Below are 144179 nucleotides of genomic sequence, written 5' to 3'. Positions count from 1 at the left end.
CTGTTAAGAGTCGATTTAGAAATGGTTAAGGAATTTTTGATGATTTGATTTGATTTGATTTGATTTGATATGGCCCTGATGCGGTGGGTTATAATAATCTTTCTTTTGGCCTCGCCCCTTAGAGGAGTAACATATAGGGGACTGATCAGTAAACCACGGAAAATGAGATAATTAACAGTGCAATGTTTGCTTTGTATTTGTGTCAGATTCAGCATGCTTATTTTATTTCGAGATTATGAAATATACATGTGTACATGTAAATATATTTTGGTATTTATCATGCTCGATCGGCCCCTTACCTTCCTTCCCAGATAAGAATGAAGATGAGTTAGATGACGAAGAACAGAATATATTCTGGGGCTAGTGAGGACGGATCAGTTCAAGTTGAAGAAATACTTTTACTTTAAATTTTAGTTTCGCTTCCGCATTGTCGCACTTGTGTTTTTCTCTGTAAAAACAGTTATGGTTTATGAAATAGACTGGTTTTTGGCAAGATTTGTACTACGAGGCTTGTTGTTTCAATGTTAAATTGTTAAACAACGCCAATGTCAACTAGGTACATTTTCAGGGCGTGACATTTAAGTGGTATCAGAGCCGCCAGGTTCCATAATCCGGATGGGAGGAGCTTCTTGCTGAAAAAAAATTTTCAGTTGTCTAGAAGTAGTCTTAGTTTAGATAGACCAGCTTGGAAAATTGACCAGTGGGTAGATAAAGAATCTGATAAGACAAAATAGCTGACTGATGGAATAGATTTGTTGAGATTAATCGAATACTTGAATGAACTTCAGTTTTTTCCTTGAATGTGTTATGGGACGTGCAAGTACTCAAATCAAGTTAGCTACAACCCAACACCAGTTAGCGCAAATAACGCACATGGAGAAGTTCCAATAGAAGTATACATGCCTGAAATGCAACATACTAAGCTTATCACCAAAATGAGAAATTTTATTTCATAGATTTAAGGGTAAACCAATTAAGGATGATTTTAGTCAAGAGAAACTTGGTTGAATGAATTTAGGTTTATAAAAAAAATAAAATTGGTTCATGATATATTTAGAGAAGAATTCAATCTAATAGGAATTTTGGTAGGTAATCCTCATAGACAGAATTAATAAAAGAGCAGATAAAAGAAACATGGCGAGAGGATGATATTTTTTTTTTTTTTTGGAACTTGATAGAACCAAGTAAGATAATTATGTAAATTGGGTTCAACTAGTAGATATATGCCAATAAAAAAAATTATGAATATTAATTGTATCAAAATTATTTTTGAGTTTAAATAAGATCGAATACAAAATCATTTATTAGTCTCTAAAAAATATATATATTCATCTTTCTAAAGTTATTTTTCCCCTCTCAACTAACCTATTAAATTGATTTCTCTTTTCATTTTGCCCAAATGTTTAGACATTGTATTTGTCTATACCATATTTTGTATACATTTTTTGGTTTTCTTTCACCTCCGATTATACATTTTGAGTAATACTTCTATTATGCCAAGCCATCATTCATCTTGATCCAATAAGTCCGTTTGACAATATCGTCTTTTTTAGTTCTCTTGTTTCAATCTACATAAATCATTTCAGTTTTACCTCTGATATTCATATCAAAATTTGCTACTTTTCGACTTGAATTTTTTTAGAATATATCCATTTTGATTGTTATTATTCTACCCAACCATGCTATCCAGTCATATATATGATAAATTTTATATGATTATCAGCCTCACTATTTGCTAATATATATTTTTTCACTCATAGTCTAGATAACCCAATAATTTTTTATATATATATTTATTATCATAATTTTATTTTTTTGATTGGGTTATTCTGGCATTTTTCTTGAGCTACAAAGTTTGTAGATCGTTATAATTAGATTTATCTCCTCAAAATTGACTACGTTTTTGACATAGCTGATTCAGTTGTTTAACCGATATGGTTAATTTTTTTGGATAATTCACTTTGTCCGAGATTTTCAGAGTCACTGTCCGTCTACATGATAAAATCCATAACGCACTTCTATTATCCAAATCATTTTACTTAGTTTCCATAATCATATTGATGAAATAATCATAAATAAAATCAATATTCTATTCTTATTATTCCATGATGGAAAATCTATTCAATTCCCTTCCATCATTGTCACTTATGAAAAAAATAAGATTCTGTTATAAATTTAGTAGAGAAAATGAGAGAATAAAAGACAAGAGAGAATATAATAGAAGAAGATGAGTCTTTAATATATGTACTAAACACCTCTATTTATAGGGTAGAGGGATTAGTGTAGAAAAGGTAAATTACAATCAAATCAATCAACTATATTACATCTATATATAACAGATTCGAAACTTTATAGTAGAATCCATTTATATTTTAAGTGGATATTAGGAAACTAGGCTACGTATTAGAATTATAAGTTGTATGTATGTAGTTCAGAATTTATAAAATAGGTAAATCATGGTCTTATTTACTTTATGTTAAGACCATAGTCTTCCAATAGAAGGAATACTTATAAGGACGAATGTAAGTTCAATTAAACAAAGAGCTTGATCGAGATTATGATCCAACAGATGTTAAGTGTCAAACTCGCATCAACTTCAAATCAAGATTTGATATATTACAAATTTCTAAGAGTTTCCTACAAGAGATGGTTTCTATGGTGAAACTTAGCGTTTTATATCAACTGCAATTCAATGGGAAAAACTGGGAAGTTAAACCCGAGATATGTCGGACCATTTGAGATTTTGGACAAAGTAGGGACATTGGCATATAGACTGGCATTACCACCAGATATGTCAAGGATTCACAATGTTTTCCATGTGTCTCAGCTAAGAAAGTACATCCCGGACCCAAGTCATAATCTTGAAAGTGCACCCCTTATAATCGAAGGAAATCTAAATGAGGAACTTAAGTATGAAGAGGATATTCGAATTGTGGATACAAAGGACCAAGTGCTAAGGAGACAGACCATACCATACGTTAAAGTGCAGTGGTCTAATCATTCTGAAAGAGAAGACACATGGGAACTCGAAGATAAGATGCGGAAACAATACCCTTACCTTTTTGAAGAGCAACTCAACTCAAGTTTCGAGGACGAAACTCTCAATAAGGAGGGTGGGATGTGAAGACTCAAAATTTCAGCAGTACCTCCTCAACTGATGGAATTCAAAAAGACAAGCACCTGATTTGGGAGAGGATGTAACAGCCATAGTAATAGCCATAGTAATGGGAAATGATGGAGAATTGTAACAGCTAGCCATTGTAACAGTGACGGTAATGGAGATTAATAGCTATTATGGAAGATAAATGACTATTAATATGAGGCCTTCGGCAGCTATGTAAAGCCTATAAATAGGGGATTAAGCTGATGGAAAAGAACACAAATTCGAGCAGCACACCTCCGTATTCTTGAACAGAATTTCTGTCCATTTTCAAGCAGAATTCTTGCTCATTTTCGAGCAGATTGCAGTCCAAGTTCGAAGGTGTATTCTACTAAAACATCGAAGCCAAACAGCAGCAGTTGAAGCCTTGATTTCTGCTCATCTTCTAGTGCAAAGTCTGCCCAGAAACAACGAGGTGCAGAATCGGTTCGAAACAGAATTTTGTCCATAGTTCGAGCAGAATTTCTGTCAACATTCGAGCAGAATTTCTGTCCAAGTATGAGCATACTTTCTGTTCCAAATTCGAGTAATCACCTACAACAATCTAAGCAAGAAAGTGGGCCAAATTCGATCTAAGAAGCAGCGCCGAAACGTGATCAAGGAATAGCATTTTCTGTTCGATTTTGAAGGAGTGAGTTTCTGTAAAAGATTGAGCAGACTTACTGTCCACCATCGAGAAGAATTTCTGTTCAATTTCGAAGGAGAAATCTACCCAAACTTCAAGAAATTATCTACAGCAAACAAAGCTAAGAAAATCTGTCCGAAGTTGATCCAAGAAGGAGCGTCAAAGTCGATCAAGAAGCTTCAATATTTTTCTGTCCAAATTTCAAACAATACCTTCGGTCCTTCACTTGGTTTTGAGGTTGCTTAAGTACGAGGTCATCTAACAACGTCTACTCCTACATGATTTTCAAAGAAATCGAATACTGTAAGTGGGTTTCAATCTTTCTTTTGTGTGATATAAGTTTCTACACTTATATTCATTTTTGTGTGTGAGTTAAGCTTCATAAAATAAATAACTTATGTTTTTGAAAATTCGATAGGCGTGATACGTATATTCGTTTCACTTTGATATGCTATTTGTTGGCTATTCGTGATATTATTTGAATCATGCATGTTAGAATTATTTGGAAATATTTGAGATGCACTGTTAAGAGTCGATTTAGAATTGGTTAAGGAATTTCCGATGATTTGATTTGATTTGATATGACCCTGATGCGGTGGGTAAATAATCGTTCTTTTGGCCTCGCCCCTTACAGGAGTAACATATAGGGGACTGATCAGTAAACCACGAAAAATGAGATAATCAACAGTGCAATGTTTGCTTCGTATTTGTGTCAGATTCAACATGTTTATTTTATTTCGAGATTATGAAATATACATGTGGACATGTAATTATATTTTGGTGTTTATCATGCTCGATCGGTCCCCATTTGCTGGTTGTTTCCCAAAACACTCACCCCCTTACCTTCCTCCCCAGATAAAAATGAAGATGAGTTAGATGACGAAGAACAGAATATGTTCTGGGGTTGGTGAGGAGGAATCAGTTCAAGTTGAAGATATATTTTTACTTTAAATTTCAGTTTCGCTTATTGTCGCACTTGTGTCTTTTCTCTGTAAAAACAGTTATGGTTTATGAAATAGACTGGTTTTTTGCAAGATTTGTACTACGAGGCTTGTTGTTTCAATGTTAAATTGTTAAACAACGTCGATGTCAACTACGTCCATTTTCGGAGCGTGACATACACATACACGTTGGATTGGCATTGCATCCTCACACCATTACATAGAGTTGAAGGGTTTGTTTCTCCAAATAATTCTTTTTTCTCTCGTAGGAAAGAATATGAAAATTGGAGAGAATTCATCGGACCTTTTCCTCATAAGCAATGCCTTAGCTTTGGAGCAAGAAATGAAAGATGGGCGCCTTAATTTGAATGATCCTAACATAGATTTGAGGAAGATTAGAAGGTGAATTACATTTTATTTAAATTTTTAAAAAAAAAATTACTTTTGAATTTGAAAAAGAAACAAAGTTGAACAAACTTTGGTTTCAAGCATGTCGCTCTTATTTAATTTTAATGCACGTAAAATGCACACTACATACACGTTTCATGCACGAATGCCATTTTTCCATGCTTTCATGAAATAAAAATTGTTCACTAGCTTTCCAAAAAAAAAAAAAGGAAAATGGTTCACTATAGTTTGATATATATATATATATATATATATATATATATATATATATATATATAATTTGATAAATTATTAATTTTTATTTGAGAAATTTCATTTTCTTTATTTTCGTAAATTATATCACGTACGCAATCTAATTTGCTTGTAAGGGAAAATAGTTTGTTCTAGTCACTAACTTGTGTCTTTTTTGGTTTTAGGCATTTAACTCATCAAACTTCGTATTAATATTTTCGTAATATAATTAGTTACGATGTGTTAATTTGCAAGCAAAATTTCCGTTCTCACACCCAAAAAAAGTGGAAAGCTACAAATTAATTAAGAGAAGAAGAAACTCTTGTGGAGTTGTAAGGGATATCATGGCTCATAAAAATTATCAGAATCAGATGTTGTCACTAGGTGTTGACAACATCCTACACAAAATGCAGCAGAAATATTAAAACGTGAATAGTAACAGCAAACCAACAGTAAAACTACTCAAGAGTAAATATGCACAAGTACTAAAGTAATAAAAGGTTGCACATAAAACAGATTCAGATGTTGTCACTAGGTGTTGACAACATCTTCAATAACACCTTGATTAACATGCATCAGAATTTTTGAAAGCATGAATAAAATAAATAAGCAACCAAACAAATCAGACTCAGATTTTTAAGAAAGAGTATAAAATATTCTTGCAGCGCCTCAGGGACAAAACTTTCACTAGAAAAATAATCAAAGAGTTTTACAAACCCTAAAACTAGTGAATTATTGTAAAAATCAATTTTCTCAAAGCATGTGAGAAAATAAAGAATAAAACAAATAAACCAACTCCTAAAAATCTACTGAAGGTAGACAGGAAAATCAAGAGAATAGAGTTGGCCCTAGATGCCAAAACACGAGAGCAAAAAGGCTTTCAATATTCGATCTTCAATCCTCAATCAACATGCTCTCAAACTCTTCACAACATCTACGGAAAATAACTTCAACAAATAGACAAGGACTCTTCAACGTGAAAGCACTCCATAAAGTCGAGTTCCTTGTCTTCTACACTTAAGCTCTCTCGTCTCTCTCTTTTATTTTGTACGCTCAAATTCTCATCTACGGCTTGATCTCTCTTTTCTGCGCTCTCTCGTATTTCTCCAAGCCCCAGATCTCTACGTCCTCTTCTTCTATTTAAGCGTGTACAAATTTTATCTCCAAAAAGAGTCTTGATCTTGTTTCCTTAATTCAAACTTGAATCTACAATGATAAGAAAAATAAAGATAAGTTAGGAGATAGATATATATTATGATAAGTCCAAATATATCTCCTACCAAAAATATCAAAAGACTAAATCTAGTTATTTAATATAAGATAATTCCTATCATAATTAAACAAATCAATCTTATCTTAAATATAGGAAAATTATATTATATCAATTCAAAACAATTCCTAATTTAAAATATTTCAAATACTTAGATAGGAAAAACTCTCAATCCAAGAAACCATATTTTAAATCTAGGAATATTATATTATCTCAATTCAAATCAAAACTATTCCTAGTTTAAAATATATCAAGCATATAGATAAGAAACACAATATTAACTATCAATCCTAGAAAGGCAAAACACAATATTATAATCTTTCAAAACATGAAAATATATCAAGGAATAATTATCCTTTCAATCTCCCCTTTTTTGTCTTTCTGGACAAAACATCTAAAAACAACTCAGCAACTCCCCCTGAATATTAATTCTCAGAACTCCCCATGAGTTCAAACTTCTCAAATCAGTTCTCCCCCTGAATTTGATCTTTCAATTATGAGTGTTGTCAAGAATGTTGGCAACACCTGCACAAAACACTTGGTGAGATCAGAAAATACTTAATACATGTTCAGAAGTGAATCACAAAACACATTTAATCAATTCAGCACACATCACAACTCCCCTGAATACGAAAATACATTCTCCCCCTTAGTCTAAGCATGGATGTTGTCGAGTATGTTCCCAACATCTCCTTACAACACTTAAGTCAGAGCAGGAAAAACTTATAAGAACAAATCAGAGAGTTATAATAAAACAAGCTAACATTGATTAGAACCAGATCAGAGCAAAAACATAAGACAAATCAGAGCAGAACAAAATAAACCACAAAATAAACTTAAACCGCAAAAAACTATAACTTATTGCTCTGTATCAATCCGTCATTTGCTTTTCCAGAACTAGATTCTTTCCATCAGAGTCAGAGTCACTATCTTCTCCATCAGAGCTAGAGCCATCAGATTAAACATCTTCTCCCCATTTTTGTCCAGAAGAGGTACCTACACAAAAAAAAATCCGATAATAAGATAGACGAGCTTTATGGTAAGCAATGTCTGCTTTGGCTTGTAAAAACCTCTGTTCAACATGCAGCATCTGGAAATGAACAAAGATAGAATCCAGCTGTTGAAGTAGGAGGAACAAATATGGCAGTGGCAAGAGAGGTGTTGGAAACATCTGCCACAACATCTGCAGCAGCACCTGTTTCTGACCAAGGTAGGTCCAATTTCATGTTACCTCTAAGTAATGCAGGTGCAAGCTTCAGGACTTCAACAACAGCAGATAAAGGCTCAGCATCATGTTTTTCAAACTATTGAGATACTAGCTTAACAAATATCAAAGAAGGAAACAGGAGCATGTAAGATATCAACCCACAGTTTGCATATTGCATAACTGTAGTAAAACACAAGCTTTCCAAAGTTCAAAGCTGCTCCAGTTCCTACAGCAAATATCACACCAGCTTGATGTTGGGTGACAAAGATTGAGTTGCTTGAAAGAGTTCAAGTCTTCATTGCAGTCTTGTGAAGAAAATAAGCTATCTTATCAGAGCAGGCTGCACATCTTCTTCCACCTCGGGTGAGTTAAAGAATCCATTAATCACAGTAGGACTAAACTCGAAACTCTGAACCCTCACATGAATTTTCCCAAATTTTGCGAAAGAGGGTTCGGCACAGCTTTAGTCAAATTTCAGTAGAATTCCAAGATCATAGGTCTACAGTAAAGAGTATCATATGTCACAGTAGCGAAAATATTTCTGAGTTGGAAATTTCTTACCAGATTTTGTGCGCCATATGCTTCCAAATCGATGATGTGGTCCTCAAAGAAGTCATAATTGGCATATTGTTGCCAATTGTTTGCAGCATTCTCAGTAAAAAAAAAAAACATATAGGAATAGGATTGGCTTACTCGATAGTCTTCATCCAAGGTGTTGTCCAGGGTGTCAGCAACACCTTCAAAAAACATCTTCTGCAGAAACAGCAACACCAGCTTCCTACAAAAACAGTGACAGTAGCCAGCAAATTCCGAATTTTGAAAAATTCTACCATATTCAAATACTCCTCATCTAAGATTTCAGCAAGAATGTCAGCAGCATCTGATGCAACATCTGTTTCTGAGGCAGATTCCTTAGAGCCTTCATCAGAGAATGCAAGGGATGGATCAGCAGCAGTAAAAATGACCATCAAATATCTCAATTTTAAAAAAAAAATCATCCTCTAAGATGTTGTCAAAGGTGTTGTCAAAATCTGGCTCAACATCTTTGTTGTAGCCCATCTCTGTTTGAATATCAGTGAATCAAAATTCTTCTCTGCCATAAAATTTTGAATAGTTATAATAAGAAGAGAAGAATTTGACAATAATTCAAGGACCGACAAAATTCTGTAGAAAAGATAATATGGTGAGGGTGAGCAAGGTTTTTAATCGGTATAACTTCGATGTTTATCCCTTTCACCACCATTATTAACATTATGAATAGGTTTTCTGTGACAGTCTCAGAAATTTATATATATTCGTGAAACAGATCAATTCGACTCATTTCTACAAAGAAATTAATTAATAATCTTGATATAACAAACAATAATTTTTCAATATGGGTACGATCGAATAGGAGATGTTTTTCACAAAATTGACTCATGATATCGTCTTATAAGAGTTTTGTGTAACATTATTTTACCTATGTTACTGTTAATTTTAATATGGAGCTCTTATAATTTGATCATGTCATATTCGATCTGTTTAATTAATTTTTTTTTATATGAAAAATCAGAATTATGAAATTAATTAACAAGGAAAAAGTTGGGAGTGTTTCTCTTAATTTATACTGAATAATATGCAATTTTCATTATTTTAAGGAGGGAATTAAATCGATTTTTTTCCCACTAGCTTGTTCACGTTTGGGCTTTGGTCTATTAAAATTTCAAAGTTTGGGTTTATTACACTAAATTTTAGTTTTTGGTTATTTTGGTCTAATTGTTGGTGTAAGTGTAACACCAGAAAATGGTAACGTGACACCGAAAAGTGATGAAGTGGCTTTGGAAAATGCTGACTTGTCAAAGTGTCATATCAGTAATTAAACCAAAATATTAAAAAAATTAAAATTAATTTAATCAAAGCCAAACTTTGAATACCTAATAGACCAAACTAATAAATAGACAAGTTAATTAATGGCAAAAAAATCATTTTTCCCTTTTAATTAATAATGTATTATTTTCTTTTGGTTTGTGAGCAATAAATAAAAGTTTGTTCATTTCAACTATTGGTCCCATCCTCCAAATGATATATAATAAGTTATGAGTGGTAAACCTATTTTAGTTATGCATTTTTTTTCCTTACAAATAATTCAATTACAATGAATAAATAAATAAGAAAAATGAAAAAACTAGAAATACATTAAAAACAGTACCAAAAAATAATAAAATTAAATAAAATTATTGAAATGAACAACTATATACATGAAATAAACCAAAATAATAATAATAATAATAATAATAATAATAATAATAATAATAATAATAATAATAATAATAATAATAATAATAATAATAATAATAAAAGGCTTATTTTGCAATTTTGGAGAATGACATTTTCGTAAATAATATTATTAGACGTAACTTTTAATTGACTTGTTTTAATTATTTTGGTGTGTGGATACTATGTTTTGATATTTTTGACACTTGGGATCTTTATGGGTGAGATTGTTATTTTCGTATCTTAGATCTGATAAGATTTATTTTCACTACCATATCTTAATGACGAGTTGATGAGACTAATGAATAAATTTTGGGAATTTGTCTAGGTTCGTTGGACAAATATTTTAAACTCTATATATGATAATGATATGTGATAAATATTAAATGATGATATAGAGGTGAGATTTGTTGATTTTTTAATATTTCGTGAGGATGTATGCAAGCTTACTCCTATATATTGTTGAGAGCTTATCACTTGATCGTAAGAACTGTTCTAAAAGGCGCCGCCTAGGTCTGCCTAGGCGCTAGGCTGTTGCTCACTGCCTCGGTTTTCTGCTAGGCTATTTCTCTAGGCGTTGTCTGCCTAGGCGGACAAAAATCCGCCTACGCGGTTACTAGTTTTTGAAAAAAAATAATAAAAAAAAAACTAAAAGAGAGAGTGGCGACACGAGAAACAAACAAGGAAAGAAAGAAGAAGCGCAAAAAAAAAAGTCAAGCAAAAAATTAAATCTCATATTACATATGAAAACTTGATATCTATTAATATCTATGTAATTGTTGTTGTTATTATTATTATTATTATTAATAAAATTTTATAAGAGTTTCGTACAAAAACTGAAAAACATAAGACATAAAATTTATATTTTATAGTAAAACTCATGAATATTTCAAACTATTTATTATTTAGGTTTAAAAATAAAAATCGCCTAGGCGGCTAGGCGGCGAGTCGCCGCCCGCCTACCGCCTAGCGTTTTTTAGAACATTGATTGTAAGTGACACTTTTCGGAAGGAGAAATGCGGTTTGTTTCTTGTATGTCCCGACAATATCTCCTGAGACAATTAGTTGTCTTCAGTATCACGAAATTCATTATGTGTTGAGATTTTTAGGTTTCTCGTGGTACAAACACTCATGAAGTCCACTGATACATTCCTCAGAGGAGGAAGGTGAAGTTCTCGGGGAGAACAACCCGCTGAATCAAAGGGGGTTTGGGTAGAGAGAAATCAAAGACGAGTGGTGCTCGTCAAGTGAATTTGTTGAAGTGTTCATCATAGAAACGTCCATACTTATGTACTTAAAAACTGAATAATGTTACAGATACATCCAATATATCGTACAACTAGGGCTAGGGGAAAATACCGAAATGTCGTCATATCGCCTTTACCATATCGAAAAAAAATGTATATACCAAAAATTTCTATACGGTATGAATTTATGGAAAAGCATTAAAAGAATTGTTTTTCATTAAATTAACTATATCTATTTTGCGTCATGATTTTTTTATGGGCCTGTTTTCTTCTTTTAATTTGGAAGAATTACATTTCGATTTCAAATGGAAGTGGAAAAAATAACGTTTGTGCATGAATCCATTAATGTAACGTCTCAATTTTCGCCAAATATCAAATGCAACAAAATTTATATTTATACTGATCAATATCTTCATACCCTATAGGTTCTCCTTCTCCATCTCGTCGAACGGGCTTAATCTATTTACCGGATTCTTCAATGGTATTATACAGTGCCATGACGAGGGTATTGTTGCAGAGCTGAAAATTTTTCTAGATGTGTGGATTCATTCGAAAGCTTCTCCCGTTCTTGTAAGAGGGAATCATTTTCAAGCTACAAGAGTTTATTCTTATCTTTGTAGGTTTCGACTTGTGGGAGTGAGAATGGAAATTTTTCCGTGCAAATTAATAAATGGTAATTAAGTATATTACAACAGTATTAATACCAAAGTTTGATGAGTTAAACGTCGAAAACGTAAAATGAGACAAGTTGGTGAACTAGAACAACGTAACTAGTTTCCCTTACAATTAAATAAATATATGGTGAGATTGCGTCTGATAGAATTTACAAAATTAAATAATATGAAAATTTGCAAATAAAAATTAATAATTTATCAAACTATAGTGAACCATTTTTTTTCGGGAAAACTAGTGAACAATTTTTATTTCATGAAAGTGGAAAAATGGCATTCGTGCATGAAACGTGTATGTAGTGTGCATTTTACGTGCATAATAAGAGCGACATGCACGCAACCATAAAGTTTATTCAACTTTGTTTCTTTTTCAAATTCAAACGTAAAATTTTTAAAAAAATTTAAATATAATGTAATTCACCTTCTAATCTTCTTCAAATCTATGTTAGTATCATTCAAATTAACGCGCCCATCTTTCATTTCTTGCTCCATAGCTTCATCAAGAGTGGGCTAGGGCATTGCTTCTGAGGAAGGTCTAATGAATTCTCCATTTTTCATATTCTTTCCTACGAGAGAAAATTGAATTATTTGGAGAAAACAAACACAATTCAACTCTATGTAATGGTGTGAGGATCGATGCAATGCCAATCCACCGCATGCGTGTGTGCGTGTATGCATCATTTCAGCACAAAACACATTGGCATAATTAATTAGAGTACTTCAATGCTACCCTTCGAGTACTTCAATGGTGTGAGGATCCATGCAAGGGCCCATTTCTATGCACTTAAGATGTTCGCATGAACATCTCCCTGTCCAAAAAAAAAAAAAAAAGAACCCTTAGATCTACATTTCGATTATCGCCCGAAGGGTAGCATCGAACAAACTCATTAATTATACAAATCCATTTTGTCCTCATTTCTTTAGCATGCATGTTCCTATTACACACACACATAATTTTCCTGATACGTGGAAAATTTCTATCAATATTTTACTTATTTAGAAAATATTTGATTATTTTTGGGAAAACATTAATTAGTTAAATGGCCAAATCTTTAATTTTTAAATTATAGACTAAACCATGCATATATCTTTGTAAAGTTTGTGGGGGTCTTATCAAGTATATAGTTCAATACCAAATTCGAGTTCCATGCGTTATTCTTGTGAGAGAAAACAACATTTATAGTCCAATACCATACTACATTATATTTTTCATTTCTGGTTTTGTTATTGGTCAAATTCACAGTTTTAGTCTACCAACTTGCACATATTTTTCAATCTTTGTCCTTTTCACAGGAACTCGCATGGAGTCGGATACGTCAGCAATGTCCGGGGTCATGAAAACAATAACCAAATATATCTCTTCATTTACCAGTGTCACGTCAATATTTCGGGTAAAATGGAGCTAAAGTGGGAAAAAAAGTGTAAGTAATTAGTGGATTAAAACTGTGAATTGATTGATAACATGAATACAAAATGAAAAAATATGCAACTTCAAGATCAAAAATATTGTTATCTCTTCTTGTGAATTTTCATTAGTTCGTATTTATCCCAGATCAGGAAGGTTTTTTTTAATATTGCATAACTTCAATGCTTTTATCTCTCTCACTAGCAGTATTAATATAAGGAAAATTTTAAGTAAGGGTGTAAATTAAGGTGTACATCTAGCATTTTTCTTAATATTATGATGCGTACATAAGGACCACCGTGGAGAAGAACTACAATTGCGGGGCAAAAAAAAAAAGAGATAGCAAATTATAACTACGAACAAAATTTGACAACGAAGTACAAAAATTGTGATTTTCCCTTAAATATAAATAGAAGACTTATTAATATAATTTTTGAATAACGTTTCTTGAATAATTCGATTGATACAAAGTACGTACTATATTTAAGTAAGCATCACATTTGCCAAATCACATTGATGTATATCTAAGATAACCTAATACTTTCCAACATCAATGTGATTTGGCAATATCAAAGATAACCTAATACTTTCCAACATCAATGTCCGAACTGCATATGGTAAAATAACAATAGAATAGCAAACATGTTGTAACAAGATCTAGATTTTTCAAGACCGTACAAGTGATGGCGTTCATGCATGAAACACGAGCATGCGGAACCTCATTCATACAGAAACTCTGATGGCGATGCATAACCTCGTTCAGCATTATGGTCGTGAAAGGAACATGTTCGTCAATTAATATTCTTTTTTAGTTGGGATTAAACTCTTATTAAGTGTTTTGCCTTTCTAATATTTATTTAAAAATAGTAGATGTATATTATCTTAAGTATTTGATTCCTAATGAACTCTTGTTTTCATCGGTTGTAGGATTCTATATATTCAAGCTAAGGAATGTTTCCCTAGGTCATAGAGATTCTATATATATGAAGGAAACTGATGCCTACATACACAGAGAAGTAATAAGCTTACGACATGATTTAAAAGTGCTTGAAGATTTCGATCACCGAATAAATCCTGAAGTAAATTCCGGCCGATCGCTGCTAGTTTATCGTGTTGTCGTGGTGTGTTGGAAATACTTGAAGATCACACGAGTGAAGTGTTTTGTTCGAAAGTGGTTCCTTGTTGATTCAAGTTTTGGCACGCGTGTTTAACATCCTATTGGTTTTTCTGTTTTGTTCTTATTTGTTCTTAATGTGTTATTTATTTTCTCAATTTGTTGAGAATTAAGTAGTTTTTCATAGACAATCACTAGTATTAATTTGTTTAATCTAAATATTTTTCTCGTGGTTATTTTGCTTTGAGGCACCGCACAAATACTGGTTACTTGTGCATATATAATTATCTCTGTGTTACTTAATTTTTAAGTTTATTTATTATGTTGCATGTTATATTGAAGTGTTGACAACACTGAGAGACAACACTTACTCGAAAATTTACAGTTATTAATTCTTGTTGAGACGTCAAATGACTCAATTAATCCTTTCAGATCGTATTCATAAAATTGGAGGTCTCAAGCTTATTTTTAGGAGAAAGTTGTATATATATAATTTTTTGTTAAATATAAAACTATATTTTATAGAGCTAATAATAACTAAATGCACATTCAGTATCTATATTAACAAACCAATATTCTACGTAAATTTATTAAATTATATATGAGAAATGACATATATAAAAACTAAATCTAATAACAAAAGATGGTTTTTTTTTTAAGAAAGAGGGTTTTTTTAGCATGCAAAGAGGAGCAAAAGTACACAAAGTTGACCACTATTTCAAATTTTCAATAAAATAATTGAGAAACCCACATAATAAAGATTTTTAACGGAGAAACAAAAATAATAATAACAATGATGATAAAAAAAATTTGAAGTCCCACCAAAGGGAGGCCCTGAGCAGCCTCCTGGGTCATCTCCTCCTAGTGCAGGGCTCTAATAAATATAATGCGAAACAACACAAAACTTAGAAATTTAGTACATAAGCATAAAATATCAAGATAATATGCCAAGTATTTCACATTAATTAGAAAATTAGAAGACAACCAATTTTTTCTTGACATAAATTAAAAGTAAAATGAAGCACTTGAAATCTATGAAAACATCCCATCAAATGTCGCAAGAACAAGAATGTATAAATAAAATCCCATTGGCCATTGGCCAAAATTTACTTCAGTTTTCACGCTCAGCAGCATCAACAGAACTCTTAGCATCAAAGTCGTTGCACTGATCAACATCTTCATAATCTTGGATGGTTTTCTCAACTTCATTGGTCGGTTTAATCACCGTGCTAGATTGTTCAATGGCAGAGTATCGTTCCATTTTGATGACCTACGAAGGTATGGGATTTTTCAGAAGATTTTGGAGATAGATTTGGTAAAAAATTAATATTGGGATACGGCGTGACCTTGAGTGGCGCGAAACCGAAATAAGGTATCTCTTTCTCCTTGGAAACTTTCATCTTAAACATGTTTATCCCAGTTTTATTTTCTTCAATGTCCACTGCATGCACTCATTAAATGTACGTAGTAAAATGAAGCTATACGTTGATATATCATCAATGATTCTGTTGTAGGTACTTGCAGATGGTGATTTAAATATCTTTGCGATTTTAGTCTTTATGCTATCTAATTTTAGTATTAATGCATTATTTTTTATTTCGATTTTTGGTAATTTTAGTCTTTTCCATAAGAAGAGATGACATGACACTTCACACATCAGCGTTATGTCTGAGCCATGTATATGCTTGCATAGGAGTCGCATTGAAAAAAAATGACTAAAACTGGGAAAAAAAAAGAAAAAAGATAGCGGACCAATATTGAAATTTAATCACATAGATTACTAAAATCGAAGAAATACTAATATTGTCGTTTTCTTTTTAAAGTATTAGAGATAAATATGTTTATACTTACTTTCTATACTCTTGGATTCATCCAAACGTTTCTCCAATTTTGATCCGAGGGAATCATTTTGAAGCTGCAATAGTTCTTTCTTCTTTTTGTAGATATCCAATTGCAAGGTGAGAATTGATACTTCTACCTGTATATACATGATAAGTATTTGATGATAGTATCAGGGGGTAAATAGTTTTTTGTCCAATAATTTGTTCAATTTTTTGGTTTAGTCCATTAATTTTTCAAATTTTGATTTTCATACACTAAGTACTTAATTAATTTTGACAATTTTGATCAAATTGATTATGTGTTGCTGGAAAATATTGACGCGGCATCGTAAAGTAGCGATGACATGACATAAAAATTGCTTATTTGTCAGATTATTCATCAGAAATTGGAGCAAATTACCACAGCATAAAAGTAAAATTTAGTGCACAAAAACCAAACTTTGATAATGTATAGGACCAAAAAATAATTAGTAGGTTCCTGCTATAAAAAAAATAGCAGGGTTCTTTTCACTCATATATAAGTTTCATGGACAATGGAACAATATTTACCTCTAAATCCTTTACCATCGTTTCCAAATCACGAGTATAGATTCCCCTCTTAATTCTATATCTTTGAGCTGAGAGTCTATTTGATATTATCCTGAAATTTTGCATGAAAATTAAAACAATGAGTTTAGATGTCCACTGATTAGATATATAGACTTTGCATAATGTGATATATAAAAATAATTCTTGCAAACGTATAGATGATTGTTTTTAAGAAAAAAAATTGAAACAAGTGGTTAAAAGATGTACTAAATATAATTCACCTTCTAATCTCGTTCAAATCCAGGTTTGGATCATTGAAAAGGCTACCATGTTTCATTTCATATGCCATGGCTTCTTCGAGAGTGAGAGGGCATTGCTGCTGAACTTGTGATGAATCCTTCATTTTTAAGCAAAAAATTTTTGACAAATTAAAGTAAAATAAAAATTATTTGGTGAAAACAATTGTTTATTACTGATGAAACAACACCTTTCAATCTATGTAAATTGTGCGAGGATGCAATGACAATCCACCATATATATATATACACTTGTTCTCATTCATCTTAGTAGGACGTTTACAGGATACATCGATGTATATAACAATATACGGTAAATATTCGAATAATATCGTGAAAATGTTACGATAATTTTTTGCCAGACCTGTATATTATTTCACTTGTATGGGGAAACTTTAGATTCGGAATATAGCTCGAATCTGAGTCAAAATCGATGCAAACTTCTCAAAATATCATCTAAATATTTCCATCCTCATATGAGTAAGTGTTTTGCATAGATTACTCTATGCTACACCTGGAGTATTTCTCCCCTATGATGATGTCAAATGTTAGTCCTTGGATCATCAAACATATGTAAAATTCCATAAAATGAGAGGGACTCACATTATCTAATGATGGTGAGAAACTATCCCGGTATATCATAGATTAACTAGTTTTGCAGCAGGAATGGAACTAGTTACCTAAACGACTAGATTCTTTACTTTTTTAAATTATGAATTGAATCATGTTTTTAAATATTTTCAAAATATATGGGGTTTATAAATAAATTATATTTCAATAGTTATAAATTTGGGTTCTATATATGCATATATATTTCTTGTGGAGTACGGAGTACCAATAAATTTAATTTGCATTATTTTTTTAAAATTCTTTAGTTAGTATTTATCGGCCTATTTCTAGAGGAAATCTCTTTTAATGTTTTTTAACTTCGATGCCTTGTCCCCCTCGCCAGCAGTATTGATTTACCAACAACACTATTTAATATTTCGATTTTCTTTTATTTTACATAAATAATTTTCTAAATTTATATATAGACTAGCAAACAAAAACATGCAAATATTCTGATTTCAGATGAAAATGAATAAAATGGCATCAAATATGAATATTGTAGATCAGTGATGTGCCTTTTATGTGCATATATGAATATATATCATATCACGCACGTACATACCCAACATGCACAAGACGTAAGTCATCTAATATATATTTAGGAGATTCTTGGCTAAATTTCACATAAAGACACAACTGATTTCTTCATCAACACAATGACTAATTGTAGCAAAATATACCGAGCACAAAAATTACGCGAACCACAAGAAAGATTAGATATTTGTGCAAAAGTTTGTGCTAGTTTCGACCGTCAACTGCAACACCAGCAATAAGAGCATGAAATTGGTTATACTGATCTATATATAATTTCGTACTCAGGTGACCTTGAGCGGCTCGAAATTTGTTCGATAGATTGTGTCTGATATACTTCAAAAATATAAAGATAGTGAAAATTCTCAAAAAAAAAATAATTTATCAAACATAGAGAACCATTATTTTGTTAACTAAAACTGGTATTGAAAAAAAAATTATTTCAAATAAAAGTGGAAAAATGGCATTCGTGGATGAAAAGCCCAACTTTCATTTCTTGCTCCATAGCTTCATCAAGAGTGAGAGGGCATTGCTTTTGAGGAAGGTTTGATGAATTCTCCATTTTTAATATTCTTTCCTACCAGAGAAAAAGGAATATTAATTGGAGAAAGTAGCCCTTCTACTCTATTTAAATGGTATGAGGATGAAATGTTAATCCACTGCGCATGTACGCATTTATATATAATTTTGATCACACGCACCCTAGTATGTTTAGTAGGTTTTTATTTTAGAAACTGTTGTGACTTGTGTATATATGCACCATTTCAGCACAAAACACCTTGGCATAGTCTCTTCTTCTCTTTGTAGCTTTCTACTTGTGGGGTGAGAATGGATATTAGTGCTTGCAAATTAATACGTGATAATTAAGGCAGTATTTGCAACCTCTAAAAATAAGTGATTATAGATATTTTCTTCACAAATTTGTTAAGAAAAAAATTACATAATCACTTATCTTTAAAGGTTGCGCAAACACTAACTAAGTATATAACGACAATGTTAATATGTACACCAAAAATGATGACTTATCCAAGACCGCGTTAACAATTGGACTAAAATTTAAAACCAAAATCTGAAAACTTAATGAAGCAAAATCTGAATTGAATAAGTTAGTGGACCAAAAAAAAATTATTTCTCCAATTAGAAATTAAAAGTTAGTGCATTAAAAGTAAAAACAAAGTTTGATGAATCAATTAACTAAACTTGAAAATGAGACAAATTAGTGAACCAAAAAAATTATTTTCTCTTAAAATCAAATACGTCGTTAGATTGTGTCTGATAGTATTAAAAAATATAAAGAAAATGAAAATTATCAAAAAAATAATAATAATAATTTATCAAACTATAGCGAACAATTTTTTTGTTAAGTAAAACTAGCACTGAACAATTTTTATTTCAAAATTGGAAAAAATGGCATTTGTGGATACGTGTATGTAGTGTTCATTTTACGTGCATTAAATACGAGCGGTATGCATGCAACCAAAAATATTGTTCAACTTTTTTTCTTTTTCAAACTCAAACGTAAAAAATTTTAAAATGTAATTCACTTTCTAATCTTCTTCAAATATATGTTAGGATCATTCAAATTAAAGCACACATCTTTCATTTCTTGCTCCATAGCTTCATCAAGAGTGAGAGGGCATTGCTTCTGAGGAAGGTCTGATGAATTCTCCATTTTTAATATTCTTTCCTACAAGAGAAAATGGAATATTTGGAGAAAGAAACCCTTCTACTCTATGTAAAATGATGTGAGAGGATGAAATGTCAATCCACCGCGCGTGTGTATTTATATATAACTTTGTTAACGCGCACCTTAGTGTACAGAACTTTGTGAGCGATTAGTGTGTTTCAGTGGGTTTTTTTTCAGAAACTAGTGTGATTTAGTGATCGTCCTCGAAAATCCTACACACTATAGGGTACATAGGATCAAAGCTGTGTGTGCGCGCGCACGCACCATTTCAGCACAAAACACCTTGGCATAGTCTCTTCTTCTCTTTCTAGCTTCCCATTTTGTGGTGGAGTGAGAATGGATATTAGTGCTTGCAAATTTATACATGTTAAGAAAATACTGGCGTGACATCAAAATTAATACTGGTTTGTACAAGATCATTTTAACAATTGGAATAAAATAAACAAAAACTAAAAGTTAATAATATATTAAAACCAAAATTTGAAAACATAGTGAACCAAAATCCAAAAAATTGGATAAGTTTGTGGACTAAAAGCATTATTTCTCTATCTAGAAATTTAAATTTATAAGTGCACCAAAACCAAAGTTTGATGAGTTAATTGACTAAAATAAAAATTGAGACATGCAATCAAATATGTGGTTAGATTGTTTAAGATATATATCTCAAATAAAAATTTAATAATTTATTATCAAATTATATATTAACCTACTTAGTGAACCATTTTTTTAAGGACAATTAGTGAACATTTTCCATTTCACGTGAAAGTGGAAAAAATGGCATGCGTGCATGAAATGTGTATGTAGTGTGCATGTTACGTGCATTAAATAAGAGCAACATGCATGCAACCATAAAGTTTTTTCAACGGGAAATACTACATGTACACATTGGGATACACAATGTAAATGAAATTACAAAATTACTCCTCACTTTATTTGAAAAAACTCTTTCCAAAATATATTAAGAATATTTATATAATTTCAAGTGCACGTATAACGCAAACGTATAACCCTCCGTGTACATGTAGCATCACCCTTTTTCAACTTTGTTTCTTTCAAATTCAAACGTAAATTAATATCTAAATTAATAATAGGATAAATGAGAGTCGATACAACTCCACCCACATTTCAAGACGTTCAACTTTGTTTCCTTTTCAAATTATTCAAACGTAAAAAAGGGTTTTAAAAAAAATAAAATTAATTCACCTTCAATTCTTTCATATCTATGATAGGATCATTGAAATTAAGGCGTCCATCTTTCATTATATTTCTTGCTCCATATCTTCATCAAGAGTGAGTGGTCATTGCTTCAGTGAAAGGTTTGATGAAATCTCTCATTTTCAATATTCTTTACAACGAGAGAAAAAATAAATTGTTGGTAGAAAAGATCTAATAAACAATGAAGTAAAGGTGATCTGCAAAATCTTTGTGCAAAGACAGAATAAAAATTCTATGTAAATATGTGTGAGGATGCAATGCCAATGCACCATATTTATGCACACACAATTGCAGCACAAAATGCATAGGCGTCATTGTTTACATTAGCATGGGATGTTTCTCACGCGTTTACAATGCCAATGCAATTGTAGAATGCATGGGATTCATTAATTAATACCATATTTTTTTGTCCTCGTTTACATTAGCATGGGATGTTTCCCACCCGTAGTATATATATTAATTACATGATATATATTGCTAATACTTTATTAATATCAAAAAACATATAGCAATTCAAATTTTTTTTGTCGAACTGTATATTATTTCACTGGTACGGTGAATCTTTAAGTTTATATAGTCCGAATCCAAAACAAATTAATTATAAAAATTTGGAAAAATTGCAACTTTAGTCATGTATGTTTGTCACTTTGCGATTTTGGTCATCTATGTTTTCACATTTCAATTTTAGTCCTGCATGTTCGGATTTTTGGAAATTTTGGTCTTTTTTATTCGAAAATGCTTACGTGGCACTGTACACATCAGCTCTACATCAGCACTGAATTGATGCCACGTCAGCGCCACGTCGAAAAAATGACTAAAATTGCCAAAAAAATAAAGATAGCGGACTTAAACTGAAATCTGAAAATATAAAGACTGAAATCACAAAATGAAAAACATACAGGACCAAAAAAGCAATTTTCCCTAAAAATTTTAAATATCTCTCTCAAAATGCCAAAGTTATCTGAGCACAGGGTTTTGCAGCAATGGAACTAATTAGATAATTAACGGCCAGATCTTTACATTTAATTAAATTATAGACTAAATCATGCGAATATTTGTTAATTTTATGGGGGTATTATAAATTATATAGTTCAATAGCAAATTTGATTTCTACGCACTATTCTTTTGAGAGAAAACAAAATTTAATTATAGTTCTATAATGTACACATTTTTTTTATTTATGTTGTGGCCGTGCTATCAGTCAAATTCACAGTTGTAGTCCATTAACTTGAAAGTCTTTTCAATCTTTGTCTTTTTTCCATTAGAACTGGCGTGGAGTTGGACACAATATCAGCAATGTCCGGGGTCACATTAATAATGTTCGACTTCACATCTTCATTTACCAATCAATGTCACATCAATATTCCAATGAAAAAGGAACAATAAAGGGTGAAAAAAGGTGTAAGTTAGTGGATTAAAATTGTTTATTAACCAATAACATGAATCAAAAATGAAAAATATATGAAAGTTACAATATATATTGTTTTTTTAGGATCAAACACTTAATTACCACTAGGCCAAAAGTTATAGCTGTAACCAAGGCGCAACTTTTCCTTATACTTGTGGCTGCGCAGATGAGTCTGGTTGTTAAGCTCATGAGTCTAGGGAGGGACGTGCCTTATTTCTCGTGTTGTTTCATATCCCATTCGAGATAAGTCTTATCATTTTTCTACTGTCGGCCATGTCCCCAACAGATACAGTATTATCCATTAAGATATGGTGTCCCTATTTTATTGTCCACCTAGCCAACAAGATCAAGCAGCGCAATGTCAGCAGCTTGACACACTAGAACTTCTCAGGAAGTCACCCATCCTAGCTAGTACTACTCTCACCTAATTGCACGCTTAACCCAACAATTTTCTCTTGTGAATTTGCATTACTTTGTACGTATTTATCCTAGAGGAAGGTTTTTTTAAAAGGAAATAGTTTTTTCGGTTCATTAACTTGTCCATTTTTTGGTTTTGGTCCATTAACGTTTCAAAGTTTGGTTCTGGTACACTATAACTTTTAGTTTTTGGCTATATATTTTGGTCCAACTGCTGATGTGGCATCGGAAAATACTAACATTTCGAGATGTCACGTCAGCAGTTGGACCAAAATAAAAGAAAATTTAAAGTTATTGTATCAAAACCAAAATTTGAAAAGTTAATGAACTAAAAAATAATTTTCCAGTTGTTTATGTTGTATAGCTTCAATGCTTAATATTAATTTACTAACTACATTATTCATTTTAATTTTGATTTTCCCTTAAATATAAATATAAGAATTGTTATAAATTATTATTTTTGAATAATGTGTTTTGAATTATTTGATTGGCATAAAGTATAATATTTTTAAATAAGGCCATGAATTTGCCAAAATTTCCCTGATGTATGTCTAAGAAAACCTAATCTTGGCCCCAAGGGAGTTTCCAAGTTGGCAAGAGTATGTAAGCTCCTGATAAATAATTAGGACTTAGGAGTTCGATTTTCCCTACCAACACCTTCTCAATTGAGCATGTCGCATTAAGCTTTCTCAATGCATTTTATCTTGTTAGCGTAGATTGCAGGTTGTGTTAGCCCCTAGGTTTACTCATTGTGCATCGTAAGGCAGCAGCCGTGGTTTTAACGTCGTTTAAAAAAAATATAACCTAATACTTTCCAATCAATGTCCGAACTATGGTAAAATAAGAATTAATATGAAACACATGGTAACAAGAGTTGTCAGGGTTGTACAAGTGATAGGGCTCACGCATGAAACATGAACAGTGATTCGTATCAGGGCCATATGGAAAAAAAAATTAGAGCTCCGTTCCTAAGCTAATTTTTTTGGAGAAAATCATTTATAAAAAGATCACATACGAGCTGATAATAAATTCATATTATTATCACCAATGTCTAATTTAATAAACTACTATACAACATAAATTTATTAATTATAAGAAATGACATACATAATCTAAATCTAATAATAATGAGCTTTTTTTTCTAAGAAGAATTCTTTTTTTTTTTTTTTTGCAAAACGAGGAGAAAATTACAAAAAATTACAACTGTTTTAAATTTTCAGGCCCACATGAGGATAATAATAATAATAACAATAATAATAATAATAATAATATTAGATTAAAAATAAAATTGAAACCCTACTAGGGAGACTCTATGTAGCCCCTAGAGTGCCTCCCTTAGAGCAGGCCCTGATTAGTATATCTCGAAACAACACAAAACTTAGAAATTTAGAAAAATCTCAATATAATAAGCCAAATTTCATATTAATAATTAGAAAAATAAAACACAACCAATTTTTTCTTGACATAAATTGAAATTAAAATGAAGCAAAATTCATGAACAACATCCCATCAATTTTTGCTAGAACAAGAAAATGCATAAATAAAATCCCACAAGTCATTGGCAAAAATTTACTTCAATTTTCTCCCTCAGAACCAACAGAACTCAGAGCATCAAAGTTGATGTATTGATCAGCATCTTCATAATCTTGAATGGTTTTCTCAACTTGCTTCGCAGGTTTAATCTCTGTGTTGGATTGTTCAATTGCGAAATCTGGTTCCATTTTGACGATGTGCGAAGGTCTGGGATTTTTCACCAGATTTTGGAGACGGTTTTGGTAAAAAATATTGTTTGGATACGGTGCGACCGTGTGTGGCTCGAAACCAAAATAAGGTATCTTTTTCTCCTTGAAATCTGATGCTAGCTGCTTATTCTTTTGTGCTTCTTTCTCGAGTTCCATCTTAAGCATTTTTATCCCAGCTCTCTTCTCTTCGATATCCACTGCATGCACTCGTTAAATATTGTAAAATAAAGCTATATGTTATTATATCATGCAGACGGGAATATGATTTTTTTGGTCCATTAACTTCTCTTTGATAGCCACTGCATACACTAAATTTTAATTATTTTTTTGTTATTTTGGTCCAATTGCTGACGTGGCAGACTGACGTGGCATTATTTTTCAATTCCACTTCAACATTTTCCGTGGACCAAAATAGTTGAAAATTAAAATTTAGCGTATCAAAACCAAACTTTGAAAAGTTAATGGACCAAAACTAAAAGATGGACATATTAATAGGCCAAAAAAACTATCCCTCATGCAGGCATATATTGTAGCTAGCTATATTTTATTTGAACTTGTTGATTTAAATATATTTTACTGCGAATTTAGTCTTTTTATGTTGTCTAATTTCAGTTTTAATTATGTATCTTTAATTTCAGTTTTTGACAATTTTAATCTTTTTTTATCAGAAGTGTTGACGTGACACTTTACATATCAGCATTTGGTTAGAGCTATGAAGGCTTGCATATGTGCTACGTCAAAAAAATGACTAAAATTGTAAATAAAAAAATGATAGCAGACCAAGATAGAAATTTGACGGCATAGATTACTAAAATCGAAGAAAGGCAAATATGCAAGACTAATATTGCAGTTTTCCTTTTAAAATAATAGAGAGAAATAAGTTTTTATTACCTTCCAGACACTTGGATTCATCAGAACGTTTCTCCAATTGGGGTCGGAGGGAATCATTTTGAAGCTGCAATAGTTTGTTCTTATTTTTGTAGATTTCCAGTTGCGAGTTGAGAATGCATACTACTACCTGCACATACATGGTAAGTATACGATAATAGTATTAGGGGAAAATAGATATATATATACCTTGGGCGGAGCCGAAAGTTGAAATGGAACATTATTTACCTCTAAATCCTTTACCATCGTTTCCAAATCACGAGTATAGATTCCCCTCTTAATTCTCGATCTTTGAGCAGAGATTTTGTTCGATATAATCCTGAAGATGCAAAGTAGAAAAATGAGTTTAGATGTCCATTAATTAGATATATAGACTTTGCTTAATATAATGTGATATATGAAAATAATGCCTCAAAATGTATAGCTGATTGTTTTTCATTAAGAATTTTTTTTTTTTAAACAAGTGGTTAAAAAAATAATTAATTAGTTCACCTTCTTATCTTCTTTAAATCCAGGTTAGGATTATTGAAAAGGCTACCATGTTCCATTTCATACGCCATGGCTCCTTCAAGAGTGAGAGGGCATTGCTGTTGTGGAATTTGTGATGAATTCTTCATTTTTAAGCAAAATTCTTTCGACAAACACAAAGTAAAAGAAAGAAATTATTTGGAGAAAACAATGGTATATTATTGATGAAACAAGTTAACCCTTCAAATCTATATATATGGTGTGAGGATGCAAAGCCAATCCACCATATATATACACTTGTCCTTATTTATTATCTTAGTAGGACGCTTACAGGATACATCGATGTATATAATGATATTTGGTAAATATTCGAATAATATCCTGAAAATGTTATGCAACAAAACATGCATATATTCTTTTCGGTAGTAGTGGGAAAATCATTCTCATTTTCGGTAGTTTTGCTTCTTACGCACTCTCATTCATCGTTTCTTTGGATGAATGGTGAGTTTTTACCTAAAAAAGTACAATGATGAAGTCATCATTTCATTGTACGTACGTAAGATATAAGACTACTTTTTGATTTAATTTAAATATTGAAAATGAATAAAATGGCATTCGTGCATGAAAACATGAATGTAGATAGGTATTGTGGTTATTACGTGCAAGTATATCACGCACGCACGAGCCCAATCATTTGTGCAGTTTTCTCGAGTTCATCTTTTAGCACTTTTATTTCATCTCTCTTCTCTTCAATTTCCGCTGCACGTATTACACATTTATACCAATTATAAAATTGTGAACCAATGTCAAAGTTTTTCATTGTGTATTCTCAACTTTGTCCTTGGTTTGTACACACTTGATAAATTATGTGAGGATATTTTTGTAAAATCAATTATTATGATAAGGTCAAAATTGACAAAACATGTGCATATTAGATAAGGTTTCAGTTTCCAAAAATATTGAAATGCCAGAATAATTTAGTTTTTATTTTCTTGTAGATAAAGTGAAAAAAATTTCACAAAAATCTTAATTAAATACTTATCCAGTTTCAACTCCAAATACTTTAGTTTTTATTTGTTTGTAAATGTAATGAACAGATTTTTTCAACAAAAAATCTTATGTATTTTAATTTGTGTCATGAGTTCATAAATATATCAAAATATCATATTTGTAAATGTTATTAAATATATATATATATTAATTAAATTACACATCGGTTTTGAAATAAATAAATTCAAGTGGAGTCAAGTTTTAATCTAAAATAATAAATAAAGAACACACCGACACGCACATATCATATATGTAAAAGTTGAAATTAAAAAAATTAAATATTTTTCCTCCACGTAAAAGTAAAAAGTATAAAAATTATTTTATGAGATGATCTTGCAATTAACAAAGGAATATTTTACAAGAGCTGGAGATGGATAAACCAGTTATAACTTTCTGTAACTTAAAGGTACGTGTTTGAAGGTAAATTTTTTAATTTTTTATAAATAAATCTTTACAAAAATTATTAATTAGCATTAATCACTACTTCTAGTCCTTATGACTAATAATAATAAATGTTCAGCTCAAAACAACAATGTTCGCCAAATTTGTGTAAAAACCTATTGAGCTAAATAATTAAATCATGAGTTCATAATTATATATTAGAAATATCGAATTTTCAAACATTATTAAAATATATATATTTGAATAAAATACACACCGGTGTTGAAATAAATCAATTCAAATGGAGTCAAGTTTTAATCCAAAATAATAAATAAAGAACACATCAACACACTCATACCATATATGTAAATATTTAAATTTAAAATTTTAACTATTTTTTCCTCATCATAAATGCTAAAAACTATAACAATTATTTATGGGATGATCTTTCAATTATTGAAAATATTTTCCTCCTTATAAAAGATAAAAACTATGACAATTATTTTATGGGATGATACTACAATTAACGAATGAATATTTTTATAAGAGTTGGAGATTGATAAACCGGTTATGACTTTCTGTAACTTAAAAACATGTTTTGAAGGTAAAGTTTTTAAATTTTTGTAAATAAATCTTTACAATTTTTTTAGTTGGAAAATTGTAAGACTTTATTAAAGAGTATCACAAGTTACAAGTCGGTCCAACCACAAAGAAAAATTCCCACGCACCCACAAAAAAGGTGTTGGTTAAGAAAGAACAAATTTTGCTAAAGAGTGGGCTACTTCATTAGCCTCCTCCTAGCGTGAGAAAAAGAGACTATTAAAACTAGAGCATAGAGCCTCTATCTCTAGAGCACATAAACCAGCATAACTTAAGTCACTTAAAGGCTCTGTGACTGCTTGCACTGCAAAAATTGAATCTGAAAATACTTGAATTCTATGGAATCCTCTTGAGCGAGCAACTTTGAGACCTTCCCAGATAGAAAATAGTTCTACAAGTATTATAGAGCTAGCATCCGACATTGGTAAAGTTTTGCCGAATGTCTCCAACATCTTTGTATGGATATCTTCAATTTTTTAACAAAACTATAATATTTGTTAAGATCGGTGAGGAGTTTTTAGAGAGAGGGGAGGGGAGGTGAATGAACACTACTATTTTTCGTTTGGCAAGGGCTTGGTACTTAATGCAGGTGAATCTCATACTCTAAGACAAAGCAGTAGTCTACTGAAATAGTGCGGAAAATAGACTATTAAAACCTTTTAATGTCTTCCCTTCTGGAAGTTCGAATGATAAAACTTTCTACGTCTCCCTTTCTTCTGTTTTCATAAGGTATCACTGAAAGATCTGATAAGTACACAAACTGGTACAAACCCAATTCCATAGGACTTATCTCTACCTACTAAAACTCCTAGAACTCACGCAAAAAAAATACAACACACGAATGACTTCTGAAAGAAGACACTTCTCTCGGAATATTACAACACTTTCACTACGACGACCCTTACTTGAATTTTTTTTAATAGAGATATTACATATATGCCCATACATATATGTATATATACTTAAAATAGTTTTCATAAAATATTATACAATAAATAGTCGTTTGCATGCAATTAATTTAAATAATCAAACATAACTAAAAATCTCATGCATGAAGGTTCCATAACGTAAATCATAGTTCAACAACAAATCCCATACAAACTTCTACAATCGCAAAACCAAACAAAACAGTGAAAAGTAGTAATTGTGTGCGGAAATAACATAACACATAAAAATCTCATAATAAACTGGCAATTGTCACGGGTGGGGTTCTAGCTGCCACGGATGCTCAGACGTCCTCACCGCCAGTAGGGACCACATCCTCAAAACTAGCATCAAACTCACCTGCACACTATTTAAATCTAATGAGCCTAGAGGCTCAGCATGCTCTATCCAGTAATAGCAAATACCATATAATAAAATCGCATGAAAGTATGTATCACTTAAAAATATCATAAGGTATCTTATGCATGCATGCTCGTAAAGACATTTGCATAATTTTGAGTCGTAAACATAAACATAATCATAATTTTAATCTTAATCTTAATACGTAACATAAATACGACATGTTATAATCGTAAAATCATCAGTGTGAGTCATATCAGTGATGTATGACCATTAACATAAGCGATTGATCAATCTATAAAACCAAAGTACGTGGCGGCGAGATTCACCCAACCTTAAATCGGGGATTCCCTACGCCTCTATGCTGCCACTTCACCCAACCTTAAACCGGGGATCCATAGGCCATGAACATAAGTGGAAAGGTCATCGGGCCCGGTATCCCGACTTCCAATCCCATGAGTTGCCACAATCACATCAACTTTCCAAAAATATTTTTCTTACATGCCCTTAATCTTTCATAAAATAAATGCATGAATCATGAGCTTAAAAATATCATTTTCCTTAAAATTTTCCTGTAAATATATATTTAACTTATTTTCCATAAAACTCATACTTATATAAAAATATACATATATTTATATTAAATATATATTTACGAACTATTTTACTTGCCACGGACTCATTCGAGTAGCTTCCCCCTTAACTTAAGCACATTAACCAAGGCTGGTCCATTAACACTTAAACTGGCCCAATAATACTTAGCCCAACATAAATAGGCCCGATAGCTCTCATGGGTCACTAGGTCCATTACAAGCTAATGGGCTCACTAAAATTACTAACTTAAGTCCAACAAACAATTTAATCACTCAAGCCCATTAACATTTTAATTCAAATACTTAGGCTTCTAATTAAATTACCCGGGCCCAAAATAAAATAATCCGGACCCAAACCCATATTACATGACCCAATTAACAACTTGACCCGACCCGGACGCCCCTGCTCGAGCTGCCCGAATCATCCATGCCCTAACCAATCCAACTCCACAACCTACGCAGCCCTACTTCCAGCCCTTCGGCCACCCTGCTCAGTCCTCCACTGGCTGGAGCCCCGTCGGCAAGACCACCCCAGGGTCCTGTTGGTCACACGTGACCAGTCCATGGCTCGGTCATGGCCTATTTGCGCACGGCTTGGAGGGTGTTTCACCCTTCGGCTGTCCAGGCCAATGCTCGACCCAAACCAAGGTTGAGCCCCACTTCAAACTTGACCCTAATGGACCTAACCAAGCCACCAAACCATGGACAGCCCACCCCCCTCCCCCCACCCTCAAACCAGCCGTGTCTAGAAATTAACAAAACTTGAGCCAACATGTGCATATGATGCATGAATCATGAGTTCTTGAGTTCCAAATTGCAGCCAAATGCAACCAACATATTTTCATTTAAACAAAAAAACATAGCATAATAGGATTTAAATGGATGAGAAAATATGGATACAACATGCATTAGCTCAAGAAAATCGAATACGGGTGCGTAGCCCCGGCTCAACAAGATCGTAAAGCCAAAACTCCTTGAATTTCTTCCAAGATTTTTGTGTGGTGTGTACAAGTGTGAGAGATGGGGCGGCAGCCACCCTTGCTTGCTCTCCAAGATTTTCGAAAATAAGGATGAAGGGGAAATGAAATTAGGTCTAGGTATTTGTTTGTGTATGTAGTGGGCTTTGGGATTTCTAATTAAATTAGTTAAAAGGCTTAAAATCACTTGCTCAATACTCAACAAATTTGGACATTAAAAACTTTTACCTCGTTCGTCCACGGTCCCATCTACGGGATCGTAATTCAATTTTTCCTAAAAAATTCATAACTCTCAAAATAAGTGGGTTAGATGTCATAATTAAATTTAAAACACATAAACATGTCGCATAATTCACATGATATTTTTCCTTAAAAATTCATAACTCTCAAAATAAGTGGGTTAAATGTCATAATTAAATTTAAAACACATAAACATGTCGCATAATTCACATAAAAATATCATTTAACCCCTTTACTTTATTTTTAAAATAAATAAATCCTCTAATTATGCATACGGTTTTACGTAAATGAATTTCTAGGCGATGCACTCTTAAAGAATTTTAAACAGATAGCAGTAGGCACAAATATGATCTGAGAATCCGATGGATCAATTTGAGTGTGCAAGAGTGTTTTCGAGTATTTTGTAGGATACTAGAAGATAGATAGATATTTTATAGCGGATGTTTCTCTCTACTTTACTCGAAGGAGCCACACAGTCTTGTATAGTTTCTTTTGCATCATTAATAAACGGCTCTTTAAGACTCTCATTTAATATACTTGTACCAAAAGGTAGACTTTTACTACAAGAAAAAAAGCCTAACGATCTACTTAGTTTGTCATATCTTTCATAGGAATGATCAATATATGCACAATAAATTTTTCAGCACCATGTATTAAATGTGGTGTACTAAATATCAGAATGACTAATAAATAAGGTTCCTACTAAAGATATAGTACTCCTAATATCTCATATTACAGTCTACTGATATTATCTTCTGTTGTTGCTGATTTCATCTGAAATTTATTCTGCTTTCCTTTACTACTATTATTGTGTACTGATTTTAGATCAGTTATGTCTACTGGTTGTCATAATCAAAACTTAAATTACTTAACAATATTGATAATATTTCCTTTAATTATTTAAGTCTATATATATATATATATATATATATGTTAATCAATCTACTACGGGATAGGTAATAACTTCGGAAAAAAAACGTTTAGAAGAATTATGGATGACAAGTCCCAAATCAAATTAAATCTTAATCCTGAAAAAAAAAAAAGTTACCTTGATGAAAATTCTCAATTAGATTAATAATCTAGAAAATGTACAATATTATTTATTATTTCAATTTATATTATCGTTTCACGAGCAAAAATTTGAATATTTTATCATTAGGCAAATATTTTATAAATGCATTTATAGAACATGAGATAGGAAATTACAAAATCCGGATTTAATTTGATTTAATGTGTATTACTTATTAAAAAATATATAACTAATTATATTGCTTCAAGGCATATATACATAATATAAAAAAATAATAAGGCAAATCCATGACGAAGCATGCCATAATTTCTCAAGATCAATCAGCAAACAATGGAAATCTCGAGCTGTAATAACAGGATGAGCTTCGATATTAATATTGTGTCAAAGTAAACTACATTTAAACATTATATTTATAAGTTTACAAGAGTAATTGAAATATCTTATCTTAAACTGATAATGTAAATATAGAAAAACAATGATAATAAATGATGACACTAAAACTACAAAAGTTACATTGTTCGAAAATGTTTCAAATGTTTTTATTCGTTGCAGTGTTGAATATTATATCGATTAGATCCATTATCAAGAAATATCAATAAATTTTTTTTCTTACAAATACTATATAATGATTAGCAAATATTAATAAAATATATTTTATATATAGGATCACAACACTTTGATATACCACAAGTATTAAATACACCAAATAAAGAAGAATAAGTATTTACTCTCATAATAGACAAAATTGTTGAAATAAAAGATGGAATATTAACATTTGTAATTAAATACATTCAAAATTCAATCAAAAAATTTCAAAAGCAAGAGCATTGTAAGTTAAAAGAAATCAGTAGATTTTGAAAAATAAGAAATTAAGAAGAAAAGAGGATGTCCAACAAATACATTGATCGTTAACAATATTGACATACAAGTAATAGAAGACGAAAACATACCAGAATGCAGTTGGGAATGATGAAATTATTGTTATTTTTGCAAGTAAATATTTTTAGTATAAAAAAGAGACCGTCTAACCAAATACTAAAATATAACGATACAAAAATTCAAATGATTGATGGAGATAGCATAACAAGAATTGCTATTAAAGATGATGATAATATTGATTCTTTCATAGAAAATAAAAAAATGCATAGTATGAAAAATCGTGAAATAGAGAAAAGTCCAAAATATAAAAGAAAAAAAATATTTGACGCAATAATTTAAATTAAGATTTAGAATGCATTATCTATATCAAATTTTTTTCCATAAACCAATATTTACAAAATAAGTAATCAACATATAAGATTGGAAATTACAAAAACAATATTTAATTTAATTTGATTAACGTACCTCACTTATTAACAAATAAATAATACATACATGAGATAGAAAATAAAGCGAATTCATGGTACAAAGCATGTCATAATTGCTCAATATATTTAATCAACAAAACAATGAAAATCCCGAGCTGTAATAATTACATAAGTTTCAATATCAATATTGTGCCAAAGTAAAACTACATTAAACACTATATTTATAAGCTTAAATAAGTTATTAACAATATCTTATTCTAAACTGTTAATGTAGATATAGAATAATGATGGCCATATATAAATGATACAAACATTGAAACTGCAAGTTTTACATTATTTGAAAATGTTACAAATATTTTTATTAGTTGCAATGTCGAAGATTATATTGATTTTATCACTAAGACATGTAATAATTTTTTATTTCAAATAGTAATTACCATGAAAATCATTAATTAAATGTGTGTTGATATCTTTTCATCTCAATTAATTTAATTAAAAACACTTATCGACAACAAAAAGTGTTCCTACGTGCATCGCACGTGATTTTTACTAGTATAGTAAAGTGAATCGCGAATTTAAATGTAATTAGCTTTTGGTTGGTAAGCATTAAAAAAAATTGTTTCTTTCAATTAATTGGGCTCCTCCTCCAAAGTTACAATGTAAGCCAATCCACACGCGTGCATGCACCATTGTTGCACAAAACGTATTGATAAGTACACTAATTAATTAAAAAAAAATTGTCGCGGGACTTGCATATAATTTAATTTGTAAGGTGAAAATTTAGATTTAACGTGTGTGTGTGTGTATATATATATATATATATATATATATATATATATAGAGAGAGAGAGAGAGAGAGAGTTTTGATCACATGGGCAACCACCATGAGCAACTACGTGAGCAACAGCTTACGTGGCAATCACTCATTGGATGTCCAAGGTGCCACGTCAGCTGTTGCTCACGTAGTTACCCATGGTGGTTGCCCATGTGATCAAAACTCTATATATATATATATATATATCGAATTCAAGCCAAATTCAATACAAAGTTGATTATATTCCTATCTAATCCATTCAATTTATCAATCATGGCCTAAGTGTACCGCGACAGGAATGGAACGAGTTAGCTAAACAGCTAGATATACTCATGAATTAAATCAAACTTTTACATATTTTGAAATTTTAGGGGTTCTTATAAATTACATAACTTGTAACTTCCTCATTTTCTTAAAGACATAAAAATAATATAAATAATTAAAATAATATAAAATGTTGCCTACTTTTTTTTTTAAAGGAGGGGAAGGGGAAACATAAAATAAAATAAAAATAGAGATCCTTAAAATATATCAACAGTTTTCCAACAACTTGCTAGTACAGTATCAAAAAATAGTAAAAAAGACTAGCAAAACATTCAGGAAATATTCTGAAACATTCAGGAAAATATTCTGTCTTCTCATGAAAAACTTTAAAAATTCGACTTCCAAATAAACCTTATAATTCATAAAACAGTTTTCTAAATTTGCGGAACTTCATGGTCTTAGATATGCGCCTTCTCATAGCCACCGTCTTCGCCAGACTGCACCACATCATTCATCATCACCCGCATCGATGAAGTCTAGTGAGCCTAAAAGCTCAGCAAGTAATACCGAAAAATAATTAACAAATACTTAAATAATAAATTTAAATCTTTCAATATCATTTAACTTTTAAAATCCTCAACTTTATCATATGCAAGCAAGCACACACATGCACACAAAAATCCACTTTTTTTTTTAACTTTGCACCTTTACACTTTACATTTTACCCATAACACCTCAATAAAAATTCACCTCAAACACTTTACACCTAAAAATAACACCTTATCTAACACGCCTTCAACCTCATTTGGTGGGGAATTATGACTCAAATGCCTTATCCAACACGTCGTCAACCTCAATCGCAACTTCACCACAAGTCATAAAATATTTTACACATTTCTTTCTCCTCAAAAACAACCCAACACAGACCAAAACTCACAAAAACACACACCAACACACACACAAAAAACACACACATACACCCACTCAAACTCACGGCTCACACACACACCCCAAGAAATTGAAGATCTGAAGTTTTCGGTTGAAGAATTCTCGCCGCTTCTGGTGTTGCCTGTGTTTTCGCACAACATCGGTACACAACACCGTGGTCGCTGCCAAGTGAAGATATTTCAGGCTTTTCTGCTAATATAGTATTATTTTAGAGTGTACTTTGGATTTCTCAACGTGTTGAGAAATCTGAGTTTTTATATGATTTACTAGTATTGATTTTGTAATTGAATATTACATTTTTCTCGTAATCATTTTTGCCATAAGGCATCACACAAGTGCTTGCACGTGTGCATATTATTCTGTGGGTTAATTTTTTATTATTTTAATTTTATTTCCGTTGCGTAGTTATTTGTGCTTAATTGTTTTAATTCAAACTTATCTAAGTATTAGTTGATGTTGTCTCTGGTGTCTCCAACACCATAAGACAACATCAGCATTTTAAACTTCGTAATTAAGTTTGTGTTATGTTATGTTGATACCTTTCATAGAATAAATCATGGACTGAGCTATCCCGATCGGATCCATAAAGCGGGAAGCATATCGAGCAAGGGATATGATGTCTTCTTAAATTAGCTGAGGTAAGGATGATATCATGTGAGAGAAGGTTTTTTTAGTGTTGTAAAGTTGGCGTATGTTTCTCTTATATGTACATCAAATTAACAACCCTGAGTATAAGGAATCATTATTTTAAAAAATCAACTAACTTCAGTAAGAAAAAGTAATTGTTTTTGGTTGGTAAGCAGGGCGTATCTATTTAGAGGCAAAGGGGAAAATGTCCCCTTGAATATTGATATAATGGTACTAATATACCCTGCACGTAAAATTAAACCTATTATCTACAAGTTAAAGTTTAATTTAAGAATCGTCTTCATGATTCAATGGGAGATGAATATATAAATATTAGTTCAATTACTTGTATTGAAAATGATAGATTTCTTAGTTTGTCTGTGTCGATTAATTGGAAATAACCCTCGTGAAGGAGTACCTAGCTAATATATATACTTGTGTATATATTAATGACAATCCACCACATATATATGTATGTGCGCGCACGCGCACGCAATATTGTTGCACAAAATGGCGTATTGGAAATTACATTAATTAATTATTTTTTGTCGCGGGACTTGCTTATAATATGTATTTAGTTTTTATGGTGAAAATTTAGATTTAACATATAAACTAACTCAAATTCCAGCCAAATTCGATAAAATTTTGATTTTATTCATTCTTTAATCCATCCAATTTATCTGTCATGGCCTAAGTGTGTAACAATAGGAATTGAACGAGTTAGCTAACCAGCTAGTAATACTTATGAATTAAATCAAACCTTTACATATTTTAAAATTTTAGGGGTTCTTATAAATTACATAACTCGATATTATATTTTGGTTCTATATATGTATATTTCTTGTGGAGTATCAATAGATTTAATTTTAGGGCTGGCGAAAAATACCGAAATGTCGTCATACCGCCTTTACCGTACCGAAAAAAAAATCGTATATACCAAAAATTTTGGTATACTGAAAATTTCGGTACGATATGATACCGTACCAAAATTTTCGATATCGGTATCGGTATAATATTAAATTTTTGGTATTTCGGTATATCGAAAAAAAATCGGTATACACGGTATCGGTATCTGAAATTTCGGTACCGAAATTTTTGGTACGGTATACGGTATTCGGTACGGTATGCGGTATACCTTACCGAACCACCCCTATTTAATTTGCATTAGTGTGTATTTACAGGAAATTAAAGTTCTTTTAGGGTCCATTTGGATATGCAATAAAATGTTTTCATAAAAGCGTTTTTTACAAACAAAAAAAAAAATTACAATTTTTCTAGATTTGAATTATAAAACTTAAACAAAGTTTCGATTCCAGCATTCGCGTGAGAACGATATTTTTCTTTTAATTTAAAAGAATTACATTTTGATTTAGATGAAAACAAAGTAAATGGAATCCATGCACGAAAAATATGAATGTAGCTAGATCGTAGTGTGCTATTACGTGAGAGTATATAAATTACGCACGCGCGAATTGAGCACAAAACTTTGAGATTTAGGATTAAAAATAAATAAATTAATAAAATTTCTAAATTCTTTCACCTAATTTTATCTCTGATGCTTGGTCTTGGAAAAAGAAAAAGAGAAACTCAATTGCAAGAAATATTGAAAAGCCTAGCTAGCTTCCCAAAATTTAACTCAAACAGGTGGATTTTCGGCAGCATCGAGAGCATCAAAGTTGATATAATGGTCTACATCTTCATACTCCTGGAGTGGCTCGAGACGAAAATCGGTCGGTATCTGTTGTGCCTCATGCTTATTATGTTGTGCAGTTTTCTGGAGTTCTTTTAGCATGTTTATCTCAGCTCTCATCTCTTCAATTTCCACTGCACGCGTAAAATGAAGCCATATACTATCATATATATTTATATCATGCGCGCATGCATATATCTAATATATTTTTCCGTAGCTAGCTAGATTTTATTTGAAATTCATGAAATATATTTTAATTACATTCATGACGACTGGATTTGTTCGAACTTTTCTCCAGTTCTCGTTGGAGGGTGTCATTTTCAATTTGCAAGAGATTCTTCCTCTCTTTGTAGCTTTCCACTTGTGGAGTGAGAGTGGATATATGTGCCTGCAAATTAATACATATATATTTACCTGATTTAAATTTTGTACAAAAAACCAAAAAAAAAAAAACACACAATGGACTAATATATATTTACCTCCAAATCCTTGACCATTTTTTCCGAATCACGAGTATGGTTTACGATCTTCATTCTAGATCTTTGAGCCGAGAGTTTGTTTCATACAATCCTGAAATATGCGCAGATGATCAATGAAAAGGTGAGTTTGGATATGTACAAAAATAAGAGGAAAATTGCATATATGTAGCACACGCACTTAATTAGTTATAGATTTGGAATCACATGGGTTATTATTAACTCAAAAAACTTTCAGAAAGGTTATCCACAAACCAGAGATTTCAAGGGGTGATATATGCAATTTTCCCAAATAATAATGTCAATCACTGAAAAAGTATAGCTGATTGGTTTTTTGAAAAATTATTGAGAAAAGTGGTAACTTTTAGGGAAAATTGTTTTTTTGGTCCTGTAACTTTGTCACTTTGCGATTTCAGTCCTTTATATTTTTAGATTTCAGTTTTAGTCCGCTATCTTCATTTTTTTGACAATTTTAGTCATTTTTCCGACGTGGCGATGACGTGGCACCAATTTAGTGCTGATGTGGAGCTGACGTGTACAGTGCCACGTAAGCATTTTTGAATAAAAAGGACCGAAATTGCCAAAAAATAGAATATATAGGACTAAAATTGAAATGTGACAAACTTTTATGACTAAATTGCAATTTTCCCAAACTTTTATAGCTATTCCACTCCGATTTCCAAACTGTGACTCCAAATATAAGTTCTTTTTCAAATTCAAACGTAAAAAGTTTTCAAAAAACAAATAAAAATGTAGTTCACCTTCTAATCTTCTTCAAATCTATGCTAGGATCATTCAAATTGAGGCTCCCATCTTCCATTTCTTGCGACATGGCTTCATCGAGAGTGGGTGGGCATTGCTTCTGAGATGAATTCTCGATTTTCAATATTCTTTTCTACGAGAGACATTAAAGGAAAAATGTTTGGAGAAAATAATGATGAAATTAAACAAGCCCTTCAAATGTATATATGTAAGTGGTGCGAGGATATGAAATGACAATCCACCATATTTATACACACTCCACTGAATCGAAATTTTTTTTGTCAATTTGTATTTTAATTCACTTGTACGGTGAATATTTAGTTTTGTCGTCTATATAGTACGATCGATTCTGAGGAAAATTATTTAGATAAAATTTCTTAAAATATTCTTCCAAATCATGAGAATGTTGTATATATATGAAAAAGAACTAATTAGCTACACTTATAGATTTTTTTTACTTTTTCAATTATTAATTAAATCATGCACAAATCTTTGTAAATGTACGCTTAATTATAGGGTTCTTGCAGATTATTATATAATTCAATAGAAAAATTGGGGTTCTGTATATGTATTACTCTTGTGAACTTGCATTACAATTTGTATTTATCGGATCAGGGTCCCCTACTGTGGGATCCCCCACAGTAGGGGGTGATGTGGACCGTTTCCTCCACATCACACTTCCTTTTTATTTTCTTTTTTTTTGTTTGTTAGTTTTTTTTTTCCTTTCAAGTTTTTTGTATTTTTTTGTATGTTTAAATCAAGTTATTCGACAGGTTTTTTCTTTTTTTTATTTTTTTTAAAAACAAAATTAGTTTTTATTATTTTCTAATTTACCCAATTTTATTTCTTTTTAAAAAAATTGTAGGGACGACAAAAATTCTCGAAATCCCGACCCTTCCTGAATTGCATCTCATTTTTGTCCCGAAAATATCACAACCCAATATTTTCTTGAACCGAATTTTTGCAATTTTTCCCGTCTAAATTAATATCGGGAGAGGGATCAAGAATAAAACCTTATCCCGAGGGGATTCTCTACCCCTCCTGAAATAATATTATAATATATTTTATTAATAATTTTAATAATATATTGAGATAAATATTATTGTGTTTCAACACATATAACAATTAATTGTGACTTAATGCACGTAATTTTTTATTGTTGGAAAGATCGTATAGTAGAATCACGAAATGATATTTTATTATTGTGTCTTTTTTAAAAATTAAATTAATAATTTAATTAATTGATATTTATAATTATCAAATTAGAACAAATATTTAGAATAAAAGATGTAATTTGACAATCTGTATACTAAAATTTATCCAATAATTTTTATCATAATATTTTATTAATAATTATATGATATATTGTATGATGTTCTTTTTTTAACAAAAAACTTGAAGAATTATCATAAATATTTTAATATTATACGCTTTAAGTCGAATATTTATTTTATATTTAGAAATACTAAATAGCATTTTTTAAATAAATAATCACATTTTTGTGTTTTTTGAACAAAATCTTGAAACTAAAAAAAAAAATCGGAATTCATTCTCCCTACCCAAGAGATCCCAAATATTCGCGGTCCGGAATATTCAAGTCTTGAAATATGTCGGGTTCGTGTTCCCGAATATTCAGGTCCCAAAATTTCAAAATTTTTTCTTATTTATTGTAAATTTTAAAAAAAACTTGAATTGAAAAGAAAAAAAAAATAGACGAGTTGGACAAGTAAAAATTGGAGGCAAAAAATTGTTTTTAAAAAAAAATTGGATTAAAAAATTGAAAAGAAAATTGGATAAATTAAAAAATAAAAAATAAAGCCAATTTTTTTTTTGTTTTTCAAAAAAGGGAGAAAAACAAATTTGTTGAGTTAAAGAATTAAAAAAAATTACAAAACTTGGAAAAAAAAAGAGAAAACAAACGAAAAAAAAAAAAGAAAAGGAAAAGGAAGTGTGTTGTGGAGGAAACGGTGCCGTTTCCACCACAGCACCCCCTACTGTGGGATACCCCACAATAGGGGATCCTAATCCGTATTTATCCTAGAGAAAGGTCTTTTTAGTGTAGCAAAGTTGGCGTATATATGTTTCTCTTATATGTATATCAAATTAACAACCCTGAGTACGTATAAGGAATCATTATTTAAAAAAAGCACCTCACTTCAGTAACAAAAAGTAATTGCTTTTGGTTGGTAAGCATGGGCGGATCTATTAAGAGTTGTATATTGATATAAAGGCACCAATATGCCCTTACACATAAAATTAAGCCAATGATCTAGAAGTTAAATTTTTAATTTAAGAATCGTCTTCGTAATTCAATGGGAGAAAAATATCTTGATCGACGTTAGTTCAATTACTTGTATTGAAAATGATATATTTCTCCTGTCAAAAAAAAGAAAAGAAAATGATATATTTCTTAGTTTGTCTATGTCGATTATATATGTTACTTTTTTTCAAATATATAAGCTTATATAATATATTTAGTAATATTTTTTCTACTCGATCTTTTACTAATATATTCCTATTAAATAAGTTTTGAAAAACGTGTAACCATTTTTTAAATGAATCAAGTAGGGATAAAATATGAACTTTGTTTGTAAATTTCTTCTTCAATGATTTGCACGAGATGATCAGCCTATCGTATCTACGAAAAAGATATGGAGTTTTTCTTTCAACATAGAATCTCTCATGTCTAAGAGGGCAGCTAATATAGTAATACTTTCCTACATCATTGTCTTTTCGGGCTTCCAATGTCGAAACCCTTGTAATTAAGTTTTTGAAAGAACATGTCGTGCACATGTCTTTTAAATTATTTCCTTATTGCATTCAAATTCTATATTTATAGTTTTGTCTTTCTTAGACAAGTTTTAAATTGGTAATAGTTGTTACATCTTTATTCGAAATATTTGATTTATGATGATATATTATTTTCATGCTTTGTAGGAACTTATTTATGGAAACATATTGAAGATCTATTTAAAGAGATGCAAGGACCGATCAGAAGGAACAACGAAATAGAGAGATCAAGAGAGTGAAACGTAGAGAGAAAAATACATAGAGAATGTACTGCAGAAATTCTAGAGCATTGAAGATCGATCATTGAAGAATTTTTGAAGAGATACTACTGCTACGTTGTATTGCCGAGTAGTGTTGGAAACACTGAAGAACACACGAGTGAAGTGTTGTTCTGAAAGTGGATCCTTGGTTTTTGTTTTTCGGCTTAGAACTTACTATTGGTCTATTATTCTAGTTCTTACTAGTTTTTAGGAAGTCATTTATTTTCTCAATCTGTTGAGAAAAGTAGTTTTTCATAGAACAATCACTAGTTGGTTTTTGTAAACTGATTTGTTTTTCTAGTGATTATTTCGCCATGAGTCATCGCACAAGTATTTAATACTTGTGCATAAATATCTATGCGCTATTTACTCTTACTGTTAGTTAATTATTCTGCTGCATAGTGTTATCGTGAAGTGTTGACAACACTGAAAGATAACACACACTCGAAAATTTATTTCTGGTATTTCTGTGATTTCAGACTGTCAAAACCTTACAGCCCAGAAACATCGAGGTGCGGCATCGGTTCGAAACAGAATTTTGTCCATAGTTCGAGCAAAATTTCTGTCAACATTCGAGCAAAATTTCTGTCCAAGTACGAGCATACTTTCTGTTCCAAATTCGATTAATCGCCTACAACAATCTAAGCAAGAAAGTGGGCCGAATTCGATCCAAGAAGCAGCGCCAAAACGTGATCAAGGAATTGAATTTTCTGTTCGATTTCAAAGGAGTGAGTTTCTGTCCAAGATTGAGCAGACTTACTGTCCACCATCGAGAAGAATTTATGTTCAATTTCAAAGGAGCAATCTACCCAAACTTCAAGAAATTATCTATAGCAAACAAAGCTAAGAAAATCTGTCCGAAGTTGATCCAAGAAGGAGCGTCGAAGTTGATCAAGAAGCTTCAATATTTTTCTGTCCAAATTTCAAACAATACCTTCGGTCCTTCACTTGGTTTTGAGGTTGCTTAAGTACGAGGTCATCTAACAATGTCTACTCCTACACGATTTTCTTAGAAATCGAATACTGTAAGTGGGCTTCGATCTTTATTTTGTGTGATATAAGTTTCTACACTTATATTCATTTTTGTATGTGAGTTAAGCTTCATAAAATAAATAACTTATGTTTTTGAAAATTCGATCGGCGTGATACGTATATTCATTTCACTTTAATATGCTATTTGTTGGTTATTCGTGATATTATTTGAAGCATGTTAGAATTATTTTGAAATATTTGAGATGCACTGTTAAGAGTCGATTTAGAAATGATTAAGGAATTTTTGATGATTTGATTTGATTTGATTTGATTTGATTTGATTTGATATGGCCCTGATGCGGTGGGTTATAATAATCGTTCTTTTGGCCTCGCCCCTTAGAGGAGTAACATATAGGGGACTGATCAGTAAACCACGGAAAATGAGATAATTAACAGTGCAATGTTTGCTTTGTATTTGTGTCAGATTCAGCATGATTATTTTATTTCAAGATTATGAAATATACATGTGTACATGTAAATATATTTTGGTGTTTATCATTCTTGATCGGCTCCCATTTGCTAAGTGTTTTCCAAAACATTCACCCCCTTACCTTCCTCCTCAGATAAGAATGAAGATGAGTTAGATGACGAAGAACAGAATATATTCTGGGGCTGGTGAGGACGGATCAGTTCAAGTTGAAGAAATACTTTTACTTTAAATTTTAGTTTCGCTTCCGCATTGTCGCACTTGTGTTTTTCTCTGTAAAAACAGTTATGGTTTATGAAATAGACTGGTTTTTGGCAAGATTTGTACTACGTACGAGGCTTGTTGTTTCAATGTTAAATTGTTAAACAACGCCGATGTCAACTAGGTCCATTTTCAGGGCATGACATTTAAGTGGTATCAGAGCCGCCAGGTTCCATAATCCGGATAAGAGGAGCTTCTTGCTGAAAAAAAATTTCAGTTGTCTAGAAGTAGTCTTAGTTTAGATAGACCATCTTGGAAATTAAATTGACTAGTGGGTAGATAAAGAATCTGATAAGACAAAATAACTGACTGATGGAATAGATTTGTTGAGAGTAATTGGATACTTGAATGAACTTCAGTTTTGTCCTTGAATGTGTTATGGGACGTGCAAGTACTCAAATCAAGTTAGCTACAACCCAACACCAGTTAGCGCAAATAACGCACATGGAGAAGTTCCAATAGAAGTAGACATGCCTGAAATGCAACATACTAAGCTTATTTCATAGATTTAAGGGTAAACCAATTAAGGATGATTATAGTCAAGAGAAACTTGGTTGAATGAATTTAGGTTTATAAAAAAAAAAATTGGTTCATGATATATTTAGAGAAGAATTCAATCTAATAGGAATTTTGGTAGGTAATCCTCATAGACATAATTAATTAAAGAGCAGATAAAAGAAACATGGCGAGAGGATGAGATTTTTTTTTTTTTTTTTGGAACTTGATAGAACCAAGTAAGATAATTATGTAAATTGGGTTCAACTAGTAGATATATGCCAATAAAAAAAATTATTAATATTAATTGTATCAAAATTATTTTTGAGTTTAAATAAGATCGAATACAAAATCATTTATTAGTCTCTAAAAAAATATATATATTCATCTTTCTAAAGTTATTTTTCCCCTCTCAACTAACCTATTAAATTGATTTCTCTTTTCATTTTGCCCAAATGTTTAGACATTGTATTTGTCTAAACCATATTTTGTATACATTTTTTGGTTTTCTTTCACCTCCGATTATACATTTTGAGTAATACTTCTATTATGTCAAGCCATCATTCATCTTGATCCAATAAGTCCGTTTGACAATATCGTCTTTTTTAGTTCTCTTGTTTCAATCTACATAAATCATTTCAGTTTTACCTCTGATATTCATATCAAAATTTGCTACTTTTCGACTTGAATTTTTTTAGAATATATCCATTTTGATTGTTATTATTCTACCCAACCATGCTATCCAGTCATATATATGATAAATTTTATATGATTATCAGCCTCACCTATTTGCTAATATATATTTTTTCACTCATAGTCTAGATAACCCAATAATTTTTTATATATATATTTATCATCCTAATTTTATTTGTTTGATTGGGTTATTCTGGCATTTTGCTTGAGCTACAAAGTTTTGTAGATCGTTATAGTTAGATTTATCTCCTCAAAATTGACTACGTTTTTGACATAGCTGATTCAGTTGTTTAACCGATATGGTTAATTTTTTTGGATAATTCACTTTGTCCGAGATTTTCAGAGTCACTGTCCGTCTACATGATAAAATCCATAACGCACTTCTATTATCCAAATCATTTTACTTAGTTTCCATAATCATATTGATGAAATAATCATAAATAAAATCAATATTCTATTCTTATTATTCCATGATGGAAAATCTATTCAATTCCCTTCCATCATTGTCACTTATGAAAAAAATAAGATTCGAAACTTTATAGTAGAATCCATTAATATTTTAAGTGGATATTAGGAAACTAGGCTACGTATTAGAATTATAAGTTGTATGTAGTTCAGAATTTATAAAATAGGTAAATCATGGTCTTATTTAGTTTATGTTAAGACCATAGTCTTCCAATAGAAGGAATACTTATAAGTACGAATGTAAGTTCAATTAAACAAAGAGCTTGATCGAGATTATGATCCAACAGATGTTAAGTGTCAAACTTGCATCAACTTCAAATCAAGATTTGATATATTACAAATTTCTAAGAGTTTCCTACAAGAGATGGTTTCTATGGTGAAACTTAGCGTTTTATATCAACCGCAATTCAATGGGAAAAACTGGGAAGTTAAACCCGAGATATGTCGGACCATTTGAGATTTTGGACAAAGTAGGGACATTGGCATATAGACTGGCATTACCACCAGATATGTCAAGGATTCACAATGTTTTCCATGTGTCTCAGCTAAGAAAGTACATCCCGGACCCAAGTCATATTCTTGAAAGTGCACCCCTTATAATCGAAGGAAATCTAAATGAGGAACTTAAGTATGAAGAGGATATTCGAATTGTGGATACAAAGGACCAAGTGCTAAGGAGACAGACCATACCATACGTTAAAGTGCAGTGGTATAATCATTGTGAAAGAGAAACCACGTGGGAACTCGAAGATAAGATGCGGAAACAATACCCTTACCTTTTTGAAGAGCAACTCAACTCAAGTTTCGATGACGAAACTCTCAATAAGGTGGGTGGGATGTGAAGACTCAAAATTTCAGCAGTACCTCCTCAACCGATGGAATTCAAAAAGACAAGCACCTGATTTGGGAGAGGATGTAACAGCCATAGTAATGGGAAATGATGGAGAATTGTAACAGCTAGCCATTGTAATAGTGACGATAATGGAGATTAATAGCTATTATGGAAGATAAATGACTGTTAATAGGAGGCCTTCGGCAGCTATGTAAAGCCTATAAATAGGGGATTAAGCTGATGGAAAAGAACACAAATTCGAGCAGCACACCTCCGTATTCTTGAACAGAAATTCTGTCCATTTTCAAGCAGAATTCTTGCTCATTTTCGAGCAGATTGCAGTCCAGGTTCGAAGGAGTATTCTGCTCAAAAATCGAAACCAAACAGCAGCAGTTGAAGCCTTGATTTCTGCTCATCTTCTAGTGCAAAGTCTGCCCAGAAACATCGAGGTGCAGAATCGGTTCGAAACAGAATTTTGTCCATAGTTCGAGCAGAATTTGTGTCAACATTCGAGCAGAATTTCTGTCCAAGTTAGGAGCATACTTTCTGTTCCAAATTCGAGTAATCACCTACAACAATCTAAGCAAGAAAGTGGGCCGAATTCGATCTAAGAAGCAGCGCCAAAACGTGATCAAGGAATTGCATTTTCTGTTCGATTTTGAAGGAGTGAGTTTCTGTCCAAGATTGAGCAAACTTACTGTCCACCATCGAGAAGAATTTCTGTTCGATTTTGAAGGAGCAATCTACCCAAACTTCAAGAAATTATCTACAGCAAACAAAGCTAAGAAAATCTGTCCGAAGTTGATCCAAGAAGGAGCGTCAAAGTCGATCAAGAAGCTTCAATATTTTTCTGTCCAAATTTCAAACAATACCTTCGGTCCTTCACTTGGTTTTGAGGTTGCTTAAGTACGAGGTCATCTAACAACGTCTACTCCTACACGATTTTCAAAGAAATTGAATACTGTAAGTGGGTTTCAATCTTTCTTTTGTGTGATATAAGTTTCTACACGTATATTCATTTTTGTGTGTGAGTTAAGCTTCATAAAATAAATAACTTATGTTTTTGAAAATTCGATTGGCGTGATACGTATATTCGTTTCACTTTGATATGCTATTTGTTGGCTATTCGTGATATTATTTGAAGCATGCATGTTAGAATTATTTGGAAATATTTGAGATGCACTGTTAAGAGTCGATTTAGAATTGGTTAAGGAATTTCCGATGATTTGATTTGATTTGATATGGCCCTGATGCGGTGGGTAAATAACCGTTCCTTTGGCCTCGCCCTTTACAGGAGTAACATATAGGGGACTGATCAGTAAACCACGAAAAATTAGATAATTAACAGTGCAATGTTTGCTTCGTATTTGTGTCAGATTCAACATGCTTATTTTATTTCGAGATTATGAAATATACATGTGGACATGTAATTATATTTTGGTGTTTATCATGCTCGATCGGCCCCCATTTGCTGGGTGTTTCCCAAAACACTCACCCCCTTACCTTCCTCCCCAGATAAAAATGAAGATGAGTTAGATGACGAAGAACAGAATATGTTCTGGGGCTGGTGAGGACGAATCAGTTCAAGTTGAAGAAATATTTTTACTTTAAATTTCAGTTTCGCTTCCGCATTGTCGCACTTGTGTCTTTTCTCTGTAAAAAAAGTTATGGTTTATGAAATATACTGGTTTTTTGCAAGATTTGTACTACGAGGCTTGTTGTTTCAATGTTAAATTGTTAAACAACGTCGATGTCAACTACGTCAATTTTCGGAGCGTGACATACACATACACGGTGGATTGGCATTGCATCCTCACACCATTACATAGAGTTGAAGGGTTTGTTTCTCCAAATAATTCTTTTTTCTCTCGTAGGAAAGAATATGAAAATTGGAGAGAATTCATCGGACCTTTTCCTCATAAGCAATGCCCTAGCTTTGGAGCAAGAAATGAAAGATGGGCGCCTTTATTGGAATGATCCTAACATAGATTTGAGGAATATTAGAAGGTGAATTACATTTTATTTAAAGTTTTTTAAAAAAAAATTACTTTTGAATTTGAAAAAGAAACAAAATTGAACAAACTTTGGTTTCAAGCATGTCGCTCTTATTTAATTTTAATGCACGTAAAATGCACACTACATACACGTTTCATGCACGAATGCCATTTTTCCATGCTTTCATGAAATAAAAATTGTTCACTAGCTTTCCAAAAAAAAAAGGAAAATGGTTCACTATAGTTTGATATATATATATATATATATATATATATATATATATATATATATATATATATATAATTTGATAAATTATTAATTTTTATTTGAGAAATTTCATTTTCTTTATTTTCGTAAATTATATCACGTACGCAATCTAATTTGATTGTAAGGGAAAATAGTTTTTTCTAGTCACTTACTTGTGTCTTTTTCGGTTTTAGGCATTTAAGTCATCAAACTTTGTATTAATATTGTCGTAATATAATTAGTTACAATGTGTTAATTTGCAAGCAAAATTTCCATTCTCACACCCAAAAAAAGTGGAAAGCTACAAATTAATTAAGAGAAGAAGAAACTCTTGTGGAGTTGTAAGGGATATCATGGCTCATAAAAATTATCAGAATCAGATGTTGTCACCTACACAACATGCAACGGAAATATTAAAACGTGAATAGTAACAGCAAACCAACAGTAAAACTACTCAAGAGTAAATATGCACAAGTACTAAAGTAATAAAAGGTTGCACATAAAAAAGATTCAGATGTTGTCACTAGGTGTTGACAACATCTTCAATAACACCTTGATTAACATGCATCAGAATTTTTGAAAGCATGAATAAAATAAATAAGCAACCAAACAAATCAGACTCAGATTTTTAGGCAAGAGTATAAAATACTCTTGCAGCGCCTCAGGGCAAAACTTTTACTAGAAAAATAATCAAAGAGTTTTACAAACCCTAAAACTAGTGAATTATTGTAAAAATCAATTTTCTCAAAGCATGTGAGAAAATAAAGAATAAAACAAATAAACCAACTTCTAAAAATCTACTGAAGGTAGACAGGAAAATCAAGAGAATAGAGTTGGCCCTAGATGCCAAAACACGAGAGCAAAAAGGCTTTCAATCTTCGATCTTCAATCCTCAATCAACATGCTCTCAAACTCTTCACGGCATCTACGAAAAATAATTTCAACAAATAGACAAGGACTCTTCAACGTGAAAGCACTCCAGAAAGTCGAGTTCCTTGTCTTCTACACTTAAGCTCTCTCGTCTCTCTCTTTTATTTTGTACGCTCAAATTCTCATCTACGGCTTGATCTCTCTTTTCTGCGCTCTCTCGTTTTTCTCCAAGCCCCAGATCTCTACGTCCTCTTCTTCTATTTAAGCGTGTACAAATTTTATCTCCAAAAAGAGTCTTGATCTTGTTTTCTTAATTCAAACTTGAATCTACAATGATAAGGAAATAAAGATAAGTTATGAGATAGATATATATTATGATAAGTCCAAATATATCTCCTACCATAAATATCAAACGACTAAATCTAGTTATTTAATATAAGATAATTCCTATCATAATTTAATAAATCAATCTTATCTTAAATATAGGAAAATTATATTATATCAATTCAAAACAATTCCTAATTTAAAATATTTCAAATACTTAGATAGGAAAAACTATCAATCCAAGAAACCATATTTTAAATCTAGGAATATTATATTATCTCAATTCAAATCAAAACTATTCCTAGTTTAAAATATATCAAGCATATAGATAAGAAACACAATATTAACTATCAATCCTAGAAAGGCAAAACACAATATTATAATCTTTCAAAACATGAAAATATATCAAGGAATAATTATCCTTTCAATCTCCCCTTTTTTGCCTTTCTGGACAAAACATCTAAAAACAACTCAGCAACTCCCCCTGAATATTAATTCTCAGAACTCCCCCTGAGTTCAAACTTCTCAAATCAGTTCTCCCCTTGAATTTGATCTTTCAATTATGAGTGATGTCAAGAATGTTGGCAACACCTGCACACAACACTTGGTGAGATCAGAAAATACTTAATACATGTTCAGAATTGAATCACAAAACATATTTAATCAATTCAGCACACATCACAACTCCCCTTAATATCAATTCTCTCCTTGAATACAAAAATACATTCTCCCCCTTAGTCTAAGCATGGATGTTGTCGAGGATGTTCCCAACATCTCCTCGCAACACTTAAGTCAGAGCAGGAAAAACTTATAAGAACAAATCAGAGAGTTATAATAAAACAAGCTAACATATTAGAACCATATCAGAGCAAAAACATAAGACAAATCAGAGCAGAGCAAAATAAACCACAAAATAAACTTAAACCACAAAAAACTAAAACTTATTGCTCTGTATCAATCCGTCATTTGCTTCGCCAGAACTAGATTCTTTCCATCAGAGTCAGAGTCACTATCTTCTCCATCAGAGCTAGAGCCATCAAATTCAACATCTTCTCCCCATTTTTGTCCAGAAGAGGTACCTACACAAAAAAAATCCGATAATAAGATAGACGAGCTTTATAGTAAGCAATGTCTGGTTTGGCTTGTAAAAACTTCTGTTCAACATGCAGCATCTGGGAATGAACAAAGATAGAATCCAGCTGTTGAAGTAGGAGGAACAAATATGGCAGTGGCAGGAAAGGTGTTGGCAACATCTGCCACAACATCTGCAGCAGCACCTGTTTCTGACCAAGGTAGGTCCAATTTCATGTTACCTCTAAGTAATGCAGGTGCAAGCTTCAGGACTTCAACAACAGCAGATAAAGGCTCAGCATCATGTTTTTCAAACTATTGAGATACTAGCTTAACAAATATCAAAGAAGGAAACAGGAGCATGTAAGATATCAACCCACAGTTTGCATATTGCATAACTGTAGTAAAACACAAGCTTTCCAAAGTTCAAAGCTGCTCCAGTTCCTACAGCAAATATCACACCAACTTGATGCTTGGTGACAAAGGTTGAGTTGCTTGAAAGAGTTCAAGTCTTCATTGCTGTCTTGTGAAGAACATAAGCTATCTTATCAGAGCAGGCTGCACATCTTCTTCCACCTCGGGTGAGTTAAAGAATTCATTAATCACAGTAGGACTAAACTCGAAACTCTGAACCCTCACGTGAATTTTCCCAAATTTTGCAAAAGAGGGTTCGGCACAGCTTTAGTCAAATTTCAGTAGAATTCCAAGACCATAGGTCTACAGTAAAGAGTATCATATGTCACAGTAGCGAACATATTTCTGAGTTGGAAAATTCTTACCAAATTTTGTGCGCCATATGCTTCCAAATCAATGATGTGGTCCACAAAGAAGTCATAATTGGCATATTGTTGTCAATCGTTTGCAGCATTCTCAGTAAAAAAAAAACATAGAGGAATAGGATTGGCTTACTCGATAGTCTTCATCCAAGGTGTTGTTCAGGGTGTCAGCAACTTCAAAAAACATCTTCTACAGAAACAGCAACACCAGCTTCCTACAAAAACAGTGACAGTAGCCAGCAAATTCCGAATTTTGAAAAATTCTACCATATTCAAATACTCCTCATCTAAGATTTCAGCAAGAATGTCAGCAGCATCTGATGCAACATCTGATTCTGAGGCACATTCCTCAGAGCCTTCATCAGAGAATGCAAGGGATGGATCAGCAGCAGTAAAAATGACCATCAAATATCTCAATTTTAAAAAAAAATCATCCTCTAAGATGTTGTCAAAGGTGTTGTCAACATCTGGCTCAACATCTTCTTTGTAGCCCATCTCTGTTTGAATATCAGTGAATCAAAATTCTTCTCTGCCATAAAATTTTGAATAGTTAGAATAAGAAGAGAAGAATTTGACAATAATGCAAGGACCGACAAAATTCTGTAGAAGAGATAATATGGTGAGGGTGAGCAAAGAGTAACAAGACCATAAATATTATGATGATAAGATCAAATCTAACAACAAACCCTTCACCGCTTAATCACTCGGTCGCAATTAATGTTCCCTAACAGTAACAATTGCCAACGGTAAAATGGATTTTAAAATCATTATGGCCACAAATTTCTGAATTGAGGCAATAAATCAAGCCAATTGATTTTTACAAAATTTCCATAAAGAAACTCCACATCGAAATAAACTCCACTAAAAACACTTTCAATCACAAAACAATTCGAAATATTAATGGATTGGGCAAATCACTAAATTTTGCTTATTTCGAACTTCAAACTTCTCAGCAAGATATATTCACCATAAAATAAATATGCATGTCTTATTTATGTCTAAAACAGAGTGTAACAATGCAATAAAATGCAATCACATGCAAAAAAAACATATGTTGACAAATGAGGTGTTATCCACGATGTTGGAAACATCTTCTAGCAACACTTCAGGATCCAAAATTTTTTTATTTCCAGACAGCCATTAAATTCATTATTACAGAAGTGGTAGCATGCACACTAAAGGAACGGTCTTCATTGGACTCTTTTAGGTAGCTTTTTTCATTCTGATCTTCAATCAAATTTGATGATTGAGATGATTGCTTTTTTACCATTTTGTTATTTAGAGTTTTTGACTTTGCAAAATCACTTTTCACTTGAGACAAGATCATGGAATACACGAACATCCCTCCACTACTTAGCAATTTTGAAAAATCACTTTTCACTTGGGACAAGATCATGGAATACACAAACATCCCTCCACTACTCAGTAATTTTGTCAGAACTCATTATCCATTAAGCTTCATTAGACTGTAAAAATATTTTCTCAGAGAATCCTAAGTGAAAACTGGTCAATGGTTAAAAAGTATCCAACACATCACAAAACAGAATGAATGCATACATGCAAAATGCCTAATGATCCTAAAGATGCACATGCATGAAAAGGTGTTGTCGCAGGGTGTTGGCAACACTCCAGACAACATCTCAGTTCTGTGTATAATGCACACAAACTGAGAGACTTTCTTAGATTGAAAAATCTCTCGAAATACAATGCTTTGGTGAAAATATCAGCTAATTGGTTATCAGTTCTAATAAACTCAATACAGATCATGCCTTTCTCGACCAAATCTCTAATGAAGTGATGTCAAATGTCTATGTGTTTGGTTCGAGAGTGTTGTACTGGATTTTTGGATATATCAACGATGCTTGAATTATCACAGTACACAAACAACTAAGCATGATATCTAGCCTAGTAGCACAAAAAACAAGATACTTCCAATTATGCTTCTGTAGAGGGTGTTGTCAACACCTTCGACAACATCTTCCCTCGACAGTTTTTCTCATCGGTGTATGCATGTGTTTACAATTTTCATTCAAATACTTTTTCACAAGATTTCTAGCATACTGTATTTGACACACAAAGATTTCACCATGCATATGTTTCACTTGCAAATCCAAGAAATAACTCAACTCACCAACCATACTCATCTCAAAAGTAGACGACATGCACTTCACAAATTCATCAACAAGTTTTTCACAAGAAGCACAAAAGATTATGTCATCCATATAAAACTTGGCAAATAAGAATATTACCTTGAAACTTTTTCACAAACAATGTCTTATAAACTCACCTCTTTTGAATCCAAGATTGAGCAAGTATTTGGTTAATCTTCCATACCATGCACATGGTACTTGCTACAATCCATACAGTGCCAAACTTTTTGGGTTCACTGTTTGACACAAAGCACAAAAATCTTACCTGAGAAAACGTGGAGCTCATGCAAATTAGTCTAGCCATCTTTCGATAATTCACATTTTCTTTCCTTCGGGTTTGCATATCTCCATGCACATCTCCATTGACCTCATTGTCTTCATCCTCATTTTCAGCAGTGGATTGTTCAAATTTTTGTTTTTGGAGATTCTGTAGGAGGTGTTGTCTCAGGTGTTGTAATACCTTGGACAACATCTAAATTTCCAGAATTTTCAAACATATCATAAACTTCATCTTCGATAGTTTTCTTCTTCAGATCTGCAAAGTCATCAAAAACAACATTAATAGACTCAAAAAATGTTCGAGTTCTTAAGTTAAACATCATGTAAGCTTGAATATCCAAAGAATAACCTAAGAAAAAACACTTGTCACTTTTAGCATCAAACTTTGCAAAATGATCAAATATCATTCAAAACGTAACATACACAGCCAAAAACATGAAAGTACTTAAGGTTCGGCCTTTTTCCCATGAGAGTTTCATAAGAAGTCATAGTAGAACCATTCCTCAAGTATACTCAATTTTACGTGTGACATGTTGTGTTTAAGGCTTCTGCCCAAAAATGTTTTGAGATATTTTCAGAACTTAACATCACTCTAGTCATCTATTGCAAAGTTATATTCTTCTTTTCAACAAATTCATTCTGTTGTAGGGTTTTGGGAGCAGAAAATTCATGATAAATATCTTTCTTATCACATAAATTCTCAAAAGAAGAGTTTCGAACTCGTTACCATAATCAGTGAGAATTCTGGTCACCTTCAATTTGTGAAAATTCACAATCCTTGTGAGAAAAAATTCTTAAAAATATCAAATACTGATTTTTCTCTCACAAATCTTACCCAAGTATATAGTGAAAAATCATCTACACAAACAACAGAATATTTCTTACCTCCACATCTTTCCACATCCATTGGACCCATCGAGTCCAAATGTACAAGCTGAAGACAGAGTGTTCTCTCAGATGTTGGCAACATCTGGTGCAACACCCTGGTATGCTTATTTTTTACATGCCTCACAAATAAATGATATTCCAGATTTTGAATTAGACATACCTCTAACAGCATCAAACTTACTTAAATTCTTCAAAGTCTTGAAGTTTTCATGTCCCAACTTTCGATGCCAAAGGTTAAATTCATCCATCTTTGTATGCATACAAGTCATCTCTTCTTCAAGTTGTTAGCGATTATCAGATGACCTCGTACCTGTCATAACACACATGTTAGAACTATCAAAAACTTTGCATAGTTTCTTATCCAACTGCACATGAAAGTTATCATCACAAAGCTGGCTAATGCTTATTAAATTTGCAGTTAGTCCTTCAACATGTAGCACGTTGCGAAGCTTAGGAAGTCCAGCAACTTTCAGTGTGCCTTTTCCTGCAATATTTCCCTTTGAACCTCCTTCAAAAGTCACTTTCCCATTCTTTTGTTCAATATAATCTGTGAGAAACTCTCTAGAACCTGTCATATGATGTAAGCTACCGCTATCAAAGTACCAATCACCTAAAACATTAGTTTTCAAAGCAGTATAAATCATATAGCAGTGAATATCAGCTTTTGGTACCCAAACCTGTCTTACAGTAGATCTGTTTCTGGAGATGTTGTGGGAGGTTGTTGGCAACACCTTAGGCAACATCTTTGATGCAGATCTCTGTCTGTGATCTTCTTGCAGCTTAAAACAGTATGATTTGATATGACCAGGTCTATGATAGTAGTGACAAACATACTTACATTTCCTTCTAGGCTTTAAAGATGCAGCAGGTTGTGGCTTTGGTTTTGGAGGATCGGTTGTTGTGACCTTTTCTGTTAAGCTTCCTGAACAAATACTTTCTTTGACAAACACAGGCTCTTTTGAGCATTCACCAACCTCAAATTTACTGTTCTCAAAACCTAGTTCAGCCTTATCATCTCTTCCCATCATGAGCAAATAATCAAGCTTAGTTGTGCTTGAGTTGAATTTAGCCAGTGTAGCTTTAGCTTTCATGAGTTCATCCTTAACTTGACTCAATTCCAGATCCTTCTTACTCAGCATAACTTCAAGCCTTGATATATCAGCCTTCAAATCAGAATTTTCTCTTGAAAGAAAAGTGTTCTTCTTATTTTGTTCAACCCAGTCAGCATATAGCTCTTCATATTGCATTCGCACATCTTCCAGAGACATTCTTTCATCACCTGCATCAGAATTATTCACATTATCAACAGTAAAAGAATTTAAACATACTGACATTTGGGAGATGTTGCGGCCAGATGTAGCAACACCTGCGGCAACACCTAAAGGATTGACTTGCATCAGCTTCTTTCTTTCCATCAATGTTGTCAGGGATGTGTGGCTTTCTTCTTCATTTTGTTCTTTACCTTCTTCAGAATATTCACCACTCAAAGATAAGTTCATTCCTTTCCGAAACTTGTTTGCACATTCATTGGCAAAATGACCATAGCCTTGACATTCATGACATTGCACCATGTCAATCTTCTTTGCAATAGGCTCTTTCTTTCCTTTCAGCATAAGTAGAGGCTTTTGAGGATTAAGAAACTTCCTTGGAGATTGATCAGACTCTTCTATTCTCAGAGTTTTGTTAGCAGCAGGAAAAAGTGGAGCTTTGAGTTTCTAATCGGTCTTTTTTGACTCCCTCATCTTCTTCAGATAATCACCAAACTTGATGTGAATCTTATGTATGAAAGACAACACGATTTCAAAGAATCGCACCTCAATTCGATAACAAAAGAATTCAACGATTTTTCCCTATCTTTGAAACAAGTTAGTTTGCAAAATCCACCTCTAGTTGAACCTGTAACTAGCAACAGATAATTGCGGAATAAACAATCGATCTCAACGGGACCTTCAAAGGAACCTGTCTTTGACAACCCACGAATATAATCAATTAAAAAACGCCACAAAGTTGTTAAACTTTGATAAGTTTGATTTTGACAAAGCAAAAGCTTCAATAAAATTCTAGAGAGAATTTTAGACTGATAAAAAATCAATAATATGAACTATGTTGTTTTTTAATAATGAATGTCTTTGTTGTATTTATAATACAACTACAAAATAATAAAAAATCACGCAAAATTTTTCAGAATATATCTAAAGATATCAAATATATCTCCTAAAAGTTTCCTAATAAACTTAAAAGACTCAAAATATCACAATATATCAAAAATACTCAAAATTCCACGCACACACACTACATGCCAAAGTGTGTGTGAGAGAACATCGGCGCGGACGCGCTATGGAATGGCGCGGGCGCGCTTGTCGTGCGCAGAAATGGCGCGGGCGCGCTGGCCTCTCGCAGATGATGGCGCGGGCGCACGTGTACAGAAGCGCGAGCGCGCCTATGCTTCGAACCAAAGAATTCAATTTCGTGATTTCTTCAATGTTTTCTCCATTTTCTTGATCCTTTTGACCTCCGAAAATATTATAATAATTTTCAAAGTTATTTCCATGCTCTCCAACCAAGTTTTCATGGATCCCAAATCCTGCAATCCTTGATGGCAAATTAAGAGACATCCCTTGGAACAATATGAATCGTCGGATGCCTCCTAGATTCATATCAGACTCCCCTTCTTCAAAAAGATTTGTCCTCAAATCTTGCCCTTTATCTACAAAAACCAAGCAAATATTAGAAACTTTAAAAATATTTTTCACAAACAACAATGTACTTTGCACACTCAAAACCATGTCAAAAATCACGAAATTTCTCATATACAAATGAAACACCTTATAACTACTCGCATGCTTAAACATGATTAAAATTCCATTTAGCAAGACAAAGATCAAATTTCTCCCCTTATTAGACCTAGTTAACCCCAACACAAAGTTCATAGTTAAGTACAACCATTGCTTTCTAGGAATAAGAAACAATGCACTTGAAATATGCCACTCACAATTCCTCTCAACATATCTCTTCATATGCAATCACAACAAATATTCTTGCAACGTATTCATTAACTTTATACTACATGCTCCCACAACAAGTAACTTATTCAATGACGAAGATGGAATAAAAGTGCTACTCGTCTTAAACAAACACTTATTGCTCACATAGAATTTCTCAAGAGTTTCATGCAAACATAACTCAAACACATATTTCAAACCATTATCCAATGCATATAACTCATTAACATTCTCAATCCATAAAAAAATTGTAACCAAAATAGATAAGAACTCATACCTTTGTGATAGTGTAGTAACTACCATATATTCCTTACCTCGTTGGCATTGGATCAACTCTTCACCAATAATTCTAACATGTTCACGATCCAACATGATTAACACAACTCCATAATGTTCAACATGCACATTAAAATTTTTGTTATACACTAAGATATAATCAAAGTATATCACAACAAAGCTACTCATAGATGCATGCAAAACACAACCCATCAATCTCATGAAAGTATTACGCACATTAGTTAGCCCAAAAGTCAACAATAACCAATCATACAAATATGACTTACCACCTATACTATTCTTGCAACACTCGCACATATCAACATAAACCAAATAACCAACTCTTGTAGTATGCACAAACTCAAGAGACTTAACATCAAGATTTGAACTTAAAGCATAATTCATAGCTAACACTTTCTCAAATCCTTCAACAAAGTAATTAAATCCATGCAACATTGAATTAAATTCATACCTTTGAAAGTTTGTATTGAAATTGTACCTTCGATTTGCATCTACATCATACCTCTCAAAGAGAACAACTTTCAAACATTCAACCTCACCTTCACATAGATCCAACATGTTAAGACTTTTAATATTGTATCTCCTTTGTTTTCTCATCAACACATCTCCAATAACCTGCAAAGAAGAAATACCAAAGCTCGGGGTTGAACCGGCTAAATCATGACAATGAGATAAAACCTCTTTGTACAAAAGTACTTTAGGGATTTTATTCATTTGAACAAAATTTTCAACCTCACTATTTTGGACCATAATATTTTCTTTTTTTATTGGTCTCTTTCCTCTTTTTTCTTTCCTCTCTTTTATTCTTTCAAAGGTCATCTCACTCTTTTGTACACTCTTTCTTTCGGCCTTAATTATTTCCTTTTCTTTTTCTTTTTCCATGGCTATCTCACTTTTTTTTATCACTCTTTTTTTCAGCCATATCACACAAATTTTCAACTTCCAATTGATCCTCAAAAAATTCTTTTGGACTCAATTGAATAGCAAAATTACAAGACTCATCCAACAAAGTACTAGTCTCACTTTGAACATCAATAGGACTCTCATCTATCACAAGAACATTAGATTACTCCTCAACACATACAAACTCACCTATCACTTCACATTTAGATTCAACACTAATACCACTATCAACCACACCATGTACAATAGAAGAGTTTTCATCAAGCCATTCACCTTCCACCACACAAATTTCAACACTCTCATCAATAATCAAGGAAGTTTCATCCTTAATTCTTGACTTAACTTCAACTTTTGACTCAACCTCCACTACAACATTAGATTCAATCTCTACACGAGAATCCGCCACTTTCATCATAGTCTCCTTAAAACATTGGCTCATATCATGCTTATCTTTTCTACGACACCATAAACATGCAATATCAAAGGTACTAGAATTTGAAAGTTTAGATGTACCTTGATGTTCACGTTTGGGAGATTCACAGTGATTAGGAGCAAAATGTTTCCGCATAGCTCTCTTCATTTCATCCCATGTAGAAATAGGATTCATTCCATGTCTTTTCCTGTTCACCACAACTTTATCCCACCAAGTGCAATCATAGTCGGTAAATTCTTGTAAAACAAGTTTAAACTTCCTAGCTTCAGAAAAATCACGACCTTCAAATAAAAACTCTACCCTTTTCTCCCACTTCAAATACGACTCCGAATCTGAATAACCATCAAACGATGGAATTTTATTTTTCTTAATCCTATCCAAATAATATTCAAAATCTTTTTCTCCACGACAACCATCATCATCTCTTCTCTCTCTCCTACTACTATCATACCCATATAATCTTTTTTCACTCTTCCTATACTCATCAAAGTTTCTTTGAAACATTGTACCTGCAAGAAAAAGGTTAGTAATAAAATATCCTCACCCAAATTCTCACTAGTCACTCCAAAGAAAATCACTCAATCACTCCTTTTTTTTCACTCAAAATATATGGAATGGCTTATGCTTTGTGATTTTAAATATCAAACTCACAAGTTCAAAACTTGTAAACACTTGCCAATCGGCCCACGTAGGTTGCACAAAAACAAGAAATTGACTTTATGAAGATTGAAATAAACTTGGCACCCAAGACTCACAAGACACGAGAAATTTTGACCACAAGTTATTTTGCTTCCTTTTTTTTTTTGAAAATTTCGGTCTCTTTTTTTTTTTTTTGAATTTATAACTTGTAGCACAAGACACGAGACTTGGATAACAAGTTTGAAAAAATGACACATAAATTTGAGATGAGATAGATGAAGAACGAAGAACAAGGAAAGATGAACAAAGAACGAAGAAAGAATATAGATTAAAGAAGGATACGACTTACTTGAATCAAAACCTTAAGCTTTGATATCAAATGATGTGAATCTTATGTATGAAAGGCAACACGATTTCAAAGAATCGCACTTCAATTCGATAACAAAAGAATTCAACGATTTTTCCCTATCTTTGAAACAAGTAAGTTTGCAAAATCCACCTCTAGTTGAACCTGTAACTAGCAACAGATAATTGCGGAATAAACAATCGATCTCAACGGGACCTTCAAAGGAACCTGTCTTTGACAACCCACGAATATAATCAATTGACAAACGCCACAAAGTTGTTAAACTTTGATAAGTTTGATTTTGACAAAGCAAAAGCTTCAATAAAATTCTAGAGAGAATTTTAGACTGATAAAAAATCAATAATATGAACTATGTTATTTTTTAATAATGAATGTCTTTGTTGTATTTATAATACAACTACAAAATAATAAAAGATCACGCAAAATATTACAGAATATATCTAAAGATATCAAAGATATCTCCTAAAATTTTTCTAATAAACTTAAAAGGCTCAAAATATCACAATATATCAAAAATACTCAAAATTCCACGCACACACACTACATGCCGAAGTGTGTGTGATAGAACGTCGGCGCGGGCGCGCTTGTCGTGCGCAGGAATGGCGCGGGCGCGCGGCTAACAGGCGCGCTTGTCCTGCAATCCTTGATGGCAAATTAAGAGACATCCCTTGGAACAATATGAATCGTCGGACGCCTCCTAGATTCATATCAAAACTTCTTTGTGATGAGTGACAACGAGTCATCTCCCAAATCCGATTCAAAAACTTCTTGAGGTTTGAAGAATGAGTTTGCTGTTGTTGACTCCATAATATTCCTGAAAAAAATAATCCAGAATCAGCTCTTAGTGTATCAAGAGTTGGCTCTGATACCACTTGTAAGGGATATCATGGCTCATAAAAATTATCAGAATCAGATGTTGTCACTAGGTGTTGACAACATCCTACACAACATGCAGCGGAAATATTAAAACATGAATAGTAACAACAAACCAACAGTAAAACTACTCAAGAGTAAATATGCACAAGTACTAAAGTAATAAAAGGTTGCACATAAAACAGATTCAGATGTTGTCACTAGGTGTTGACAACATCTTCAATAACACCTTGATTAACATGCATCAGAATTTTTGAAAGCATGAATAAAATAAATAAGCAACCAAACAAATCAGACTCAAATTTTTAAGCAAGAGTATAAAATACTCTTGCAGCGCCTCAGGGCAAAACTTTCACTAAAAAAATAATCAAAGAGTTTTACAAACCCTAAAACTAGTGAATTATTGTAAAAATCAATTTTCTCAAAGCATGTGAGAAAATAAAGAATAAAACAAATAAACCAACTCCTAAAAATCTACTGAAGGTAGACAGAAAAATCAAGAGAATAGAGTTGGCCCTAGATGCCAAAACACAAGAGCAAAAAGGCTTTCAATCTTCGATCTTCAATCCTCAATAAACATGCTCTCAAACTCTTCACGGCATCTACAGAAATTACTTCAACAAATAGACAAGGACTCTTCAACGTGAAAGCACTCCAGAAAGTCGAGTTCCTTGTCTTCTACACTTAAGCTCTCTCGTCTCTCTCTTTTATTTTGTACGCTCAAATTCTCATCTACGGCTTGATCTCTCTTTTCTGCGCTCTCTCGTTTTTCTCCAAGCCCCAGATCTCTACGTCATCTTCTTCTATTTAAGCGTGTACAAATTTTATCTCCAAAAAGAGTCTTGATCTTGTTTCCTTAATTCAAACTTGAATCTACAATGATAAGGAAATAAAGATAAGTTAGGAGATAGATATATATTATGATACGTCCAAATATATCTCCTACCAAAAATATCAGACGACTAAATCTAGTTATTTAATATAAGATAATTCCTATCATAATTAAACAAATCAATCTTATCTTAAATATAGGAAAATTATATTATATCAATTCAAAACAATTTCTAATTTAAAATATTTCAAATACTTAGATAGGAAAAACTATCAATCCAAGAAACCATATTTTAAATCTAGGAATATTATATTATCTCAATTCAAATCAAAACTATTTTTAGTTTAAAATATATCAAGCATATAGATAAGAAACACAATATTAACTATCAATCCTAGAAAGGCAAAACACAATATTATAATCTTTCAAAACATGAAAATATATCAAGGAATAATTATCCTTTCAGGAGTGTTTTGAGAAAATTATTGCTTCTAAACATAATTTTTCGTAAAATGATAATAATATCCTTAACCTATATAATATTTGTATTTTTTAATTCTCTAAATTTTGGTACTCATACCGTCAATAATGTATTTATATAATTATTATTAATTTTTGAATATTTTGATCAAAATTAATTTATTTTTTTACAATATGAATGATTGAAAATTTATATGAGATTAATTAAAATAATAAAAAAATTTATACATGCACAAAATATGTTTGAAAAAATCTGAAATGAAAATTATAAAACAGATTCTTTTTAAAAAAATAAATGCTCGGAATAAAATATTATTAAAATTTTTTGAATTACAATTGACACTCTTAAAACTCATGTATGAATATAATTTTACATTTAAAAAAAATCTCCAAAAATATTTATAAAAATTGAGAGAATTGTGGAATATGATAATTTTTTAAGATTCAAATATCAAATTGTAACTTTAAATCATTAACCAAAAATCAGAAGTAGAAAAAAAAATCTCAAACTTACTTCTAGTTTTTGGTTAAAAATTACAGAAGTTGGAATTCACAAACATCCCAAAGCACTTTCATCTTCCATCCAATTAGCTAGAATCCAGGAAATGATTTTTATAAACTCTCTCAAACACTATGGTTCAGTTTGGACATGTATTTTAGAAACGTTTTTAGTGTTTTATGAGTGAAAAATATTTAAAGTATGTGTTTGGATAAATTTTTTGTAAAATATGTTTTTGAAAAATATTTTTTAAAAAGTGTTACCCATGGTATAGTTTTTAAACACTTGAGAGGTCTTTTTAGATGTTTTTAGAATGCAACTATGGAAGACAACATTACTTTTGAAATGTTAAAATGTTTTTTATAGAATAGTTCTCCAAACACAATTTATTTTTAAACAACTTTTAAAATATTTTATAAAAAAACTTTTATAAAAACGTTTTATATGTACATGTTCAAATGGAACCTAAATATCTAAAAAAAACCTTCCTCTAGAATAAATACAAACTAATGCAAATTCACAAGAATAATACATTAATTTGCATTGAATTATATAATTTATATATAATAAGCCCCTCTAATTATCTAACTCGTCTTGAATTAATTCGAACCGTACGCCAAACTTAAATATTCGTCCGTACAAGTTAATAATAATAATAATAATATATATATATATACGAGTCGACAAAAAAACTCAATTTAATTAGCGCATATGTTTTTCGATATTAATCGGATAATATTTACTATACATATAATCTATTGATAGAATATTACGTTAATTCAGTGTCCTGTAATACAACAGGTGTGAAACATATCCTGCTAAGGTAAATGATGACAAAAATATGGATGCATGGTAAGTATTAATGATATATTCCAATGCAATTTTGTGTTTGCTAGCTGGCCGTGTGGGTATATATACTCACCATACATTTCATTTTGTTTCTTCAAGTAAACTCTTTTTTTTTTTTACTTGCAGAAAGATTCGATCTGCAGATTATCTTTAGTCGTTTATCAAACATTTTTTTTTATTAAAAATGGAGAAATATTCATCACACATTAATATTCCAAAGATGCCATCATGTCCTCTCACTCTTGATGAAGCTATGGAGCATGAAATGAAACATGGGAGCCTTTTCAATGATCCTAATAACATGGATTTGAACAAGATTAGAAGGTGAATTCCTCTATTATTATTTTTTTTTTTTTTTAAGAAACATTTTCAGTAATTAAGCAAAGTTTTCTATCTAAATTAAAGTAACTCACTTTAAATGATCTGATATTTCTGCAGGATTATATCAAACAGGCTCTCAGCACAAAGATCTAGAATTAAGACCATAAATTATACTCGTGATTCAGAAAAGATGGTCAAGGATTTATCGGTAAATATTTTTTTCTATTTTTTTTTTTTGTTTATTTTATCATATGAATTTGAGTGAAAAGAACCCTACTGTATATAATTAATACTAATTACTTTTGCAGGATCTAATATCTAGTCTCGCCTCACAAGTTAAAAGCTTCAAAGAGAAGAAAAAACTTTTGGAGCTTGAAAATAATTCCCTTCGACGAGAATTGGATAAACGTTTGACGAAATCCAGGCGTCTAGAAAGTAACTAATAAACATATATATAATATTGTTTTAAATCACTGCATGTATATATATGAGATCGATCTATAATGTAAATATATTATATATAGCTTAGCTTCTTAATGAACGTGTACGTGCGCGCAGTGGCTATCGAAGAGGAACGATCTGAGATAAAAATGCTGAAACAACCCGAGAAAACTGCACAAAAGAACAAGCAGCTCGCATCAGATTCCAAGGAGAAAGAGATACAACATGATCTCCCGCTCAATTAAGGTCACCGATCGAGTACGAAGATATCGATCAGTATATGAATTTTGATGCTCTTGTTGCTGCTGATAGTGGAAACTAGCACAAAATCGAATCTTTCCTTGTTTAGTTCATGTGTGTTGAAGAAGAAGTTCAGTTCTGACAATATAAATTTTTAAATATTTTTCAATGAAATCGTCCAACATGGCTTGGCATATAAGAGGCAAAACTATATTAGATGAAATATATACCTTAATTCATATTTAATTTAGTTATTTTTTCCAATCTATACAAAATTGATATTAAATTTTATGACCACATTATTGGATGGATTTGAAAGGGAAAATAAGTTTTTTAGTTCATTAACTTGTTTATATTATGGTTTTGATCCATTAACTTTTTCGATGTGGGTTTTGGTACACTAACTTTTTATTTTCAGTGACTTTTGGTTCAACTGCATACGTGTCAACTCCTGATTGGTCCAAAATGATGACGTGGACCAATCAAAAGCTGACACGTATGCAGTTGAACCAAAAATCACTAAAAATAAAAAGTTAGTGTACCAAAATCCACATAAAAAAAGTTAATGGACCAAAATCCAAAAGGGGTAAAGTTACTGAACCAAAAAAAGTATTTTTCCGACTTCAAATCTATCTCAATTAACATAAATCACTATATAAACATGCATGAAATAGTAGATTTGATGTTTATGATGTTAATTTTTTAAACAACAAAAATACATGGATTTGAAATATGTTCGTTCAGGCGCAACCTGAGGATATTAAGGTGAAGCAAAAATCCCTTCACCAAACACACCAAATTAGTTGTTCAAAAGGTATCTCTCTTAATTAATAACCCACAGATCACGGCACACACAATGCATGTGTTGTGAAAAAAATGTTAGAGAAGCAATTAGGTTTTCTAAACAATTTTAAAATGAAAGTTATTAATTTTTGAAATTGAAGTGATAAAAGATAAAAATTAAATGTTAATATATATATGTGGGGGGGGGGGGGGGGGAGGGGGGGTACATATAATTGGATGATTAGATAGTATTTTGGGAATTAAAAAAGTTTCACTAATATCACACTACGTACAATTAGTTAAGAAAGGGTGTTTAAATTTAATAAATAGTATAGATAATACAAATGCCCTACGTTCCGCATGCTTGTAAAGTTCTTTATTTAGTAAAAATTGTCTTTGAATTTTAACCATTTTTTAAATTATTTTGCATGATTTATAAGGTAAAATAAGATTAATATTATAGATGTGATTTTTTTCCTTGCGACGAGTATATTAATAGAAATTTAATTTTAATAGTAATTTTATTTTGATCTATCTTATTAAGTTTGAGACAGTTCTATATTCTATAATATATTGTCTTATTAAGTTCGAGATACATATAATTGGCTCCGTTTGGTATGGTTGTTATTAAAATATATAAATTATTTTATCCAATCTCGCGTTCTTCTTGTCATATTATTTATCCAATTATTAAATATTATTTATTTTACACCAATCATCAAATCATTAATTATTTATTTAAATTACTATATTACCCCTTATACATAATATTATTCATATTTTATTTATTGTTAAAATGACAAAATGGTAATTTATCATTTTTATATAAAATTTAATAAATCAAATCAAATAAACTATAATCTATCAATCAAATCAAATATTATCTTAACTATCATTTTTTATTTATATTTTTATTATATTACATTACTTATCTATATATTATTTATCATATCACTAATTAATTTGTTAGAAGTCTATTTTTTTATGCTTGCTTTATGATATTTTTTTTTAAATTGATGTTTATATATTTTATTATATATAATACAAGTGCATCATGTACTAACTATATGGAGTTATTGTATAATTTTGGTATTTGCCAAAAATATTCTCCATTTTATGGAACTAGCTATTTTTTACTATGACTATATATAATACAAGAGCATTATATAATTATTATATGAAGTTATGTTATAATTTTGGATTTGTTTTAAAGATCTTTCATCTTATCAAATTAACCATATGATTTTACTTTGTTGAAATTGTGTTTTTTTATGTATTATTTTTCTCTTTTACCATTTCAATTTAATAATTAATAAATTTTATTTTAAAATCTTAAAAAAACACTGCATTATTTATTTATTTTTTACTAAACACGCACGAACCGCTAGTATCTAATAAACATTAGTCGTGTATCGCATATTTAAAAATTGAAATATTGGTTAAACAAAATTTAATTAATCCTGTTGAATCAAGAGCTTGCAGTTTTAATAAAAATTATGGCTAGTTGTAATATCGGTATTTAATTTTTATTTTTTTTGACATCCAAATCAAAAGCTTCATTGAACTAAAGTAGAGTCATTACAATCCTGAAGCATAAAATTACAAATAATAGAAGGAGCGTTATAAAAAAACACAAGGACTAGCATAAGAATTGGTCGCTCTAGTTAATGATGAGCGACCACATTCGCTTGTCATCTAACGACCCAAACTCTGTAGTTTAGTTCTTTTGAGAGAAGCTTGCGGCAGTCTGCAATAAGTGTTCCAAACTCGCTATGATCCAATCTATTTGAATGAATGGCATCGGTTACGGATTTTGAATCTGTTTCGAATATGACATATCGTAGCTCCATTGATACCGCCCAACGTAGAGCTTCAAGCAATGCCCTTGCCTCACATTCTCGAACCTCGATCAGTCCTTGGTGTTTGATAATTCGGCACATCATAAATTCTCCATCAGAATCTCTAATGATTGCTGCACCCGCGATGGCATGGTCGTTCCCATTTAAGATTAATTTCCTGTAGTAACACTTGCCGATTGTTGTTGCGTAGATGGATATCTTTTCTGGACATACTCCATTGATGGAGCAGATTGGCTGCTAGGCATATATTGACGTTTGCTGGATTAATCTCGACGCCATATATTCCAGAGTTTCTCATTTCGAGATTTCCATATATATACTCCATAAGATCATAGCTAGAAAGTTGGCCTCTTGAGGGGAGCATCGTTCGAAGCATCGAAATAACCATTGTGGAAATTATTCTGAGCTACTTTCACAGTTGTTCACAAGATTTTGCAGATTTGCATGCCACCCTCCAACAGGTCTGCGCATATGGACAATCAACAATAAAGAGATGCCAAGTATTTTCGCTCATGGATCCACAAACAACACAACATGAAGACGGTACATCAATGTTCCGACCGCGTAAGTTTTGACGGCGCGGAATACAATCTCTCGCAACACGCCGTAGAGAAAACTTTACTTTCGGTTAAATTTTTTAAACCGCGCGCGTTACATATGAATCATTGTCCTAGCATGACAATTATTAAACCCGAAAAATTTCTTATAAAAATTAAATTCCTCGCACAAATGATACACAACTCAAATTAAAAAAAACACACACACACACACACAATTGTCCGTTACCACATATCATTAAAAAAAAAAAAACCACACAATTGCCTGTTACCACATATCATTCAACTTCATAAATAAAATGATTGCGGATTAAATAGGGCACGGATTTAATTGGTATTCTTTTTTAGTGAGTTTTGTTTTGCAATCTTTGAATTGTTTTGTTGAATTTAAGTATCTAATACAGCTTCATTATTAGTTGAAGTGTATCCCTATCAAGTATTAAATAATAATGAGCCAAAATTTAGAAAATTGATTGATTAAATTCTATCATTCATTCTTATCGTCGTTATTTTATTTATTTATTTATTATTTCCGTGAGAATCTGCCATCATTGTATTTTCGTATGCACTAAGTACTAGATCCCGGAATAAACAATAGCATGCAAAATACACCAAGTAAACCACACTAGAAAAGTCTTGTTCAACAGACTTACCCAATTAGATATTAATAAGATAAATCGAACTATTGAACATTGATCAAATTATTGGTATTTTCCATTCTTCCTGTGTATCATGACAACTTTTTATTATAATTTCCGCACCACTAATTTACATTATTTTATATATATATACCATTTATGGTCTAATTTTCATATTTAATGTTACATTTCTTATTTTTTTATCACTTTAATTTAATAAATTAAAATCATTAATTATTTATATAATCATTTTATTTTATTAAAAATTTCATTAAACGAGAGTAAAATGAAAAATTATTTTACAAATATTACTTTTCTAAACGCTTTTTTAATTGCGTGAAACACAAAATGAACGAGACAAGGAGTAATAAAAAAAATAAACAAGGAATTCGGTCAGATAGGAAAAGGTCAATAAATTTCACGCGAATTACGTGGCACATATCTGTTGGGCAGCGGATCTCAAATCATATTTTTTCTTGGAACCCAAGTTGTTCAAATCCCCAGATATCATATAATTTTCCTTTTTGATTTTTTTTTTTTTTTTTTTGATAAATATAATTTGGAGACCTGAAATTATAGGAAAACAAATTATTGGGCGATTTTTTAAACAAAAACTAATATTTTCATATATTTTACTCTGAATAAAATTATCAGTTATATATAATATATTATCATTATATTAAAATTAAAATTTAATCCCTACCCAAAAAATATTTAACCCTGGGGTAGTAAAAATCAAGACTCTGATTTACCGGGGTGGCACACTGCAATTTACTCCGATCAAACTCGTACTCCTCATATAGTGCCGATTCTCACAACGAACCACGAAAGGGGAAAAAAATTTTTGCAATGGCGGCGGATTTTCAGCAATCGGAGTGCGGAAGAACGGTGGTAAACAATCACGGAAAACTTCTTGTGCATGAAAAAGTTGAGGTAGTGTCCTATAATCTGTTTCCTTTTTCTTTTTCTTTTTCTTTTTCTTTTTCTTCTCGTTGTTATTATCGAGCGATGGCAGAGTGATCTTGTTTTTATCTGGGTATGCGATAGATTGTGATTGTCTGGGTTCTTTTGATCGAAAAAGATTAACTTTTTCGAAATTTCCTCGTTCGTTGTGTTTTTTTTCAGAGCTAGTGATGGAGTAGTTTAATTGTGCGTTATCGTTTCTTGATTTCACCTGCATTGTATTGTCTCCCAGGTCACCCACTCCTTTTGTAATTCACTTTATACGACGAAAATGTCTTGTGAAATTTTGGGTTGCATGTGAGTTTTGTTTTGGTTTTCATGCAAGGGGGAAGTGAGATATGACGGATTTAAGGAATCAAAGGGGATTGAATGTATTAGATTATTTTCTTGATTTGGGCCATTTGATCATGCATAGCTTATTTTAGAAATTAATTGCATGGATTCCATCAACTGTTCTCCTATTTTCGGTAGCAAATTACAAATATTTGTCGTGATTGTCTGAATAAATATGCCCCTAGTGTTCGGTGATAGCATTTTTTCCAAAGTCTACTTCTTTGATTTTGTATTTGCCGTCTCTTTTTGGGTTTGGGTTATTTTTGTTTAGCGTGGCGATTTATGTGCAGGTGAGGAGTCTGGAGGAGGGGTGTCTGGGCTCATGGCACCCTGCGACAGTGATTTGTTGCCACGATTCAGCTCGTACAGTTCGGTTTGAGCACATTCTCTGTGATGACGGTTCGGATAATTTGGTAGAACATGTGGAGGTGTCTCTTGTAGTTTCTGGCGTTGTCACTGGCAAAATTGTGAAATCAGATGATTATCGAGGGGTGATAAGGCCTTTGCCACCTTCTTGTGTTCCAGAGCCGTGGTTTCTACACTATGGACAGTGTGTCGACTTTTTTTACGAGGATGCATGGTGGGAAGGTGTGATATTTGACCATGTAGATGGAAACATGCAGCGGAGGATATTTTTCCCTGATATGGGTGATGAAATGGTCGGAAGCATTGATAAGTTGCGCATCAGTCAAGACTGGGATGAGGTTACTGAAGAATGGAAACCTCGGGGTAACTGGCTGTTTCTTGAACTGATAGAGGAATTCGAACGGGATGGGCCTCTGCCCGTTTCTGTGAAGCAAATTTGGTATGAAGTCAGGGGGAGGAGTGGCTTTGAAAAGCTCAAAGAGTGGACTTGTTGTGTACAGTCCGTTTGGCAAGAAATGGTGCAAGGGGTTTTACGTGATAATTTTGTGAAAGTCGTCAACCATCTTTTGAAAGATATAAACTCTTCCCGGGACAATGCAGAGCCAGGATATTCATTGTCGACTTTTTCTGAAGCAGCTTTTGATGCTGTTCCGAAATCTAAACAACTTTTCCATAATTCTCTTGAAGATCCGTCCACTGAAAGTGCATGCCAGCTGGGTGGTAAAGGAATGCTGCCAGCTTTTGGTCTAGATGATGCATTCCTCAGTCAGGACCAAGAACTTGCAGTTCAGATTGACTTAGAACATATCTCTACCAAGCTCGTTAATGAACAATCCATAACTGTTTCTACTCCTACTCCTGCTCTGAAAATTTTATCTCAAAATCTAGATGACTCAAACAACAGAGTAGCTCTAGGTACTGATCTAAGTTCACATTCTTTAGAGCTCAGTATTTCGATGCAGAAGACGAGGCTTGAGTGGCAGTCAGCCATGCCTGGCTTGGTTCCTGGAGCTGAGTTCTGTCCCGATGCCATTGATAAGTGCACTGAGATGTATAGGCTGAACCGAATACCTCAAAGTCCTGATATATCAAATGCTAGGAAACATCTATTGCATTTGGGCTGGAAGATTATGTCTGCAAATGATAAGGGGAGGCAGAGGGTACGTTATCATTCCCCTAACGGAGAATTGTTCTACTCACTTCGTAAGGTTTGTCTAAATTTTAAACATGATTATCAGGAGTTGACACCTGAATCTGTAGTGCTTTCACTGACATCTAAGTACAGTAAAAAACCTGTGGAAAGTTCTCAAGAGGAGGCTCTTTTATTTCCACTGGGTAAAAAGTGCCAATCTTTGAGTGAGTTGTCCGAATTTGGCACTCCTGATATGATAATCAATGAACCTGAATACTGCCCAGAAGCAGTAAGTGATTATTATTTTATACGATATAAGGATAAAAGTTTCCACGGTGGCTCAAATAGGAACGTAAAATTAAAAGCCCTTCAAGTAAAAAAACACTTGTGTGCTCTTGGGTGGTCTTTTTTTTATCATCCAAAAGGAAACCATAGAGAATTACGGTACACCTCACCTGGAGGAAAAATATTTTATTCTCTGCGGTCAGCCTGCAAATGGTGTATTGAAAGTGGTGCCCTTGCCCTTCCATCGATTGCCATTGAGTGTCAGGGAAATGTCCCATTGTTGAATGGCACGTTTGAGAAGCTACCGAATAAGTCCTTTGATAAACCTACTGTGAAAGGGCATGTTCCATCATTTGGTGGTGAATCTCATAAAACCAGAGTCCAGCAGAAGAAGAGGAAGCATGATAAACCACGTCGTGTTGAAGGTTTCAGATTGTTCAAGAGAGGAAGGAAATCTCATTCATTAATGGAAGAAAGAAGAGATAAGGAAGTAGATTCAACCTCAATATCTTCGTCAAGTAAAAGAGTTGAGGGATTAGCTGCATCTTTCTTTCGCCAAACTCCTCAAACCCCTTTGTCGCGGTTGATCGACAATAATATGGTTTTGCCGAGAGCAAAAGTTCAATATCGTGGTCGGAGAGATGGGCCTTCAATGGCTGAAGGCAGAATAACTCGTGAAGGGATCAAATGTAGTTGTTGCAATAAGATCTTTGCTATGAGTACATTTGAGGCACATGCTGGAAGCACATGTCACCGACCTGCTGCTAATATTTTCTTGGAGAATGGAATGTCTTTGCAGGAGTGTGGGTTGCAACTGAAACAATGTAATAGTAACCGAAGTTTGAGGCCAGAATCGAATAGTAAAAAGAAGGCAAAGCGGCACACCAGAAAAAACGACTGCATATGTTCTGTCTGTCACTATGGAGGAGAGCTACTTTTATGCGATCAGTGCCCATCATCTTTCCATGCTCATTGCCTTGGTTTAAAGGTATTTCTCCTATAGAATCATCTCACATTTAACATCAACCCTTCATCGTTTTATTTCTATAAAACGTGATTGAGTATAGCTAAATTCAGTTTTATGATTCTCAGGAAGTTCCAGATGGTGATTGGTTCTGCCCATCCTGCTGTTGCGGAACTTGTGGCCAGGGAAGATTTGCCAAAACCGATGAACAATTTGCAGATTCCTCGTTTCTCATATGTAGTCAGTGTGAGCACCAATGTAAGTTCGCTTTATGGTTTGTTGTAACATTCCTGTACTTGCACAATAAAGATGCCAATTCAGGCGAGCTTACATCATACCCTGATTATCATTTTCATGTAGATCATACTGGGTGCCTCAGAGATAAAGGGACTATAAAGCTTGATACTTATCCTGACGGACATTGGTTCTGCCAAGATTCATGTGAACAGGTGCCTAATTTGCTGTATTTGATTCATAAATTGCTGAAAATGACTCATGTTCTGTTAAATACTCTAATGAATACTTTTAAATTCATTCTCTGTTTCTGCAGATATTTTGTGGTTTGAATGAGATCTTGGGAAAGCCTATTTCTTTGGGTTCCGAAAATTTGACGTGGACCTTAATAAAATACAATGGAACAGATTCTACTTGTTATAATGCATCTGACATTGAGGAGTACAGCAGACTCAATGTTGCTCTCAATGTGATGCATGAATGTTTTGAACCAGTCAGAGAGCCTGGTAGTAAACGGGATCTGATGAAAGACCTGATCTTTAGTAGCAGGTGAGATTTCATGCGGATGTAATATATATGCTCCAATAGATCATTGCGCAGAAATTATGTTGAATATATACTGATTCCGGTGCCTTGAGGTTATGCACGGTGCACTATATTGCATAAAATTAATGCTTTATCTGATATTGCAGGTCAAAGCTCAAGCGTTTAAACTTTCAAGGTTTTTATACTGTACTAGTGGAGAACAAAGATGAATTGATTTCTGCAGCCAATGTGAGGTATTGTGTGGTAGCATATTATTGAATTATATTCTTCTTATTCGATATGTTAAAGTAACTCTGAATTTGTTATTTTGTTTGACTCCAGGATCCATGGCAAAAAAGTGGCAGAAGTCCCACTGATTGCGACACGGTTTAAGTATCGTAGACTTGGAATGTGTCGCCTTTTGATGAATGTACTTGAGAAGGTGCAGTATTTCTTTTGCTATTTAGGCCCTTCTGTTTTGTTGTCTTCTCCCCACTTACTTTGCTAATAATATTCACCAACTCTTTCTACAGAAACTCGTCGAGTTGGGAGTGGAGAGGCTCGTTTTGCCAGCCGTTCCTGCTGTTCTTAACACTTGGACCACTTCATTTGGATTCTCCGTGATGAGTGAATCTGATCGATTAAACTTTCTTGACAATATCTTCTTAGATTTTCAGGGCACAGTTATTTGCCAGAAACTTTTAAGAAGTGGCTCTTCCAAGTTAAGCCAACTAACAGGTACTTAAAAATCCCGTATTACTTAGTTTAAGAGTGTGCATCTTCTATTCAGAGAATCTGAGATACATCTTTCTGCAGAAACTTGGGAAAAAATGAGTGACCATGCAAGCAAAAATGTCACCGAGTTGGATGCCAATAGTTCCGTTTCTGAAGTTTTACAAAATGACAGAGTCGAGAAGAATGAAACTGTGGATCAAGGATGTACATGGTAATGCAATTCACTTTATTTTTGGTTAAAAGTACATAGCTTGACTTGTTTTGACAATTATGCTCCGTTATAATTTTGTTTTTAGCAACTTTTCATAACTCTTGCTTCTAGTTATATTTTTTGTGGTTCATGTCATCGTTTGAGCTATTAGATTTTGAAAAATGACGTTTTCTATTTTATTAAACAAAGTGCACATTCTCGGTTTTGATATCGTGGGTTCATGCGCTTGTTCTACTGGTAAATTTGGAAAGGAGTTGGGTACTACCTTTAAAATGATTATTATTTTTTTCTTAGAGATTTAGGTAACTAGAGTTCTTGGTAGGACTAAATTACGAATGAATCTTTGATCTTAATCTCAAAGGCAACTGGTATGAATATAGGGGCAGACCATCAAACACATGAAACACTTTTGTCTTCGTTAACAAGTCTCTAGTGCAGCTCAATTGTCATATATGCACTTGGTATTCTTGAACTTTAAGTGTGAGATGTAGCTTTAGTCCTGATTTTTCGTGCTTCTTGTACTCAGCATCACAAGTGGTAGTGACAACATGAATGATCATGGGTCGGCTCCGGTGGCTATCCTGGTACTTGATAATATTCTGAACCATTTTTCTTGATTCTCGTCATCTTTGAAGTTTCGTTTTGTTATGGAAGTTTTGACGCGAGTTGCATGCACAGGCGGATCAAGAAGCTCGTGTAAACTGGACTCCTTTCCCGGATACTGTTTCAGCACCGGAGTGCCCTGTAGGAGTCACTGATGGGAACCACAGTGAGGACCTTTTCAAATTCTGCTATAAACGAAGGAAAGTATCAGCCTGTTGAGCTTTGGGAATAAACGCTAAGCTTATTCTGACAAATTGATTTAGCCCGCCGCAGTAATAATCTCTGATTTTTTGTTCCTTTTTTGGCTCCATAGTCACTTGTTGTGAACTGGACGTGGTCGAGAAGCAGTGTAGATGAGATAATATCCGACTGACATTGCGCTAAGAATTCATATAAAGATGGATATTTATAAATACACGCGGGCTTCATATTTTTTCAGTGAAACCTCAACCGTGAGCATAAATATTCATCTTTAGATGTATTCTTCTGGTACAAGCCTGAAAGTGGCATGAAATTTCCCGAGAAATGTTAGCATTTATCACGTATAGCGTGGCTGTAAATCCTGCTCATTTCGCTCCCTTGGGTGGGATCCGAAATTGTTGCCTTGTTTTGTTCTTCTTCGAGTAAAGATGGTAATGGCTCGGGCTCACTATGACCTGAGACCCAACTCGATAAAATTTAGAAGAACACGTATATATATTATTCTGTTAAAACTAAACATCCTATCCGGCCTATATCTGAAATTTAACGGGTTAGACCTATTAGATTCGTCTTACAATTATATTTACACTATATTTTGATATTTCCAATTTTAATTGATACAAACATGGGGAAAAAACAAAAACAAAGTAGTTCTTATTATTGTTGATTGATCAAATAGTTCTTCAACCGCAAACGTTTAAAGGAGATGCGGATATATATATTTTTATATTATATTTTATAAATAAAAAAAATAAATATATACAATTTGTTTGATATGTAAAAATATATTCATTTATATCGTTTTAAGCTTTACAAATATAGAGATAAGTTGTTAGGTCTTGGTCGGACGAGATAATACAAGTATAAACAAATGTTCGAAATTATATTGTTCGGCGGCGCATTCATATTTCTCACTAATTATTGATGAGTTCCCTAGCAGCACTTTTTTCTATTGAGAGTAATTTTGGCGATAGGTATTGTTTAATACATATATAAGTAATATAATATAATAAAAAAATAAATAAATAATAATATTTGATTTGATTGATTAAATTTTATATAAAAAATAATAAATTATTATTTTGTTTTTTAATAATAAATAAAATATAAATAATATTATTTATAAAAAATAATATAATAATTTAGATTAAAATATAAAATTTAAAATCCTTATATTATTAATTAATCATCCTTCTGAACCGAACATTGATTTGATTTGATTATTAATATAACATTGATTATATTATATTGTCTAATCCAAGTATATTAATTTAATTAATGTAAGATAAATAATTAATGATTTGATTATATAAGATGAATAATTAATGAATTGATAAATAATATGACGAGAAAAACGATATTGTATAAGATAAATTATACATAGATCACTAAACTATCCAACCAAACCGAATCGCACTATCATTATCCCAACTTCAACTGGTTTGTGATTATATTATGTAATCGTCCTAATAAAAAAAATGCATTTGGACTGGATATAAATTCACTTATTTCCTTCCACGTATATCTTAGGCTCCGTGCTCGAGAATCTTGATTGTAGGCTGTAACATAGAATTATATTTTAATACGAAAGGCAGTATCTTATGCAAATCACATTATTCATTAGTTTGACCTATTGCAAGGTTGAATTTTTGCCTAGATAGAACAAGCACGGACGCCTAGATAGAACAAGCACAAAGAAAGGGACACCAGTCTACCAGATAGATATACCGCGATATTCGACATCGTTTTTTGATTATGTTCATCTACACCCCGAGTGGTATGATACACTCGCAGCAGCGACGACACGACAAGATTACCGTATTGGTGTACCAACTTCCGAGAACCATTTCCATTGGAATATGAGTGTTGGCTGACAATCCAGTGATACAACGACATTAAACCTCACAGTTTTTAAAGGCTGGAGTGACCAAGGATGTGGATATCGATTCTCATCAGCACCATCCAAAAAAAATCCAAAAACCAATGCTCTATCGACCATGAGTAATCAATCTATCTTCTTCCCAATTAAAGATTTCGACATCTACTTCAAGGTTCTACCACCTCTACTTACAAAGGCGAAAAAGAGTCGCGCCAACTTTCCAGATATCTACTAAACCAATTGGATCGACCAAACCTCAACATAAGTCAATGACACCAACTGAGTTTTAGAGCACAAATCCCATATATGGTCATATTTATTATGAATTTGAAGAAGCATAGCAATGAACCACCTCCACTTATGGTAAGGCTAATTTAGCTTCATAACCTCATCTCCTCACAAGTTCTTGCAAAATATGACAAAACTAACAATCCCTCTGGCTGCTCATTTTGAAAGGCATTTATATATTTTTTATGCATAGTTCCAAACTCGAACACTAAATTCCTAAGCACGGATTACAGACCATAAGACACCGGAATAGTTAACCCCACCAAAGGGCACCTAGAAAAATTTCAAATGATTCGATACGAATGTAACCATCATACCAGAAGATTGTACATAGTTTCATGGTAACTTTTGAGGGGATAATGAAGCAAAGGCATAAATAAGCACAGAGTGTCTCTACTCGAAGTCCGAAATCATGCATCATTTATATAACATTTTGCAGGACATACATCAAGTAAAGGGAAACATATTCAGAGAATTTCGATTGCTGATGATAATATGTATCTTATGATTTATGAAGAGTATAAAGAGCATTAAGAATAGAAGAAAGAAAAACATGACAAAAATAATAGGAGTGGATTCTTATCCGTTTCCACTTTCAGTCGGACCTATTGGCATACCTCTCGACCTTATCATCGTTGAGGTTGATCCCCACCATAGCTTCACCGAGGCCGCAGCTCACATCGGCCAGAACCTGCGGGTCGCTGTAGTGGGTCACGGCTTGGACAATTGCACGCGCACGGAGTGCTGGGTCACCGCTCTTGAACACGCCGGACCCGACGAATACGCCGTCGCATCCCAGTTGCATCATCAGCGCTGCGTCTGCGGGAGTAGCGACACCACCGGCGGCGAAGTGGACCACGGGAAGCCTGCCCAGCTGCTTGGTCTGCATCACCAGGTCGTACGGCGCCTGGATCTTCTTCGCGAAGGTGAAGACCTCGTCATCGTCCATGTTGCGGAGGACGCGGATCGCGCCCATCACGGAGCGCACGTGGCGCACCGCCTCGATGATGTTCCCAGTACCAGCCTCCCCCTTGGTGCGAATCATGGCAGCCCCCTCGCGGATGCGGCGCAGAGCCTCCCCGAGGTTGCGGCAGCCGCAGACGAAGGGGATGCGGAAGTTGTGCTTGTTGATGTGGTTCTCATCGTCGGCGGGTGTCAGCACTTCGGATTCATCGACATAGTCGATTCCAATAGCTTCGAGGATCTGGGCCTCCACGAAATGGCCAATTCGAGCCTTAGCCATGACGGGGATGGTGACAGCCTGCTTAATCTCCTTAATCAGCTGCGGATCGGACATACGCGCCACCCCACCTTGAGACCTGATATCCGCCGGCACGCGTTCCAAGGCCATGACAGCACACGCACCAGCTTCCTCGGCGATACGGGCTTGCTCGGCATTAACGACGTCCATTATGACGCCGCCGCGGAGCATCTGGGCAAGGCCAACCTTGACGGAGAAGGGAGACTGTTTCGCCGTCTCCGTGATAGCGCCGTTGCCATAAACGGTGACGACTCCACTTCCGGACATTTTCGGTGGATAAAAATTGGAGTGGCGGCGGAGGAGACAAAGGGAAGGGCTAGAGCGGAGATGTGAAGAGGAATTGGCAATTGAAGATATAGAAATATGCAAAAGTAAGGCGGTCGAATGATTGGGACTTGAGTGGCCTTGGGGTTCATAAATTAATCCATTTTCAATATTTTTATGGCTTGCTACTTTTGTTGCTTTTTTATTTATTTGTTTATTATGGATTGTCTGTATTTCTTATTTTTATATACAATGAATTCTATTTTATTTTCAGAATAGAGGATTCGATAAAATAAAAATAAAAAATTTCCTCTTCCAATTATTTCTTTCATGGCACAAGAGAACAAAAAGAAAACTGATTCTACTTGGATTACAATATTTTTGTTCATCAATTTTTATTATATGATGATATTTATCAAAAGCTTTTATAAAAATTTCGATAATGATGACATAATATATTTCTATAATCTCTTACATAATCTTTCATATGATATATTTCTATAATATCTCTTTTCTTTATTATATTTTTACTATTAATAATTGGTGAATCTTATTGAAAAACTGATTTTGATCATTAATGTGGGTGGACTAATATATCTTTGGTTGTCTTTTCTATTTATTTTTTTTATCAAAAAAGTCAAAATGATAATTTCATATGAAAAACTTTATCATTCTCTCAATTTTCTCCCACGTTTCTCAATCTCTCATCCATCATTTTGTTACATATTATTGCATAAATATTCTCTTAATTTAGTGTTCCTCTACAATAAATTTTAACTATTAAGTCATTTAAATCATAATATTAAAATTAAAATACCGTGACAACACAAAATATTTTCAAATAAAATCATATGTACAATAATGTACGTACATGTCTAATAAAATATTCATGTATTATGTTACACATGCAGCGTGTGTGCTTCGTTGGCTAGTGTATAGTATATGAGCGTGTGTGATAGATATATTTTATAAAATTGTTTAGTTAAAAAAATTGAGGACGATAGTTGTTGACGATGAGTCGTATTCTGGAATCTTAAATTTGATTACGGAACTAAAAAGTTAAATGGAACTAAAAAGTGTTTAGCAGCTTAAAAGAAAATGGAAATTTTCATGGCAAAGACAGAGCCACCCAGGTCAAATATGAAATATGGACTTGTTTTTTTCTCCGCCATTACTATGAAATTCATTTGTAATCCAAACGATAAGGACATGAGGCATGGTGGGGGCATATATAAGTTATGGCTACGAATCAGCATTTATTGTTATATGTAAATGACCCTTTTTTCACTGCATTGTGGTTCAAGACTTCAAGCAATTCAAAAATATCACTCTTTGCACGAATCAATCGCTGAAATCACACATACTTGTTTCCGAGCTTCTATGGCATCTATACAACATTGCTGCCCACAAAAAGTGCACATCAGGTGGCTAGCTGCTAATCTCATCCCATAAAGATGTTTGTATAAAATTATGATTTTTGTTTTTTTAAAAAAAACTCAGAATTCATCGAATTTTGTTTTAAAAAAATTATAAAAATAGTTTATGAATATTATGTAGAAACTAATAAGAAAATAATATTTTCATATTTCTCAAAAATAATTACATAAAGAATACTCAGACTCAACAAAAAACAACATAAGGTGAGATAAAGATTTTGCTAGAGAAAGGCTCAAGACACAGATAGACACTTTGGGTAAGGGAGTAACCAAGGAAGACACAGAGAGAAGAGCGGTGCGAGAGCTTATGCGGAGCGTAGGAGCGAAGCCAATGATAGCCTAGACACCCAAATATACGGCTTGGAGAGATTAGGAGAAGCAGCGAAAAGGCATTCATAAGAGGATTTGTAGGAAAGGTTGTGTTTGGGTAGCCGATTAATGAGATAAGCTGCAGTGGCAAAGGCATACGGCCAGAAACGAGTAGGTACTGACGCATGGTGAAGGAGGGCAAGACCTGTTTCGACAACATGACGGTGACGACATTCGGAGTAGTCATTTTGCTCAGGAGTGTGAGGGGGTGTGGTTAGGTGAAAAATACCGTGCAAACCAAGAAATTCTTTAAAGGTTAGGAATTCACCACCATTGTCAGTGTACAAGGTGATAATAGGACGATTAAACCGTTTTTCGACGAGAGATTTAAAACATCGAAATACAAAAAGAACATCTGATTTTTGTTTTATGGGATAAAGTCATATATATTTACTGTAATGATCAACAAATATAACATATTATTTATAACTATTGCAAGAAAGAACTGGCGAAGTCCAAACATCAGAAAAAATTAAATCAAGTTGAAATTCCAAAGAAATAGATGAGTCATGAAAGGGTAATTTATGACTTTTATTGCACTGACAGAAATTACAATTAAATTGACGCAACGGAGAACTCAAAGATGATAATGACTTAGACACAACTAACTGACATAAGACTCGATCAGATGGGTGACCAAGACGACTGTGTCAGACAGGCAAGGACATAACAGAGGACGAGAATGCCAGTGGTGAAGAAGGCGTGGATGCAGACCAGAAGTAAACACCGTGTAGTGACCCTTACCCGGATCACCTACTAAACAGAACTTAGGCATGCAATTATCTTAATAAGACAGATATCAGAATAAACTTGCGGAAACCATAAATAAATACAATCCCAAGGAAAGGAATCTATAATTTATCCAAATAATATACAACCAAATCGAATAGCTGTATCAACCCAAAACAAAATAAATAAAACCTAGACGAAGCTCCAGCTGGCCAACCACTGCCTAGCCCCTCTTGGATCCACCCGCCTCATCCAATCGCAAACCTGCCCCATGGAATAGGGTGTCCAGAAACACAGAGTACGAGACATGAGCATAAAACGCTCAGTACGAGAGTATGAGTATACATGCATGCAAAGTGAACTCCCTATAAACTCGAGGTCAAGGATCAGATAACAGAGATAGACCGGGCCCTGGTATGTAGCACGCTGTGTCGTCGCTTCAGGAGGTGGCTCTCATACCATAATACCAGTAGATATGTCGGACCCAAATCGATGGAAGTCCAACCACTAACAGAATAGAGAATAACCCTACTAACAGACATCTCGAAGGAGATAGCTCAATATGCAAATGAATGCAGCATAAATCAATGACATATAAACCATGCAGTCACATAATACATGCATACTCAGTCAGGATATCTCGAACAGTACTTTCGTACCTCAAATCAGTGCAAGCTCTACCAACTCTAGGTCCACGCCTATAGTCTGCTCTACATTGCCAAATGATACTACTATCATTAAAGTGCTCTAAAATCCTTAACTAAGCTAAAACATACTCCTAAATATTTTTAGGACAAAAGCTATACATTCGTCCGTCGTTAGCCCTTTGCTGTTGAGTGCCTCAAATCTAGGCTACAGCTCCGCTACGACGCCTGGATCACTATGCCACTTCTGTATTCCCCACGGGACGCCTAGAATTCCCTAGATCTGAGCTGGAAGACTAAGGAATTGAGAGAGAAGAGGTGATTGGTGCGTCTAAATCTGAATCTCGGCTCTCTTATTTATAGACGGAGTTCGGATAGTCCGAACTGGACTTTCGAGCGTCCGAACACGATCGGAGCGTCCGATCTCGACTTCAGATCGTCCGATCCCAATATTACGTCATTGCTTACGTCAGCATGATGATGTCATCCATGACGACTTTCGGCAGCAAGATCGGAGCGTCCGAACCACCCTTCGGAACGTCCGAACCCTGACTTCGGACCGTCCGATCCTTAACTTCGGAGCCTCCAAACTCGACAACCTTCAAACCATTTTCAAGTGTTCTGAATCCAATTCCGGACTCCGATAATCCATTAAGAGTTTCTTTTAATCACGTTTACTCTTACTTAATAGGATTAATGATTTGATTACGCTAAATCACTAATTTTGGGTACGGGCTACTACACACCGCCCCTTAAGTGGACCTTGATGGAGAATGGCCCCGGTTTGAGGATCCTTTATCTGAAAGGCAGTGGAAGATAAAACAACAACAATATCATTAGATTTTCAAAGTTGAGAGACGGATAAAAGTTGTTTATTAATGAAAGGAACACTAAGGTCATGTGTGAACTTCAGGGAGCACGAAGTAGAGGGCCGTAAGAGACAACCTGTGTGAGTGATAGGAAGGCCAACAGCATCACCAACCACAACACCATCAGAGCCAACATAGGGAACATGCATGGAGAGATTGGAAAGATTAGACGTCACATGGTGAGTGGCACCAGAATCAAGGATCCAGTCAGATGGAGAGAATGGGGTAAGCGTGTAGGCAGCAGCATGGGAGGCTGGCAGGAAAGGGTGAGACGCATGCGTAGGTACAGAAGCTGGCAGATACTGAAAATCAGGACAACGGCGGGCAGAGTTTCCCAGGACGACTACAGAGCTGGAAGCGCCCGAGATACGAGCACGGCGCACGCTGACCAGGCGTCGACTGGTTGGGATTCGGCGGCGGCCGAGAGGGCCAGGAGCCAGGATGGCGGCTGACGGCAGTGGGTTGCGGGATGGTGCCAGACGGTGGATGGTGGTAGGAGCCGTTAGAGCGGGCAGAGGATAGTGTCGTGGCTGGAAGGGGGATGGTAGCATCCTGGCGAGCAGTAAGATGAGCTTCATGATTGAGGAGTTTTTCATGTAACTCCTCAAACGAGATTGCAGTGTCCCGCACCTGGATGACATTGTCGAGTTCCTTGTAGTCATCATCCAGACGATGGAGAACCTTGATGGTAAGGTCCTCAATATCAAGAGGTGCATTCATGAGAGCGAGTTCATCAGCTTTGGATTTAATGAACTGCATAAATTCAGTAATGGACTGAGAGCCCTTTATCGGATTTCGAAGTTGCGTCTTGAGTTGAGTGATGCGACCACGAGAGAGCTTACCATAGGTGAGGGCAAGAGTGTTCCAGGCGGAAGTAGAGGTGGTAGAAGTTGCAATAAACGAAATCAATGAAGGAGACAGCGATCCAATGATGATATTCAGGATCAACTGGTCTTGGCGGATCCAGGATGTATACTCAGGATTGAGAGAGTGAGTGGCGGCGGTGGTGATAGTCTTGGCCGGACAAAGATGAGAGCCATCAATAAAGTCAAGTAGATCATGACCTGTAAGGAAAGTCGTGAACTGCAGTCGCCAAGAGAGGTAGTTCGAAGAGGTGAGCTTCAAGGGCCCGTGGGCAGCAACATTGAAGGAGATTGGAGAAGAAACAGTGTCGGTGGCAGTCATAGAGTCGATCGAAAAAAAAATAGGAAGATTTTTTTGTGACGAGATAACGGCGGCGGCTGGAGGCTAGGGATAAAGTTTATTGGCGTAGGCCGTGTGCTCTTGATATCATGTAGAAATTAATGAGAGAATAATATTTTCATATATCTCAAAATAATTACATTGGATGTTTATATACAACAATAAAGACTAAATAAAGATAAAGATTACAAATAATAAATGATTACAAGATAATAAGAAACATAATATACAATAAATATACAATATATTCCAATATATCATTGTGTTGATTTGCTGCATTGCTAGGAGAACTTTATGCAGTTCATGTAGCCATTTAACCGTTATCAACCTTCACTTACAACAATGATTATTAGAAACAAATGTTTTGTGTGCAGTTAATATTGTTCATCAGTTGTTGCCTTTCACAATGATGCTCGTATTGTCTCGGTTATCAAAACATCATGGTCGAGCACTTCTAAATTAAGGTTCTATTCAGCAAGGTCCTCATGATGCAAATGGTGTCGCACATGAGTCAGTGATATATAAGTAAAATAAAATCATTGTTTTTTAGATGAATTGACATAAACGCCTCTCGTAAAAGACTTACAAACCCATGTAAAAAAAAAAAATATATATTTTCCACCCGTAGTTTGTAGGCTATTGTGTTAGTCCGGAGGTTTACTCAGAGCGCACCGAAAGATAACGGCTGCGGGTTCCCACGTAAAAAAAAAAAAAAAAAAAAGGAGTATCATGGGATAATGAACCAATTGTTATTAACAAATTTTTAAACAAAAAATCTTATTTGACGATCTCACATGTCAATTTTGTGAAAGACGAATATCTTATTTAATCTTTCATTAAAAAATATTACCCTTATGTCAATGACATTCCTTATTTATCGCTCTATATTTAACATAGCAATATAATGTATCATAATATGTCATGTTATTACATTCATGGATTATACTATAACAAAAGTTTTATTTCATAACATTTCAGTAAATTATATTTGATTTGATTTTATTTTATTTAAAAAAAAAATTAAACCATATCCAGTGAGGGTCATCACATTTTTATCCTCACGAAGCAAACTTAATCGATCTGTTTTAGCTAAAGGTTTGCTCGAATCCAACTTAAAGCTAGATAGAGTTAATTAGTTAATCCATTTTTCGCAAAAACTTATACATCATGACTTTGTATTAGCATAATTAAGGCTGTTAACAAAAGTTTTTGTAGTTGATATCGTGATATTTTGTTATAATTGAATATTGAATCTAAGATCTCATTTCAACCATAAGTCGAGAAACACCATACAGTCGAGTCGAGAAACATCGAAACGTTAAATAAACCCTAACCATGGACCTAAAGAAAAAGGTTGGTGTCAAAGCATTTATGAACGGAACCCAACCCCGAAGGTACAATCCAGTCCACTAACTTTTAAACATTATGCGTGTGTAGAAAGTTGATGAAAAGCATTGAAATGGAAAATATAAATTAAAAAGATACGAAAAAGACATTATTGGACACAATTCAAACACGTCGTACAACTCTTTTTTTTCTAGACATGGGCGGCGTCTCTCGATTACTTCTTTTGATGGGTAATTATCATTTTTTTTATAATAATTTTCTATGATAAAATTATGATTTTTTCTAATTTAATATGTATAAAGGTATTACTCATAAGTACCAAATAGCCACCACTGTAATGAAATAACATGAACTTTGAAATAAAGTGACATATACCTCTACTTTCTGAGAAACAAACAATAGACAAAAGATGTGAGTTCGAATTTACGTAGAATATTTTATTTTATTTTATTTTTGAAAGGACCTAGCTGATTCAATCCACCTGGTATTGGGCCAAAGATCCGTGACCCGTTTTGTAAATAATAATGAAAAAATAATAATAATAATAATAATAAGATATTTTTTTCTTTATCGTTGATGCAGAATATATGCTCGCCATTTGTTCTTGGTGAGTGGGCCCACCTGCTTAAATTCTGTCTTCTCTGCCACTTCTACTTTCTATTTTATTTGAATATATTAGTATATGAGAAGAAAGAACCAAAAGGGCAGGGAAAAAGATTTTTTTTTTGCCATTAAAATATTTTACTTGAATTTTATTTTATTTTTTTGGGGCATAATTTTGCTATACCCAGCGACAGCGAGGGTATTTTAATTTTTTTATTTTTTACATATAAAATATAGATATTTCGTACGGATAAGTTTGCCGGCGATGCCTACGCCGGTGAGCGTAGCGCGCCAATGCTTAGCGGAGGAGGCTGCGGCTACTTTAGATGATGCCGTCGCGGTGGCTAAGCGGCGGAGCCACGCGCAGACCACGTCGTTACACGCTATCTCTGCTTTGCTAGCTCTGCCGTCCTCGAGTCTCCGGGAAGCGTGTTCACGCGGCAGGAGCGGCGCGTGCCCGTCACGCCTTCATTTCCGGGCTCTCGAGTTATGTGTTGGAGTTGCCCTCGACAAGGTTTCCGCTTGTAAATCGTACGGGGAGGATCCGCCGGTTTCGAATTCTTTGATGGCTGCGATCAAGAGGTCCCAAGCCAATCAGAGACGGCATCCCGACACTTTCCATCTGTATCAGCAGCAATTGAATTCGAATTCTTCGACTCAGACTTCAATTTCTGTTGTCAAAGTTGAATTGAGGCATTTTGTAGTCTCCATTTTGGATGATCCCATCGTTAGTAGGGTTTTCTCTGATGCTGGTTTTCGAACCAACGAGCTCAAGTTGGCTGTTATAAACCCGCTCACCATGTCGAGATTCTCGATGATTCCTCGCTGCCCGCCTCTATTTCCGTGGGGTATGAGCGATTTAGAATCGAAAGATCGCGGACCTAATTTCCTATTGCGCAAGAGTGCTACAGAAACCGGCGACGATAATTCAAGACGAGTTGGTGAAATTCTTGTGAAGGGAAATATGAGAAATCCACTAATGATTGGTGTTTGTGCTAAAGATGCGTTACGGAACTTCATAGAAGGTTTGAAGAAGGGTGAAACTGGATTTTTGCCCAAAGAAATTGATGGGCTGAGCTTGATCTCAGTCGACCATGAGTTTTCTAGGTTCATCAACAAAGATTTAAGTGAAGAAATGATGGAATTTAAGTTCAAAGAGGTGGGTGACATGTCTGAGAATTGCCATGGAACTGGGATGATTGTGAACTGTGGTGATCTTAAGCCTTTTGTGGATGCTGAATCTTTGAATTCTGTGAATATTTTGATATCACGGCTGAAAAGTTTATTGAGCAGCTCAAATGGGAAATTGTGGTTGATTGGTTTCTTGGCAGGTGGTGATGATTATAAAAAACTATTAGAGCGGTTTCCTTGTATTGACACAGACTTGGATCTGCATCTGCTGCCCATTACTTCTTCCAACATTTCCGCAAGTGGAGGAAAATTTTTTAAATCGAGGTTTGTTTCACTTTGTTTCTTTGAAGCACGTGTTCGAAGCTCGTTACACTTCTACTTGTCAGTGTGTTCATGCACATCAACTACTATAAACACTCCGGGGAAGGCAGCAAATGGTCAATAAGGGACCGAGGGCTAAAACTATGATTGTGGAAAGTCACTTTGGTGCACAACATTCAAGAAAATAACGAATCTTTCTGCTATAAATGGACGAGTCGAGAGAAGTAGATGCATCATTGTCGATTCTCTCTGAAAAAAATAGGCTCTCCACTTTTGCTTGTTTACTAACGTGATATTTGCTTGTGATCTTTCGGTGTTCATTATGTTTATTTCACTCTAAGGCTTGACAGATGCTGAGCGTGATAATTTATCCTCTGCGTGTGTAAAGAAAAATTTAATCAGCATGTATTATAAACTTTTATAGACTAGTTCAGAGTATAACTTTTAACCCAATATTAGCATTTGTTCCTGATTGTACAAATGGTTAGGATTTGCTCTATAATTCTTTGGGATATGTTTGGGATAGGCCGAAAGCCATCAAATTTGCTTTGAAATCATACTTTTCCCGTGAAATATTTAAGTGGAACTAGTGATCTTTCTGACCGCATTCGGAATATAAATTTGACCTGTAATTTTAAACTCGAATTACTTGCAATAGTTCCAGTTTCAGAAGATGGCCTTCATTTTCCGCAAGCTCCATGTTATGTTTTTGCGCATTAGTTGCATTGGTTTCTCATTGTACATCTATGCATTTTTACTTCTGACTCATCATGTTAATTTTTCAAACTTATGCTAGCTTGATGGGGTCATTTGTACCATTTGGTGGGTTCTTTCCCATGCCATCAGAACAAGAAACCCGAGGTTCCCATGCGACCCAATCCTCAAGCCTTTGCAACTTATGCAATGAAAAATATGAGAAAGAAGTTTTCGATCTGAAGGGAACAGCCATTGGTGCAGATTATCACGCAACTAGTCTATCTTCTTGGTTGCCAATGGCTGAATGCTGCGAGACAAGCAAGAGATCACATCCAGTAGAGGTTTGTCTTCCATGAAATTCTGACATTTTTTATTTCGTTTCATACAAGTAAAAAACGAATTAAAACTATGTTTCTGAGTCGATACTAGGTCTTTTAAACACGTCTCTCTCATTTCAGTGCAGGCTCAAGATGACAAAACTCTTTTGGATTTTAGAGTTATGGCGCTGCGTAGAAAATGGAATGGCATCTGCCAGCAGCTTCATCGCACTTGTACTCAAGAAACTATTTCTGATGCGAAGTTGCATAATTTCAGTATCCCACCATCTCATAATGTTCCTACTAGGAAAGACAGTTTTCAGATCGGTTCAGTATCAAGTAGAAGCAGACTCCCTAATCTAAGTCCTGGCGTACCTTCAGAATTGCCAAATCGCTTTTCCTCAAAGCCAACATTTTCTAGTTCAAATACACTGGAATATGGTGCAAATGTACAAGTTGAGCTACCAGTACAAAGCTTGGAGATGGCTGATCTTCCAAACCCTTCCTGTTCTCAGCAACAGAGGGACTTTCCTACCTCTGACAGTTCTTTGACCACTGATTTGGGGCTTGGAACACTTTATGCTTCTAATAGAGAAGGAAGAAGTAGACCCAACTTGCAAGGACATAGTTTCTGTAAATTGCCTATAACCCATGAGAATACCCCCACCTCCGGTCAAGAAAAGCAAACATATACAAAAGGCCTTGAATACCCGTGGAAAATTCTCGCTCAAAAATTTTGCTGGCAGTTTGAAGCCATTCAAACTATTGGTCGAACTTTATTCTGTTGTAGAGATGGAGATTCAAGGCATCAATGCCCAAAAAAGGGAAATCATTGGCTTAGCTTTCTAGGACCTGATAAAATGGCTAAGAGAAAGATAGCCGCCACACTTGCTGAGATAGTTTTTGGTGGATCGGAGCACTTTCTATCTTTGGATCTGAGCTCTCAGGATGCGACTAGCCTCTCTAACACTGGCTCGTTATTTTATAGTTGTGATTCAACATATCATGACATGAAGTCTGAAAGGAAAATGATAGTTGATTGCCTTGCTGAAGAGTTGGGCAAGCGTCCTTCTTCTGTTATACTTCTTGAAAACATAGAAGAGGCAGATTTCTTGGTCCAGAATAGTTTATCTCAAGCTGTCAAAACTGGAAAATTTTCGGATTCCCATGGTAGAGACATCAGTATCAACAAAGTTGTCTTTGTCATTGCTTCAAGGGTCCTAAAGGCTGGTGAAGATCTTATTTTTAGCGAAGCGGTATCTGAATTTTCTGAAGAAAAAATATTACAGGCCAGAAATCTGCAAATGCAAATTTTGATTGGATCTGTCCACGGAAATATCAAAAGTCCAACAAGGGTTTCAGTTACTCCGAGCAACGGTACGCATAAAAGGAAATTGATGAATCCCGAGTCTACCGAGTCTGTGACATCAAAACGCTCGCGCCAATCTTCGAGATCCATTATTGATTTAAATTTACCGGTTGAGGATACGGAAGAGGACATTGATATTTGTAGAAGCGATGGTGAAAGTGGTAACTCCGAAAATTCGGAAGTATGGTTGGAAGAATTGCTTACTCATGTTGATGAAAACGTGGTCTTCAAACCATTTGACTTTGATTCTCTTGCAAAGAAAATATTGAAGGACATTGATGTCAGATTACAGAGAACAGTTGGAACCAAAATTTTACTGGAAATTGATCAAGAAGTTATGATTCAAATACTAGCTGCAGCTTGGTTAATTGAGAGGGAAAATGCTTTGGAAGATTGGATTGAACAAGTTCTTCTTCCGAGCGTAAAGAAAGCACGACAAAGGTACAACGCCACTCCAGATTTTGTATTTAAGTTAGCTGCATGTGATGGCCTTGTTGTGGAAGAGCAGGCTCCTGGAGTGTGCCTCCCTGCAAGAGTAATTGTACACTGATGTTTCTCGGATACGTGTTTTGTGATGTATGTATAATGTTTCCAATTCTAGAGTATATATTCAAGATGAGTTATCTCGGATACCTGTTTTGTGATGTATGTATAAGGTTTCTTGCAGCATTCTTAGTTGATAATCAAAATTATTCTCCCTAATGATGTATTACATTGTGTGTTTGTGTAATCGCTAGATATTATAAAGAGTAATTGATAAATAAAATATGTGATCTCTACAAATTTGGTTATATGGTTCAAAGCCTCATATATTCGTTTGACTTTATTTGATCCCAATAAAGTGAGTTTTACGATGCTAATTACTAAGTACTCCAAAAGCATGAATAAACAAATAAAAACACAACCAACCCAAAAACCTCCCTTTCACGGGATCTCAATTTCAGCCTACCAAGCGCAGGAATCTGTTTTGTATGAAGAAATATTGTGCTCTTTCATTTATACACGGGACATAGGCAACAAATTTTTAATTACTACCTTTATTAATCCTTTATTTTTGTTTTGACACAAACCCTTATCAATATAGCATTCAAGCTTTACCATTCCTTAATTTGTTTCGTTATGGCCCATCTGTTTTCTTGATTATTAGGCCATCGAATCCATATATGCGCACAATCACGCACATCTTGCATTCAACGGCACTAGTTAGCTAGCATGATCATTTTTGTGATTGTATGGTTGCTTTTAGTATTTCTGTTCTTTCTTTGGTTACATTTGTATGCCAACAAGTTCTTACCTCAAGTTGGTGATCAAACAAATCGAACCCCTCGAATCCTCATGATAGGGGCTCGAATACATTCGCGCGGCAGCTTTCTTGTAAATGTGAATAACAACCGCGTCCAGAATCTCAGGAAGGGTCTTGAGTCTTGTGTGATATCCACGATACCGCGATTTGTATTTCAAGAAGAGAAGCAAGAGGTGGAGCAATGTCATGGCTTGGAATGTGTGATTTGCTTGAGTGCATTCGAGGATGGACAAGTTGGGAGGAGGTTGCCATCTTGTAATCACGCGTTCCATGTCGAGTGTATTGATATGTGGTTGCACACGCATACGACGTGCCCGATGTGTCGAGCGTCGGCCGTGCAAGTGTCATCGCTGCTGCCGGAGGATGGAGTGGGTCCGCAAGAATCAGCTCAGAGGTCTTCAGATTTGAGGGAGATGAGTGGTGAGGTTTCCAATAGATTGGAGGTAATAGTTGAGGTTCCGAGCATAGAGAATCAATGAAATTATAGAGAGTTGTGACTTTATTATATAAATAAAATTTTTAATTATGTACATTTCATAGTGTTTTATTTTCCAAAATAATTTGATCCTTTTTGGTAAGACATGATAGCTTAAAAATATGTCATTGATGTTAGTAAAGCCAAAACTTAAGCAAAGAAAGTTTAATCACTATGTGTAATTTCATGAACACGAGAACTCAATGACAACACGACAAATTTGAATTCATATTTCAAAATTATCGGTAACTATTATTTTGAGGGTAAATTTCAATCTAATTACGCCTTTATGTAAAAATACGAATCGTTGAATTTATGATTTGGGTATTACTCATATGCTAAGATCTCATCTAACTATTTTGAGTTCATGTTTGTAATAATTATCTGCATTTCATTCCAACATCCAAGTTTGAAAAATTGGTATCATAAACAATCCATAGAATTAATTTATATCAAAAAAATAAAATATATGTTTAGATAAGATTTTTGTAAAATATTGGTTATATTATTTTTTTTAAAATTGTGTTATCAAAGTATTTTTTTTATAAAAAAAATAAATGAGATATATATTTGGATATATTTAAGTTTAGAATTTAAAAAAAAATACAAGTTTATCGAGAATTGAAATATTTTTATGGGATAGTTGTCTAATATTTTCTTAATTATTTTTAATTATACAACTTGAAAAATTCTATAAAAACATTTTATAAAAAAAGTATTATTTTTAACTTCCCATTTATCAAAATATTTGATTATTTTTATCGCTCTTTGATCTGTAGGTACCGCTCAAGTGACTCAACCTAAATAAACCCTCACGTTCTTCAGCAACAGAAGCAAAATTTTGGTGGAGAAAATGGCGAAAAATTGCTCAATTCTTCTACTTTTAAGTGCTCTACTGTTCTTCAGCTTTTCAAGCAGTCAGGTTCTTTTCTAATCCATTGATATTTTAATATTTGAGAATTTTTCATTCGTGTTTGCCCGTGAGTGTCCATGAAATGATTATAATTTGTTTTCATGGACGTATGTATATTGGAATCGCACATTTTATTCGATTTTTATCATCTCAGTGCCTTCCAAACGGTAATTTATTGCTGATCTGGTATTTGGTAAGGGGATTATATGGTAAAGGGGAAATTAGGTCACAGATCTGATTGATTATCATGGATTTTTTTTGTTATTGTAAATGTTGCCAACGGAGATCTATGAGTTTGGTTGAGGTGATGTATAATGTTAATAAGTTTTGAAGGAAAAAACTTACACATTATATTTGTATATTTATAATGGAGGGGATTGCTCTTCTCTCTGTGTAACTTGTTATTTTGGTAGATGTTATCTGGTATGTTTACTCCTGCAGGCGAAGAAGTCGAAGGAAGATTTGAAGGAAGTGACTCATAAAGTTTTCTTTGATATTGAGATTGATGGGAAACCCGCTGGTATGATCCAATTCTCCATGGACGTCACTTTATTCTGATTTCAATGAAGTTGGTTGTGTTTATTTGTTATCATCAAAATTATGGTTGAAACATTGACCAACTCGCTCAATCTTGTCCTGACTTTCGAAAAAACCATTTGAATCCACTATCCCTGGTGTTGTCTACTGATGAAAGAACTTTTTATTTACGCTGTATTTGAATGCGGTTAGAATCAGTGGACTTTGATAATCGGTTTTCATGTGATGTAATGGTTAATCATGTGGATCATGTATAATATGGCTTTGTTATTTCCAAACTTGGTTGAAAATCCAAATTCAAGTAATATTTTTCTTCTGGATGTTTCTTACTAGGGAGGTATTGGCACAGTCCCCCTATCGTTTGCAAATATAGTATATTTTCAATATTTTTCATTTAATGCTAACTTCTATGTGGAAGATTAACAGCATTTCTCTCGCTCTTTCTTGCTTTTGAAAAGTAATTTATGAATCCCTTTTGTCAGGGCGTGTTACAATGGGCCTCTTTGGTAAAACCGTTCCTAAGACTGTAGGTAAGATATCATTCTTTTTGAATTAACTGCCGCAGAGGCCTCCAGCACCACTGACGTGTTTATTGCTGATTTTTACTTCTCTTGCAGAAAATTTTAGAGCCTTGTGCACAGGTACTGTAGTTTCAACCTTTCATGATGTATTCTATAATCATTGTGAGGTCCTCGAAAAAATGAGATGGAGGTCTTGTTATGAAGTTTTTACCATGTCTTCGAGTGATTCTTAAGCTCGCTGAAAGTTTGAAACTTGTATCAAATAAAGCACAATGGATAAAAGATCTCTGATCTCTGTAGATAAGACAGTAATATTACCTTACCAATTTTTGGATGTTACTACTGATAACCATTGACTCTGATGTTAAGTGCATGCATGTGAAGGTGGAGCCAGAAAACCTGATGATCACATGTGTCATTTCCTTTTACTACCGTTGGATGAAGTTAATAGATGAAAGAATATGCTAAGATACTAGTGAATCATTTAAAATACTACCTTTTTCCGTTTGCAATTATGCATGAAGGTTTTCGTGGTTTTCTGAATACTTGCATGCATGGAGTTATGGTTATGGTATTCTGAATTCAGGGGAGAAAGGAACTGGGAAACAAGGGAAGCCTCTGCATTACAAGGGAAGCGCAATGCACAGAATCATACCCAGCTTCATGATTCAAGGAGGTGACTTTACTTTGGGTGATGGAAGAGGCGGGGAATCAATCTACGGGGAGAAGTTTGCTGATGAAAATTTTAAAATCAAGCACACTGGACCTGGTATGTTAAAGCCTACTCTGGACCAATCCAGAGAATTGAAAACATCTGCACAAATCCGTTCCATTTAAGGCATCAAATTTACCAAGTATTAAAAAACTATTAGCAGCATTGATGTTGATGACACCCTTTATTTGGTTTTCAGGACTTTTGTCAATGGCAAATGCTGGGACTGACACCAATGGCTCCCAGTTTTTCATCACAACCGTGACAACCAGCTGGTATTTACCTACTCTTTTGTTCTCATTCATACCAACACTCTTTCATCTCTAATATCAACCAATAGTTCTAACTTCATATAATCTTCATCTGGTGCTAATTGAGACATATACCTAGACCTAATTGTTCTGCTTCACTTCATACCGCCTTTGTGATCTTCTCTCTGCATCTTATATTTGATGCTAAATTGCCAATTTCACTTGACACTCAACAGGTTGGATGGTCGTCATGTTGTCTTTGGGAAGGTCCTATCTGGAATGGATGTGGTATATAAAATGGAAGCTGAAGGTAAGCAGAGTGGAACGCCAAAAAGCAAAGTCGTAATAGTTGACAGTGGCGAACTCCCCTTATAATTAGCTCATGCATCCTTAGAAGGCTTTACTCTGTGTCTTTCTTACCTCAATTTGAACCTTATTTATCAGAAATTATTCAGCTGAAACCATATATAGAACATTGTTTCAAATAAGTTGCAAACATTTGTGAGCTCGAACATTTAAATTCGTAGCCGTAAGCTCCTAAATTCTCTTATTATCTGAAAATTTCATGTACTATCCTTGAGGTTAATTATAAGGGTGTACATTTAGCATTTAATCTGAAACTACAGATGATTTGGTAATTGTCAATCCTTGGATACATTTTAGAGTGGTGTCCTTTCAGCTGGCGTACAAAACTTGTCCACTGAAATAGTGGACACGAACACGACAGTAGAAGAAAATTTAGTTGGTACCTGCAAAAAGGACGTGAAAAAAAACGTGCTTGCTGAGAAGTGGTGGTGGCGTAACTTCGAAAATTACGCGGGCAAAATGGTGACATAATAATTGTTCTAACTTTAAGAATAATACTAGAGGTACAACCAATACAATTTATCATGATATTTACAATAATTATGTCGTGATAGTTTGCTATTATTTCGTGAGATTTTGATATGATATCGTGAAATTTTGTATTCAATGTATTGTGAGATTTGATAAATTAAAATTTTATATTGAATTTTTTGTGGTATAAAAATTGTTGTATAAATTTGGTTGTACATGTAGCATTGCTCTAAATTTAAACCATATTAAACCATATTGATTCCAATTTTCGGTTAATCAAATTCTACCTGTATAGGTAGTAAAGATTGCCTTTGACTTTCCTTTCATCAGTTGCAAGCATTAAATTCATGCGTGGCAATTTTTTAATTTGGCATCACATAAATTCCTGGTTCAAGTTGCCCCTCGTGCATTCTCTCATCTCATGTCTACGCTATTTTGAGCGCTAGGTTGGTGTTGATCTATTTGTTTCTTTTGTTTCTTTTTTTTTTTTTTTTTTTCTATTTCTTATTTATAATATATTAAGATTATGTATAATATAATATATTATAATAATATTTTATGTACATTTTTAAATATTTATTTAAATTTTTTATTTTTTTAATAAATAATAAAATTAGGGTTTTGAATTATATCAATTGAATAAATAATAATTTTTTAATTTCATAATTATAAATGTTATATGTAATTGTTTTTATCTTAATATTATTTTTATTTGTAATGTATTTTAACAGTAATTTTAATTCTATGAATTATGTAACTCTAATTTAATTAATGACATTGAATATAAAATACACTTTTGGAAAAAAAAATTAAGATTAAAAAACCCAAAATTTATTGAAATAAAAGAAAATGATACAAAATTTATTATTTTAAATATTAATGATATTTAATTATCGTGTTTAAAATATTTGATGCAATAAATTAATTGTTGTGAATAAAATAATATAAAATATTTCGAGAATATTTTTTTTAGTGCAGAGTTTAGAGTAAATGAGTTGGAGATGAGTTTTGTATTTGGTGTAAGAATTATACTATTTTGAAGTTAGTGTGAGTTTGTGACACCAAAATATATAGTTGATTGCCTTGCTGAAGATTTGGCCTCCTGTTATATACTTGTTGAAAACATTGAAAAGTATCTGCATTAATAGATTATTTGAATTCATATTTCAAAATTATCGGTAACCATTATTTTGAGTTCATGTTTGTAATAATTATCTGCATTAATAGATTTCGTTGCAAGTTTGAAATATCGGTATCATAAACAATCGCCAGAATTATTTATATTTGCTAAAAAACATCTTAAAGGATATATTTAGATAATAATTTTTTAAAATATTTATTATTTTATTATTTTATTTTTATAAGTTTAGAATATTCGTTTGAAAAAAAAAAACAAAAATTAGAATATTTTATAAAACATTTGTTCAACATTTCCTCATTTATTTTTAATTATACAATCATTTTTTAAAAAAAATAATTGTTCAAACAAATTTTTTAACCCTGAAAATGTTTTTATAAGATAGTTATTTTAATTATAAATAACTTAAAATATTTTAGTGAAAAATCTAGAAAAAACATTTTTATAAAAAAAATTATTTTTAACTTTTCCTTCATCAAAATATTTGATTTTTTAATGTCTATCAAAATGGCGAAACTTAGCTCAATTCTTCGACTTTTTTGTGCTCAACTGTTCTTCAACTTTGCATTCAGTCAGGTTCTTCTCTAATCCATTCATATTTTAATATTTGAGAATTTTTCATTCGTGTTTGCCCCTGAGTGTCCATGAAATGATTATAATTTGTAATTATGGACATATTATATTGGAATCGCACAATTTATTCGATTTTTAACATCTCAGTGCCTTCCAAACGGTAATCTATTGTTGATCTAGTGTTTGATAAGACATTGTTTTGTTCGTGGATTGAATTATGATGGACTAATAATATCAATATTTTAAAAAAATGCTAGGCGGTAGGCGGGTGACGACCCACCGCCTAGCGCCTAACCGCCTAGGTGGGGCCTAAACGGTTTTTTTTTTTATAAAACCTAAATAAGATATATTTATGATTTTACTATAAAATATAATTTTTATGTCTTATGTTTTTCAGTTTTTACGAAATTTTTATAAAATTTTAATAATAATAACAATAACAACAACAACAATAACATAGATATTAATAAATATCAAGTCTTTATATATAATATGAGATTTAATTTTTTGCTTGATTTTCTTTTCTGTGCTACTCGTTTTTTCTGTGTTTGTTGTGTCTTGCGTCGCTTCTCTTGTTTTAGTTTTTGATTTTTCATTTTTCTATTATAAAAAATAATAACCGCTTGGGCGGCGTCTAGGCGGGAAATTAGGCGGAAAACGCCTAGAGGCATAACCTAGCAAGAAAACGAATCGGTGGACAACAGTCTAGCGCCTAAGCGGCGCCTAGGTCGCCTTTTAGAATACTGAATAATATAAGGATTTTAAATAAATATACTTAAATCAGACAATGGTTCATGACAATGACACTGACACTGATCCTTGAAAAAAATTGAGCCAAGCATTGACAAATCAATTAATGTGTTATTTTTCACACTAAACGGTTTCTAAGGGGATTATATAGTTAAAGAGAAATTAGGTCACGGATCTGATTGATTATCATGGATCTTTTCTTTATTGAGTTGATGCATAATTTTAATAAGTTTTTAAGGAAAAAAATGACACATTATATTTATAGTGGAGGGGATTGCTCTTCTCTCTATGTAACTTGTTATCTGGTATGTTTACTCCTGCAGGCGAAGAAGTTGAAGAAAGATTTGAAGGAAGTGACTCATAAGGTTTTCTTTGATAAGACATTGTTTTGTTCATAGATTGGATTATGATGGACTAATAATATAAATATTTTAAATAAATATATTTGGATCAAACAATGGTTCATGACACTAACACTGATCCTTGAAAGAATTTGAGTCAAGCATTGACAAAATCAATCAATGTGTTATCCTTCACACTAAACGGCTTCTAAGGGGATTATATGGTTAAAGGGAAATTAGATCACGGGTCTGATTGATTATCATGGATCTTTTCTTTATTGAGTTGATGTATAATTTTAATAAGTTTTGAAGGAAAAAAACGACACATTATATTTATAGTGGAGGGGATTGCTCTTCTCTCTGTGTAACTTGTTATCTGGTATGTTTACTCCTGCAGGCGAAGAAGTTGAAGGAAGATTTGAAGAAAGTGACTCATAAGGTTTTCTTTGATAAGACATTGTTTTGTTCATGGATTGGATTATGATGGACTAATAATATAAGGGTTTTAAATAAATATACTTGAATCAGGCAATGAATCAAGACACTGACACTCTGATCCTTGAAAGAATTTGAGTTAAGCATTGACAAAATCAATCAATGTGTTATCCTTCACAGTAAACGGTTTCTAAGGGGATTATATGGTTAAAGGGAAATTAGGTCACGGATCTGATTGATTATCATGGATCTTTTTTTTTTTATTGAGTTAATGTATAATTTTAATAAGTTTTGAAGGAAAAAACACATTATATTTATAGTGGAGGGGATTGCTTTTCTCTCTGTGTAACTTGGTATCTGGTATATTTATTCCTGCAGGCGAAGAAGTTGAAGGAAGATTTGAAGGAAGTGACTCATAAGGTTTTCTTTGATAAGACATTGTTTTGTTCATGGATTGGATTATGAAGGACTAATAATATAAAGATTTTAAATAAATATACTTGAATCAACAATGGTTCATGACACTGACATTGACACTGATCCTTGAAAGAATTTGATTCAAGCATTGACAAAATCAATCAATGTGTTATCCTTCACACTAAACGGTTTCTAAGGGGATTATATGGTTAAAGGAAAATTAGATCACGGATCTGATTGATTATCATGAATCTTTTCCTTATTGAGTTGATGTATAATTTTAATAAGTTTTGAAGGAAAAAAACGATACATTATATTTATAGTGGAGGAGGATTGCTCTTCTATGTAACTTGTTATCTGGTATGTTTACGCCAGCAGACGAAGAAGTTGAAGGAAGATTTGAAGGAAGTGACTCACAAGGTTTTCTTTGATATTGAGATTAATGGGAAACCCGTTGGTATGATCCAGTTCTCCATGGACATCATTTTATTCCGATTTCAATTAAGTTGGTTGTGTTATCATCAAAATTATGGTTGAAACATTGACCAACTCGCTCAATCTTGTCCTGACTTTCGAAAAAACCATTTGAATTCACTATCCCTGGTGTTGTCTACTGATGAAAGAACTTTTTATTTACGCTGTATTTGAATGCGGATAGAATCAGTGGACTTTGAATCGGTTTTCATGTGATGTAATGGTTAATCATGTGGATCGCGTATAATATGGCTTTGTAATTTCCAAACTTGGTTGGAAATCCAAATTCAATTAATATTTTTCTTCTGGATGTTTTTTTCTTACTAAGGAGGTATTGGCACAGTCCCCTTATCGTTTACAAATATAGATTATATTTTCAATATATGCTAGCTTCTAAGTGGAAGATTAATAGCATTTTTTTCGTTCTTTCTTGCTTTTGAAAACTAATTTATGAAATCTTTTGTCAGGGCGAGTTACAATGGGCCTCTTTGGTAAAACTGTTCCTAAGACTGTAGGTAAGATATCATTATTTTTGAATTAGCTGCTGCAGAGGGCCTCCAGCACCACTGACGTTGTTTATTGCTGATGTTTACTTCTCTTGCAGAAAATTTTAGAGCCTTGTGCAGAGGTACGTCGTTTCAACCTTTGATGATGTATTCTATAATCCTTGTGAGGTCCTCGAAGAAAATGAGATGGAGGTCTTGTTATGAAGTTTTTACCATGTGTTTGAGTGATTCTTAAGCTCACTGAAAGTCTGAAACTTAGATCAAATAAAGCACAATGGATAAAAGATCTCTAGCTAAGACACGGTATTATTACCTTACCCATTTTTGGATGATACTGATAACCATTGACTCCGATGTTAAGTGCATGCATATGAAGGTGGAGCTAGATTATCTGATGATTTCATGTGTCATTTCCTTTTACTACCTTTGAATGAAGTTAATACATGAAAGAATATGTTAAGATACTAATGAATCATTTAAGTTGTGTCGGCAACTACCTTTTTCCGTTTGCAATTATGCATGAAGGTTTTCGTGGTTTTATGAATACTTGCATGCATGGGAGTCAATGGTTATGGTATTCTTAATTCAGGGGAGAAAGGAACTGGGAAACAAGGGAAGCCTCTGCATTACAAGAGAAGCGCAATGCACAGAATCATACCCGGCTTCATGATTCAAGGAGGTGACTTTACTCGGGGTAATGGAACAGGCGGGAAATCAATCTACGGGAAGAAGTTTGCTGATGAAAATTTTAAATCAAGCACACTGGACCTGGTATGTTAAAGCCTACTCTGGACCAATCCGGAGAATTGAAAACATCTGCACAAATCCGTTCCATTTAAGGCATCAAATTTACCAAGTGTTAAAAAACTATTAGCAGCATTGATGTTGATGACGCCCTTTATTTGGTTTTCAGGACTTTTGTCGATGGCAAATGCTGGGCCTAACACCAATGGCTCCCAGTTTTTCATCACAACCGTGACAACCAGCTGGTATTTACCTACTCTTTTGTTCTTATTCATAACAACACTCTTTCGTATCTAATATCAACCAGTAGTTCTAACTTCATATAATATTCATCTAGTGCTAATTGAGACAATGTCCCTAGACCTAATTGTTCTGCTTCACTTCGTACCGCCTTTGTGATCTTCTCTCTGCATCTTGCATTTGATGCTAAATTGCCAATTTCACGTCGGTCAACAGGTTGGATGGTAAACATGTTGTCTTTGGGAAGGTCCTATCTGGAATGGACGTGGTATATAAAATGGAAGCTGAAGGTAGCCAGGGTGGAAGGACAAAAAGCAAAGTTGTAATAGTGGACAGTGGTGAACTCCCCTTATAATTAGCTCATGCATCCTTGGAAGGCTTTACTCTGTGTCTTTCTTACCTCAACTTGAACCTTATTTATCAGAAATTATTCAGCTGAAACTATATATTGAACATTGTTTCAAATAAGTTGCGAACATTTGTGAGCTGGAACATTTACATTCTTGGCGCGAGCTCCTAAATTCTCTTATTAGCAGAAAATTTCATGTACTACCTTTGAGGTTAGATCTAAGGATGTACATTTAACATTTAACGTGGAGGTCAATGAAAAATAATGAACTACAAAGGAATTGGTAATTGTCATTCCTTCAATACATTTTAGAGTGGTATCCTTTCAGCTTGCGTACAACTTGTCCACAAAAATAGTGGACACAAACACGACACTTGTAGAAAATTTAGTTAGTACATGCAAAGAAGACTTGAAAAACGTTCTTGCTGAAAAGTGATTGGTAATTGTCAATCCTTGGATGCATTTTAGAGTGACTAATAGTGGACACACACGACAGTAGAAGAAAATTTAGTTGATACATGCGAAGAATACGTGAAAAACGTGCTTGCTGAAAAGTGGTGGCGGCAAAACATCAAAAATTGCGCGGGCAAAACGGTGACATAGCAATTATTTGAACTTTGAACCATGTTGATTCCAACTTTCGATTCGAGGCATGCAATTTGGGATGTTAGGATTGCCTTTGATTTTTCTTTCATCAGTAGCAAGCATTAATGCGTGCCAATTTTTGAATTTGGCACCACATAAATTCCTGGGTTACGTTGCCCCTCGTGCATGACACCAACTAAGATAACGCTTGCCCGATGAGTCGTAACTAATAAGTAGAACCGCCCGAAACGAGCCGAAACCAAAAATTTGGTTTGAACCAAAAATTCGGTTAGGTTTTCAAATTTTCGTTTTGGTTTGGTTTTTTTCGGTTCGTACCCAAAAACTGATTTTTTTTATTTTCTTTATTTTTTTTATTATTTTCAAATATTTTAATTAATTTTTTATTTGTTTTTATTAAATAAATATAAAATAAATAAAATAATAATTAAAAAATATACAAAAAAATCGATTCGATTTTCAGTGAATTTCGGTTCGATTCGAACCAAATGAACACCCCTACTAATAAGAGAATGAGGTTTCGTTTGAACATGTATTAATATTATTTTATCAACTATTCTATAAAAACATTTTAATATTTCAAAACTAATATTGGTGATCCTTGTCTTCCATAATTTCATTCTAAAAACATCTAAAACAACCAAATTTTCTTTAAAAACTATACTTGAAAAACTTTTTTTAAAAAAAGTTTTTCAAAGACATTTTACAAAAGTTTATCGAAACACATACTTTAAAAAATTTTTTACTGTAAAACACTAACAAAAATTTTAAAATACATGTCCAAATGAAACCTGAGTTATTTAATTTCTTAATGATCTCAGATGATATATTAATTAAATTAAAACATAAAAATGTACATTTTTTAATAGGAAAAATATATTATATTTGATTGAAAGAAGATATATAATTCATGAAAATGAAAATGGAATCATCTTCCATGTGATTTTTTTTCCTATTAAAGGAAAACGGAATTATCTGTTACAAAATGTACACATCGGCAAAAAACTAAATTAGTGGTTTGCCGGGTAAATGTTAAGAAGCCGGAATGTGAACACGTTATTAACTTAATTACGACTTCTAAACATTGTTCAAAAAGCTTCTTCAGCCAATGAACATGCTATTTCGAAAATTCTTCTAGTTAAAACTAAATAAGCCTGACTCCGACGCTGTGACACGTGAAAATATTTACCTTTTACTCGCTATCACTATCAGAATCTAGGAAGCCAAAATCTCTCTGTCCATCGAGCCTTACGAACAACATTCCCTGGTTCACTTCCGACCATGCTATACCTTCTTTCTTCAGAAGATTAATGACCTGCATGCATCAACCCGAAAGGATATGCATTGGGAACATATATGTAGAATGATAGTAACATAATATTACAGCCAGTGCACGCTTATTAGTTCATGTATCACAACATGATGGAAGGCCAAAAAGTTAAAGAAAACTTGTAATCACACTTCCAGCTAAGTTGGCCGTCATAATCATAAATCTGAGTGGGAGAAACCTCCCAGATGCTACAGCTAGACAAGATGGTTTGATCAATGCCAAGGCTATTGAACATACCGAGCTTTTCACCTTCGATTTGCCCAAACCATGGCTCCCGCTTCCAGTGATAACTTTGAATGACCGCACGGCTTCAAATTCAGTAAAAACAAGAAATACAAAAGAAAATAAAAGAAATTTAGATTATAAATTAACAAACTTGTACCCACTCATACAACTTATATTATATATGATAGTGTGATGGAATTGTCAAAATGGAACAGATTCTTACAGCGAACATATGCTCCAAACAGAAGGTGGAGCTTCAAAAGCTTCATTGCTTGTTTAACGTGTTGTCCATGCAGATCAATTGTTATCACGTTTTCTATACTATTGTTTCTGCAGGGCAAGAAATGGATGGGGCAACAATTAACTTTGGACCAAAATGAGTTTTCATAATTTCAATATCCAACAGCCCCACCTAGCAGTAAATATGTCCTGGCTAGCTTTCTCATCTGCCTTGCGAGCCATTTTATTATGTAACCTACCCTGGAACAATTAAGTGGAAAATATGTTGGTACATCTACATAATGTAAAAGTTGACCAAATAATTTGCCAGTCGAACAAGTCAATTCTATCCTCTACCCATGAAACATGAGTAAAAATATAACCCAACAGAACATCAAAAGAAGCAAGCAGCAAGTAACTTAATAACTCTTTCAGTTGCTAAAAACTACCGCAAACAAAACTAGAAGATAACCACCATATTTGTCCTCATAAAAAGGTACATCAACAAAGGCACCGTTGCTTCTCTCTCTCTCTCTCTTTATAATATATATATATATATATATATATATATGTGTGTGTGTGTGTGTGTGTATATATATACCGTCACCAGAATCCCAAATGTGTTAACCAACTATTTCATGTACAAAAATCCAACTAAAAAACACCTATACAGCCATACCAATGATTCTTTTGTAAAGTGTTCGAGAAGGTTTTTCCAAACCTAATCATTGAGCATTCCCAACAAAGAAATGAACTATGTCAAGAGAATGGTGAGCTTTACCCATTTACTTGTAAAAATCTAATTAAAAATTATGATGTGTTATAAAGAAGAAAATTTGACCTGAAATATTACACTAAAAAGTAATGGAAATACCACAAATCCAGATACCCTTCTCCAAGTAACATACCTGCTCAGAGAGATAAGCAGCATGTTCCTTCTCTCCATTCGCAAAAGCAGTTGTAGCCTGCAGCAAATCTTACTTCTCAGGCCCAAAAGCTTAGCAAAGAAAAACCAAAAGCATAACCAGACACAAGCTCTAGGTATGCACAACCTTCTGATAGTAAGATTTCATCGACTCCCAGTGCTGCTTTGCAGTAGTTCTGAGTGCCAAATACTCGTCTCCTTTAGCTACAAAAAAGAGATGGATTATAATACAACATTTTACACGAGTCTGGAACGAACTGAAGAGAGCGTAATAGAAACTGAGAAACATTGCCACAGAAAAAACAATGGTACCAAATTAGTTTTGTAAACTAAGGAATTAATGAATCATTGGTCATGTATTTCCCTATAAAACTAAAAAATTGATGTGGTATTCTTAAAATCAACACTTTCTCCAAAATGGCAGGTGTGAAATTATGCCCGAGTTCATGACTGGCACGTAAAACACAAAAGCAAAACTGTGAGGGAACAACATGTCAGCAACAGACATTTGAATAATTAAAATACCTTGGAGAGGTTTCCGTTGTTCACCCTCACCAGGTTGAGACATTTGACCGAGGGATGTCATTTTCTTAACAACATTTCTCCAGTTCATGGTGCTTGGTTCATGTTCAGCAGTCTTGGGAGTGGGCATGTTAAACAAGGCCTCCAATAACTGCTGTGGAAGCTCTGACTTCAAATATCCCATCTCTGTTGAAACGTGAGATTCACTAGATCCAGTAACTTTTGAAAGATCCCTATTAAAAACAAAAATGACCAATCAACTCAAGCTTCAAAACTTACTTCCAAGCTCTAATGTTCTAGATATAATATACAACACCAGATGGTGAAACTTGTTAGCAGGACAGTAATAGTTCATGGGATTAACAACTTAAGTTTCCTACAGATGAAACTTAAAAAGAGCTAAAATTGACTTGATGTTCAGATCCTTTATATGTGGCTTTCAATCAAGCTTCGCAAGGTATTCTTGATCCCCTTCCAAGGTACTAGGACCAGTCGATAAGCATTGAGCAATCTTTATGCAACCGGTGTTTTAACATAGCTGCATTACCTGCAATGATTTCCTGTAAACCAAGGATTGTCCTTAAGTTTAATTTCAGATGAATGGAAATTTGAGTCAAGTGTTCTGTCAGTTAGCTGCAAAGAAATAATAAACTAAATGAGAATATTGTAACTTCTAATTTAAAATTTTACCATTAACTATAATACACATATTCTATTGCAAATAAAATAAAGTAATAACTTTGGAATTTTTTCATATAATACCGTGGATTCGTGAAAAAACAAGAAACATAACAGATAAGCTATAACTTATACTATTGTCTAGTTATGCTCTACTCCACCACATATGGAATTATACACATTCAAGAAATAGCATGCATGAAACTATATTGTAAAACAGTTCAACTAGCATTATTGGGATTTAGAAAAATCTATCAAACACTAGTTAGAAGTAGCATACAGTGTCGGCTGATTCAGGAAGATACTGAGCATCCTCTCTGATGACAGACTCATAACCACCATGGACCTGCTCTTTTGAGGTAGCTGATAATTCAAGCAGCACATCCAAAGCCTGTAAGAGGGAAAAAAAGGGTCAACCATCGACATAAAAAAAGTTGATATTAAAGATTCCTCTTTCCTGGTATCCTTGCAAAAATAAAAAGATTAAAAAAAAAAAAAGAACATTGCCAAAAACCACTGTATGCATAAAATCAGTGTAAATCAATTATTTTACTTAAATGCCAAATATGTCACTGATAAGTCAGCAATTATGTGAATTCAGTTTACCAAGCTCTGCAGAAGGATGAGCCCTGAAGAGCATGCTGGTCCCGAAGCATTTTTAGCGAGATGAATTAACAAAAGAAATGATTTTTTTTAATATCGTTGGATCTCAAGTAAAAGAGGTCAGGAAACCATAAAATCGCTCTTTCACACTATGAAGTGGCAAACGCTTAAAGCTTCCTTGGGCTATTTGTGCAATCTGCATTGTGGGCCAACCACAGCAAAAATTATTTGTTTCATGAAGCTCATCTGAGAGAAAGAACAAAGAACATTCAAACCATCTATTTCTAATTTACTTGTCTTGCGACTTTAGTTTGAATGCTAAAGAAGGTATTGAACAAAAAGTAAAGAGCAAATATATATTGCTCAAGCTTTCATAGATTAGGATCCAAAAGAAAAGAAAAAGGAGATCGTATTTAGCTGACATGAATATAAATCACAAGCCCATTCTTTCATAGGATGCTAAAGAAGATATTGAACAAAAAGTAAAAGGCAAATATAAATTGCTCAATGTCTCATAGATTAGGATCCAATGAAAAGAAAAAGGAGATTGTAATTAGCTGAAATGGATATAAATCATATGGCCTTTCTTTTAAAGTACAGAGTAGCGTAGCTATAAATTATAACTGTAAATCAGAAAATTAATAGTTACGATCAACACTTTCAAAAAAGAAGCTGCATTTGCCTCGTTACCTTCTCCAGGTCATCTCCGCATTGACCTGTTGAAAGTAAAAAAACAGATGTCAAGTCAAAACAGTTGTGAAATATCCAACACAATAAATTGAATGTAAATTTACCATTCAACGATGCACACAAAGCTAACCTCCCCAATCTACAACAGTAATCCAAAAGCCCGAAAGAACAAGAGAGAGAGGATACAAGTTTGGTAAACTATGCCCATAAAGGATATTCATCAAAGAACAATGCCAAGAAACTTACCTAATACATCGCTAACTAAAGCCAAGCTCAGTTCACACTCTTCACCGAGCATGGAACATAAGAATTGTTCAGCTTCCTTCCTGTTCAAACTCTCCTCATGAAATCCCTTCAAATTAGAAGGGCCCTTCTTCGGGGTAGACCTGACATAGTCTTTGCCCAACACAGTCGACACCGTGCCTGCAGCAGCAATGACTTTCTTTGACTTGGGTTTACTCTTCCGGTTAAACCCAACCTGCGGGAACTCATTAGCATCACCAAAAATTTCTGATGCAAAAGAACTCGAGCTTGAACCCACGTAGTCATTCCCACTGGAGCTTGAGCATGTTGTGCTCTGATCCTCCCTCGCTGCACTCTCAACAACATTGGCAAGAATTATAGCAGCTACGTCGGGATCCCCCTTGGCTTCTTTGTAAGCTGTATGAACTTCTTCCAGAGAAACAGAACTAAAAGCCATCAATAAATTTCTCAAATTCCTTTGGTCTTTTTCATCAGTAAACTTACATGACGCAGCTTGATTACCCTCATTCTCCTTTGCAGAAACTCTTTGTCTCTTCTTCTTCTTCTTGTTCTTTGTGTGGTTCATCTTTTAGCAATTATATACAGATACACCTATAGATAAATATGCCGGTACTTTACTGGCTATACACAATAGTTATGTACATCTAAAGGCATGAGTACAAATACAACAACATCGCCTAATCGTCCTCATACTTGATCCCTCCCAGTTAACAAACAATACACATATTCTCATCCATCCAAAGGATGCTTGGGGGAAAATGGGAAAAAAATTGACCTAATCATCTGATTAAAAAAGAAAAGAAGAAAATGAATATGGTGGAGGGCTGCAAAAATGGGTTTCGATTCCAAAAACAAATTGGGATGGAAACCCTAACTTCCGGGATTAAAATTTGGGGACGTTGAATTTGGGATCGGGGATAGGTTGAGGCGACAACGTTTTGATTTTGAATTTCCACAGCGAATCAGAATATCACATCACCCATATCAGATTCTGGGATTTATGGCCACATGGAAATAAATTTTGATAAAAATAACCCTTTTATATTAATAATATATAATATAGGGTATAATGTAATAATAAATAAAGATAAAGAAAAGTTTGACTTTTGAGCTACATTTGGATTGGAAAATTTTCAAAATGTTATTGCTTTTAAAATCTTTGAATTTGAATTGATTTCTATTTATGATTATGGAGTTTAAATCCGTATCCTTATTTGATAACATGATTTAAAATCACCCATTTAAATTTTTTATCCCAAATAAAGTAAAAAATACATTTTTACTTGCTCTCTGATAATGCTCTTAATCAAATAACTATTCATACGTTGTTAAATAAAAATACGAAGATGTTACAATTTTTTGTAAAGTAATTGCATGTAACTAATACGTCGTTTGATTATTTAAAACAACTTAAAGATGTTGATGTTTTGTATTATAAAAAAAATTATTGTCAAAATATATAATACTATGAAAGTAAATAATTATACATATACCGATATACGAAAATTTTAGATTTTTATCATACATGTTAATTAAATTTATATTAAAAAATAAAACAATTTTATCTATATTTTATAGCGTTTTAATTTTTAAAAAAAAATCCTACAATGCCTTTTTTAAACCCTTTCTCATTTTTAATCGTTTGCTATTACTTAGAGAAATAAAAGTCATTTTTAAAATAATTCTAATATAGTAATTGTCTCAACGTAAATGTCAATTCCGGATTAGAAAATTGAAATCGGAAACTGATTTTTTTTTCCTCACATCATTTTCATTGATTTCTTGTTCGAGCCATCTGGATCTACCAATAATAGTATGAAGAGAAAGAAAAAAGAAGAAGTCCAAGTCTATGCATGAGGAGGCTATTAATTTTTTAGATTAATATAAAAAACGGGTAGAAAACATGGTGGATATTTAAGAAAATAAACAAAGTTAAAATGAGGTAAAATATTAAAATAAAATAATTTCTAAAAACAATAAAGGTAAAACAACTTTTTTAAAAAAATTGCCAAAACTTATAAGCTCTGAATCAGTTTATTAGTTATTTTCAACAACTTATAAATTTTGTCAAACACCCTTCAATAATCGATACCAATTAGATTGTCATTGGTCAAGATTGTTGCACAGGGTTACCACAAGATTTACCCGCTGATGTGGCTTGCAAGATACTTTGATAAATTCAGAATTTATTGATCAAGTTTGTCGCACTAGATTACCATATACCATTACGCACTCTAGCTACTGTATTAAATTTAAATACAAGAGTTTACCCATGCGACGTGCAAATAAAAAAATAATAGCCTCTAAAGGGTGTTCAAGTTAGTGGAATAGATAAACAGTAAACTCTTGACCAGAGATCAGAAGTTCGATTCCCCCTACCAACACTTTCATGGACTAATCTGTCACACAGAACTTGCCTAGTGTAATTTATCCAGTTAACGTAGTTTGCATGATATTGCATTACTCCGAGGGTTTACCCAATGCGCAACGAATATAGCGGCTGCGAGTTCTCACATCACAAAAAAAATGAAAAATCTAGAAATAATACCACGTTCGAGCTTGATCCTAGAGGCCCGGGGTTGCTTGTTTGCATTCCCTTGATTTTATAAAAGAAAAGTCAAAATTTTTATGGATCTCCTAGTACGCTGACGATTGTATTCCAACGCACTTGATTTAAAATATTTCATTGGATAAATTACATAATTACAAACATCAGATCTTCACAATATTAATATGGAGGGTCAAATAAATATTTTAAAACTAAAAAATAATACTTTTTTTATGAGTAGATTGAATCGAGTCAGACCAGATATCTGTTTTATAAAATTATCTCGGGAACGATCTAATAAAGAGTTTTCATGAAATGGAAAAAGGCTGGTACCAAGTACAGATTTCAAACACTACTCTGAAGTTAGAGGCATTGTTAAGACAGTGAAATGCATGCACCGTCAAGTTTATCGACACTATCATTCATTGCATGTCATCAGCCAACAAGGGCGGATCCACAGACTCAAAGAGGGAAGCGAGAAGGGGATTGGGGCCCGGCCGGTGCCTCTGCTTGCGGTTTTAGACATCAACAGAAGTAGGCCGTCCGGCCAAGAAGTCACCTCTCTTGCAAGTCTATATGACACTCGTTAGGCCGGAAAATCTACACCAGTGGATAAGCTAAGGTTTACATAGCATAGACTTGTGAGCTAGAATCAAGTCTATGCTCTGATTTTATTAGATGCGTTTTTCTGCTATCCTCCCTCGACTTTTTTGTTTTATTTTCACCGAGGTTACGAGGGAGGGAAGATGTTGGACATCCTATCCTTGTCAAGGAGTCTCATCACCAGACCGAATTGGTTCGTCAAAAATGAAGCCCGGAAATTGATTTGACTGACCGGTAGGTAGGTGGTTATACTGTTCTAACACTTTAGGCAAACTTGGCAGCACCCCCTGGCATTTTTGGGCAGGGTGCATGAGCGATGATTTTGCTATAGAAAGCACTGTAAGGAAATCTTCGTGATCTAATGGTTTCAAAAATATTGAAGTGTCTTTTTCTGGTTCGTGGCACTCGAGTAACTTCAACCTCTTCCGGTGCACTTCTTCCTTGACTATCTAGAAGGAAATTCAAAATAAATGGTGTCAGCAAGATAACATGACCATGAACTTAAAAATGTAACCACAAAGATGATTAGATGTCCTTTCAGGTAATGAGGCAGCAAATCTGGTGAAGGACCAAACAAAAGGAAATTGCATGTTAAATACTGGTCACCCTGCACCCGTGGAAAGAAATCGAATTTACCACTGTTTTAAGTGCCATTCTCCAGAATAGGAGACCAGAGGAAGAGATGTTTATAGAAGTAAGACAATGTTCCTATTATACATTGAAAACAAAATCACCAAATAAGATCAAAGGCAACCATCAACAATGATGCCAATCGATACCAGCTTCATGGAAATGACCAGTATTGGAAAGCCCTGGATCTAATTAACTGCTCAATAAATTATTTTTGTCAATTCCCTACTATTCCATTTAACCCAAAGATCATATCATGGACACATAACAATCAACCGGCAAATAATTATGAAGCTCTATAAATATAATAAACCAATTCTGAGAACAATAAAACAAAGCTAAGGTCGGTAGAAGAATATCCAACTCTGAGCAGCTCATAAGTCATAAACAATTGGAGTAAGCATGTACACAGCCGCATAGTGACTACTGACTAAGTAGTAGCTGTTTTTGCCATATGGCGAGGAAAAGTCGTGTTTCTGTTTTGGCACCGCCAGCAAAAGATCTAATGCCTGATAGGTGTAATAGAGATAAGGAGAGAAAATGATGTTGACTAAAAAATGACTTAGGCCATTTGTTTTAGCCAAGCCACTTTCTTTTATCACGATGCATCTCCAAAATTTTGCACAATTGTCCAAGTGCTTTTCATTTTAGGATACTCTCAGTCCACTTTTATATTAGGAAAATTTTGTTTGTTCTTTTTTTTGTTCTTCTTTTCCATTTTTTATTTTTGTAGCTCCCTGATAAAAATGAAATTTCCGTAAAATTACAAGCCATCAAACTAAGAAATTCTTATACATGAATTACCCTTCAAAGAAAATAATTTATAACAATGATGGATGACTCCATGAAACTTCTCCTACAATTTCACCTTGGTAACCCCCTCATGCTCCTTTAAATTTCAAATTTTTATGCACATGAATGTATAGATCATCTAGCACAATCATCATTTTAGATTATTGGATTGCTAAAAAATTTGGGAAGACAGATTGAGACAATGATTTGAAGGGTACAAGCATGTAAATGCTACCAGAAACAATAAAGGTCTATCAATGAGTGTTTCTGAAAGCTAAAGAGGTTTTTTCCCCTAAGTCCTCCTTAATAACGTCTATGACATGAGGTTCATAGAGTAGAAAACATATAAAACGCTTTGCTAGCTCAATTTTCAGAAACGTTTTGCCATGTCTGAGTGAAATACGATGCTAAGCAAATCTTTGGTCTTGTTTCGGATTTATCATGAAATACCCCTGATCTTTCTTACATTAGTACAAGTCAATACTGGTCATGGGCCGCAAGCCTAAAACCTGAATACGAACATGTTGGTGTCTTAGTTTGTGCCTGGGAGCCCTTTATATAGAAAAGGGCAAATCTCCCCTCTTTGAGTTAGGTCCAAGTTAATTTCTAACAGAACCCGAGTCTAAACAAGATATAAAATTTCCAATGGGCTGTTCTAAGTTTCCCCAAAAGTTGACAATTTTATTTGTTCTCATCTAATACTAGCAAGACAAATCACCCGCTCAACATCAATTAACTTAGTTCTATTTAACGCGTCAATTCAATCAAAAGCCAAAGCACTAGTCCCATGTCTCAGATGGAACTCCTTAACCACCACAAAGGGGGGGTGGGGGTTGTAAAATCATGGTTTTTACTTTTAAACATCAGAGTTGAAGCTTTCTATAGAGGAACATATCAATGATTCTATCCATGGTTGTAAAGTGTAAACTTAAACTTACTTAAAACGTCCAAATGGGTGATAACAACAAAACAGCATTCAATCTCATCTGTTATAGTGTAACTTCTGCATGGTGAATTGTAAACCAGAACTAAATCTTACGACACTTGAATAATCTATGTGAGAACAAACGAAGTAATAACTCTTGATGAGAACACCACGTATGACACTTGATTTTGAAGAGAGTTCATGATTTGCTAAACTAGAGTTTATATCTAATTTCTAAATCACTGTTAAAACCTTTCCAAAAGACACACTGGAAAATTCAAAACCTTTTTATTTTTTTAAGATATCTATCTACTTCATGGAGCCAAGACTAACCAGTTAGAATCTTATATCCTGTGTCTCTAGCATGCCAGACATTCATGCAAATGTCGATGGAAGAACAGAATAATGAGCATGAAACAAAAGGAAACATCAATCAACTACATAAATCTAACCTGCAATAAACCCGAATCAAATTTGGGAAGCCCCAAATGCCCAACGGTGAGTGATCCAAAAAAGTTCCCCAATAAAACAGCATCTGCCGCTGCCAGCCCCTGCGCAAGTCCAGCAACAAGGCCGCCCAGAAAACTATCCCCAGCACCAGTGGGATCGACCTGGACAGTCGGAAAGGGAGCAATTTTCTGCTCATCATTCCTGTAATAAAGGGTACACCCATCTTTTCCATTCGTCACCACCACACAACAAAATTTCTTCGCCTCATCAACATTAATGTAAGGCGCCTCGTCCGCTGAGGCCTTCAAAAACCCAATTCTAGGGAGTAAATTATAGAATTTAGAATCCTTCAATTGAATAAGACTCACTGTTCCATCTTCTTCATCGAAAACCCGGATCAGTCCTTGTACATCTACAAACACCATCTCACAAATATCTAGCATTCGCTCCAACGTTTCCGGCAAGACTTCCCCACCCACGGCAACTGCCAAACCGTACTCGAATCGGGAGTCGGGGAGGTCCAAGGGCTTAATTGGCTCGCAGGATCGAACCCTTTTGAGCACGCGGTCTTGTCGTTGGATATGAGAAGAGAAGTGAGCATGGAAGAGAGTTGTTCTGGAAGAAGCTGAAATGAGGGGCGGGTGGTTAACTTCGTAAGAGAAATCGGAACCCACCTTAGAGATGAAAGTGGCGGCGACTGAGAGACCATCTAGCACTTCGGCGATGAATGAGGCCGCCCCGCCCAGGGATTCTGCTAACACATGGCCGTCCTTGATCAAAACATCATGGCAATAGTTTCCAACCACCAGGCATGAAACAACTCCACCTTGTCTCATCTTTTTGGTCATGTGCGAGTGCGACGGAGTTGCCCTTTCTGAATGGGCATTGAAAATAAGACAACGAAACCTACGATGATAATCACCTGATTGATTCGTAATAGAGGGATTATTGCGTGGGAAGTACGACCACAATGAATACAGAAAAAGCAAGAAAAAGACGGAAGATTATGGGTTGGAGTTGGGCAAGTGACATCTGTGATTTTCCAAGCAGATTCGTAGCGACACGTTGGAGTGGAAACCTCGGAAAAGGCGGACGATTTTAAATGTTGGAGTTTTTGTCAAATGGATTTTGGCCCATTTACTTGTTCTTGTTGAGGCCCATTTTCAGACTTTGATTTTGAAATTTTTTAGTTCCATTTTAACAAAATTGAATTCATCTCTTTAGCCTATGTCTTGTCGGGTTAATGAAATCATATTCGGTAATATCTAAATCATGCATTTAATGGTTCGTATTTTTATACATAGACGTAATTAATAATATATTTTTGGCGTAACAAATCATTTATGATAGGTTGAACTCTAAATTCTTGTCGTTCATCTGATCCTAAATTTTTATATTTGAGATGAGGTCTCAAGTTCGAGATTCAATTGCAACATACTTTGCCCCCAATTCAAAAAATAAAAATAAAAAAACATCTCTTTTATCTTAGGTTGATCGAAACCAATCACATTGAAAATTCATCCGAGAGTTTCTCCACGTACTTATATTTTAATAGCTACAGTTCTAATTCTATTATATTTCCTAAAATTTGAAAGTCACATTAACTGGTTGACCAACAATATCTCGACGTTTAACTATCAAAACGTTTAAATATTAAGCATCTTATCCGACATAAAAGACTATGGTAGTATTTGGGAGAGTTTCTAAAAAGCACTTATCAGCTTTTCGTTATAAAAATTTCACAAAATTTCAAATTTTTATTAACAAAAAAGCTGAAAAATGCTTCTAAGAAACTCTCTCAAACACTACCTATGTTTAGTGCCGAACCTATGATTTGGACGATAAAGCCCCAAAACCGGAGTTGGTAACTTGCGCTTCGAGGCGAGTTATTTCGATTCTCGAAAAGTAATTACTTTTTTTTTCTTTTTTTATAAAAAAATAAATCAGGAAAACTAGAACGGACATAGTTTAATAACATCGAAAAATTATATTTTCCGTCTCTAAAATTTTTATTGGAGGCCCACTCAAAACTAAAGGAAAGGTGTAAGAAACATTGAGCCCTGGCCTTTATGTTAGCCCATTAGTCCATTATTTAACTTTTATTTAACTAATTGGTTAATTGATTTATTAACAAAATACATGGATGCAAGAGAGGTGCAAGTTGTTTGTGAAACTCGTTGCTTCATTTGTTATTGTTGTATCAGGTTGGCCCAATACAAAGACGTGCGAGAAGTTTAAACATGTAATAGATTATTACACGAAAATTTGACGTCTTGGATAAAATGATAACCTTAGATCAAAAGTATGAATGAATTTCAATTGATCGAATATAAATTTTGACGTAAAGAGTGAACATGAAGTAAAAATAAAACAATCACGCATCGAATTTTCCTTATTAATCAACAAATCACCACAAAAGGGTATAAATATATAACTCATGCAATACATCAAATACTTTTCAAACTAAATTAGTAAATTTCCTAATTTGGTGCGGCTTTCGAAGTATCCAGCTATTGTCATTCAACATCTAATTAATTTCTTAGTGGTCATCAAGTCTTTTAGGATTTATTTTTATTCTTATTTTAGGTTGAATTATTTAGTTCTCCACTTATCTGTATATTAGCTCATTTTACCTGGATCATCTATATATCCAATATTATATTCAAGTAATATATTTGGTACTAAATAATACTATATTTATAAACGGCATGCATCTTTAATCTTTCAAAATTACATGGATAGTGTTTGAGATTACTTTTAGAATGCGTGTTGAGTTTTTCCTTCACAAAAGTTAAAAAATTTGTGAAGAAAAAACTCAAAAACATACTTCATAAAAACCAATCTCAAACATTGTCATAGTCGAACTTGGTTGAGATGATTCTTGAAGTAAACACATCGTAGAATCGTAATCATACTAGGACAAGTTTTTTACATTATTTTTTAATTTGAAGATGAATATAAATAAGTCTCGAATATGAAATTTCATCATAAAACTAAAATTTGGATGTGTCAAATGAACTATAAGTTATCGACAATTTAATAAATTTATTAGGTGACTAAAATTGAGCTAGCTTTTTTCACAAATTAACAAATTACTAATTGGATATCGTGGGTTTGCAATTTGCATATTGTACTACTCTATAACATTATATTGGCATGCACAATATAATGCAGGAGTAGGTTTTCTGTGAGACGGTCTTACGTATTTTTTATCCGTAAAAACGAATCAACCAAAAGTCTCACAAGTCAATTTTGTGATATATATATCTTATTTGGGTCACTAAGAGATCTGTTTCCCAAAATTAACCCGTGAGACTTTTGGCGTAAAAAATAATATTTTTCATTAGTGACTCAAATAAGATATTCGTATCACAAAATTAACTTGTGAGACTTTTGACAAACAAAGTAATATTTTTTTCATAAATGACCCAAATAATATATACATATCACAAAATTGATCCGTAAAACCGTCTCACGAAAACTTTTGACATAATGATGATAGATTTCTTATTAAAGCAAATATTATCCTCTTTCATCGAGAAAGTATTATATTATCACAGTTTGTACAAACTGCCATAATTTAAGGTTTACCAATTTCTCGAAGATGTAGTCAGTTTTTCCCCTGCACATCTGATTAATTATGTAGATTTTGTTTGACAGATATTTAATGATATCTTTCTGGTTAAAGATTAAGTGATATATATATATATATATATATATATGTTTATTTATTTATTATTTATTTTTAAAAATAGCAATTTTGATAAAATAGAATATCAAATATGTGTGATGACAGTTGACTTAATTCTGGGGAATTAATGAGAAACAAGGTTGAGAACGTTCTTAGCCAAATGTAAAAAAATCCAATTTACATATATTATGTCACGAACGTTCTTAGCCAAATGTAAAATTTTCCAAATGTTTATGTTTCTTGATTAGTTAAAAACGAAATCATGAATGTCTCCAATATCTATCATCATTAATTTAAAATTCGTCATTTCTATTTCTACGGAATATTGACAGTTCATTATGGTACATTAATGTCGCTAAAAAAATTTGCAAGTTAATTACTTGACTAATTACGTGTTTTTCATGTTATCATACTATTGATCTAGAGGTTTATATATAACTCAGGGTCCATCAAAAAATAACGATCATGGACATTATTGACATAAAAAAAAAAATTGTCAAGGGACGTCCAATGATTGCCTGCCATGTGTATAGCATTGGGCACACACTTCCTACACCCAATGGCTTCAATGTCAAGCACGAGGCTCAAACTTGCCAATTCTCCAAGTACCCACTAGTTATTATATAAAGCCAAGTTGAATTTTGAGGAGTGATCGTGTTTCTTAATGATATTCCACACTCAACTTAATTATATTATCAATCACATTTTTTCTCAATAATGATTCAAAGCCCATTTTAAGAACACCAACATGTAAATGTTAAGATACTAGTTAGTCATTACATATATATGCAATTTTCACTATTATCTATATGCAACATATATATACCTTTCGTTTTATAATTTATTTTAGAATCAAAGATAGCTCAATAAGTCACCAGATTTTCTTAATCGAATTAATTCTCGAGAATTTTACTCTAATATAACCTTCATCTTTAAATCTTATTAACCCCTTATAATTATATGTGTAGGTATTTTAAAGCCATTCTAACGACTAGCATTTCGCAGGTAAAGTCTTCAAAGTTAATTTCAAAAAATAAAAAATAAAAAATAAAAAGTTGAAACCCTTCTAATTTTTTCCAAAAAAAAATAAAAATAGCTGACATGATCGTAATGATGTCTTCATCAAACACCACATGTTAATTTTAATATTATAACATAATGCAATATAATATTATGCAAGCAACGTATTGGCATAATCAAGGTCATTAATTAAGAAGGTGAAGTAATTAAAGAACACATTAACTCCCGTTTTACTGTTAAAAACGGATTCTACCTCATAGATATTATCCAAATCATGCATTCGATGATCAATATTTATACACATGAGCATAATTAATGGGATATTGTTGATGTGACAAATCATGAGACATTGGATTTATGATTCGGGTAAAACCCTTAAGCCCCGTTTGGTACATAGATGAGATATCAATGAGTTATCTAACTTTTAATCAATCATTATTTTTATCTATGATCAATTATTACATCAAACATGTGATTGCAAGACAATCAAGAGTTTATCCAACATACCAAACGGGGCCTTAAGGTAGGTTGAACTCTACCCGGTTGCACTTTAGTGATATGAATCTTTTACTTGACCTGTTAATTTTTATGTCCAAAAAAATTATTAATTTTTTATTATAAATATGAGTTAAATCGACCTATTTTTTTTTTTTACAATATATAGGTCCGTGAAATCGCCTTATAAAATATATGTTTGTTAAAAAATACAACATTAATAATCTACCTAGCTACCTACCTACCTACGAACCCTCGGTGAATATTGCTTTGACGCCGCAACTAGTTGCTTTTGATCAAATACCAACTTGACTAATTAAAAAAACATTGCCTTGTTTCAGTAAAAAAGGTGCAATATTAATTCTCTCCTATAAACATGGAGGTTGCTAGCTAGCTCATTCGATATATGTCATGACCAATATTCAATTAATATAATGAAACAATTTTGATATACACACGCTACAATATATATAATGCTAGCTAGCTCCTACCAAGTGGTGGAGCATTGATGTGTTCCCTCATGAGCTCCCTTGAGTTTTGTGTTTTTTTCTCCTATATATTTGTAAAATCTCCTATTATATAACCTCCGGCACATATATATTGCAGTCCCTTGCATGTATGAAATCTGGTTTATAACTTCATTTTACCAAAAAAGATATTTAAAAAAAAAAATGGCTGTAAATGACAAGAGATACAGAAATGTAGCAGCCATCTTTGGTGTAACTGGGCTGGTGGGAAAGGAGCTCGCGAGGAAGCTTCTTTCGACTCGAAAATGGAAGGTCTACGGCGTAGCCCGAAAACGAGACATCTGCAGCAGTATCATGAGTATGGAAGGTGAAGCTAATTACCATTTCATTTCTTGTGATCTCTTAAACACAAAGGAAACACAAGAAAAGCTCGGCAGGAGTAATGTGTTGGAGGATGTTACTCACATCTTTTGGGTAACTTGGGCTAGCCAATTCCCTTTAGATACCCACGAATGTTTCGATCAAAACAAGGCCATGTTGTCTAATGTTTTGAATGCCATCCTCCCGCTTTCGAAGGGGCTGAAACACTTCTCCATCCAGACGGGAGTGAAGCATTACGTGTCGTTGCGAGGGCCGGCTTCGGGAGGAGACCAAGATCGGTCCTATAGAGAGGATTCTCCGAGGGTGGAAAGCGGTAATGGACGTAACTTTTATTATGGACTTGAGGATTTGTTGCAAGAAAGATTGTTAGGTGATATTGTGACATGGTCTATTCAAAGGCCTGGATTGATACTAGGTTCTTCTCAAAGAACTCTATACAATTTCATCGGTAGTTTGTGTGTTTATGGAGCTATTTGCAAGCATTTGAGCCTCCCTTTTGTGTTTGGTGGCACAAAGAAATGTTGGGAAGAAATGTACATCGACTTGTCCGATGCACGTCTCGTGGCGGATCAACACATTTGGGCTGCTACGAATCAAGAATTAATCCTGATGAAGTCGAGTGGTAGCGGCATTGATCAAGATCGATGGGAGGCGTTTAACGCGATCAACGGTGAGGGTTATACGTGGATGGGGATGTGGAGGGATATCGGGATTAAATTCGGGTTGGAAGTGTCGGAAGAAGACATGTTTTCCGAGGATTTTGTGTATTCCTCGGCCATGTGTGATAAAGGGAGTGTTTGGAATGAAATAGTGGTGAAAGAAGGGCTTGTGGATACGAATATGGAGGATTTGGCTAATTGGGGTTTCATCGATGTTCTTTTTAGATGTCCTGTGAAAATGTTGGCTGCAAGAGAGAAGATTGATGAGTTGGGATTCAAGACAAAGTACCAAGCTTTGGATTCGATCTCGTATTGGATTGATGTCATGAGAGCTGACAGATTAGTTCCATAGAGATTCAATTCAATTCTTGAATTTCATTTCTCTTGTTATACGTTTCGATGTGTTCAATGTTAAATATTGTAGTTTGTTGTGTGTTATATATATTGAACTTATTATATGTTACAAAATCATAATCCACATGTATAATAATATGGGGAAATAGTTTTTTTTTTCCTATGAATTTGTTCAGTTTTGGATTTTAGTCTAGTAAGTTTTCAAGATTTGCTTTTGGTATTTTAAATTTTAATTTTCGGTTTGTTTCGATTTAATTGCTGATGTGGTTCCAAAAATTCTAACATGAAAGTTGATGACTTATCATTAATTAGAATAAATGAAAATAAAAAAATTAGTATACACCATGAGAATAGTATAGAGAAGATATGCGTGAGAATTAATAGTGTGTGCGCATTGTATTTTTTTTAAAAAAATATTAGAATGTATAATATATCATTTTATAAAATGAATTCGTGGATGCGTGTATGCTTTAAAATAATATGTTTTATTGAATTATTAGTAATATATAAGCCGAGTACTCGACATATAAATGCAATATACACCATGTTTGGATCAATTGTCCACATCCTTTTATCAATTTGAGAAGAACAAAAAAAAAATCGAATATTGAATCTCTTCTTCTCCTCGGGGATCTTTTAATATCATTTTCTTAACGTAATTTAAAAAACCAAAAATAGATCCGAAAGTTTTAATAGGCTTTGGTATACTTGGCTCCTCGATTTAGGCAGTCAAATTCTTTGGTGCGCAAATCTAAGTTTCTTTTATTTATCATCTTTTAAATATTTGAAAGTCATCGAGTAGTGCTAGTACACAATGCTAAGGCTATGCTATAAAGACCCCGCGTTATCATCAAATTAATTAATTAATATATCTTTCACCATATATTTTTAAAACTAAGCACCATGTAACAATTGCATGTGTGTCTATGTTAACAAATTTCAGACAATTTTATCAGCATCACAAAATTGATTCTTGAGATGTTTACGGGAGATTGTATGATTTATGATATCCCCTAAATTATCCCATTTTTTTATATAGAAAACTATTGATTTCCACTTTTCTTACACAAACAAAATTTATTTTCCAAAATTACATAGAATAAATCTCTTTCGAATTCTAAACCGACCATAAATTCCAAAAAGTCTTGGCTAAAGATTATGACTTTGAAACACTTAACTGCATCAAGATAGCCTTTTGGCAAGCAGAATATCTATACTGTTGGTTGAGCATTGATATTACTGAATTAGTTCTTGATCATATCCTAATGTTGATTCTGGGAAATTTCAAAGTTCGTCGTAACTATTCGAAATTCTCGTTCTTGATAAGACTCTAACTTAGAGGGTCAAATGATTAAGAAGATTATGATCCAAACAAGCAGTCATCCTACAGATATTATGGATCCTAGAATGATGCCCAAAAAAGTGGTTTTGTTGATAATTGTCCGAATCGAACTGCATATGCGGAATGAAACTTTCAAGATCCGTAGAGACATTGAATTTTATATGGCGTTCTGAATCTTTGGAAAATTTACATCGAATACATGACATTCTATGAGAGAAGGCTTAAATCTTGAGCTTCCTTGTAATTTCAGCAATGTACTTACCTTGATAAAAGGCTTGCTGAAGTTCAAGCTCTGTGGGCTCCCGCGAACCGTCTGCTGCATACGTTCCTGCACCATATGAAGATCCACCCTTCACCTCATGCATCTCAAACATTCCGCTGCCAAAGGTATATCCAAGAGGAACATATATCATGCCATGATGTGCTAGCTGTGTTACCGCTGTCAATCTGCAAACATTATCGAACAAAAACCAATTGCTATAAGAAACGATATTGAAATAGATAATGTATATTGCAATAATTCGACATCACTTAAGTCAATATAATCAATCTGTTGAATTCAAATTTAAAACGCTGGTGTATTGGTCTCGTTTATCCTTACTGAACTCGAGATGTAAGACATTGGGAAAGCAACAACAATTAAACTTAAAGGCTTCTAAGTTTATGATATAAAGAGTTTTAGGAAAGAACTCCAAATATTCCGGCTAACCAAACTCTATATTGTAGTGTCCACTCAATGATAAATGTTTCAAGGTAGTTCTTCCGAAAAATAGACACATAACAGTACCGAGTCGTGTGTGCTGTCTAAGAGAGTATGAAATAACAGTTGACATTGCATGCTATGCGTTCAGTCCCAGCATCATCCAACTGAGTATATGCATCCACTTAAGGTTTCAAGAAGAAACTTGGAAAGGATTTTCCGAAGGGCTATCTTTAGTCCTCTGTGCCACTTTGGAAACAGGTGACTACAAAAGCTAATATGTAAGACGCGAGTGAACCTTAATTAGCACATAACAAGAGTCATTTGTAGAATTTTTTTAAGAGAATGCAAAGGGCCCAAAGAAGTTATGTTAAATAGTAACATCCTGTTTTTTAGGCCAGCAACTTTAATCAGTTTTAATGATTGATTTGAGAAACCTTCCCCCTCAATTTCACAAAATGAGGAAAACCATCTTGCTATTGAATTTGCGATGTTTGTTAGGATGACACTGCCTCCAACTTCAACTCAAAAATCCATACCACCACTTGATGCTGCGTAGATGGCTTTTTGCTCAGCACATACAAGTGATCGATTCTCGATATTAGCCAACCCACAAACATAAAATTTAAGAAAAACAAGTGATGACTTGCATATATAAAAAAGTAAAAACTAACAAAATTTCTTTCTGCCTACTGACTAAAATTTCAGCCCTCTTTTATCTTTCAAAGGGAACTTATGTTCTTCCTTTTTTTAGTTTCAAATTAGTTAAGTTCAAAATTAAACAAACAGCAGCAGCAAACAGTATAGAAACTTCAACTGTACATAAAATTCTCAAAAAACTCTAAAAACTGCAATCTCAAGCCAAAAGAATAAAAAAACTCACGCGCTTAGTTCTTGACCACCTCCATGAAAACCTGTGCTCCAAAAAATCCCTGCAGGCTTCCCAGCAAGTGCTTGTGTAGCCCAAATGTCAGCAGTGGCATCAAAGAAAGCTTTGAATTGTGCGGCCATTACCCCAAAGCGGGATGGAAATCCAAAGATAAATCCGTCAGCCTCCAGAAGCTGTCCTGGACTGATCTCAGGCACATCGTCAGCTTTGTGAGGAGCCTTCATCTTTTTCAAAACCAAATCCGGTAGCGTCTCTGGTACCTACATTTGAAGCAAAACTACTAGTAACGTAAAAGTTTCTGTCAAATTTGTTGGCATTAAACTTGAGTATCCTTTCCAATTTAAAATCCCTCTAATAAAAAAAGGTGGTAGGATATGATTACTGAGATAACTTCACAATAAACTTCACACAATTATAATTAAAAATAAACAATACAACCAATTTATGCCTGAATTCATTCAACTAAAACTTAAGCATTAAGCACAAACCACCGATGTCGCATATTATCTAAAATGGTGGGTAACAGACGATTGTAATTTTGTAACAAAGTAATGAACTTGTTCATATGACCAAAACGCTTACAAAAGAAATCTAGAACTCATAAATAGAATGAAAAACATTAAAACACGGAGTGAATTGAAAGCCACCACACTCCAAAGTTGCTAAATTTCATCCCAAGTGTCGAGGCATGAATCCAAATAAAAAACCCACAAGCACAACCAGCATTAATAACAAAAAATGAACCCAACAAGAAGTCAATTCCTACAGATAGATCAGACAAATTAAGATTTCTTGCATTCGGTGAACAAAATCTTACCTGCCAAAGTGTGGCTTGAACATGAGGAACTGAATTGGCCCCTCTTTGAATCTCTCTAGCCATGCTCTCCACATGCCCATACAATGAATAATACCTTCAGCCCAAAAACAAAAAAGAAAAAGAAAAAAGAATGAGAATAAGAGACGCAGCTAATTAAATCATGGATGGAATATTCAGTAGTCATATATGGATCACTTACACTATGTACACCTTTGTGATTTCCATAATCTGTTCCGTACAAATTGTTTCCAGATTATGTGCTTAAAATCTCAGATTAAGAAACAAAGCTTGGCGACAGATTCAATGATTGATTTCAATAAGAATTTTGGCGAACTGTCTGATTAATTATCAATGAGATTAAAGTCAGGAAGAATTTCAATTACAATATTTGTTTGAGAATGAGACCACCTTACCTTTGTCCGCAGTGATGTGCGTGTGCCGTCTGTCACAGTTTGGATATTCTCTTTCGCACACGATAAAAATGTTATATACAAATATTATATTTTTTGGTATATAATATAAATTTATTTTTTTTAAGTATTTGATTTAATTTTTTTTTTACAATTTGATAATTTTGCGTTGTCTTTTTTTGTTTGAAAAAAAATAGATTAAGTGAGTATATCAAAAGACCACTAAAGTGCTCTTACTTTATACTAGGTTCTAAAAAACGCGAAATGCGGCGAAACGTCGAGATCAAGTTTCAAGTTTCACAAGTTTAAACATGTTTAATACAAGTTAAAACGTGGAAAAATATTTCAAGCTTTTATTAAAATTTTAATTATTTATTACTAATATATAGGCTAAATAACACACATATATAATAAATTTAATAGTAACACACAATTTTTCAAATTTTTAAAAGCAAAAAAATATCAAAACTATAATTTTTGGCAATGTTTATAGCTAGACCGCATCAAAAATTTTAAACAGTACCCAGAACACAAGAATTTTGAAAAAAAAGGTTTTGAAAAAATATGACCGGATTTATTTATTTGATTTTGAAGAAAATGGTTTTATTTTAAGATTTTTAAATTGATATAATTTATTTTTAAAAAAAAACTAATTTTTTTACAAAAATCACGTTTAATCTCGATTAAATACCTTTAATCACGTTTAATATGGTCAACTTAAAGTTGACCATTTTTTCCCGTTTTTACCTAATAGCGTTTTCATCACGTTTCACATTTAATCCCGTTTAATTCCATTTTTTAGAACAATGTCTTTATATATAACTAGTCACTGAACACACGCATTGCTAATGCGTGTGTAAATCACAATATATAAATATAATGTATTGGAAAGAGAGTGTAGGGGTATAAAAGGAACAAATAGGAGAAAAATCACTATGACACCAAAAAACGGTTTGTATAGGCTTCTCACATTTAATAAAATAAATATATATATATATTGGCAAACATATGCACACAAACTTAATAATATAGAATAGATATAAAATAAATAAATAAACTAAGTAAAGATATAGATATAGATAATAATAATAATAATAATAAATAATAATAATAATAATAATCTTTACTATATTATAATTGATAAACTCATTAGAGTAACTAATTTTGGTCATTTTAATAGATTTTCAAATTTATCCTTATAATTCTTTCAAATATATTCAATGATTAAAAGGTAAAAATATAATTTATGATTAAAAAACTCCCACATCTTATCCCCACTATCCCACTATCTTAATTTTTAATTATTTTTTTATAAAATTATATTATATGAGTAATAATAATTTCCAGGACACCCCTTGTCACTTGTGGAGTTGTGGTCCCCATATTCGGATAATGTTTTTCTCCCGAAAAAAACAAAAAAAAACAAAACAAAAAATATATCTAACTTGCATGTGGCTGTGAGCGATAAAATAATAATAATAATAATAATAATAATAATAAAAGCACTTAAAGATAAATCAAAATCAAAATTTAAAAATAGTCAAAATTATAAAAAGAGTATATTTGATTTTTTTATATGTAGTAATAATTTAATTTTAGTTTTAATATATAAAACTGGAACTGTGTTTTTTTTTTCAGTTTTATTATATATAATTTAATAGATATTATTGTCACACAAAAAATTAATTAAAACTAATATAACCGCACACATGCTGCGTGTGTATTAAATCATATGATATACTTATTATAGTATGTTATATATAAATATATTTTTTTAAAATAAAATTTAAATTTTTTTTATTTTTTAAATAATATAAAAATAAATTTAAATGTTATCATTTTATCCTATCTATAATAATTAATTGAGAAAATTATGAAAATATATATAAATAAAATCAAATTTACTTATTCATACAGTGTAAAGACATATTTTGGCGGAAAAAAAAGTTGATGTCTTCATTCTAAGGTGTTCAACTACTAGAGTGATCAACTATTATATATGCTAGCATAATCGCATACATTCGTTGCGTGTGTATAAAACCATATAATCTTTAATATTGTATGTTATATCTAGATGTTATTTTTTAATAATATTTATATTTATTTTTTCATTTCTAAAATAATATAAATATTTATTTAAAATTTATTTATCAATATCATATTTATAATGGTTAGTTGAGAAAAATATAAAAATATCCAGAAATAAAATCTTTAATTATAATTAAATTTAAAAATGATTTATTTTATCTATAATTGTTAATTGAGAAAAATATATACAAATAAATTCAAATTTACATATATGAATTGAAAGGACAATTTTGAAAAAAAAGTTCTCCCTCTAAGTTACTCAACTTTTATATATAGTATAAATTATATAATATAGATACATTCATAGTTGAAAGTAATTTGAAATCAAATTATTCTAATATTAAAAAAGTTTATTTAAACCAATAACTATTTAAAAAATAATTACGAAAACACTAAAAGTTAACAAAGGAGTTGTAAGTTAATAAAAGGGTAAATTTGGAAGGGGATAGAAATCTTTGGCCAATCAAATAAGTTTTTATTAAATCGTTTAACGAAGGGGGCAATATGTAAGATTAATACAAATGTTACGGAGATAATTGCTATTTTTAAATTCATTTGGGTTATTTTTAATTGTCATAACGTTATTAACCCTAATATTTTTCAGAGTTGAATTAAATTAGACTGAAAATCGACAATCTATATCGCAAAATCGACCGATTAATCACAACAGTCTTTTGTTCTTCGTAATCACACCCACCCAATACAGATTATTATTTCTTAAAAGAACTAAAAAGTTTTTTGGGTAAAAAATAAATAAATAACTTATTTCGTGTTCGACTAAGTTCAATAACATCGAATATGAATAAAATATTTATCGAGTGAGTTCGAAAATTCGAAAAGCTCGTGAGCCACTCGACTCGTTTACAGCTCTAATCATAGCTCAAGAGCTGTTTGATAATTAATAAATAAAAGAAAAAAGAAACAATCCGGATCAGGCCATATGATAATCTTTATGTTTTCCATATTACTTTCCGATGAATGATGACTCCGCCAGATCGATGGCACGAGCAAGACCAGCAGCTTTGTTCTGGCATTCTCTGTGCTCGTCGGCTGGATCACTATCAGCCACTATACCAGCCCCAGCTTGGAGATGGACGACCCAATCTCGTCGGACTACAGCGTCCTTGTACGAGTACATTGTGTCGTACCGGATGTTGGTTGGGAACACCATAGTTCTCAGAGACAAGGCAATGTCCATATCTCCGGTAAATGAAATGCCACCAAATCCACCGCTATACGGTCCACGTCTTGCAACTTCAAGTTGATCGATCAATTCCATGGCTTTTACCTGCAAATTAAAATTAGTACAAGGTTAATTAAATGGGCAATACGATTGCATCTTTCAGATATGCACATCTAGATAAAATGTGAACCAAAACATGCACCATCTAGATAAAATGTGAGTGCGTTCCACAACTAAATAAGGGGCTCTCGGCTCTGCAGGAGGAGGCCACAAGAGTACCTCAAATCCCAAGTTTCAAGGCCTACCAATCACATTTAATCAGACAAATCTGATTGTATGATCAAATAATATTTCTAATAAACTCAAGCGAACATGTAATCAAACTATCAAAACAGATATTCCTGATTTCTATAGCTGATTGCAACTTCTATCCCAAGTTTTTTTTCTCTTTTTATCGGTTAGTAGGCAGCATAGAGAAGATGTTTAGACTTCGAGAATTGTCTAACACGAGGAATGAAATTCCTATTGATGGTAACGTCCCGGTTTAGATAAGATGCAGGTAGAGAAACAGAAAGGGAGAACATGCAAAAGTGAATCATGAACTTGAAGAAACTAGTTAGTTGAAAAACCTTTGGGGCTCCACTAACTGTTCCTACAGGTAATGCTGCACGCAGAACATCCCAGCTGGTCAGACCACGAGATAACTGACCAGTAACCTGCAAAATCAATTTCAACCAGTATTGAATAAGAACATGTTTAAAATAAACAGCAGTAAACGAAAACTGAATCTTCATGAAAAATGTGAAGACAAAGCAATAATCAGCTTAAGCCTTTCTGATATTAAAAAACAAGAGCATCACCATTTTGCTTAAAATAAATGTTTCTTTTCCTCTACTATACAAACCAAACATGCTCAGGGTGCTTGTTTTTTTACATAAAAATATCGAATTATATGGCCAATCTTCAGCAAAAAGTACGTACAGTGGAGCTGATGTGCATAACATGAGAATAGCGTTCAATATTCATCAGTTTCTCGACCTTCACAGAACCAGATTCTGACACCTGCACGAGCAAAACTAGTCAGAGAGTGATGAGGAGCAATGAAATATACTCCATTTCCCTTAATTGAAAATACAGTTTGAGTTAGTTCTTTTTTTCTGTAAGGATAATTTGTGGAAGAAAGTTAAAAATTTTAATATGATTTATTTATTCTTGAAAGATGGAACAGAAGCATTTGATAAATTATGCATCAGTTGACATCTCTTCACCAAGCGTGAATGTCTTCAGTCTCTTTCTAGCATCACCCTATAGTTACCATGAACTCTACCACCCAGATAAAAATCTCATTTGGCAATTCGTCTCAAATTACCTAGACAATAAGCTCAGACAAGTACAATATGGTTGAGGTACTTGACATTCCATTAGAAAACAAACCAGCAGGACCATGCCCGCAGAATGTGTATCCACCAGAAAACAAAAACTAGCCCCTTCGACCCAAAATGGGGCAAAGGTTTCTAACGGCCTGGCCGCTACCATAAGACAAACTTGGGCACAGGCATAAATAGAGAAGTAATAAAGAAAATAAAGCAATTCTTGACCACCAATTGCATTTAGATTCCCATCCATGACACCTTTAAAACGAAAATTTTAACCTCAATCTCATGCATTCATTTGTATGATCGTACAACATGGTGAAATAATAAGAGTTTGATCAGTGACCACAAGTCATAACCATATCAAGTAGGAAACTATAGACTGATAAGTGGCATAGGTAGAATCTGCTGTGATCTTTACTAGTTTCACTTTTTGTGATTCTATGTATCTGAAATGAAAAACATGCCCTTTCACTCTCATCTAAGCCTCTCCATAATTATGTGAACCAGGAAATTAGTATAGATGTTCAAATGAACAGGCTTTTTATTTAACATGCATAGACCTATGACCTATCAAGTTTCATGCATTCTACCAAATATCTATCTTGCAATGTTAGAAGAAAGCCAATGGTAAGCTCCAAAACAATAATCATTAAACATGTCACAAGGCTACTGACTTCAAATTTCGGATGATTTCTTTTTAGTAAAGTTATTCAGAGAGAATACGCGTGAAATTTTGCAAAATGAATATACCTTGTGGTATTATGGTAGGAAATTGCACCCAAGACACGGTCTATTTTAACTACCGCCTGGAAAAAAATATTTAACGCACGCTACCAAATGCATGTTCTGTGAGAAAAGACACAATGGGTGTGGCCAAAATACAAATGTTAAAATGGAGAAGTTTTAAATTGATGGATGTAATAAGAAACGATTATGTTAGAGATTAGGCCGGGTGACAGCTTGGGAAAATAGACAACTATATGAAGGGGAGAAGAGAGAAAATTCATATAGCACAAAGTAAATAAAAACAAATCGACTGACTCGGAGATCAGTGATATCCAAGAAAAGCTCGATGGATTAGAGATGCATAAAATCCAAATAGTTTGGCATAAATGCTCGTCCGACAATGGCAAGGCCAACGATGTTGATGATAGTGATAAATCACAAAAATAAAGCCCAAATAGTAAGAATGAAATAACAAAGTACAACCTTTCCAACATCATTTCTTCCCAAGTCAACAAGCATAATGTGTTCAGCACATTGCTTTTCATCATGCAACAGCTGATTTTCCAACATGTAGTCTTCTTCGAGAGTCTTGCCTCTACGAACAGTTCCAGCAAGAGGTCGGTTAGTGATCTTTCCCTGCGATAGAAGAATAGAGCATTATAAAAAATACTGTCAAAACTAACGAAAGAATATCATGGTACCTCAATAACTTCTTTAATTAAAAAAAATAAAATAAAATAAAATATTCCAAGAAATTTGCGAGATCACAAAATAATCCCCACAGCTACCATGGCATTTTACCTATACTCTCTCATTTGCTCATACATGTTTAAATTTGGCAATTAACAAGATGCATTAAAGGAACTATTAATCCATGAACGGACACAATTAGACCCAACCATGGTTCCTTTGAACTGTTAACATCGGTTTCAATTCCAAAATCCAAGCTGGAACTGAAGACTTTCAGCTAGGTTTTGGTTTATTAAATATGGAATCAACTCTGAATCCGAATCCGAAACCGAAACCGAAACCGAAATAGTAAATTAATGTTAAGTTTTAAAGTCCCGGAGTATACAAGAACAACTTAATTTACATAACTTAGACAATTTGATTTATATAAATTCAATTTAACCCATATGCCTTTTTTAAAAGAAACTAAAAACATAATTTTGTCAGATAAAAGATAAACAAGTAAATTCAATTACTTTTATTAACTCATGTAATATTATTTATTATTGTTAGAATTTAATGGAAAAAAATTCATTTTAAAACAGTTCAAACAATAAGGGAAGGTTTTATGTTATCAAGGAAAAAACATTTCGATCTTCTCAATTTTCATAAGAAACGAATATAATATATATAGCAGAAAGAGACGCATGTTGGGAAGCAATAATTTCCTCAGATATCAAAATGTGGCGCTTGAGTTGTTATATGGTTTAAAATAATGGAATTGCACCATTACCCCCAAGAAGTAGATTTTGGTAACCGGAAAGATTATGATCGTAAATAGATATCAAAGTCAAAGTCACATATTTGAATCTCATAGATTGTAAAGAATGCAATTATTGAGAAGGTGATTGTTGATAAGCAATTATTACCCCTGCTCGGAGAGAGACCAAACACAACCTTGTGATGTTGTTTATTTAAAATATTCGAGTTGCACTATTAAGCCGTAGATTTTGGTAAAACATCAAGTGTTTGATCTTATAACCCAGATTAGGACTCCACCAGATAGGTAATGCCGTCAATCAGCAAAGTAAGGATAGAAATTAGGAAAACAAATCTACTCTAGATCCACAAAAACACATTCCGTTTCTTTCTTCACCTAGTAACCATATTTCCCATACATAAATATAAAATCCTGATGATAATCTCTAGGCAATGATTGAAGCACCCAATCTATAATTGGGCAATTGGGTGTCATTGTTTGGGTCAAAGGAACTCGTCAATCGAGCAAAAGATTGCTACAAATAAAGATAACCTTACTTGCTCAGCCTAAACTAAAGCAAAATTTTAAATTTTGAGCCCCATGGAGGTTCAATATACTGAAGCATGCAACGCTTATATAAAGTTATAAAAACATATACAAACACTCACTTGTACGTTGCTGTTGTTCAAATTTCAAATTTATATTTTCTAATAAATTACATATGAGACTTCCTAATTTAATTCTTCTTTCATTTCCAAACATCATAGCAATTAGTTTTGGGGATAAATTTAGAAAATAGGAGGCGCTTCTTAATATTTTTCTTAATACATATGTTTCAATAGATAAAAGCAGTACAACAAGATCAGAATAGGTGTGGTAACTGATTAAGAAGATCAAACAGTATAATCAAGAGCAAAAGTATAGAATTTACGGTGCAGAAAGTAAGTACTTGCCTTTTTAACTCGAGTTAGAATTTCAGGACTTGAAGCGACCAGGATACAGCCTCTAGCCTAAAAACCAATACACGTTTGAAGATGGCAAGAAATTACGCGAAAATGACAATCATGATTGAACAAACTTCATGAATGAGTAAACGAACTTGTAGATAAGCCATATATGGACTTGGATTGACAATCCTTAGTGCTCTGTAAATTTCAAAAGGGTCAGCAAATGTTCGACGTTCAAATCGTTGGCTTAGAACAATCTGGAAAATATCCCCAGCCAGGATGTGGTCCTTAGCTTGTATAACAGCCTTCTGGTAATCTTCACTTGTCATGGTGGACTTAGTTAATGATGGACCAAAAAGACTAGTATGTAATTTAATTGAACCAGCAGGAAGCCTGGGACTGCAATTAAAATCAAAATCATAAAATCAATGACAAGCAACTGCCAAAAAAAAAAAGAACCGGAATGTTCTCAAAATCACACTGAATCACATACGGAATTATATCGTGCACTTGCGAGACTAAAGCTTCTAATCTATTCATTCCATCATCATAGGCCTCCTCAACAGAAGAAAATTGATCCAACCTGACCCAATGTATCACATGTGCTTTCTGAGAGTAAAAAGTAGACAGACAAAATATTTATGCAACACGAAGATTAGCTTTAAACAGAAAGCACTCAAAATGAATTCTGTAAATAAAGCATTACGACAATAAAATTTTCTTTAAAGTCGTAATAGAGCAGTTTTAATATTATCGCTGAAAAGAACTGTGTGAGTAAAACGAAACAAGAAACAAAAGCAAACAAATGGCATGGTGAAATTAATCAAGAGTAGGTAATTCAAAATACAAGTTTCTCTTCATGCTAGGCATAATATCCAATTGACATCATATAGCTGACGAACAATTTCTAACAAAAGCTAGCAACAAAATAAGCTAACAGAATATTGTAGCATGATGCAACAGAATTGAAAATGCAGCCGCTTATGTGCTTGTGCAACTAGCTAAACGAAATGCATTAATATATAATACAACTAAAACACTTCTAATTATGACTATGTGTATTCTAAACTACAAACAAAAGAAAATTGCGAAGACCTTCTCAACATGATCAAACACAATAACATTGTTATAAAGGCCTAGATGAACGTCAGGGAGGTTTCTGTCGTCCTCGGGAGCTTTTGAAAATGGAAGCTTTTTCTTTTCCACATACCGCACCGTATCATATGAAAAGTAACCAACCCAACCACCTGCTCGAGATATGATATACAGTTAATGAATTTTATGGTTTACTAAACGAAAATAAATATATGAATGTGGAAGGGACACAACCATCTCCAAAGAAGGCAACCCTTAAGCAAGATCCTAATAAGGGCATTCACTGATGGTGAGTGAATAAAGAAACATCAAAGTACAACTACGCCCTGGAACCACATGAACTACTAAACAGCTGAAAAATGCTCCATCAGTCCCATGTTCCTTTCCTTTTGGTGAAATATCCCTAAATAATTCTCCATTTCTATTTTAAAAAATTGAAAAAGAAAATTATACATGAAGAGGCTCCTTACTTCAAGTTATAAAGAGACCTTACTGACTCAACAACACTATTTTTTAAAGGTAACTGTAATTGAGATATATACAGTATGCTTCAGTTAGGACAACATAATCGGAGTGCATATTACCACAGAATGCTTCAGGGAGCTCATCAAAGCCTTGTGGTTTCCACTTCTCCATAATCCTGCGTGGAACAATCATGGGATCCTCAGTAAACTCTTCTGTGCTTTCTCCAGCATGGTGGTCAATTATGGTCACCATGTTCTCTTTTGCCACAATTTCCATGGTGGGCTGAGATCCAATAACACTGTATCGTCCCTAGGAGTAATTAATCAACATTAGTTAAAGCAAAAAGCATGACAAAAGGAGGAATATATTTAAACATAAAGGGTTTTGACAGAACCATATGATGCAATTGGGATGATGTTTGTTTAGCAATAACAACAAATGACAAACATAAAAAGACAACGACACACAAACCTTTATCCCACTAAGTGATTCGGCTATATGAATCCTCCTTAGCCATTGTGACCTATCTCCTATTATATCCTCATCTATATTTAGATAACGTATATCATGTTTAATCATTAGTATCCAAGTTTGTGTTGGTCTCCATCTTTGCCTATTAATATGGGTGCTAGTCATTGTCTATCTCCTAACTGAAGCACCTTTGTGCGTCCTACCTACCATTTCAAGCATGTCTCCGGCATCAATTTTTCTTCGATAGACGCAACCCAACTTTTTCTCTAATATTATCGTTTATTAGCATATTGTATGTCCGCAAATCCACCTCTGCGGCTCTAAGATTCTTTTTAATGTGCCCGCTTTAATACACAACATTCGGATCCATATAACCAAACTGCTATTACAGTAAAACTTCCCTTGGATTTTCAGGGACATAGAGTTCATATTTGTCGATGAATATAATTAATATAGTTAATTAAACTCAGAATATGCATAATTAGAACTTTTAACCATAAATTTTGATATACAAGCTTCTTATGGTGAATGAATCTCAATATTATCATGAATTTTTGTGCCATTTAGACTTTGTAGTGGATAATTGCATCAGTATACCTCAACATCACTATGGTTTTTCTTAAAAAGCTATGAAAATCGAATATAGAACTTCGGGTGCCTTATTTTCATCTCAAAGAAGGGGAAAAAGGAAAAAGAAGGCTTTAAGCCAATAAGATGCAGAACCTACCGTTAATAATTTCTAATAAAAAATAGAATAATACATGATTTACAGAAATGTTGGATGTTTCTATAATCCCTATCACAATGAGTGGTTGTAAACCAGAAAAGATCCGAACAGAAGTAGTGAAGTGCTCGAGAGATACTATAATCGGATGGATGATAAATGATTCAATGCAAATGCCTACAGTACTTTCCCACCAAATTTAGGCCACCAAAACCCAAGCAAGAAGTAGCCACGCCCAGAAGTTTAAAATGAACAATATAAATGTAACTTTAGTACTAAACTTAACATGCCACTAATGAAAAGAGACAATTACACAGAACTTACAACACTGGAAACTTTGAGACCGGTCTCAACAGACTCGAAAAGAAAGCTGGGAGCATCCCTCTCATCTTCCTTCACCAAGCACCGATACGCAAGCACGGGAGTCAAGTGATCAGAAAATATGGATCTGTACAATGGGATCAAATTCCCTTGCTTTGCAGCCTCCTTGAACTTGGATGAGTGGTCCGCTGCAGCAATCAAAACCACCATTGTCATGAAACCAACAATGAATTACAAAAAGAAGTAAACGCGGCTTGAAATTGAAGAAGATACATAGCCTCACATAATGATGGAGTCGAGATGGAGCATTTGAGTGCGGGAAGAGTTCCGACGGTGTTGTGCGAGAGGCGAGGGCGAGGAGAGAAGAGGGGACGAAGAGGGAAGGTTAAGGTTTCCATCTCGCATTCCGGCCGATGAAAGAACTCCTCTTTTCAGCAGCGGCGCAGCCACACCGCCGGCGTGCAAATGATGCTTTTTGTTGTTAGGCTGTGTTTGGTACTGTGTTTGCTACCATTTTAATTAAACCAACCGAATCAGTGTCGCTAAGGATAGGGGTGTACTCTCAACCGGATAAAATAAACTCTTTTACTACTTTAATATTAATAAACCATACATTAATCATTTACGTTAATTCCTAAAATACCCCTTACCCTAACCCAAAAAATCCCACCATTCTCTTCACTTACATCTCATTGATGGACCAAAAAAAATTTGGGTACTTTGAAATTTCTTCTCTAACAGCTGCGAAATCTTCAGAAATCGGAGGAGTCTTCATCCGGCTAAAAATCATACATTAATATCTCTCTGTCTTGGCAAATCATTGTGAAAAACTCTATTTAATTTATTTTCGTATGGTGTTGCAAACATGAAATTTGGTTCCTGGTTTTTGGCGAAGAAACTATGATTTCGTTTTTTTCTCCTTTTTCACTTCATTTGTTTGTATTCAATGCGTTTATCTTTTTTTTCTAAAATATCTATTTTTTATTGATTTGTTTAATTTATTATGTTGCCTGTGCAAATGAAAATCTCATTAAATTTTATTATCAGGTTTGAAATTGCTGTTAAGTAAACTGTTACATGTGAAATTCAATCTTCTGCATAATACTGTAGGCTAGGTTTTTTTTTTGAAGTACATGGAGGAATCGTTGGGGAAGAAGTTTAAAAAAAAGGCTATTAATTTAATTATGCAATAAAAAATAAAGGGGTATTTTTGGCAAAAATATTTTAAACCAATATTTAATTTTATTTCTAAAAATCAAATCAAACACAATATAATTTTCAGCACAAATTACCTATCCTTATTTATCATATTTTTTATCATTCATTTAATTATCATTCAATAATCCCATCAATTGAACCAAACATTTTAGGGTATAATGTAGATTATTATGAGGATTATGACTTCAAATTATTATTATAATCAAATTTATTTTTAAAAATACGAAAGTAATTGGATATTTAAAGAAATTGATTGAATTAATAAATATAATTTTGTGTGTAAATCAAATATCACAAAAAAAAAAAAATTGGGGTGTGTTTACTTGGCTTGATAACCATATGATAAGCTTATTCATCCAATCTCATCCGTTATTTACTTACATAAACTCAATTTTTCTCAAATCTCGTGGTCCGTCATTCAACCTTGATTCATGGGATTTGTCATCCTTAATTACATAAGGTATAACATATCCTTGATAATATTTGTGAGAAAAAATTTATAGAAAGTCTTATATACCCTCCTTTAATTACTTTGTTTCTCTCTCAATTTCTCCTCTCTTTTTTTATAACTTAGTTTATCAATTTTATTTATTTTAAAAAATGCATATTTTTCCTTACAAAAATACATATTTTTATACTAAATAATTTTGATAAGAGAGAATCAAATTTGAATCAATAATATTTTACAATATTCAACAATAATCCAATCCAAATTATATATAAGATTATTTATATAGGTGGAGGGTAAAACTGTAATCCGTTCATCAATCATTATTTCATTTCCAAAATTAATAACTCAAAGTAAGCATGTTATAGTTTATCCAGCATTATTTCACATCCTTCAAAATTATGTTGATAATCCTAGTATGATTTATCTCGTATGATCTCATCCAACTAAGTAAACGGAGCCTAGTAGTCTAGTTGTAACAAATTGAGAAATATATATCTTATTCGATTTGATGAAATAAAAAAAATTGTTATTTTTAAATATTATTTTAACGAGTAAAATGTATTTTGGTACACGAACTATTGGTAAAATGTCATATTGGTACACGAACTATTGAAAATGGCTTAATTGGTACATGATTCAATTAAAAGGTCAATTTTACCCTTAATAGGAATTAATATTATATTTATTAATTTTAAAAGAGTAAAATGTATTTTAGTACACAAACTATCGGTAAAATGTCATATTGGTACACAAACTATTAAAAATGACTTAATTGTTATATGATCTAATTAAAAGTTCAATTTTACTCTTAATAGGAATTAATATTATATTGATTAATTTTAAATTATTATATTTATTTAAAAATTAATTATATATATAATGATAAATAATTGTTAAGTCAAATTATACAACAAATATTATAATATATGATATGATAAAAATATATATCACCGAAGTCTGTTGATCTTGTGTTTAAATGATTGAAACAAGCATAATCACCATTTTAGTTTTTTCAAAATTTAGTATAAAAATTTTCAACATTAAAGATTAGATCATGAAAAAACAAATATAACAAAAAAATTCTCACTCATTATCTCAATTTATGTAGTTCTAATAACCCAAATTTTTTTTACTCAATTTAATAATTTGTAATTTTATATTTTTTTACTCACTTAAATTAAATATAAATAAATAAATATTTATTTAATTATATTTTATCGTTATTAAATATATTTTAGTCTTGCATGTGATTTATTTATTGAGTTTGTGATTTTATTATTATATAATTTATATCAATTTTTTTAAATGGATAATTATTTACATAGATAGCAAAAAATACCATTTTATTTTATATTATCAATATTTTAAAAATATAAATAATTTATTAATGAGTAAAATATAAATATATTATAAAAATATTAAGATACTTATTTTTTATTATTTTAGTTAAATCATGTACCAATTAAATCATTTTCTTATAGTTCGTGTACCAAATTGACATTTTACATATAGTTCGTGTATCAAAATGAATTTTACTCAATTAATTTTTAAATAAATATGATATTTTAAAATTAATAAATATAATATTAATTCCTATTAAGGGTAAAATTGACATTTTAATTGGATCATGCACCAATTAAGTCATTTTCAATAGTTCGTGTACCAATATGACATTTTACCAATAATTCGTGTATCAAAATACATTTTACTCTTATTTAATTATAAATATAAGTTATATCGATTTTTCTCTCAATTTAGTCATCAAAGAATATATTTCAAGTTTCATAAAAATCTGATTTTTTTATAGTAACCTTGAATCAATCTGTCGCAGTCGTACATCTCCCCTTGTTTGGATTTCGAATTCCAACTCGCCATGGTTGCGATCCGATGTGCTAGTAAACAAAAATAAATAAATAAAATTCAAATACATTTGGTATTTTTTGTGGTTTTTAATTTTTAATCTGTTTGGTCCATCCTTTTTAATATAGAAATAGAATAGATATTTTAAGTTTTGACTTAAAAATTCTTTTATAACATGGGAACCTGTCGTCTCTGTCTTTCGTGCGTAAACTTTCGCGTTAACGCAATAACCTGCAAATTACGCTAATCAAATAAACTATACTAAACGAACCTCGTGCAACAGGTTAGTCCAAAAAAATGTTAATATCATCTTGGTCATATGGATGTGCAGAAAATCACATATCTAATCTGATGATGATCATAATTATAATAATAATAATAATAAAGGTTGAATATTTTTGTTTCAAGGGACGAACTTTTCTATCTAATCTAATTATTGGGGAAATGGAATTGGGAAATTTAGAGGTCTGGGCCATTGATGTGCTATTGATCATGAAAGAGTTGCGGAGTTGAAACGTGGAGTGTTGGAGGACCAACATGAGAGATCACACAAAGATTACAAGAAAACGTTGAGAACAGACACATAATCAATGTAATTGCACTTTATTAACTATATAAATATAATAATCCCATTATTTTATTTTATTTTTAAAAAAAGAAGAATAATTACATTTGGCCATTTGCTAGCGCCTCTCAGAAATAAAAAAAAATAAAAAATGTCCCATAGAAGCAGACCTCAAGAAGAAGGATTCGTCAGCTTCAGCTGCAGCAATTGTAAATCTTTGGCAATTCAACCTCGTGCAGATCCGTACTAGGGTCTTCTTGGTATAGCTAAGTCAAGACTTGACGATTAAAGGCAGATGTTGATTCTTGAAAATGTATCAAACTCGCCCCGAATCAACTGAGAGCAAAAATAGATTCCTGGTCCACTTAATTGAAGTTGCACATATTTTGGACATCCAAATTTATAGGAAGCTGGGGAATTTGAGAAGTGGACACTGTGTAAGAGCCCAGACACGCCAGCTTCGGTCTCGTAAATGTATGCAGGAATGAGACACTCCTCAGAAAATGAACTTAAAATCGAATACCAAGGGGGATATTGATGTATAAATGAAAACCAGGAGATGATTCAACCTAGTTCCTAGAGGTGGTCGACAGGATCTCCCTTCTCCTTTCAAGATATTTTATGATAAGCAACGATTTTGAGTAAAGATTGATCAACGAGAAGCTCAGGTGTGTATCAAGAACTAGTCATCGATACTGAGATCGGGAGAGTCTAGAGGAAAACAAGTGTCTTCCCCGCCGGTGTTCCATAAGAAATGGGCGTAATTCGCAGCATAATATGAATTCCCAGGTTCTGCAGCAATGGCTTCCAAATACATCTCTTCCGCGGCCCAAAGGTCTTTCCTCACCAACCATAGAAAGTTGGCATATTTGTTCAATGCTTCTGAATCTTTTGGCTCCACTTTTGTGGCTTTCTTGAAGTACTCTTCTGCTCTGTTTCAGCCAAAAACAAAATGACAAGTGAACAAACAATTTGAATGAGTTAATCATAACCTAAACCAATTAATAATTGAACGAATTTGTCATGAAAATCCAATCATTTAGCACTAAATAACTATTGCAAGAACGTGGCCAACCGATTAGGTCAGCGGTGAAATATTCGGCTACTACATACCAATTTCCAAACCAACCAAGGGTGTGCGTGTTTAGGAAACAACTGTATTTCAGTGTCCAAGTGTAATCACTAATTTGAAAATTTAATTAAATTAAACACGTTTTATTTCTAATTTATTATAGTGAGGATATAGGAAGAATTTAACTAACTCAAATTGTCCATGTCACGAGACTAGCTGATACCTCACAAGAAAGTATAAAGCGATATTTATGTTTGAGAGATAGTCCACCTAATAGATAGACCAATAAGAATGCCGACTTTATTGGGCTCAAAAATGAGAATTTTCAAAGGAAGGTGAGGTTGACAACCAAGTACAGCCTAAGAGAAAATTGCCAAGCTTAGATGATATTTTCTTGAGTGGAGCTTTAAGATGTGTCCCACGTTATTCTGGTTCACTCATGTCAATTTTTGACACTAGAAGAAAGAAAGCGAGGTGATTTTTCCCACCACACAAAATCCTATCAAAATACACACCTGACCCAACTTCATATAAAGCGACAATTCTGCCATATAAATCACATTTTTTGGCTCACAGCTAGAGTTTTTTTTTTTTAATAATCAAATTTGACTATTTTGCTTTTCACAACGAAGAGATGATGATATCCCTATGATAATATCTCCCAATAATGTCTAACTGCACTCCTCACAATGGAAATTCTTGATTGTTACTTAAAATAGTCTAAAACATAAAAATACATAAGTAACATAGAGAAGGATGTACCTGTCGAATTCTTGGGCAACTATGTAAAGAAATTGAGCATAATTTCCTAGCAAAAGGGAATTGCTGGGATCTTGCGCCAACCCAGTTTGGTATTGCAGCTCTGTTCTGAAAAACTCCGCATGATCTTCACCTTCAATCCTTGCATCCACGGGCGACACGAATCTTAGCATGGTTTCATGATCCAAAGCTTCATTTCCTGATAAACTCTGCATTTTTGAAGCTTCGTCTACTATTGAATTCCACAAGTTCATCTCTTCCACATCAGACACTTCCCTTGAAACGGGCTCTTCTCCACTAGGCATCGCAGGGTTCTTAATTGATGACATTCCATCGGGAATAATATTCAAGTGATAATTCGACTCATCAAATCTTCCATCTCCATCTGTTCCACTAGCAACAGGTCTTTGTTTCCCTCCACCGCCATTATTTCCACCTATTGAAGCCGTCTTGCCATTCAAAGAAGACAATTTCAATGTTCTTATAGCAGACGAATCAAACTTCTGATCGACTCGACTCTTATCCTCCATCACCGATACCGTTTCTGTCGTGGGTGTGTATGCTTTTACTTGTGTTGTGGATGCTAAAGCAGTATTATTTGCCACAGAGTAAACACTATAATTCGCAAGAAGTATCATCACATAGACCATCAAAGTTGGTGTATGAGAAAATACTTGCTGAAACAACCACACAAAAGACTCATGCATCTCGTTTTGAACTCGAGCCAAGATCCCTCGTAAATCTTCATATAGCAGATGTTGCCGCAGCTGCAGAGAGTAACTATGAAGCTCTCGAATTATGAACACCATCGATGAGAAGGCCTTTTTCATTGAGCAGTAAGCTGTCTGTCCAGCCTCCACGAACCCTTCTTGCCATTGTTTTCTCCTCTTAATCATTCTAAGAGACAGTGGGATGTCAACACTGTTTGCCTTCCTCTCAATATTGGCCGGAATAATCTCATCCCTTTCAAGAAATTCAGGCACCTCTACAACATCAAATGGCTTCAGATTTTCCAAGAATCCAGTCTCACCATCATTGGTATGTCCGCACGAACCATCCGTAAATTCAGACATTTTTTTATCCGCGTCAGACATACTACCATGAGTACCCACCACATCGTCGTTTGACGAATGAAATCTATGCGCAAGCTCCTGAATATTCTTGGAGAATTCTTCATCAGAAAACGAATTCAAGCTGGCGGAAGAAGCTCGTCTGATGGTTCGAACCCGGAACCTAAAATTATCACAAGATCGAGACCTGTGGAGTTTAGAAGATTGGCGGCCGCAATCAAAGAATTGGGACTTATCGGAATATCGACAGAACAAAGCTCCACCACCACTGACAAAACTACACCGTTTTGACGATGGGGAGGAAACTGCAGAGGCTAAAGTCTGTGGTGATGATGGTGAAGGTGGAACAGAAGGTTGCGACCAACGTAAAGGGGTTGTAAGTACTTTTAATCCCATCATCAAAAGCAAGAAAAAGTCATCAACAAAACAAATATAGATTCAGATTCAAAGTGCAGAATCGAATCAAAGGGCAAAGCTTTTTCAGCTTTCAAATCCTCCGATTCGGATCCAAACAAAAGCCTAATCCCCCATGCTTTCTCACTTCCAACTCAAAATCAAAACCCCTGCAATGATTTAAAAAAATAAAAAACAAACAATCCAAGTAAGTCCCATGCTGATGAAATCGTCACAGAGAAATGATTCCCACTCCCTCTCCCTCCAGTGCTTGTAATCATAACCACCCCATTAAATTCGGATCAACAAACACGCAATTCAAGAAAAAAAAATTCATGTGTACCAACAAACGAAATCCGATAACACACACACACACAAAAAAATAAATCGAATCCCAAAAGAATAAACACTCACCGTCGAGATCCGCAAAGCGAAGAACGAGCGCCGTATCTTATTCACTTATCAAGAGAAAACGAGTGAGTTCAGTTATATATATGCAAAATATAAAAAAAAAACCAGCCCTTCGCCAAAAAATGAAAAAATAAAAAAATAAAAAATCTAAGGCTAGTCCAAGGAAAGTACGCCAAAAGAATCAAACATCCAAGTGGGCCCCCACCACACTTGATTTTATTATTAATTATTATTTTTATAATTATACCCTTATAATAATTACAATAAATAAGGGTGAGAGTCCGATTCGATCTTCCCATCATTTTAGACGGCCAAAAATAGGAAGAGAAAAAATCACGATCTCATGGATATATGTTCGAGAGCATGAGTCGAATTATATTCGCCGATAATAAAAAATAAATTTTTTTTATTAAACAAACCGAGTCAAAATCGTTTGTATAATTGACCCGTTATGTAA

General features: G+C 33.3%; 15 protein-coding genes, 1 long non-coding RNA gene and 1 pseudogene across 18 annotated transcripts; 9 read left to right on the top strand and 8 right to left on the bottom strand.

The window, feature by feature from the left end:
• Nucleotides 1-2692: 2692 nt before the first annotated feature.
• LOC140878477 (uncharacterized) lies at nt 2693-3124 on the top strand. The gene has a single exon (XM_073282078.1). It carries the CDS (start codon nt 2693-2695, stop codon nt 3122-3124), a length of 432 nt encoding a protein of 143 aa, XP_073138179.1.
• Nucleotides 3125-24638: 21514 nt separating this feature from the next.
• LOC140878475 (uncharacterized) lies at nt 24639-26311 on the bottom strand. The gene is made up of 4 exons (XM_073282075.1): nt 26187-26311; nt 25923-26013; nt 25698-25824; nt 24639-25003 (listed from the first exon to the last, which is right to left on the bottom strand). Exons 1-4 carry the CDS (start codon nt 26309-26311, stop codon nt 24639-24641), a joined length of 708 nt encoding a protein of 235 aa, XP_073138176.1.
• An 11687-nt stretch (nt 26312-37998) lies between these two features.
• LOC140880128 (uncharacterized) lies at nt 37999-38547 on the bottom strand. The gene is made up of 3 exons (XR_012149591.1): nt 38447-38547; nt 38229-38355; nt 37999-38101 (listed from the first exon to the last, which is right to left on the bottom strand). It is a non-coding gene; the product is annotated as an uncharacterized lncRNA (long non-coding RNA).
• A 7491-nt stretch (nt 38548-46038) lies between these two features.
• Nucleotides 46039-46470, top strand: LOC140878474 (uncharacterized). Its single transcript, XM_073282073.1, has one exon. It carries the CDS (start codon nt 46039-46041, stop codon nt 46468-46470), a length of 432 nt encoding a protein of 143 aa, XP_073138174.1.
• A 17958-nt stretch (nt 46471-64428) lies between these two features.
• Nucleotides 64429-65113, top strand: LOC140879642 (uncharacterized). The gene is made up of 3 exons (XM_073283446.1): nt 64429-64557; nt 64672-64762; nt 64863-65113. The coding sequence occupies exons 1-3, from the start codon at nt 64454-64456 to the stop codon at nt 64995-64997; spliced, it is 330 nt and encodes a 109-aa protein (XP_073139547.1). The 5' UTR covers nt 64429-64453; the 3' UTR covers nt 64998-65113.
• Nucleotides 65114-69838: 4725 nt separating this feature from the next.
• On the top strand, nt 69839-76407 carry LOC140882166 (uncharacterized). The gene is made up of 11 exons (XM_073287973.1): nt 69839-70005; nt 70659-73139; nt 73244-73373; nt 73476-73564; nt 73666-73898; nt 74042-74128; nt 74217-74316; nt 74408-74612; nt 74691-74820; nt 75347-75404; nt 75499-76407. The coding sequence occupies exons 1-11, from the start codon at nt 69922-69924 to the stop codon at nt 75640-75642; spliced, it is 3741 nt and encodes a 1246-aa protein (XP_073144074.1). The 5' UTR covers nt 69839-69921; the 3' UTR covers nt 75643-76407.
• Nucleotides 76408-78243: 1836 nt separating this feature from the next.
• On the bottom strand, nt 78244-79430 carry LOC140881444 (probable pyridoxal 5'-phosphate synthase subunit PDX1). Its single transcript, XM_073286767.1, has one exon. The coding sequence runs from the start codon at nt 79317-79319 to the stop codon at nt 78387-78389; it is 933 nt and encodes a 310-aa protein (XP_073142868.1). The 5' UTR covers nt 79320-79430; the 3' UTR covers nt 78244-78386.
• Nucleotides 79431-86497: 7067 nt separating this feature from the next.
• LOC140879957 (protein SMAX1-LIKE 6-like) lies at nt 86498-91102 on the top strand. The gene is made up of 3 exons (XM_073283953.1): nt 86498-87971; nt 88765-89005; nt 89128-91102. Exons 1-3 carry the CDS (start codon nt 86782-86784, stop codon nt 90898-90900), a joined length of 3204 nt encoding a protein of 1067 aa, XP_073140054.1. The 5' UTR covers nt 86498-86781; the 3' UTR covers nt 90901-91102.
• Nucleotides 91103-91685: 583 nt separating this feature from the next.
• LOC140878473 (RING-H2 finger protein ATL63-like) lies at nt 91686-92132 on the top strand. The gene has a single exon (XM_073282072.1). It carries the CDS (start codon nt 91686-91688, stop codon nt 92130-92132), a length of 447 nt encoding a protein of 148 aa, XP_073138173.1.
• A 761-nt stretch (nt 92133-92893) lies between these two features.
• Nucleotides 92894-95700, top strand: LOC140879421 (peptidyl-prolyl cis-trans isomerase CYP20-1-like). The gene is made up of 7 exons (XM_073283121.1): nt 92894-93050; nt 93483-93561; nt 94061-94108; nt 94196-94219; nt 94686-94868; nt 95011-95086; nt 95299-95700. The coding sequence occupies exons 1-7, from the start codon at nt 92982-92984 to the stop codon at nt 95435-95437; spliced, it is 618 nt and encodes a 205-aa protein (XP_073139222.1). The 5' UTR covers nt 92894-92981; the 3' UTR covers nt 95438-95700.
• A 1833-nt stretch (nt 95701-97533) lies between these two features.
• On the top strand, nt 97534-101985 carry LOC140879420 (uncharacterized; annotated as a pseudogene).
• Nucleotides 101986-103380: 1395 nt separating this feature from the next.
• Nucleotides 103381-108922, bottom strand: LOC140879419 (SMR domain-containing protein At5g58720). 2 transcript variants are annotated; one of them, XM_073283118.1, is made up of 11 exons: nt 107908-108922; nt 107662-107687; nt 106649-106759; nt 106238-106323; nt 105694-105923; nt 105296-105372; nt 105152-105208; nt 104437-104504; nt 104248-104354; nt 104037-104107; nt 103381-103784 (listed from the first exon to the last, which is right to left on the bottom strand). In XM_073283118.1, exons 1-11 carry the CDS (start codon nt 108488-108490, stop codon nt 103662-103664), a joined length of 1539 nt encoding a protein of 512 aa, XP_073139219.1. In that variant the 5' UTR covers nt 108491-108922; the 3' UTR covers nt 103381-103661. The 2 variants fall into 2 exon arrangements, with proteins under 2 accessions (XP_073139219.1, XP_073139221.1); XM_073283120.1 differs by having other exon boundaries at nt 105296-105366.
• A 1846-nt stretch (nt 108923-110768) lies between these two features.
• LOC140883146 (inositol 3-kinase) lies at nt 110769-114866 on the bottom strand. The gene is made up of 2 exons (XM_073289500.1): nt 113876-114866; nt 110769-111525 (listed from the first exon to the last, which is right to left on the bottom strand). Exons 1-2 carry the CDS (start codon nt 114719-114721, stop codon nt 111241-111243), a joined length of 1131 nt encoding a protein of 376 aa, XP_073145601.1. The 5' UTR covers nt 114722-114866; the 3' UTR covers nt 110769-111240.
• A 4845-nt stretch (nt 114867-119711) lies between these two features.
• LOC140885166 ((S)-8-oxocitronellyl enol synthase CYC2) lies at nt 119712-120938 on the top strand. Its single transcript, XM_073292101.1, has one exon. It carries the CDS (start codon nt 119751-119753, stop codon nt 120936-120938), a length of 1188 nt encoding a protein of 395 aa, XP_073148202.1. The 5' UTR covers nt 119712-119750.
• Nucleotides 120939-122362: 1424 nt separating this feature from the next.
• On the bottom strand, nt 122363-125130 carry LOC140883203 (probable NAD(P)H dehydrogenase (quinone) FQR1-like 3). 2 transcript variants are annotated; one of them, XM_073289582.1, is made up of 5 exons: nt 125102-125130; nt 124888-125025; nt 124689-124782; nt 123866-124131; nt 122363-122729 (listed from the first exon to the last, which is right to left on the bottom strand). In XM_073289582.1, exons 2-5 carry the CDS (start codon nt 124911-124913, stop codon nt 122504-122506), a joined length of 612 nt encoding a protein of 203 aa, XP_073145683.1. In that variant the 5' UTR covers nt 124914-125025; nt 125102-125130; the 3' UTR covers nt 122363-122503. The 2 variants fall into 2 exon arrangements, with proteins under 2 accessions (XP_073145683.1, XP_073145684.1); XM_073289583.1 differs by lacking the exon at nt 124888-125025 and having other exon boundaries at nt 125102-125129.
• Nucleotides 125131-127985: 2855 nt separating this feature from the next.
• Nucleotides 127986-136476, bottom strand: LOC140881753 (anthranilate synthase alpha subunit 2, chloroplastic-like). Its single transcript, XM_073287306.1, has 11 exons — nt 136207-136476; nt 135927-136111; nt 134527-134716; nt 133943-134094; nt 133341-133456; nt 133000-133246; nt 132854-132910; nt 130955-131107; nt 129351-129431; nt 128999-129085; nt 127986-128474 (listed from the first exon to the last, which is right to left on the bottom strand). The coding sequence occupies exons 1-11, from the start codon at nt 136319-136321 to the stop codon at nt 128151-128153; spliced, it is 1707 nt and encodes a 568-aa protein (XP_073143407.1). The 5' UTR covers nt 136322-136476; the 3' UTR covers nt 127986-128150.
• A 3587-nt stretch (nt 136477-140063) lies between these two features.
• Nucleotides 140064-143837, bottom strand: LOC140881106 (uncharacterized). The gene is made up of 3 exons (XM_073286145.1): nt 143726-143837; nt 141852-143481; nt 140064-140949 (listed from the first exon to the last, which is right to left on the bottom strand). The coding sequence occupies exons 2-3, from the start codon at nt 143315-143317 to the stop codon at nt 140700-140702; spliced, it is 1716 nt and encodes a 571-aa protein (XP_073142246.1). The 5' UTR covers nt 143318-143481; nt 143726-143837; the 3' UTR covers nt 140064-140699.
• Between the last annotated feature and the right edge of the window lie 342 nt (nt 143838-144179).

The sequence above is a fragment of the Henckelia pumila genome, chromosome 2 (assembly GCF_033568475.1).
Source record: "Henckelia pumila isolate YLH828 chromosome 2, ASM3356847v2, whole genome shotgun sequence".
Taxonomy (NCBI): domain Eukaryota; kingdom Viridiplantae; phylum Streptophyta; class Magnoliopsida; order Lamiales; family Gesneriaceae; genus Henckelia; species Henckelia pumila.
The sequence above is the reverse complement of the archived record's forward strand: the minus strand, read 5'-3'. Positions and strand labels throughout refer to the sequence as shown.

What these genes read in the sequence shown, in the direction of transcription:
- LOC140878477 (XM_073282078.1), top strand. Translation starts at nt 2,693, where the DNA reads ATGGGAAAAACTGGGAAGTTAAACCCGAGATATGTCGGACCATTTGAG.
- LOC140878475 (XM_073282075.1), bottom strand. Translation starts at nt 26,311, where the DNA reads ATGAAGAATTCATCACAAATTCCACAACAGCAATGCCCTCTCACTCTT. An exon ending in GATTTAAAGAAGATAAGAAG is followed by an intron (nt 26,014 to 26,186) that starts GTGAACTAATTA and finishes TTGCATCTTCAG; the next exon opens with GATTATATCGAACAAAATCT. An exon ending in CGATGGTAAAGGATTTAGAG is followed by an intron (nt 25,825 to 25,922) that starts GTAAATAATGTT and finishes ATGTATGTGCAG; the next exon opens with GTAGTAGTATGCATTCTCAA.
- LOC140878474 (XM_073282073.1), top strand. Translation starts at nt 46,039, where the DNA reads ATGGGAAAAACTGGGAAGTTAAACCCGAGATATGTCGGACCATTTGAG.
- LOC140879642 (XM_073283446.1), top strand. Translation starts at nt 64,454, where the DNA reads ATGCCATCATGTCCTCTCACTCTTGATGAAGCTATGGAGCATGAAATG. An exon ending in GATTTGAACAAGATTAGAAG is followed by an intron (nt 64,558 to 64,671) that starts GTGAATTCCTCT and finishes ATATTTCTGCAG; the next exon opens with GATTATATCAAACAGGCTCT. An exon ending in AGATGGTCAAGGATTTATCG is followed by an intron (nt 64,763 to 64,862) that starts GTAAATATTTTT and finishes TTACTTTTGCAG; the next exon opens with GATCTAATATCTAGTCTCGC.
- LOC140882166 (XM_073287973.1), top strand. Translation starts at nt 69,922, where the DNA reads ATGGCGGCGGATTTTCAGCAATCGGAGTGCGGAAGAACGGTGGTAAAC. An exon ending in GACCTGATCTTTAGTAGCAG is followed by an intron (nt 73,899 to 74,041) that starts GTGAGATTTCAT and finishes CTGATATTGCAG; the next exon opens with GTCAAAGCTCAAGCGTTTAA. An exon ending in GTGGATCAAGGATGTACATG is followed by an intron (nt 74,821 to 75,346) that starts GTAATGCAATTC and finishes TCTTGTACTCAG; the next exon opens with CATCACAAGTGGTAGTGACA.
- LOC140881444 (XM_073286767.1), bottom strand. Translation starts at nt 79,319, where the DNA reads ATGTCCGGAAGTGGAGTCGTCACCGTTTATGGCAACGGCGCTATCACG.
- LOC140879957 (XM_073283953.1), top strand. Translation starts at nt 86,782, where the DNA reads ATGCCTACGCCGGTGAGCGTAGCGCGCCAATGCTTAGCGGAGGAGGCT. An exon ending in GGAAAATTTTTTAAATCGAG is followed by an intron (nt 87,972 to 88,764) that starts GTTTGTTTCACT and finishes AACTTATGCTAG; the next exon opens with CTTGATGGGGTCATTTGTAC. An exon ending in AGAGATCACATCCAGTAGAG is followed by an intron (nt 89,006 to 89,127) that starts GTTTGTCTTCCA and finishes ATTTCAGTGCAG; the next exon opens with GCTCAAGATGACAAAACTCT.
- LOC140878473 (XM_073282072.1), top strand. Translation starts at nt 91,686, where the DNA reads ATGATAGGGGCTCGAATACATTCGCGCGGCAGCTTTCTTGTAAATGTG.
- LOC140879421 (XM_073283121.1), top strand. Translation starts at nt 92,982, where the DNA reads ATGGCGAAAAATTGCTCAATTCTTCTACTTTTAAGTGCTCTACTGTTC. An exon ending in TTTTAGAGCCTTGTGCACAG is followed by an intron (nt 94,220 to 94,685) that starts GTACTGTAGTTT and finishes TTCTGAATTCAG; the next exon opens with GGGAGAAAGGAACTGGGAAA. An exon ending in ACAACCGTGACAACCAGCTG is followed by an intron (nt 95,087 to 95,298) that starts GTATTTACCTAC and finishes GACACTCAACAG; the next exon opens with GTTGGATGGTCGTCATGTTG.
- LOC140879419 (XM_073283118.1), bottom strand. Translation starts at nt 108,490, where the DNA reads ATGAACCACACAAAGAACAAGAAGAAGAAGAAGAGACAAAGAGTTTCT. An exon ending in TTTAGTTAGCGATGTATTAG is followed by an intron (nt 107,688 to 107,907) that starts GTAAGTTTCTTG and finishes TACTTTCAACAG; the next exon opens with GTCAATGCGGAGATGACCTG. An exon ending in CAGGACATATTTACTGCTAG is followed by an intron (nt 104,355 to 104,436) that starts GTGGGGCTGTTG and finishes CTTGCCCTGCAG; the next exon opens with AAACAATAGTATAGAAAACG.
- LOC140883146 (XM_073289500.1), bottom strand. Translation starts at nt 114,721, where the DNA reads ATGACCAAAAAGATGAGACAAGGTGGAGTTGTTTCATGCCTGGTGGTT. An exon ending in TTGATTCGGGTTTATTGCAG is followed by an intron (nt 111,526 to 113,875) that starts GTTAGATTTATG and finishes ATTTCCTTCTAG; the next exon opens with ATAGTCAAGGAAGAAGTGCA.
- LOC140885166 (XM_073292101.1), top strand. Translation starts at nt 119,751, where the DNA reads ATGGCTGTAAATGACAAGAGATACAGAAATGTAGCAGCCATCTTTGGT.
- LOC140883203 (XM_073289582.1), bottom strand. Translation starts at nt 124,913, where the DNA reads ATGGAAATCACAAAGGTGTACATAGT. An exon ending in ATCACAAAGGTGTACATAGT is followed by an intron (nt 124,783 to 124,887) that starts GTAAGTGATCCA and finishes TTTGGGCTGAAG; the next exon opens with GTATTATTCATTGTATGGGC. An exon ending in TTCAAGCCACACTTTGGCAG is followed by an intron (nt 124,132 to 124,688) that starts GTAAGATTTTGT and finishes CTTCAAATGTAG; the next exon opens with GTACCAGAGACGCTACCGGA.
- LOC140881753 (XM_073287306.1), bottom strand. Translation starts at nt 136,321, where the DNA reads ATGGAAACCTTAACCTTCCCTCTTCGTCCCCTCTTCTCTCCTCGCCCT. An exon ending in CATCTCGACTCCATCATTAT is followed by an intron (nt 136,112 to 136,206) that starts GTGAGGCTATGT and finishes TGATTGCTGCAG; the next exon opens with CGGACCACTCATCCAAGTTC. An exon ending in GTCTCAAAGTTTCCAGTGTT is followed by an intron (nt 134,717 to 135,926) that starts GTAAGTTCTGTG and finishes AATTACTCCTAG; the next exon opens with GGACGATACAGTGTTATTGG.
- LOC140881106 (XM_073286145.1), bottom strand. Translation starts at nt 143,317, where the DNA reads ATGATGGGATTAAAAGTACTTACAACCCCTTTACGTTGGTCGCAACCT. An exon ending in GTTGCCCAAGAATTCGACAG is followed by an intron (nt 140,950 to 141,851) that starts GTACATCCTTCT and finishes TGGCTGAAACAG; the next exon opens with AGCAGAAGAGTACTTCAAGA.